The sequence below is a fragment of the Carcharodon carcharias genome, chromosome 21, assembly GCF_017639515.1.
Source record: "Carcharodon carcharias isolate sCarCar2 chromosome 21, sCarCar2.pri, whole genome shotgun sequence".
Taxonomy (NCBI): Eukaryota; Metazoa; Chordata; class Chondrichthyes; order Lamniformes; family Lamnidae; genus Carcharodon; species Carcharodon carcharias.
The window spans coordinates 82,493,657-82,599,070 of NC_054487.1; the positions used below are offsets into that span (position 1 = coordinate 82,493,657).

General features: G+C 43.3%; 3 protein-coding genes across 8 annotated transcripts; 2 read left to right on the top strand and 1 right to left on the bottom strand.

Moving 5' to 3' along the window:
- Positions 1-11,751: 11,751 nt before the first annotated feature.
- Positions 11,752-40,922, top strand: cry1b (cryptochrome circadian regulator 1b). Of its 2 annotated transcripts, XM_041216027.1 has the most exons (13): positions 11,752-12,056; positions 15,031-15,139; positions 16,308-16,450; positions 18,093-18,277; positions 26,598-26,686; positions 27,278-27,418; positions 29,576-29,887; positions 32,584-32,735; positions 33,630-33,832; positions 36,227-36,322; positions 38,033-38,092; positions 40,033-40,136; positions 40,565-40,922. In XM_041216027.1, the coding sequence occupies exons 1-12, from the start codon at positions 11,899-11,901 to the stop codon at positions 40,134-40,136; spliced, it is 1,752 nt and encodes a 583-aa protein (XP_041071961.1). In that variant the 5' UTR covers positions 11,752-11,898; the 3' UTR covers positions 40,565-40,922. The 2 variants fall into 2 exon arrangements, with proteins under 2 accessions (XP_041071961.1, XP_041071962.1); XM_041216028.1 differs by lacking the exon at positions 38,033-38,092.
- Positions 40,923-47,430: 6,508 nt separating this feature from the next.
- Positions 47,431-63,677, top strand: zgc:153031. 2 transcript variants are annotated; one of them, XR_005946407.1, is made up of 7 exons: positions 47,431-47,640; positions 48,706-48,755; positions 52,520-52,616; positions 54,258-54,384; positions 57,147-57,262; positions 59,172-59,459; positions 61,985-63,677. XR_005946407.1 is itself a non-coding variant. In XM_041215517.1 (6 exons), the coding sequence occupies exons 1-6, from the start codon at positions 47,555-47,557 to the stop codon at positions 62,064-62,066; spliced, it is 558 nt and encodes a 185-aa protein (XP_041071451.1). In that variant the 5' UTR covers positions 47,431-47,554; the 3' UTR covers positions 62,067-63,677. The 2 variants fall into 2 exon arrangements, 1 of the variants encoding a protein (XP_041071451.1); XM_041215517.1 differs by lacking the exon at positions 59,172-59,459.
- A 5,339-nt stretch (positions 63,678-69,016) lies between these two features.
- On the bottom strand, positions 69,017-73,534 carry mterf2 (mitochondrial transcription termination factor 2). 4 transcript variants are annotated; one of them, XM_041215489.1, is made up of 2 exons: positions 73,461-73,534; positions 69,017-71,852 (listed from the first exon to the last, which is right to left on the bottom strand). In XM_041215489.1, the coding sequence occupies exon 2, from the start codon at positions 71,830-71,832 to the stop codon at positions 70,654-70,656; it is 1,179 nt and encodes a 392-aa protein (XP_041071423.1). In that variant the 5' UTR covers positions 71,833-71,852; positions 73,461-73,534; the 3' UTR covers positions 69,017-70,653. The 4 variants fall into 4 exon arrangements, with proteins under 4 accessions (XP_041071423.1, XP_041071419.1, XP_041071421.1 ...); XM_041215485.1 differs by lacking the exon at positions 73,461-73,534 and adding an exon at positions 73,200-73,282; XM_041215487.1 differs by lacking the exon at positions 73,461-73,534 and adding an exon at positions 72,486-72,622.
- Between the last annotated feature and the right edge of the window lie 31,880 nt (positions 73,535-105,414).

Sequence of the window (105,414 nt, forward strand, 5' to 3'; positions counted from 1 at the left end):
GATTGAATCTGCCTCCACCACACTCTCATGCAGTGCATTCCAGACCCTAACCACTCGCTGTGCAAAGCAATTTTTCCTCATGTCATGTGTGATTTCAGAATACTTGGAAGTGCATGGTAAAATAGGGCAAAGTCAGCATGGTTTCATCAAGGGGAGGTCATGCCTGACAAATCTGTTAGAATTCTTTGAGGAGGTAATGAGCAGGTTAGACAAAGGAGAGCCAATGGATGTTATCTACTTGGACTTCCAGAAGGCCTTTGACAAGATGCCGCACAGGAGGCTGCTCAGTAAGATAAGAGCCCATGGTATTAGGGGCAAGTTACTAGCATGGATAGAAGATTGGCTGTCTGGCAGGAGGCAGAGAGTGGGGATAAGGGGCTCCTTCTCAGGATGGCGGCTGGTGACTAGTGGAGTTCTGCAAGGGTCAGTGTTGGGACCACAACTTTTCACTTTATACATTAATGATCTAGATGAAGGAACTGAAGGCATTCTGGCTAAGTTTGCAGATGATACAAAGATAGGTGGAGGGACAGGTAGTATTGAGGAGGCGGGGAGGCTGCAGAAGGATTTGGACAAGTTAGGAAAATGGGCAAACAAGTGGCAGATGGAATACAACGTGGGGAAGTGTGAGGTCATGCACTTTGGTAGGAGGAATAGAGGCAGAGACTATTTTCAAAATGGGGAGAGAATTCAGAAGTCTGGAGTGCAAAGGGACTTGGGAGTCCTAGTCCAAGATTCTCTTAAGGTTAACTTGCAGGTTGAGTCGGAAGTTAGGAAAGCAAATGCAATGTTGGCATTTATTTCGAGAGGACTAGAATATAAGAGCAGGGATGTGCTGCTGAGGCTTTATAAGGCTGTGGTCAGACCACATTTAGAATATTGTGAGCAATTTTGGACCCCGTATCTCAGGAAGGATGTGCTGGCCCTGGAGAGGGTCTAGAGGAGGTTCACGAGAATGATCCCAGGAATGAAAGGCTTAACACATGAGGAACATTTGAGGGCTCTGGGTCTATACACGACGGAGTTTAGAAAGATGAGGGGGGATCTAATTGAAACTTACAGATTACTGAAAGGCCTGGACGTGGGGAAGAATTTTCCATTAGTAGGAGAGACTAGGACCCGAGGGCACAGCCTCAGAGTAAAGGGAAGACCTTTTAGAACAGAGATGAGGAGAAACTTCTTCAGCCAGAGAGTGGTGAATCTATGGAATTCATTGCCACAGAAGGCTGTGGAGGCCAGGTCATTGAGTGTAATTAAGACGGAGATAGATAGGTTCTTGATTGGTAAGGGGATCAAAGGTTACGGGGAGAAGGTGGGAGAATGGGTTGAGAAACTTATCAGCCATGATTGAATGGCGGAGCAGACTCGATGGGCCGAATGGCCTAATTTCTGCTCCTATGTCTTATGGTCTTATGGTCGCTGTTGGTTCTTTGGTATTCACCTTATATTGGTGTCCATGATTCTCAGTGCTTCCGCCAACAGGAACATTTTTTTCCTATCAACTCTTTATTTTAAACACTTCTATCAAATCTCCTGTCTCAACCTACTCTTCTCTAAGGAGAACAACCCAAACTTCTTCAATCTATCCACGAAACTGATGTCCCTCATACTGATGTACCATTCTAGTAAATCTAGTAAATCTGCACTGCCTCTATTTCCTTCACATCCTTCCTAAAGGTGCCCACAATGGGACAAAATGGTCCAGATCCTCCATTAGCTGGTTTAGGGGGAGATAGTGGCATGGTGATAATGTGACTGGCTTAGTATTCCAGAGGTCTGGGCTATACTCTAGGGTGTTGGGTTCAAATCTCACAGCAGCTGGTGGAATTTAAATTCAATCAATAAAATCTGGCATGTAAAGCTGCTCTCTGTAACTGTGATTATGAAACCATCACTCATCGTCATTAAAAGTCCGTCTAATGTCCTTTGGGGAAGGAAATCTGTCAACATTACTTGGGCTGGCCTACATGTTACATCAAATCCAAGGTAATGTAGTTGACTCTTAATTGTCCTCTGAAATGAGCTAATAAGCCAATCAGTTCAAGGGCTATTAGGGATAGCGAACAAATGCTGGCTTTGCCAGCGACACCTACATCCCATTTAAAAAAGCAGTGAACACTGAGACATTTGTTACTATTGGGGCCTGTAATTTACATAAGAACATATGAAATAGGAGCAAGAGTAGGCCATTCAGCCCCTCAAGCCTGCTCCGCCATTCAATGAGATCATAGCTGATCTGCCCCAGTCTCCAGCTCCTCTTTTATGCCAGCTCCTCATAGCCCTCAGCTCCCCGATATTTCAAAAATCTATCTACCTCCTCTTTAATTACTTTCAATGATCCAGCCTCCACAATTCTCTGAGGTAGAGAATTCTAGATATTCATTACCCTCTGAGAGAAGAAATTCCTTGGCATCTCAGTTTTAAATGAGTGTCCCCTTATTCTGTAATTATGTCCCCTAATTCAAGCTTTCTCCACTAGTGGAAACATCTTCTCAACATCTACCCTGTCAAGCCCCCTCAGAATCTTGTATGTTTCAACAGGATCACCCCTCATTCTTCTAAACGCTAATAAATAAAGGCCTAACTTGTTTAGCCATTCTTCATAAGTCAACCCCTTCATCCCAGGAATCAACCTGGTACATCTCTTTTGAGTTGCCACCAAGGTTAGTATATCCTTTCTTAAATACGGGCACCAAAACTGTACACAGTACTCCAGGTGCTGCCTCACCAACACCCTATACAGTAGTAACAAGACTTCCTTATTTTTAAATTCCAACCCCCTAGCAATATAGGCCAAAATTCTATTTGCTTTCTTAATTACTTGCTGCACCTGCATGCTAACTTTTTGTGTTTCACGCATAAGAACACACAGATCCCTCTGTACTGCACTTTTTCGGTGTCTCTCTCTATTTACATAATAGTCTGCCTTTTGATTTTTCCTACCAAAGTGCATGACCTCACACTTTCCTACATTAAACTCCATCTGCCAAGTTTTTGCCCACTCACTCAACATATCTATATCCCCTTGCAGATCCCTTATGTCCTCAACACAACATGCTCTCCAGCCTATTTTTGTATCATCAGCAAATTTGGACACATTACATTCTGCCCCCTCCTTCAAGTCATTAATATAGGTTGTAAGTAATTGAGACCCTACAACTGATCCTTGTGACACTCCAATAGTTATGTATTTCCAACCTGAAAAAGACCTATTAATGCTGACTCTCTGTCTACTGTGTGTCAACCAATCCTCAATCCACACCAATACGTTACCCCCAATACCATGAGCTTTCATCTTGTGTAATAATCTTTTATGTGGCACCTTATCAAATGCCTTCTGGAAGTCCAAATACACTGCACCTACCAGTTCTCCTTTATCAACTCTGCTTGTAATATGCTCAAAGAACTCTAGCAAATTTGTCAAGCATGATTTTCCTTTCATAAAACCATGTTGACTCTGTTTGATTGTGTTAAGCTTTTCTAAATGTCCTGCTATTTCTTCCTTAATAATGGACTCTAGCACTTTTCCAATGACAGATGTTAGACTGACAGGCCTATAGTTTCCTGCTTTTATCTCCCTCCCTTCCTGAACAGGGACATCACATTAGCGGTCTTCCAATCTGCTGGGAACATCCTGGAATCCAATGTGTTCTGGAATATTTCGACCAATGCCTCCACTATCTCTACAGCCACTTCTTTTGAAACCCTTGGATGCAGGCCATCAGGCCCTGGCGACTTGTCTGTCTTTAGCCCATTAGTTTGTCAAATACTTTGTCCCTCATGATAGAGACTGTTACAAGATCTTTCCTCCCATTAGCTCTTTGCCTATCTAATATCTTTGAAATGTTTATAGTGTCCTCCACCGTGCAGAATATTGGTTTAAATTATGTGCCATTTCCCTGTTCCCCGTTATCAATTCTCCAGTCGCATCCTTCAAGGATGCTCACTTTAGCTGCTCTCTTTTTATATACCTGTAGAAGCTCTTGCTGTTTGTTTTTATATTTCTTGCCAATTTACTTTCATAATCAATTTTTTCCCTCTTTATTAGTTTTTTAGTCATCCACAGCTGGTTCCTAAAAAATTCTCCATCTCTGGCCTACCACTAGTTTTCACCGCTTTGCATGCCTTAGTTTTTGACTAGATACTCTCCTTGACCACCTTTGTTAACCACGGGTGGTTCATCTGTCTCACCAAGTCCTTCTTTTTAACTGGGTTAAATTTTTGCTGAGTATTATGAAATATCTGCTTAAATGTCTGCAACTGCTCATCCACTGACCTTCCCTTTAGTCTATTTTCCCAGCCCGCTTTAGACAACTCTTTCTTCATACCTCTGTAATTTCCCTTATATAATTTGAGGACACTGGTTTGAGATCCGAGTTGCTTACCCTCAAACTGAATTTCAAATTCTACCATGTTGTGGTCGCTACCCCTAGAAGATCCTTAACCAAGAGATCTTGTATTAATCCTACCTCTTTACATATTACTAGATCTAAAATAGCCTGTTCCCAGGTAGGTTCTGCAGCATATTGCTCTAAGAAACAATCCCTGATGCACTCTACAAATTCATCTTCCATGTTACCCCAGCCAATTTGACTTGTCCAGGCAATATGCAGATTAAAATCACCAATGACAATTGTAGTGCCATTCTTATACTCCTCCATTATTTCCCGATTTCTACTTTGTCCTTCAGTGAGGCAACTTTTCAGGGGCCTATGCTCATATCCGGACGTTGTGGTCCGCCAGAATGCACCCCATGGAGCACACACTGATGGTCCCACTTGGATCTGTCAGTGTGTAAACTTGGGCTGATTGCCTTGTACTTACCCCAATATTTACACTGATTTATTTAATCTAACAGGCATAGAACCTGCTCAAGAATACAGCCGTAAAAGGGAAACACTCCCACAACCCTGGCGACACCCACCTCCCCATCCTATCTTGTCATCCCAGTCACACCCAGCACCCCCAATATCCCTAACAAGCTCTGTTCTGCATCCCTTCTCTGCATTAAATTTTATCTGACACCTGTCCACCCATTCCACCAACCTGTCTATGTTTCCTTGAAGTCTATCACTATACCCCCTTCACAATTCATATTACTTCTAAGTCATTTGCAAAATTTGAAATTGTGCCCTGCAAACCTAAGCCTAAGTCATTAATAGATAGCAAGAAAATCAGTGGTCTTAGTACCAACCCTGAGAGAACTCCGCCATAGTCCTTTCTTCAGTCCAAAAAACAACCATTCACTACTATTCTCTGTTTCCTGTCATTCAGCCAACTTTGTATACATGTCACTGTCCCTGTTATTCCATGGTCTTCGACTTTACCGCAGGCCTATTGTTTGACACTTTGTCAAAGACCTTTTGGAAGTTCATATAGACCATGTCAACCACATTGTCCTCATCAATCCTCATCAGAAAACACAATCAAGTTGATTAAGTTTTGTATTTTGCTTTTGAAACTACTGTCTGTTTTGCTTAACAGAAATGTCAAACAGGGTAAAACTGCATAGTTGTCACATTTTACAACAAATGACACATCATGATGCCTTGCAGTATGCATATAGTTAGGAAATATAGTTTAAGTAAGCTATGTTTGTATTTGTGGGTGTTAGGAATGATTTTTAGCTTTTATATTAAAGAATGATTTGTATTTCTGTATTAGTGTGTTAAGAAAAGGTCAGATGGAGTGTTAGTTTCACTTTAAAAGATGCCTGCATTTCTAATGAGAGTTTTACGACTCTTACAGCTAAGTTAAACAAATAAGAATAGAAAAACTGGGCAGTTGCCTAGCAACAGGGGTCCAGAGAGGCAGTTTCCTCCCACAGGCACACACAGAAAAAACTAGAAACAGCAGTTTGATTTGGAAGCTGTCTGAGTTCAGTTGGTTTTGAAGACAGCTGCCAGGAGAGACTGGAGAAAAGGGGACAGAGAGCCAGTCTCAAGCTAAAGAAAAGACCCCAAAACCCAGGACAGTGGAACAGGAGGAAGTCCCAAGCAGACCAGTCAAAGGAAGGGCAGGAACCTGGAAAACGTCCTTTTAAGTGAAGTTAGGAGTGAGGGGCAGAGAATTAAAGGTTTGTAACTCTTTGCTATGGGCATGTGAAGCAGTGGTGTACTGTTGATGGTTGAGTCAGTGAGAGAGAGTGCATGGAAGAAGGCTTGAAGTCATGTAGTGACCCAGGGGAGGGGAACATCAGAAGGACAGTTTGAAACCTGGAGGCAAACCCTTGCGGTAGCACCTGAGAGAAATTGTCAGTTTAGGAGAAGATTCCAAAGCGAGTTGTTGGAGAGGAGATTGGAAACCCTCATGTGAAATACAGAGTGCATTGAGACCAATTGGCTCAAGCATCTGGGGAGAGTTGAAGAGAGATCCTTAGCATCTGGCTGAGGTGACATCTGTCATTTGGTTTCAGAGGTTGATGTGCCTGACCACAGGGTGCTTATTGGTTTGCGTGGACTGTGTAGTTATTGTGAACATTAGTGTATAAGACAGCTTTTGTAACTTGTGTTTTCCTGACAAATCTGTATATATCTGTAAAGGTATAGTTGTGGGTGAAGGAGTATTGTAGTATAGTTCACATTTTCTTGTTTAATAAACGTTTTATGCTTTTGTTAAAAGTTCATTAGCTGACGCCGGTGACTCTGTTCAGTAGGCACCACACACACATACACACACACACACACACCCCCCCCCCCCCCCCACCCCTCCCTCCATGTATCTAAACAAAAAATAAAAGTTAGGATCTGTCAAGCTGGGTTCCACTCTGGGATCAGGCTTGTCCAGGGGTAACCTCAGCTGGGCATCATAACAATATAAATGTTGAGCCCTGCTCTTTGATGAGCAGAATTGATCTTATCAGATACAGGAACACACAATTCCTGGAAGACTCCTTTTTTTTTACAGTTTTATGAAAGTATCACCAATGTTGTTTAGAGACTATCTTGGCTCCAATTCAGATGATGTATCAAGCCCACCCTCACAGAAAAATGAAGCCTCGACATCTGACTTGCACCTGACTTGAGCTGAGCTAAATGACTGCTTCCTTCCATCTTGGCAATACTGCTGCCTCCCCGCAGGGCTGCCGACCCTGTTCCAAGCCTTTATCACCTTAAGTTTCTCTCGAATGTGAACTTCCCTGCCTCCGCAGTTTGGTGTCATATCCATATTTGCTGATTGCACAAAGATAACATTGTTAGCTGTGTAGATGGAAACACAACATTAGAAATGGACATTGATAGATTAAGTGAATGTGCAAAACTGTGGTAAATGGATTTCAGTATAGGCAAATGTGAGATCATCCACATTGGACCTGAAAAGGATAGAACAGGGGGCTTTCTAAATGATGAAAAACTAGAAACATTGGTGGTCCAAAGGGACTTGGGAGTCAAGTGAGACAAATAACTAAAATATCATGAATAGGTGCAGAAAATAATCAACAAAGGGTCATGAGTATGCCAATAGCCACACTAGAAACCAAGTTAAGATAATCAGTGGAGTTTGTAACCTTGCTTGAAGTGACTACATTCATGCTTAGGGGCCTGTTCTCTGCAAACCAAAAGGAGTATGTTTGAACCTTGCGCCTTTTTTTGAATTATCCAGTAGCTTGGGGAGCCTATAGTTCCTCTTGTTTTCTCCATGGCAACACCTCAACGGATCACAGCTGACTTGCCAACGAATCAGCACCCTTTTCTCCTGTAGTATAAATTGTTGTGATGGTTTGAAATCTGGCATTCTTGTGTCTGTCCTGATGAGTGCAGGACAATCTCTCTTTTCAGCAAAAAAGGCTAATGTAATGCCTTTATATCTAGAGCACTAGAATCCAAGGTATAGGATTCATGTACAAAGCCCTAGTTAGACCACACCTGGAATACTGTGAGCAATTCTGGGCACCACAGCTTAGGAAGAATATATTGGCCTTGGAAGAAGTATAGCAAAGATTTACCAGAATGATACTGAGACACCAAAGGTTAAATTGCAAGAAATGATTACACAAACTAAGGTCATATTCCTTGGAATTTAGAAGGTTAAAGGGTGACATGATTAATGTTTTCAAGATATTAAAGAGAACAGATACGGTAGATAGAGAAAAACTATTACCGCTGGTTGGCAAGTCTAGGACCATGGGGTGCTATCTAAAAATCAGAGCTGGACCTTTCAGGAGTGAAAAAAGCAAAATACTGCGGAGGCAGTAAGTCATCAGAAAGTCTTACGGACTCGAAACATTAACTGTGTTCCTCTTCACAGATGCTGTCAGACCTGCTGAGTTTTTCCAGCTATTTTTGTTTTTGTTTGAGGAGTGAAGTTAGGAAACACTTCTACAAGGGTGGTGGAAGTTTGGAATTTTCTTCCCCAAATGGTGATTGATGTTAGCGCAATTATTAAATTTAATTTTGAGACTGACAGATTTTTAACCAAAGATATTAAGGGATATGAGGCAAAGACAGGTATGTAAAGTTATGTCACAGATCAGCCATAATCACATTGAATGGCAGAACAGGCTTGAGGGGTCAAGTGGCTTCCTTCCCTTCCCATGTTTCAGATGCTATAAAGTTCTCAGGGACTTGGTGAGATTATGAAAGTTGTTATTTAAACGCAAGTTAATTCTTTACTATGGACATGCATGTGCCTTTGTTGAATGGCTGGTGACATATTATGCATGCGCGCTACAGTGCTGATACTTACACCCTCTCAACCCCACACAATGTGTTAGCTGGGTTGCTAAATTGTTAAAAGTACAAAATCTTCACCCTTTAGTTTTGATGCAGGAGTTTCATTGTGAGCGATGATTCATGATAGTAAACACACGATCCATGACATTTCCAACGGTGAATTGTCATGAAATTTGAGACTGGCTCCTGCTCTGCCACCTGTTGTAATTCTCACAGAAACTGGAGTGATTATTTCAAAGGCTTATTCAACACTTGTTCTGCTTCTGAGATAAATTGAGTTTCTGTTGGTTTTTGTAATGCAATAGCACAAATGCTAATAAGAGTTTTATTCACTTCTCCTAGGAACAGTAACATGGTGTGGTAAAAATGAGTATAGATTTCATGGCTATTTTCCTGTTGCTACCCAAGAAATTACTTATTGGATTCAGTTTCACATTTGGCCATTCTTGGACTTTGAATGTACAACCTCTGGGCTGTTGGGCCACAGAACTATAACTCTAGTCAGTGCTGGTGGTCTTAACTAAGAGTGTTTTGCATATTGTGCCATAGGACCTTTTGAATCAAACTGAAGTACAGCAAGGACTCCTAGCAAAGCAAAGCACTTCATACCGCAAACCCCTTTCTCTGAGTCACACTGGTAGGTTGAGTTCTTGCAGACCAAGCCACTGTTACATATAGTCTCACAACATGACTGCTGCCCTCTGAGAAGGATGCACATATAATTGCATTGATAGTGTGGAGCAGGATAAACCCGATTCCCAATGTACATGGGTGGGTATAGTCCTGCTGAATCTTATGATGTATGCTGAGGTTACAGGCACTGCCCTGACTTTCAGAGGTGGTTGGCAGCAGCCTGTGTGTGTAAAAGAATAACCAGGGCTATAGCCTCATCTGCCCTCTCGTGTAGACATAAAAGATCCAAGAGTACTATTTCAAAGAAGAGCAGGTGTCCCGGCCAATATTTATCCTTTAACCAACATCACTAAAACAGATGATCTGATCATTATCACGTTGTTGTTTGTGTGGCTCTGTTGTGTGCCAAGTGGCTGATGCTTTTTTTTACTTGTTCATGGATTGTGAGTGTTAGTGGCAAGTGCAGCATTTATTGTCCTGTCAAGATTTGGAATGGATTCCCAGCAAGTCTAATAGAGATATGATTTTTGGATTTTGGGACACATGAGCTAAGATGAGCTGTATGACCTTTCTCTTGTGATACGAAATAACACACAGCCTCCTGCTCCCCCTAGTGCTTTCTTGCTGTGAGGTTAACTGAATGTAATCAGGATTTAAGTATAGTGTTTGACAAGGCTTTTACAGGCAGGGAAGGTGGTAGCAGAGCAGTGGGCTCCAGGTAACAGGCTCGAAATGGCTTCAGTTTTAACTAGTCTCTGTGTATAGTGGGACAGCATAAACAGTATTCATATATCAGGTGCATTCCTTGGTCAGTAATGAGCTGTAGGAACTAAACAGAAAGTGAACAACCACATGGTGAGCTTCTTCTAATTCTTACCATCTTCCTCAGGTCATGAAAGGCACTATATGTAAGTCCTGGGTTTTTTAAATTTCTAATTCATTGGCTGTAAATTACTTTGGGATATCCTGAACAGGCATGTTCACTTTTCCCCTATAAAAACAACTCAGGACCTTGGGGCTGTTTGCCTCAGGCAGAGTCCTATTCAGCAACACGTCTGAGGAGAATCCTTGGTTCCTGGCAGTACCCCCAGCTTCAGCCCAGATCTCAATACTAAACTGCCATGGTCTCAGTGCTGGATGACAGCACTCAGTGATGGAATTCAAGGGCATTTTTCAAGGGCAGCATCAGTCGAATCCCTATCCTTTGTCTCGGATGTAGCCACATGATCAGCCTGAACTCTAGCATAAACTGTAAATTTTGTTGGTTTATATTGGCACTGCAAGGTTCAACCACAATTCTTAAGCTGGTGTTCAGTTGCAGTCTCAACATTGTGACAACATCAAGCCCTTTTAAAAGTCCAAGCCCTTGAAGAAGGATAGGAGGGTGGGACAATTCAATTCTGAATCTTTGGTGCTTTGGGCATCTATAAAGCTAGACTACTCCCTACAACATCCTCTCAAGACACAGTCATTTCTCGACTGCAACATACCAACAGCTACAGCTTAAAACAATATCACATTTATATGGGGATTTTCACAATCGCAGGAGATCCCAAAGAACTTCACAGACAGTGAATTGCTTTTGCAGTCTGGTGACTGTAAGCAGAAATGACAGCTATTTTTCACACAAAAAAGACTTCACCAGCAAACATGAGACTGCTGAGTTTTTCCAGCCATTTTTTTTTTTCGTTTTGAGACAAATGACTGATGGCTATCGTTGATGATGTTGGCTGGGCGGGGTGTAAATGTTGGTCAAAGTACCAGGAAAACTCCCTTGCTCAACAACTTGTACGTATATAATATTTAATGTAATACAACAAGGGAAGGGGAAATCAGGGTGGCGGGTGATGAGGAGGGAAGGAGGGGTGCTGGAATGGAGGGTGGGGGAATGAAGTTGGGCGGGGGATGAGAGGGTGGGAGATGAAGAGGAGGGGGAATGAGGGGTGCGGAATGGAGGGTGGGGGAGTGGGGAGGAACAAAGGATAGAGGGGGGTAGGGATGAGAGGAAATGAAGGGAGTTGAAAGAATAACACCCCGCACCTCTCTCAGCCTGAACTACAATGCACCAGACATAAAAACAAAAAAGTTGACGTTTCGAGTCCTCATGACCCTTCGACAGAACATGAGGACTCGAAACGTCAACTCTTTTCTTCTCCGCCGATGCTGCCAGACCTGCTGAGTTTTTCCAGCTAATTCTGTTTTTGTTACGGACCAGACACTGTTGCCAAAAGGCTCCGCGCCTGCGCAATTCCGCAAGGCGCCGCCGGCCCATCCGGGTACTTCGTCAGCATCGGCCAATCAGTGACGGAGCCCGTGGAAAGGGGCGGGTCAAGGCGGGCAGCGACACCAGCACTGAGCCACGTGAGCAGCCGGTCACGTATCTCTGGCTCAGCCAATGGCTGCTGGCGAGGGAAGGGGGCGGGGCCGGCACACGGCTCTCCGCGCGCGAGCTCTCCCTGACAGCTCGAGCGCTGGGCGGCGGCGGCGGTGGGACCAAGTGGGGGCAAGCTTGAAATTTTAACCGTTTAACGGTTTCCAGTCGCGGGTGGGAGAACCTGAATCTGAGACCGGTTGGATTTCTGGTCGGGGGTCCATGGGCCGCCACTCGATCCACTGGTTTCGGAAGGGGCTCCGGCTCCACGACAACCCGGCGCTGCTGGAGGCGCTGCTGGGCTCGGACACCATCCGCTGCGTCTACATCGTCGACCCGTGGTTCGCTGGTTCCTCCGGTGTCGGCATTAACCGATGGAGGTGAGTGAGGGGGGAAGGGTGAGCGACACGGCAATCACAGGGGCGAGTCCGATCACCGCGGCAACGGGGCGTCACCGGTCACCGTGGCAACACGGGGGTTTACCGATCGCCATGACAACAGCGGGGGTGCGTCCATTCACCATGGCAGCCAGAGCGTCACCGACGTGCTGACGTCCCCTGGTGGCCACCATGGAGACAGCCTCACTCCTGACCCCTGACCTTCAGCATTAAAGCCATTCTCATGAGTGTCTCTAAACCATTCACATCCCAGAATTGGTTGCAAAACCCCAGCTGGGGCCAAACCAGTGATTTATGAAGGTTCATCATAACTTCTGTGCTTTTGTTCCCTACCCCCCCCCCCCCAATTCATAAAGCTCATTTCCCCTACCAGCCTTTTAGGTTTGCCAACTTGTGATTAAATGTATTCCTGGAGGTTTCATCACATGACTTGCCCCCACGCTGCAGCCATTAATCGGCCAACACATCCATCCTTGTGACACATGGACTGCAGCGGTTCAAGAAGGCAGCTCACCACCACCTTCTCAAGGGCAACTGGGGATGGGCAATAAATGCTGGCCCGGCCAGCGAAGCCCACATCCCGTGGATGAATTTTTGTTTCCCCGTTTTCAATATTTTTATATCTGGTAAAGAGAAATGTTCAAAGAAAATGTTTTAAAAACTTTTTTAATGTCCCAATGATTTTTCTCCAGGGCTGCACACAGCAGTACCCTCAAGATTGATCTTCAATTCCTGGAGACTCCAGGCCAATCCTGCCTTTTCAATCTGTTCTGCCACCTTCAAACATTTGTACACAAAGCCTCCAATGGAATATTAAACCAGTTTTGAAATGTGCTTCAGTAAATGGGACATGGTGTGCAATGCAGCAGCTGTTAAATTACAAACAATTAATACATGATTGAAACCATTAGACAACTGACCAATTCAATAATAAATGGCATAAATGTCACATCCAAATTCTTAACATTTGCTCTGTACTCCATGATTTTGGGCCAATGAACTATAACAAACCAGGTAGTATATTGTTCCATACTTCATTAGGGCTTAATCCCAGCCACATCAGGTATTCAGCAAAATGATAGCGATAGAAACTAGCAACTGGGAACATTCATTAAATTCCCAGAAGCTCAGATCAACCATAAAGTCAAACGGCAGACCAAGATCAGTGCAGCATTTAAAACTAAAAGCTAACCACTTCAGAAGCTGCCCATCTGAAATAAAAACAGAAACGACTTTGCAAGCCCTGCAGGCATCAACTGTGGAAAGAGAAAAAAGGTTGGGCTAATATTTTATATCAATGATCTTGCATCAGGACTGAAATATTATTGAACTGAAACATCAACACAATCCTGTCCAAAAAGAACAGAATGATAAACCAGGTAACAAATAAACCAGACAGTTTAATGTCTGTGGTGGGGAGACATCTAGAGACCATAATCAAGAACAAAATTAGTTATCACGTGACAGGTGTCTCTCTGTTCCTGCACTCCCTTTCAAATCGCACCATTTGATTTAGATTCTCCCTTTTTCTGCCTACCAGAATGCAGCATATCACACTTCTTGTAGTGTTAAACTGCATCTACCATGTGTCTGCCCATTTCACTAGTCTGTCTATATCCTCTTGAATTTTGTCACTATCTGCCCCATTGTTAATTACATTTCCAAGTTTCTTAGCATCTGAAAACTTTGAAATTATGCCCTGGAAACCCAAATCTAGGTTATTAGTGTATCAGTGTCTCCAACACTGACCCCTGGGGAACATTACTGCATACTTTCCACTGGTCTGTATAGCAAGCATTCAGCACTACTCTCTGCTTTCTGTCCCTTAGCCACTTTCCTATCTATGCTGTCAATGCCCCTTTAACCCCATGCAGTTTTTGCAGACAGGCCTATTATATGGCGTTTTATTAAACACCTTTGACAGTCCACATACACAGCATCAACTGTAGTACCTTCATCAGGCCTGTCCATTATTTTATTGAGAACTCAATGAAGTTTGTAAGACAGGCTTCTCCTTTAACAAATCTGTCCTGGCTATCATATATTAATCAATGTTCTGTCACGTGATAACTAATTTTGTTCTTGATTATGGTCTCTAGATGTCTCCCCACCACAGACATTAAACTGTCTGGTTTATTTGTTACCTGGTTTATCATTCTGTTCTTTTTGGACAGGATTGTGTTGATGTTTCAGATCAATGATATTTCAGTCCCGATGCAAGATCATTGATATAAAATATTAGCCCAACCTTTTTTCTCTTTCCACAGTTGATGCCTGCAGGGCCTGCAAAGTCGTTTCTGTTTTTATTTCAGAAGGGCAGCTTCTGAAGTGGTTAGCTTTTAGTTTTAAATGCTGCACTGATCTTGGTCTGCCGTTTGACTTTATGGTTGATCTGAGCTTCTGGGAATTTAATGAATGTTCCCAGTTGCTAGTTTCTATCGCTATCATTTTGCTGAATACCTGATGTGGCTGGGATTAAGCCCTAATGAAGTATGGGACAATATACTACCTGGTTTGTTATAGTTCATTGGCCCAAAATCATGGAATACAGAGCAAATGTTAAGAATTTGGATGTGACATTTATGCCATTTATTATTGAATTGGTCAATTGTCTAATGGTTTCAATCATGTATTAATCGTTTGTAATTTAGCAGCTGCTGCATTGCACACCATGTCCATTTACTGAAGCACATTTCAAAACTGGTTTAATATTCCATTGGAGGCTTTGTGTCCTGTAGAAACAGCAATTAACACCAGAGCAAGATCTCACTTGAGTTGAAAATAAATGTGAATGAATGCATGATTTCTAATCCACATGGAGGAGGTGGGAGGATTAGTTTCAAATATTGTTCAAAGATATAGTGTTAATTTCAAATCTTAGTGGCGTGTCCTCTCAGTTACTAAGCCATAAATGGGGTATATTGAATTAACATTGCTGTTTCGTTCTGATCCCCAGATTTCTGCTACAGTGTCTTGAAGACCTTGATGCCAGTTTGTGGAAATTAAACTCCCGCTTATTCGTTGTACGTGGACAGCCAGCTGATGTCTTTCCCAGATTGTTTAAGGTGTGTAGAAGGATTTAAATGCTGCAATATCTTGTAAGGAGGTATCTCTGTATAAAGGTATCTCTGGCTCAGATATAATGGTTGCACAATAGTCTACATTGTCTAATGATCTTTGTGGAACCATCTACAAAAAAATAGCACTAATGCTTCAGGCAACTCAAAATTCCAAATGGTGCAAAATAACTTCTAGAATGACCACCTGTATGTCAACACAGAAAACTGGTCAACCTCAATCACTGAAGGTGATTTTGTATGTACTGTCAAAGAAACAAATACTAAACAATTGCCAGGAGAAATCTGAAGCTTCATTTCTATAGGCAATTGTTAATATTGAAAAACAGCTTCCTAAAATTTCATTGGGTTGTAGTACATCAATACCACCTACGATACTTAGAAGGAGGCTTTGTGATAGACTTAATCTTATGCCAACTGTGAATTAAGAGATTTACATTTCTTATAAACATATTAGTGCATTCACGGATCATACAAATGTATTCTGTATAATTGCTGCAATGTTTTGTTTTGCACTGTATTTCTCAAAAGTCTTGGAAAATTTATTGCATTGTTAGACTAGAATGTTCTTGGAAGTTGGATATTGTTTGCAGTAAACACCAGCAGATCACCCAAATGTATGGTGTCCAGCTTTCAGAGAGCATAACCTGCTGTAAGGTGATGTTTTGAGAGGCTATTTTGCCTCTCATGTTGATTTTTATTAATAACATCTGGTTTTGTTAAACAAATGTTGAGAAATTGGCACATGATTATTTATTGTTACACAAATTTAAATAAAATATTTTAAAATATTCTCCAGGCACAGTTTAGCTTTTATATTTGTTGTTTGTATTAATGTGTTTACTTTAGTTTGAGTATCATTTATTCCCTTCTTTCCAGTTTCCAAATGCCTGTGCAAATAATGAGTGCTTGGGAGGCAGGATAAACAGAATCACTTGTTCAGAAGCCTCTGAAATGTTTCACCATGGTCAGATACTAGGTGGTGTGCAATAGCAGTGTGGGGGGTTTGTTATTCCCTTTTTTCCCAACTCCTATGAATTTCTACTCTGCCTCCCTCTTCATGTGGGATCTCATATGGGAATGGTGGATACAACCCATGCCCTGTACATTGGCATCTGTCAAACTAACAGTTTTTGTTTATTTAAATCTGCTCTAGGAATGGAATATTTCCCGTCTTACCTTTGAATATGACTCTGAGCCCTTTAGCAAGGAGCGAGATGCAGCTATCAAGAAATTGGCCATCGAGGCAGGGGTAGAGGTGATCGTACAGATTTCACACACTTTGTATGATTTGGACATGTAAGTTTTTGAAGTGTCAACTAGTTTGTAAGTAAGGTTCTGTTCATGTCAACCAACTTTGTAACAAACCTTTTGGGAAAAAAAGTCAGTTTTGAAAGACCTCTCGTGTACGAGAATATACTCACTTATTGCACTTGTCAGCAGTGTTCAGAAGCTGTCAGTAAGAAATTTTGTATCTTGTTAATAGAGTGAACAATTAAAGATGACAATAGAATGTTTGATTGTAAATGCTCAGTACTTAAAGTTGAATTTTCCACTTATTTTGAAGTTGTGGTGAAGAATGTCATGGCATTCTTGCTCCAATTTGTTATTGCAATTCCTTTGTGGGCATTCCAATACTTTGATATATAACCAGTTCAATGCATCAGATGTTATCCCTGTGTCCTTATAATCTTTATCCTCGCATGAAATAGTAATTCATTTTATGTGGGCTTGTCTATTTGTATATGAATCATTTTGTCAAGTTTATTTTTAAAGAGTAATGTATTGAGCTTGCAGTATGTGTTTGCTGACACTGGATGCTGCTGGAGGATTTATATTGCTCACTTGCAGTTTCTCATAACAGAGACAGTGCAAAGCAGTAGTACAATATACATAGAGTTGTCTTTGACTTTGTTACCTTTAAAAACTAGAAACTAGTTTGAGTGGCTCTGTTTCACTTAAAAAAGTAGCAGGCATGTTCCCAAACGGTTACTAATAACACCCATCATCAGTGTTTAGCAGATGTTACAAAGAGCACAGGTTGATTTCTTTAGTCCTGAAAGCATGGTACATGAATCATAAATAGTTGGTATGCAGGTACATCAAATGATTAGGAAGATAAATGTAACATTGTTTGTTGCAAGGGGAATGAAGTACAAAAGTAGGGATGTTTTGTTACATTTGTACAGTGTGTTGGTGAGATCACATCTGGAGTATTGTGGACAGTATTGATTTCTTTATTTAAGAAAGGATATAATTGCATTAGAAACAATTCAGAGAAAGTTCATTTGACTGATTTCTGGGATGGGGCGGTTATCTTATGAGGAAAGATTGGACAGATTGCACCTGTATCCATTGGAGTTTAGAAGAATGAGAGGTTATCTTATTGAAACATATAAGATCCTGAGGGGACTTGACAGGGTTGATGTTGAAAAGATGTTTTCCCTTGTGGGAGAGCTGGAACTAGCAGATACAGTTTAAAAATAAGGGGTCTCCCATTTAAGATCGAGATAAGGAGAATTTTTTTCCTCTCAGAGGATCATTAGTCTGTGGAATTTCTACCCCAGTGGGGGCTGGGTCATTAAATATTTTTAAGGCTGAGTTAGATAGATTCTTGATTGACAGAAGAGTCAAAGAATTTAGGGGGTAGACAGGAAAGTGGAGTTGACACCACAATCAGATCAGCCATGATCTTATCAAATTGTGGAGCAGGCTCGAGGGGCCGAATTCGTATGTTCGTATTTTGCTTTTAAACTTCCTAGTTAAGTGTTTAATAGCAGAAGTTGGTCTGAATTGCCCTTTCGTTAAAAACTGGTATGGTTTAATTAGTTTCTATGCTTGATATCAATTAATGATACAGAACAGAGTTCCAAGCAATTTAGTCAAACTAGATCTATCATAGCCGTGACTCATCAGCTGTTGAACTGGTTTCTTTTATCAGAATCATAGAACGCAATGGTGGTCAGCCACCTCTAACTTACAAGCATTTCCAGACACTTATAAGCCGAATGGAATCTATAGAAATGCCGGTGGGAACAATCACTGCTGAAGCAATGGGAAAATGTACAACACCTGTCTTTGATGACCATGATGAAAAGTATGGAGTCCCATCGTTGGAAGAACTAGGTATGAACCAGAAAATATTTCATAACTGATTTCTGACCACTTGCATTCCTGAAGAGATTGAACTGAACTATAATCATGTTTAGTGCACAACTTCTTTTTTATTTAAAGTTTGTTTGAGAAATCCAGCATTGCAGCTTGAAAGGGAAAATGGGATAAATAGTTTTAAGCAAAGGAGGATACAGGGTTATGAGGAACAAGAGGCGTTGGTTTTGCAATGTGTAGGTATGGTGGGGTGAATTGTCTCTTGTGTAGTGTCTTATATTGTTGGTTCCCTTCTCTTTGTTTTTCCCATTTGGCCTTGCTCTTACTCGTCATCACCAGCAATTCTGTTCATGCTGTGGGTTTGCCAAGATATTGATCTCCTGTGGCCAAGCACGTAACCTGCTTAGAGATCTCCTTGTAGCTGACTGTTAGGAAGCATGTTCTAGTGACATTGCAACATCTATTCTGCATCACTTCCCACAGTCAGGCCCTGAGTTGGTGTTGAAGGTGGGGAACCATGGTGCAGTACAGAATGGAGTGTAGACCACATTGCTTTATTCATTCATATAGCTGTGATTTCTAACCCCACCTCCTGATACAGTGCACCATTCTTTGATGAGATAAGCAAATAGATGTTCCAGCTTCCTTGCCAACACAACAAGCCCTGCTTGAGTAACTGTATATATTATAGTTTCTTATTTTCTCAATCATATTGAGAAGTTTACTTCCAAAAGACGTTCAATACAGTGCTGCACAACAGACTTGTGAGGAAAGTTTTAGGTCATGGACTAAAAAGGGCAGTAGCAACATGGATACAAAATTGGCTGAAGGCTAGGAAACAGAGAGTAATGGTTAATGGGTATTTTTCAGGCTGGAAGAAGGTTTGTAGTGGAGCTCCCTGGGTGTCGTTATTGGGATCCTTGCTCTTCCTGATACATATAAATGATCTAGATCTTGATGTGCAGAGGACAATTTCAAAGTTTGGGGATGACACAAAACTTGGGGAAATTGTAAACTGTGAGGAGGACAGTGTAGAACTTTAGAAGGACATTGACACATTGGTGGAGTGGGCAGATAGGTGGCAGATGAAGTTCAATGCGGAGAAGTGTGAGGTGATACACTTTGGTACAAAGCACATGGAGAGACAGTATAAAATAAAGGAAACTATTCTAAAGGGTATGCAGGAGCAGAGAGACCTGGGTGTATATGTACATAAGTCATTAAAGACAGGACAGGTAGAGAGCTGTTTCTAAAGCAAAAAGTATTCTAGGATTCATTAATAGGGGCATAGAGTACAAGAGCAGGGAGGCTATGATGAACTTATATAAGACACTGGTTAGGCCTCAGCTGGAGTATTATGTACAGTTCTGGGCGCCACGCTATAGGAAGGATGTGAACATGTTGGAGAGAGTGCAGAGGAGGTTTAGGAGAATGGTTCCAGGGATGAGACACTTCAGTTATAAGGAAAGATTGGAGAAATTGGGACTGTTTTCTTTGGAGAGGAGAAGGCTGAAAGGAGACTTGATAGAATTTTTCAAAATCATGAGGGGTCTGGACAGGGTAGATAGGGAGAAATTGTTATTGTTCATAAATGGATCGAGAACAAGAGGGCACAGTTTTAAAGTGTTTTGCATAAGAAGCAAACGCGAGGTGAGAAGAAACTTTTTCACACAGCAAGTAGATAAGGTTGGAATGCACTGCCCAGAAGTGTGGTGGAGATTCAATTGTGGCATTCAAAGGGGGATTGTTTCTATTTAGATAATCAACCAATGCGTGGGGTAAAGGCAGGAGATTGGCACTAAATTAAAATGTTGAGAGCCTGTGCAGCCACGATGGGCTGAATGGCCTCCTTCTTCACTATAACAATTCTGTGGTTCTGTGAAGTTTACATTTTCTGCTGTAACAAAATAACACCTCTACTGTAATAAATTGTCCCGAAGTCCTTTACAGAAGAGTTATCAAACATAATTTGACACCCGATTTAGATTAATTTGTACTTGGTTTTGCAAAAATTTTATTTTCATGCCTGGGGTTCCAGAAACCTAGAACGGTTTGATCATTGGACCAAACTGAAGTTGTAAAAACCCATCTTGTTCATTAATGTTCTTTAGGGAAGGAATTTGAGGATTTTCAAAATTTGCAGATGATCAGAAACTTGGAAGTATTGTGAACCATGAGGAGGATAATGTAGAACTCCAAAAAGAACATCATCCATGTTGGTGGAATGGGCAGAAAAGTGACAAATAAAATTTAATGCAGAGAATTGTGAAGTGATACATTTTGGCAGAGAGGCAAAATTAAATAAAGGGTACAATTCTAAAAGCGGTGCAGGAGCTGAAGGAGTTTATAGGTGCATAAATCATTGAAGATGGCAGCACAGGCTGAGAGGGTGGTTAATAAAGCATACGGTGTCCTGGACTTTACCAATAAGGGCATAGAGTACAAAAGCAAGCAAGTCATGTTAAACATGTATAATACACTGGTATGGCATCAATTTGAGTATTGGGTGCAGTTCTGGGCACTACATATCAGGAAGGATGTGAAAGCATTAGAAAGGGTGCAGAAAAGATTCATGAGAATGGTTCTAGGGATGGTGAGCTTCAGTTATGTACATAGATTAGAGAAATTGGGAGGAAAAGGGAAGGTTGAAGGCCTTGGACAGAGTCGAGAGAGAAAAATTGTTCCCCATTGGTGGAAGGATCGAGAACCAGAGGGTGCAGATTTAAGGTAATTAGCAAAAGAAGCAGCGGCGGCATGAGGAAAAGCTTTTTCACGCAGTAAGTGGCTAGGATCTGGATTGCACTGTCTGAGATTGTGGTAAAGGCAGGGTCAACTGAGGCTTTCAAAAGGAATTGGAGGACTATGGGCAAAAGACAGGGGAGTGGCACTAGGTGAATTGCTCCTTCACAGGCCAGCACCGACATGACTGGCCGAATGGCCTCCTTCTGTACTGTAACCATTCTATGATTCTGTAACTCTAGTGTCCTTACCGGTCTAGCCTATATGTGCCTTCAGATCCACAGCAACATGGTTGACTCTGAATTGCCCTCTGAAATAGCCATGCAAGTCATTCAATTGTCTTAAACCATGATTTAAAAGACGAATAAGAATAAAGCTGACACCAAGAGACACCCTGTAATATTCTCCTCACTAACAGCTTGTAGGTTGTGTCAAAATTGGGAGGACTGTCCCAAAGATTAGTAGTCAAGTAACAGCCTGACATGGCCAGACTCTCAGAATCATACCTCACAGGCTTGTCCCAGACCCCTCCATCACCATCCCTAGATATGTCCTGTCCCACTGGCAGGACAGACCTATCAGAGGTGGTGGCATGGGCAGGTTGTATACAGGTAGGCGGGCCCCACCTGGGAGTCCTCAACATTGACTCCAGACCCCATGAAGTTTCATGGCATCAGGTCAAACATGGGCAGGGAAACCTCCTGCTGATTACCACCCACTGCCTTTCCTCAGCTGATGTATCAGTACTCCTTCTTCCATGTTGAACACCACTTGGAAGAAGCACTGAGAGTAGCAAAGGCACAGAATATACTCTGGTTAGGGGATCGATTTCCATCACCAAGAGGGACTTTGTAGCATCACTGCTAACTCAGTCCTGAAGGACAAATCTTCCAGACTGGGCCTGTAGCAGGTGCTGAGAGAATCAGAGGGAAAAACCTACTTAACCTTGTCCTCAATCTACCTGTGGCAGATGCATCTGTCCATGTCTGTATTGCTAGAAGCTACCACCCCATAATCCCTGTGGAGACCAAGCCCTGTGTTCTCACTGAGAACACCCTCTATTGTGTTGTGTGGCTTTACCACTGTGCTACATGATGTAGACTCATAACATATCTAGCAGTTCAAAACTAGGCATTGATGAGGTGATGTGGGCTGTCGGGAGCAGAATTGGTGTATTTGCTCAGCAAAAACTAAATGCTAACTCTCTGACAGTTCCTCCTACCTCCCCTAGACCATATCCCCACCACCAAACAACATGCCATCGTCTCCAGGTCTGCTACTGACCTCATTTCCTCTGGAGATCTTTGTGCCATGGCTTCCAACCTTATAGTAAGGTAATCCTGAACACCCTGCATCTACCTCCTTCCAAGATCCACAACAGGACAGTCCTGGTAGACCCAACATTTCAGCCTGTTCCTGCACCACTGAACTGATTTCTTCTTACCTCAATTCTACTTTTTTCTTCCCACCTACATTTGTGACTCTTCCATTGCTTTCTGCCACTTTAACAGTTTCTATTTTCCTCGGCCTAACTGTCTACTTTTCACTAATGGGAGGAAGAGGTTCCATGAACATCCCCATCCTCGATGATGGGGGAGCCCTTGCAAAAGGCAAGACTAAAGTGTTTGCAGGCAGCTTCAGCCAGAAATGCCAAGTGGATGATCCATCTTGACCTCCTCCTGAACTCTGTCTTCAGCCAATTCAATTCATTTCATGTGATATCACGAAATGGCTGAAGGCACTGGATACAGCAAAGTCTGTGGGCCCTGGCAGCATCCTGTCTATAGAGCTGAAAACTTGTGCTCCACAATTAGCCACGCATCAAGCCAAGCTGCTTCAATACAACTACAACACTGGCATTTACCTGACAATGTGCAAAATTGCCCTGGATGTCCTGACCACAAGAAGGACAAGACCAACCCGGCCAATTATCATCCCATCAGTCCATTCTCAATCATCAGCAAAGTGTTGGAAGGTGTCATTGACAGTGCTGTCAAGCACTACTCATTCAACAATAGTCTGCTCACCAATGCTCAGTTTGGGTTCTGCTAGGGTGACTCAGCTCCAGACCTCATTACAGCCTTGGTCCAAAAAGGACAAAAGAGTTGAATTCCAGTGGTGAGGTGAGAGTTACTGCCTTTGACATCAAGGCAACATTTGACCAATTTTGATAAGGCTCCTTGATATCACACTCGAAGTCAAGGGGAATCTGAGGGAAAACTCTCCACTGGTTGGAGTCATACCTAGCACAAAGGAAGGTGGTTGTGGTTGTTTCTCGCCAGTCATCTCAGTCCCAGGACATCACTGCAGGAGTTCCTCTGGCCCAACCATCTTCAGCTGCTTCATCAATGACCTACCCTCCCATGATGAAGCGGTGATGTGCAATCATCAGTGAAAATATAATGTACCCTTGGTAACTCATCAAATGATGAAGGCATGCAAGGCCTAGAGACAACATTCAAGCTTAGGCTGATTATTGGCAAGAATATTCGTGCCACATAAGTGACAGGCAATGATCATCTCCAACAAGGGAGAATCTGATCATCTAGTCTTGACATTTAAAGGCATTACCATCGCTGAATCCCCCATCATCAACATCCTAGGGGTTACCATTGACCAGAAACCGTAGACCAGTCATATAAATACTGTAGCTAGACGAAAAGGTCAGAGGCTGAAAATTCAGTAGTGGAACTTCTGACTCCCCAGCACCTGACCATAAGGCACCAGTCAGGAGTGTGATCGAATACTCCCCACTTTTTGCCCTGGTGAATGTAGCTCCAACACTCAAGAAGGTCTACACCATCCAGGACAAAGCAGCCTCGCTTGATCCACACCCCGTCCACAATCTTAAACGTTCACTCCCTCCACCAGCAGTGCACAGTGGCAGCAGTGTGCTTCAGCAACACCCTCCAAACCTGAAACCTGTACCGCCTTGAAGAACAAGGACATAAGATACATGAGAACACCACCACCTGCAAATTTTCCTCCAGGTTGCACACCGTCCTGACTTAGAAATATAAGGCTGTTCCTTCACTGTTGCTGGTCAAAATCTTGAAACTCTCTCTCTAACAGCACTGTGGATGTATCAACACCACATGGACTGCAACATTTCAAGAAGATGGCACACCACCACTTTCTCAAGGGCAATTAGTGATGGGAGATAAATGCTGCTTTTGTCTATGATATCCACATACCATGAATAAATTTTTTTTAAGAAGTGGCTCTGTACCCACTTGTCACAATTGATAGTTAAGCCCCCTAGTAGCAGATATTTGGTACTGGAACATTGAACTGTTCTTCATTCTGCTTTAGTTTTTGTTTACATTTCTCAGGGATTTAACAAAAGAATTTTGAATCCAGTTGTCAATCAAGGAACATTCTGTTCCTAGTGAAAATGGGATGGACAATTCGGTCATGCAAAAGAAATTTGCTAAAAACGTATGCACGCCATTTTTAGTTCGTTCCTCTTGATATTTTACCTTGCTTTGTTTATAACTCAATGGTATTCTAGACAGAATACCAGGAAACAAACCAAGCTGACTATTGTATGATCTCCACATGCAGTAAAATGCTTTCTTTGTACTATAGTATTTTCACCCCAACTGTTTATACTTGTTCATGACATAAGCTAATAACCTCCCTTTTAAGCAGATTTAAATTTAGCAGAATTAAATCATTACTCAGTCTAACTAATCCGTTTTGATCAAGATGAGAATTACAGTGGATCATGGATACATTTCCAGCTGCCCAATTTTTTTCTGAGGAAGTCAGTAACTTTGGTTGTTGAGAATAGGCAAGGAGTGCTCATTGAGAATCTCCAGCAATGTACTTCTGCAGTCACCAGATCAATGATTAGTTCCATTTACAATACCCATACACTTTTGTAACCTAACCTCTGCAAACTATCAACACTCTGTATAATCAGTTCATAAAGCAAAATACTGCAAATGCTGAAAATCTGAAATAAAAACAGAAAGTGCTGGAAATACGCAGTGAGTCTAGCAGCATTTGTGGAGAGAGAAACAGAGTTACGTGTTGAGTTGAATATGACTCTTCCAAGAAGAGTCATTTTGACTCAATGTTAACCATGTTTCTCTTTCCTCAGACGCTGCCAGACCTGTTGAGTATTTCCAGCACTTCCTGTTTTTATTTCATGTTCAGAAATTTGTCTGTGGATTTTGTCAGTTCTGTTTTATATTGTTGCTGAATAAGCATTGACCTAGAAAAGTTCTTTATCTCTATAATTCTTCACTCTTTGCTGAATCTGTTACTGTCACACTCAATTTGATTACCGACTAGACTTATATTACCAAATCATATTAGGAAGTTAACCTTAATTTACTTGAGTATTTCTTGGGTTCCATCTAACCAACTTCATTCATCCAACTAGTTCCCTCCAACCTCGCCTAAGTGGTCATTGTATTAGCCTTTACGGTGAATATTAGCAGAAATACCAAAACTGAGTTTGATCGAGTCCAGTAACAGTCACTAGTTAGTGAGCCACACCCACGACCGTGTTTTTAAAAAATTTTTCATTAATCCGGAGATGATAAGATGAATTGTGACTCTAATCCCATCAAGTCTAAGATCAGCAAAGACTGGAGATCAAAGCGAAGTCTGTGTGACATTGGGGACCCCTAGGGATCCTTCTTTACCTATTTATATTTAAAGCAGGAGTTTATTTTTAACCATTGTCACAACTCACTGGGGTGCACTGCAATATCAAGTCCCACTACTCCCTTAGCTGCACCAAATGTGAAAATTTTGATCAACCTACCTAATAGTTTAATTTAGGTTAACAGAATATGAGCACCAGGGTTTGTAAACTTAATAAATAAATAAGTTTATTGAACAAATTGTCTTTAATTAGTAGCAAAAGAAAGAAATATGAACTGCTAATTTCTAACACTATAACTTAAACTCTACCTCCTTCTTAAATCCCTATACACACACACACATACACACGACACATAAGACACATAAAACATGGATTTTAAGGGTGGGATAAAAACATTCAATAGCACCAACCCAGAGTACAGGATTCGATGGGTTGATTTTGATCAATGTCTTCTAAATTCCTTACAGTTCTTTGTTGATGACACAAAGTGGTCTTCCAGCACTTTCAGTATTTAGTTCACAGTTTGAGCACTTGCCTTTCAATGTCTCTAACAGTGATTTTCCCCTTTGCCTCTTGACTGGGGTTTTCAGAGAGAGAGCAGGTTATAGAGATATGAGGAGAAAAAGCCAGCTAGCTGTTACTGTGGAATTACTGGAATCTTCCACACACAGGAAAAAGAGGTTTTAGGTCTTGTTCCTTTCAGACTAGGAGTTATTCTGCTGCACTGCCCTCACACAAAAACCTATTCACCTGATCAGGAGCCAATTAAAATGTTGTTGCCAGGCAGCCCCCTTGATCCACGACTCCTCTCCGGCACCATCCTATCTTTCATGGCACATTCTGTTCCAGCACTGCAACATTGTATATATCTCTCATCCTCTTGCAGTGGACATGTCTTTCAAACTGCAGCCATTGTAATTTTAATCCACAGTCCAACAAAAATAAAGAGATGTTCCTTACACCATGCTTTTCTATTCTTAGGCTTTGATACAGAAGGCCTCCCTTCAGCTGTGTGGCCTGGTGGTGAAACAGAGGCTCTTAAAAGATTAGAAAGACATTTGGAAAGAAAAGTAAGAAACAACCCTGCTGCAAAAGGAAAACAAAAACAATGAAAGCTATGGGTGAAAAATGAAAAATACTAAGATTAGTTTGCAATGATACATTTAGAATTCCTTTAGCTGTACGTATGACTGAATGACGTATGAGTGATGAAGGATCATTTTGGGTGTTTGAATCAATAACATCACATATTTTCTTTTGTGTGCTTTCTTTATGCTCTGGGTGTAAGATGGCTGCTACATAAGTGGATAATTAGATTTGTCAGCCTGTTTTCCCCTTACTGTTTGTTGACTTATTGGCACATTGTTGCTGTTGCTGCAGGTCAATAAAAGACATTTCCAGCAGTGAAGTACTGGCTCACTTTTCGGAATTGGGTGTCACTGGAAACATTACTAACATTTGTAGGTAGTCTTGTGGACAGAGATTGAAAATGTTGTTATAGTACAATAAAATCATTAACTTTTTTGAATGTGACTGGAACTTGAACATATTTTGCCTGTATTCCTAGAGCTGATTCCTAGAGATTTGCATTTCTCCAGGAAAAAAACCTGAGCAGTAGAATTGTTTAGTACACCTTTCCAAAGTTTCTCTTCCTTTTTCAGGCCTGGGTGGCAAACTTTGAAAGACCACGAATGAACTCTACTTCACTTCTTGCAAGCCCTGCTGGTCTAAGTCCATACCTGCGATTTGGTTGTTTGTCATGTCGTCTGTTTTACTTTAAGCTGACCGACTTGTATAAAAAGGTATGGCTTGTCAGGATGCACCTGGATTGTCTGTGAAATGCACAAAGCAATCCTTACAGTTTTTTTCAACCTAAAGTCAAATGGGAGGCGCATGATGTCAGTTATGTTAGTTGCATGCCCTGCAGCAGTGAATTTCCATATTTAATCAGCTTCCTCCAACCAACCAGGCTAAATCGATATTCTGGAGAAGCTACTTGGTGGCTGATACCTCCAGTGATGTTTCTGATGTCAGTACATGCCGATGTCAGGCAGAGCTGGCCACACTGCACCATGAAGCATAAAGGCCTTGTATATGTTAATTTGATCTTTAGTACAGAGGAAACAATACTGCATGCCCCCTGTGCAGGGAAGTAGGCAATGTGTGGAGGATACACAATAATTAAAGAATGAGGAAGACCAATTTGTTTATACCAGTGACGTGTAGAGCAGCAACATTGAGTAAGTTTAGTTTACAGAACACCAAAGGCTGCACTGGATTTGGGTGATAATGCCTTTGCTGATCTGTCCTTCCAGCTGGTTTCTGTGCTCATCTCTATTCTCTTACATTGGTTGAGTGAGTATTCTACAACTGTGTATAGAGTTTTGAATGAAGAAAGCAAAATTACCCATCTTATATGGTCACCTTGATGAACTAAGATGCGTTCTTCGTATACTTAACTCACCTAATGTCTTGCAGCAAGTGCACATAGAAGTTCTGTCGAAGGGTCATGAGGACTCGAAACGTCAACTCTTTTCTTCTCCGCCGATGCTGCCAGACCTGCTGAGTTTTTCCAGGTAATTCTGTTTTTGTTTTGCACATAGTACTATTCTGTTTTCTTACTCTTCCTGCCACTCGGTCAAAAGAAATTGCCACTTCAGTGCACGTGCCAGGGAGAAGGGATACCACTTGACTTGGTGTTACCTGAGATTGGCAGGTACCTATATCAAAAATGCCATTGGAACGAAGCCAACTAGAACACTGTAGCTGGTTCACCTACAGCAGAGATGCAGAATCAAAAAATATTATTCCCAGGTTTTCTGTACATTAAAGGACAGTGGCAAGATTTTCTCTTTGGCTGTTGGTGATTTTCTTATAAGAACATGCGAATTAGGAGCTGGAATAGGCCACTTGGCCCCTCAAGCTTGCTTCACCATTCCATAAAATTATGGCTGATCTGATTGTGGCCTCAATTCCACTTTCCTTCCTACCCATTATACCGTTTGACTCCCTTGTCAATCGACAATCTATCTAATTCAGCCTTAAAAAGTATCCAGTGACCCTGCCCCCACCACTCTCTGGAAAAGAGAGTTCCTCAGACTCATGACCCTTTGAGAGAAAAATATTTTCCTCATCTCCACCTTATCACTGTGTGCCCTAATTCTAGTCTTTCCCACAAGGAGAAACATCCACCCTGTTAACTCCCCTCAGGATCTTGCGCGTTTCGATAAGATGGCCTCTTCTTCTAAACTTCAATGGATACAGGCCCAACCTGTCCAACCTTTCCTCATAGGATAAACCCCTCATTCCAGGAATCGGTCGAGTGAACCTTCGCTGAACTGCTTCTTAGGCAATTATGTCCTTCCTTAAATAAGGAGACCAAAATTGTACATGGTACTCTGCATGTGGTCTTACCAATATCCTATACAACTGTAGCAAAACATCCCTACTTTTATGTTCCATCAATTCCATCATTGATGCTATCAATTAGCATCAAGAGTAATGTTTGCCTCTCCATTTACTCTGCACTGGGGCCACGAGGTATATGTTTGAGTCTGATTTTTTTTTGGGAGGGGGAGTCGTGGGGTGATAGGGTGATAGAGATCCATTATTTGCAAACACATATCTGAAAATAAATTAGGATAAAGGATCCTTAAAAAATCAAGAGACTCACAGAGAATTGGAGTAGATAGTGGAAATAAGATCAGTTTCTATTGATCTCAGCCCTATTACAGGGATGCTGGCAGACAAGAGGAAATTGAGCAGAAATCTGGTAGGGGCACTGGTTGACATTGTTCCCACAGTACTGGAAATGGAAAATTGAATGTCATTTTCCTCATTGATGGAAAGAATTGGCTATAATTGACTTTACGCAGGTGCACTGTGTCTATAGTGAAATTTCATCCCCTGTTTATGAGCAATGTTTGTATGTTGAGAACTTATCCCTCTTTTTTCAACAGGTGAAGAAAAACAGCTCCCCTCCTTTGTCTCTCTATGGGCAGCTGTTGTGGCGTGAATTCTTCTATGCAGCAGCTACTAACAACCCCAGGTTTGATAAAATGGAGGGAAATCCTATTTGTGTTCAAGTTCCATGGGACAGAAACCCTGAGGCTTTGGCTAAGTGGGCAGAAGGGAAGACGGGATTTCCTTGGATCGATGCTATAATGACACAGCTGCGTCAAGAAGGGTGGATCCATCACTTAGCTCGCCATGCAGTGGTATGCTTTTTGACGAGAGGTGACCTATGGATTAGCTGGGAAGAAGGAATGAAGGTGACTGAGTTATAGTGGAATGTAAAGTTGGGCTTTATTTTCTGTGATGTTATTTTACTACAGCTGATGACACTACTTATAGTTTTGGGCATACACTGCTTCCTGTAAGTTACCTGTCAAGGTGCTTTGCAATTTGTTTAATCCAATTTTCTCTGCTGAAAGCTGTGTATTTCCTGTTGAGATTTGGTTTCCAGTATACTGATGACCTAGTGCTTTGCCCATGTGTAATCATTCTTGTCACAACTGTTAGGACATGTGTTAGAACCCGGCCTTTCTTTCCAACTCCTCGAGTGATCGTAACAGTTTTTTTTTGCAATTATAAGGATGAAGGTATTAATTCAGCGTCTGTGCTTAAACATGTGCTGAATGCAAAGAACTCAGTCGGACTGGCTTTCTTGTGTTTAAACACAGAGGTTAGTTTTTATTGAGCTAAAATCCGACCCACGTAAAGGTATTTAAAAAGGTAATCCCACGTCCGACCTTCACAACACACACACACTCACATGGCGCATATTGCCCAACCCGCTGATTGTGCCGACGTCAATGCACAGTCGCGCGATAGCTCGGTCAGCGGGTGCACGCCGGAGCTGGCAGCGCGCTCGGTGACAATTAAAAGGCCTGTTAAGGCCATTACGTAATCAATTAACTTCAGTTGGATGGGTAGCGAAAAAGGAAGGCGAAAAGGCCAAGCGGCCTTTGCATTTTAATGGAAACCTCATCCATGGGCAGGATGATGTTTCCAAAAGCAAATAAAAAATAAAATAAAAACTTTAATTTTTCAATAATAACATGTCCCTGCTCATGTGACAGAGTCATAAGAGGGGACATGTTTCATTACATTTTTACTATTTTCATTTCTCTTCACCTCCCTCAGGCAGCTCTGTGCCTCAGGAAAATCATGAAGCGTACTCTCGCGTGTATGCACGAAGATCACCCTCGCCCGGCTCGCACTCCTCCCCCTGCCCACACAGGCAGCACTAAACGCCCTAATTGGCGTGAAATCGCGGTGCAGTGTCGATTGTGGGCCTTCGCCAAGCCCGCCCGCCAAGGACAAAATTCTGCCCATAATTTGTGTATTACAAATTATACAGCAGGAAGTTACTTTTTGGCCAAATTTAAGATTCAATGATAAAAGGTAAAAAAATATAAAATTCACTGTTTGAGTCCTTCGCTAGTGTTCATGGCTGAGGCAGATTTTTTTCCATGGTGGTCTTGAAATTCCAGTGGAGTTGAGGCGAATGTAAACTGCAATTTCTGGAGACAGTCTCTTTTTTTAAAAATGTAATCCATCTTTTCCAAAAGTTAATGCAATTGTACCTGAGGTTCCTTTCGATTGAATTCTCTATTTCTCTGGCTGCTTCCAAAATATATCTGTGATAGGGTCTTGAACTTGAGAGAGAGAGAGAGAGAGATGGTGTTATTTCTCCATTGGCAGATTTCTTCTAAACTGTTTTTTAAGCAGCTTGGATGTTGTAATAAAAGACAGTTCAAATGGTTATTCTGGTCACATGACCTCTCTCCCCATAGTGAGTTGAGTATTCCACAGAAGGTAATTGATTAGCTCATTTCTGGACTGATCCTGGCTATTGTGTTATCGCCAGGTTATTAGTTCCTTTTAATGTCCCAGCCATCAATTCTGAATGGACCATTCTTCCCTGTGATGAGCTGGGAAGAACACCTATAAGTCATTGTCCTGGTAGAGTTTCTGTCTCTGCCTGAAAGGTAGCTTTAAACAAATGCAAATAGTGAGAGCCTGTACAATTTCAGTTCATCTTTGAAGTAATTCTTGACATCAGTGAGTGTGAAATTCCATAGGAGGTTGTCTTGGCATATCCTAATTGTAATCGAGATTGGAAACCTCCTGTAATAGCAGGCCTGTCAAATGACCTGTGGCAGCCACCTTAAGTCAGTGTCTTTGTTTTTAGAAAGTCCTTTTAAAGCAGTTCAATATATATTTGACCAGCCGATGAAATACGTGCATACATCACATCATCTTGACATTCTTCAAATGTAAACTTAGCTGGTGTATGTTGGCGGGCTGTTTGACCATGTGGGGCATTGCAGCCTAACTAGTGCTGTTTAAGAGAACAACCCCATCTGCAGAATTTTCAGCAGGTCTCTGGGCATGGAACCTAGTTCACATCTTGGCTGATTTCAACACTCTTCCAATACTCCCTCACTACTCGCAGATTGGCTCAAGGGGCAGATCAACAAGTTGTGCAAAAATATTGGACTGAAAAACCAATTAAAGTAGTGCCTCACTGAAACTGTGAAGAAACATTCACTTTGATGAAGGGTTTATAATTTTGAAAACTGGGTTTGCTAAGTGCTGGTGTTTTGAAAGTTTCACAAAAGTAGAATTAATAAATTCTATTCTGATGCAGAACTCAAAATCATAATGAGCAGGATGATTCTGTGGCCAAATGAACCAGACAAAACTCTGTACTAGGAGTGCAAACTTGCAAACTTTACCCTTGGATTTCACACTTTTTTCTTTAATTGAGAAGAAATCCTTGGGGAAAACTTTGCGCTGCTGCTCCAGATTTATCCATTCATGAAGGAACACCTGTTCTGTCGAAGGGTCATGAGGACTCGAAATGTCAACTCTTTTCTTCTCTGCCGATGCTGCCAGACCTGCTGAGTTTTTTCAGGTAATTCTGTTTTTGTTTACCATGTCACACTTGTTGTTTCCGTAGGTATTTGAAGAGTTATTACTGGACGCTGACTGGAGTGTAAATGCTGGAATTTGGATGTGGCTATCCTGCAGTTCCTTCTTCCAACAATTTTTTCATTGCTACTGTCCTGTGGGCTTTGGACGTAGAACTGACCCTAATGGAGATTATATCAGGTACTTAATGATATCTACGGTGAGGTAGAAAAATATTTGAAGGTTGTCACCTGTGGCTGATTGCATTATATACCAGTTTACAGTGAAACTTGGCTCACAAATGTCCCATAGCAACCCTTCCCTGCCTGGCTATACCTTCCACAATCTCCCCACCCAGATCCCCTGCGGTGGTGGTGTGGCCCTTATCAACATCTCAGTCACACTTTGATCTCTTTCACCATCTCGTCTCGCAGCTTCACCTCCTTTGAATTCTCTCCTATAAAATCCCAGTTATTACCCTTTTCTCTCCAAGATTAGACTTCTTACCTGAGTGACTCCTTATCTGCAGTCAAATTAATTTCCATCTTAGCTTCTCTTCTCTGTCCTTGGAATTCACTGCCTTCCTCTCCTTCCTATATCTCTTTGTTTTATAATCTCTCCTACTCATATTCATGACCAGCCCCTTGATCTTGCTAGCTCCCATGGTACCTCCACTCTTGTAATCTTGATCATTGACGAAGCCTTGCACCCTTACCAGCCATCTGTGATTTTCTCCTCTGCTACAGTCGTAATGGTGTCTACTGTTGCAGCTGATTTGCCAATGAACCAAGGTTCAATATCTCTTTCCTCTACCATATGTCAGCAAATGTCCTATTATCTATGATTATTCTTTTTGTACCCTGAATATAACCCAGTTGAGATAGAGCTATTCAGCTTGCACCTAATTAACCCATCTACAGGGAAGGTCAGCCTAGAATGCATGTATATGTTCTCATATTTTGCTATATTTTTTATTATATTTGAATCATTCATGTAGCTTTTTTAAAAGTATTCTTTATTGTAAATTGTACATTTTTAACATGATATCTAAGTTGTATGGCTGTTGGCATTCTACTGAATTGGTTGTATTTTTAGGCGATATCTTCCAGCCCTCCGAGGTTTTCCTGCCAAACATATCTATGATCCCTGGAATGCTCCAGAGAGTGTACAGAAAGCTGCAAAATGCATCATTGGTGTTCATTATCCAAAACCCATGGTGAACCATGCTGAAGCTAGTCGCCTGAATATTGAACGAATGAAGCAGATCTACCAGCAGTTTTCCTGTTACAGAGGACTGGGTGAGGGGAGAAATAACTTAGTGTAATCTATTTTTCTTTTCTTTAAATATACTAAGCAGTATTATAACTACCTACACTTCTTTTTCACTTCTCATGCACTGAAATCTGTCTGTTGGCTATACAGAGCAAAGACTGGAGAGAAGTGTTGAAAGAAAGCTTTGTAAAGGAGGCAATATAACAATACAGTCAAAGACATGGGTTCACAGCTGCACGAGCAGTGCACTTGGCCTAGTGGTCAAGCTGTTTAAATTACCAGACAACCATCAGCTCCCTTGTTTCTGCTTAGGTACCTTGAATCCATTAACTTGGAGGCTCTTGTATCTTCTGACATTGAAATGTGTCTGCCTCATCTTATGCCAAACCCTCTCTGGTGTCAGGTGAGATAATTCACTGAAAGTAGGCAGCTTCTACCTAACAGCCTGAGGATAATTATCAGGCAAAGACCATCAGTAATGGAAACCATATTGGCTTTGTATCATCCACAGATAACATTAAGTAGAAGAAACAGCCAAATCTCATGTCCTAGAACAAAGAACAAAGAAAAGTACAGCACAGGAACAGGCCCTTCGGCCCTCCAAGCCTGCGCCGATCATATTGCCTGTCAAACGAAAACATTTTGCACTTCCGGGGTCCGTATCCCTCTATTCCCATCCTATTCATGTATTTGTCAAGCTGCCTCTTAAACACCACTATCGTACCTGCTTCCACTGCCTCCTCTGGCAGCGAATTCCAGACACTCACTACCCTCTGCGTAAAAAACTTGCCCTGCACATCTCTAAAGTTTTCTCCTCTCACCTTAAATCTATGTCCTCTAGTAATTGACTTTTCCACCCTGGGAAAAAGCTTCTGACTATCTACTCTGTCCATGCCGCTCATAATTTTGTAAACTTCTATCAAGTTGCCCCTCAATCTCCGTCGCTCTAGTGAGAACAATCCGAGTTTCTCCAACCTCTCCTCATAGCTAATAACCTCCAGACCAGGCAGCATCCTGGTAAACCTCCAATTCTTGGGGCATATATTGCAAGCTAGGATACTTGACATCATCCTGATCAGTGAAACCAAACAACAGACATGTTCATTGTTCAGCAATCTCATCCTCCCTACCCCTTTATCAACTGAGTTTCTCAATGCTTGCAAATTGAATCTTGATTAATTGCCACTATTCCTAATGGGAACTTGTTCTGGTCCAACGTAAATTAGTGTACTCACCTCTCACACCCCTTAACACATATTCTTAAGTACATGTTATAATCACTCAGTCAGCTCGCTGGGTTAGATCCAGCCATTAGTTGTTCAACATTCCTACTTGATTTGGAATAAGATATTGTTGTCTCTTTGTTCTGTCCATTTCAAGATGATGGCCTTTTATATTGACTACATACATGCAGGCAGGTCTTTTTGACAGCTTTGATTCCAAAGTGCCAGGAAAGGTATTTTCTAAGCAATAGCCAGGAAACTGGGTAATATTACATTCCTTGCTACAGCTACCTCTTGACTGGAAAACCTGTTGGTTCTCACAGGTCTCTCTTCTCATTCTACACCTCTCTTTGGGCCTCTTTTAAAATGGGTGTGTTCATTGGCAATGTCTGTAAAACTGATGTATTGAGCAATCTATATTTCTTAGCTTTGATTTGTGGCCGGATTCGATCTCCCCACGCAAGTGTATTCACCCTATTACTGTGTCAGTGTCGAGTGCATGTGTAGAAACAAATAAAGAAATAGATTAATTACCTTTTATGGTCTTTGTCTTTCATTAGGAAGCTTGATCTGCACATTGTGCTCCACTGGCCATGTCGGGACTTCAGGGGCCCATTTCTCTTCTGTAACAAACAATAGGATTTTTATACCATACAAGAAAAGGAATGCCCCATGTTGAGGGATACTTACCAATATTGACACGTTCTCAAGTCCAAATATCTTAAAGGGAGATTGTCCATTTATATAATTTGTACAGAATGCAATCCTTCCTAGTCACAGTTTGATGTGGAGCACGTTTTCTAATGAAGAATGAAGATAGGCCCACAAGATGAATCATTTTTAAATATATTAGGATTGAGAATAAAGCACAAGGACTGGGATTATCTTTATCAAAAGGACAAATTTTCAGTCTTGCATGTTTGTTTTAACAATGTCTAGCACTAATCTTCAATAGAAATAAACCATTTTTGTATTCTGTTGATTAACAGGACAGGTTACATAGAATATACAGAACAGAAACAGGCTAGTGTTTATGCTGCACACAGGTAATATGTTACAGTGAATGAAATGCCAGCCTATATTTCGAGTGGAATGCAAGTCACAGATAACATTGCCTTCCCTCTTGCTTAATGTTTCAAATTAAACAGAAGTTAGGTAAATGGACAACTTTATTTATGAAGTTTACTTTCTTTTTAGGTCTTCTTGCGTCAGTGCCTTCTAACCCTAATGCACTTGGCGGAGCTATGGACTATTCACCGGGAGAGAGCACACACAGATGCAGTAGCATAACAGGTAGATAACCCAGCTCAAAGATGGTTGGACTTGTTTCCTGTGTGGGGAGCTCCAGTTTTACAAATGGAGACATGTTCTCTTTGTTTTCTCCATTGTATAAACATATATAATGAGTATTTGTTGTACTGAAAAGCAATTAGAATACCTACTCCGATTTTCAGTTGCTTTCCAATGAAATGTCACCATTTTCTTTTTTTTGGGAATAAACTCAAATTAGTTTAAAATCATTTACAAAGTACTTAAAAATAAATTTATCAGACTTTTAGAACATGATTCATATTGAGTGTTATGCCTTCAACATGTTTTCCTTAAACTAACAATACACTTGAAATGTAGTTGTTGAATTTATGGTAATTGGACTGAGTTCCCAATTCAGAATAAAATATTGTTGGGAAACAACAGGACCTTATATTTATATAGCACCTTGAACACAATTAAACACCCTAATGTGCTTCAAAGATGCATTATATTAAAAAAATGACACTGAGCCACATAAGGAGATATAAGGGTAGGTAACCAACTGCTTGGTCAAAGAGGTATGTTTTAAGATGTCATAAAGGAGGAAAGTGAGGTGGAGAGGTGTAGGGAGGGAATACTAGAGCTTAGGGCGTTGGCAGCCAAAGACCCAGCCACCAATGATGGAGTGATTAAATAGTCAAATCTGGCAGTAACAAAGGATTTCAGCAACAGAAGAGCTGAGACAGGGGTGGAGATGGGCGATGTCACAGAGATGGAAATAGGTGAAATAATGAGAAGAGTAAAGTGGAAAGGTTCTTGAATTGTTTTGCTAACGGTGCCAGGATACTGCAAATAATGGAGAGTCCAATTAAGTTAGTGAATAGTTATGCAACTTCATAGCTATTTGAAATATTTGTTCCACATTGTTAGCTCTCCTTTAAAATCTTGTTATCTACCACTTCGCCCGTCCTGTCCCAAATTTCTTCCTAAAATACCTTCCCTCCTTTTCTTAGACTTTGCAGAATAACAATTTGTGGTGGTTTTGATCCTCATTTCAGTTCCCCTTGCTCTCTCCTTTAAATTCATCACCAACTTGTCTTCCCTAAACTCTCCTTTGCTTAATAACTGTACCCTCAACATTGCCAACCCCTGTGGCCTCTCTACTCCTCTGGCCCCAGTCACTGATAATGCCACTTCCGAACATTTCCTTGTATCCTTCTCTACCTACAGCCCCTAGAAAATATCTCTTCTCTCCAATTTGCTTGGAACTGCACTTTGAAACTCCCAACTGCCCTCCTGGAGGGAGTGAAAAATATTTATTTGTTTTAAGTGTTATTTCTTAGAATGCATGTTTAATATGCAGACACAGCTCTGTCCAAGTGCTTCTGTTTTTTTTTGCACACTTATACCCTACAGCAGTAAGCATTAGCTATTCCTTCAGACGGGTTCCTTTCTCTAGCAAAAATGCTACCTTTGAAGTGAAAGTTTAGTTTGAGTTAACTTTGAATCTGAAACTGTGAAGCCCCATAGCAGTCCAGTTTTGCTAACCCTAGTATTGTGCATCTGGTAAACTGCCTCAGGACTTTGCTGTTTCAAATCAACAAAGACCTCTTTGCTCCAGGCTTGCATGTACTCCTGTAAGTTTTGCTCCTTTCTAGGTGGGTTTCTATCCATCATTATATTGCTGTTGAGATCATTCATATCTGCATTGAGAAACAACTTTTACTTAAAAATTGTCTTCCTCATTCTCAGGATATCCCAAAGTGCTTCACAAACATTCAGTTATCTTGAAGTGCAGTTATTCTGATACAGGTAAATGTGGCAGCCATTTTGTACCCAGCCCAGCCTCTTTGTAATTCATTGTATGGGGTGGAGTGGAAGGAAGGGCGGGATGGTGCATCTGTAGAGGCTGATGCCAGGGAAGGACAGCCAGAGTTCCTGCTCCTCATTGCTGTCTACTGACATCCAGTGGCCAGGAACATCAGTTGTGATGTTTGGGCTCGGGCTCAGCTCTGAGAGCTCACACTGTCAAATAACCTGTTGAGTGAGGCTCACTTGGGAAAAGGTGAATGGTGCTGGTGGAAATGAGCCCATTGTTTACTGCCTCCAGGAGAGGAGGGCAGGGAAGCTACATTTAGTGAAGAATGAGTTTGTTTAAGGTCATCCAATGTGGAACATAAGTTTATTTGTAATCTAATTGAAACATTTTTCTAAATGATTTACTAAAATAGGTTCTTTAATTTTTTGTAATCTATCTAAAAATATACCCAGTAAACTTTGTGGCTGGATCATTAATTTTCTGAATTTGAGAGATGTGGAGGCTGATTGAATTATGTTAACCCTTGTCAGTTTACCCAGTGCCAAGAAACAAATGTAAGAATACATTTTCAGATCAAATGAAAGTGTTCCTTTGGTAAAGCTGGCTTTTTCAGCAATGTCTAATGTAGCCAGCTATATATAATATTATTATCTTATAATAACTCAAATCTTCCAGTCTCTGGATGGTCATACCCCGGAAGATGGGCTATAGGACCCCTCAGAAGCTCCATTGCAGGGATTCCATGAGAATTGCCTGGGACTGCCAGGGGTATGGACAGGATAAATAGTGAGAAACTGTTCCCATTCAAGGGAGCATCAAGAACTAGAGGTCATAGATTCAAAATAATTGGCAAAAGGTGTAAAAGTGATGTTAGGAAAATTTTTTTCACCCACAGCATGATTGGAGTCTGGAGGGTGGTGGAGGCAGGTTCAATCAAGGTATTCAAAAGGGGATTGGATGGCTATCTGAAAAAAAAAAGAATGTGCAAAGCTCTGGGGATAAGGCAGGGGAAAATGGTCTTTCAGAGAGCCAGTGCAGACTCGATGGGCCAAATGGCCACCTTGTGCATGGTAGAGATTCTGTGGAAGTTTGAACTTCTAATGGACAAATCCCCTGCGCCCAGAACCCTTCAAAAAAAGCCTCCAGCTCCAAGATAGAGTCAGAGACTTTTGGGGGGGGTTCCAACTCACTTACCTGGATAGTTAGCCAGGAATGTTAGACAGGAAGAACTATGTCTAAGTACTGGGTAACAATGCAACTGACACCCTGACTCCCCGCTGACCCCCTGATGCTCCAACCCCCAAGCCCTCCGACTCTCCCCCACACCACCCCCCCCCCCAACACCCCCACCACCCGACCTGACCCTGCCACCCCATTCCGCTGGCAACCTACCTACCCATGTCACTCGCACTCATTCACCAATACAGTGAAAAGTTATTTAAACGTCCTAAAGTTTTTCACTGTAGTGAATGAAGGCTTATCAAAATATGGCAGCTGGTGCTGTAAAAAGGGGGCATAGCTTAGCTTCCTCCAACGATCTTGCCTACAAAGAAGGACTTCCAGAACAGTTATGCTCCGCATTTCTGAAGAGCCCTGGTTTAGAAGTCCAGGCCAGAAATGTGGAGCTATGGCGCTGTGCTTAAATAAAGAGGAGCAAGTGGCAATCCGATGGTGATTGGCACTCCTCAGAAGATTCGGCCTAATATAACATAAAATAAAATAATGTAAATACCCTGTGTGTGCATCTGATCACTCTGCAGGCTGCTTTACAAATGAGAATGGACAAGGGCACAGTAACTTGATTTAGGCAAGGAGACTTGCAACCTTTTTAGTGTTTTATTTGATATAAGTACAAGCAAAGTACTGAAGAGAATTTTGTACATTTAAGATAAGCTTGATTTTAGCTGAAGTTACCGTGAATTTTGTATTTCAGGGAGGAGTTGCTTGAGCAGCAGCCTAAGCTCTGGAAAACAGCCCAGTCCTGGGGAACAAATGCCAGCAGAAGGGCCTAAAGTTCACAGGCAAAGTAGTAACTAGGTAAGGACATACAGACAGGCACAATACAAGTCCTTTCAGATACAAATGTGGATTTTATGGCAGGAAAAAGACTATTACCCTCCATGCCAGCACATGACCTTAATCACATTTACCCAGCCTGTTCCCATATCCGTTCATCCACTTACCTGATGCAATGTGAGTGTTAACATGGATGGATGGGATCAAGACTCAGCTTCCTGTCCATTTGGTGCAAAGCCAAGGAGAACAGTCAGAAGAGACTGCATTTTTGGATCTGCATTTATTGAAATTGAGTGCAACTGATAACGTATTTAGATGTTTTAAACTTATGTTGAAAATAATTAAAGTGTTGGATTTAATATTTACAAATTATTTTCAGGTGTCTTACAGAGCAAAGCCAATAGTTGACCCGGGTGCACTGCTAAATTCCGTGTTTATTTTTCTTTCAGGGCACTTGGAAACAAGGTGGGGAAATAGAAAGATACATTCGGAAGAATTACAACCAAGGAAGATTATAGCGCAGATTGAGTGATCTGGATGTTTATTTTTAAGGAAAATGTTGACCTGAAATATGGAGAAGGAAAGATTGAGAAATGCATTCTGTAAGTGTTTGCACAAGTTTAGCAAAGATGATACGGCAAGGTTGGAGTGAAAGGTCATTAAATACACCTGTAAATAATTAATTTGAATTTCCTAAGTTAAATCCTGTAAATTATTGATAGCATGTTTAGTTTTAGACATCTATTTTTATAATATTCCATCCACATGCAATATTTAATTTTGTAAATAAAAAGGCAGAGTTGTGTATCTGATTGTGCCATCATTATTTCAGCATCCGCCTTTGTCCCTCTGACATCTCACAGTTGAGCTGCTCCTCCCTGTCCCCTTCTCAATCAGACCCATGTACAAACTTAGACCAAAATGTACAAAAGAATGATGAGTGGACCCTTGAACTGTTGTAAATGCTCACACTAAAAATACTATACAGGGGCTGGAACAGAGGCAGACGGGTGTGGAATTTCCCTCTAGGCCTCTGGCAACATGTCTTAATTCGATGAATTGACCAGCTTGCAAGCGACGGATAGTCCATTCACCTCATTTAGGGTCTATTAAGGCGTGTTGTCAGAGGCTGACTGGAATTTTCCAGTTGGCCTCCAGGTGGTGGGAGACAGGCCAGTCGCTTAAAGGCCATCTGCCCAGTGGCAAACCTGGGGCAGGTTGCCGGGGGGTGGTGCAGCACACCTGACAGGCTTAGATGCCCCCCCCCGTCGGTCTGCCTGGAGCAGTGGAGTGGTTGACTCCCCAACATGGTGACCTATTTTTTATTTCAGATTTTAAAAAGTTGTAGAAATGGCAACTCCATTTTGAAGGCTCTCTCTCTCTCATTTACCTGCCATGGCATCTGCTGCTGTTTCCTATATCAGGAAAATCATAGGTGAATGAATGGGCTTCTGATCCCCATTTCAGCCTGATGGTGGGGTCATGAAACCCACAGGAAAATCCTGGCCTTGGTATCAAAAACTCAAATGGAACACTGGTATAGTCAAGACTACTTGTATAAAACTTGTAGAGCAGACTGAGTAACAAACCAGCAATGACAATTTTCATTTATATAACTTCTTTAACATAATAAAACATCCCAGGATGCTTCACAAGGATATTATAAACACTCTTTCCCTCAGTTGGAGGAAATTTATGCTCATCTACTACTAATTGTCAGACAAGAAATCTGTCAATTTAGTGAGTGGACAGGTTGAGAGAGGTAGTGGTGAGGAAGAGCTGGGTATCATCAGCGGATATTTGAAAACTAATGCTGTGTTTCAGGCTGTAATTAGAGGAATTCAGGGTGGCACATGGGTGCACAAACAAGAGACAATGCTCAGGCCAGAGTTGTATACATCCATTTTCTAAATTTTGTAGATCAATTAACATCATATGGAGAAAAATAAGTTAATGTTTCAGTTACGATCCTCATCAGAACACACAGACCTGCACCATCTATCTTTTAAATATCTGTGTTGCATCTGGTGAAACAGCCAGAATCAGGAGCATAAACTGGAAAAACATTTTTTAAAAATCGAATAAATTATTGCACAGATGTGTTTGTTTCTGTTCCTCTGTCTCATATGCATTTATGATAGTGGCTTTCTAATGCTCAATAGTAACCCAATAGGGATTCAGACAATATGATAAACTGGGTGAGGAGAGAACAGGCTGGGAAATGGGAAATTAAAAAGAACCAGGATTCCTCATTTGGGAATATCAAAACGATATCCTTCTGTTCTGCCTATGTTTTAGAATCTTTCCATGTTTATATATTTGAATAATAAACATAAAAAGAATAAAGGAGATCTTGTACAAAAGCAAAATACTGCAGATGCCGAAAATCCGAAACAAAACAGAAAATGCTGGAAGTATTCAGCAGGTCAGCAGATCTGTGGAGAGAAACTGTTAGGCCTTCAGGTTCACAATGAAGCTGCTTTTGTATTGTTAAGGGTATGAAATGTGCAAATCTTTTTCCCCTCATGTTTGTTGCTATTTAGTTTAAATGCTAGGTAAGTTGATCTAGGATAGTCACACAATAATAGTAGCTGAAGACATAAAGTTGGTGAATTGCTACATCAGATTTACTCCTGCAGCCCATGATTGGGTGTAGCAAAGAGATTTGTAGGAATGTAATCAACAAGGTTCAAATTGGTAGTCAGCTGGAATATTTCCCACTCTCCTAGATGAGTCAAGTTGTACATACAAAGAATTAAGTTCAAAAATTTAGGACAGAGTAATTAAGCTCGACTGACACTCCTACCACTGAAATGCATATCCACACTTCCCATGACTGGTGCACAAACTACGTGTCTGGTGCAATGTACAGGATGTACTGCAGCAAATCCCCAAATTACTATCACATCTACGTCCAGTGACCCCCACCAGTCCAAAGAACAAGCGCATCAAAAGACTATGGGAACATCAACACTTGCAAGGCCCACACTATCCTGGTTTGGGAATATATTGCTATTCTTTCACCATCAGCATGTCAAATCTCTGTCTAGCAGTGTAGTGGATGTAATTACATTACAAAGAGATCAAAGCTGGGAACTAAAACTCCAGGAGTATGTGACTTTTCGAAAGGACAGGCAGGAAGGAAAGGGTGGTGGGGTAGCTTTGTTAGTACAAGGTGAAATAAATATGAGAGCAAGAAATGATCTTGGATTGGAAGATGTAGAATCCATATGGGTGGAGGTAAGAAATAACAAGGGAAAACAGACACTGGCCTGGGAGCAGTCTATAGGCCCCCTAACAGTAACTATACTGTAGGATAGAGAATAAATCAGGAAATAATGAGGGCATGTAAAAAAGGCAGTACATTAATCATGGATGACTTTAGTCTTCATGTAGATTGGGAAAGTCAAATTGGCAGAGGTAGCCATGAGCAAGAACTCATAAATTGTATTCGGGACAGTTTCCTAGAACAATATTTTCTGGATCCAACCAGGGATCAGGCTATTTTGGATCTGGTAATGTGTAATGAGGCAGGTTTAATATTTTCACCTCATTTCTCTATTTCCTTAGTTCTGACGAAGGGTCATACGGACTCGAAACGTCAACTGTATTCCTCTCGCAGATGCTGTCAGACCTGCTGAGGTTTTCCAGGTATTTTTGTTTTTGTTCTGGATTTCCAGCATCTGCAGTATTTTGCTTTTATCTCAGGTTTAATAAATGATCTCCAAGCAAAAGATCCCCTAGGAAACAGTGACCATAACATGGTAGAATTTATCATTCAGTTTGAGAGTGAGAAACTTGGATCGGAAACAACTGTCCTAAACTTAAATAAGGATCATTACAAAAGAATGAGGGCTGAGTTGGCTGCAGTGGACTGGGAAAGGAGTTTAGCAGAAAAGACGGTTGATGAACAATGGCAGATGTTTAAGAAAATAGTTCATGACTCACAGCAAAGATGTATCCCAGTGAGGAAGAAGGATTCTAGGAATGGGATAAACCAACCCTAGTTAACCAAAGAAGTTAAGGATAGTATCAGATTGAAAGAAAAAACATACAATGTGGCAAAGATTAGTGGTAAGCCAGAGGATTGGGAAAGTTTTAAAAACCAACAAAAGATGACCAAAAAATAATAAAGAGGGGAGAAAATAAATATTGAGGGTAAACTAGCAAGTAATATTGAAACGGACAGCATGAGCTTCTTTAAATATATAAAAAGGAAGAGAGAGGCCAAAGTGAACATAGGCTGCTTAGAGAATGAGGCTGGGGAAATAATAATGGGAAACCAGGAAATGTCAGAGGAGTTGAATAAATACTTTGCATCAGCCTTCAGGTTGAAGATACTAATAGCATTCCAAAAATACTAAATAATCAAAGGGAAAAAGGGGTGGAGGAAATCAATAGAATAACTATCACTAGAGAAAAAGTGCTAGAGAAACTAATGGGGTAGAAGGCCAATAAGTCCCCTGGACTTGATGGGTTGCATCCTAGGATATTAAAGGAATTAGCTACAGAGATAGTGGATGCACTGGTAGTAATCTTCTCCAAGAATCCTTAGATTCTGGAAAAGTCCCAGAGGATTGGAAAACTGCTAATGTGACATCCTTATTCAAAAAGGGAGGGGGACAAAAAGCAGGTAACAATAGGCCAGTTAGCTTAACATCCGTCATTGGGAAAATGTTAGCATCTATTGTAAAGGATGTAATAGCAGAGCATTTAGAAATGCATAGTATAATCAAACAGAGTCAGCATAGCTTCATGAAGGGGAAATCATGCCTGACAAATTTATTAGAGTTCTTTGAGGAGGTAACAAGCAGGATAGATAAAAGAGACCCAGTAGATGTAATATATTTGGATTTCCAAAAGACATTCGATAAGGTACCACACATAAGTCTACTTAACAGGATAAGAGCCCATGGTGCTGGGGGTAGTATATTTGCATGGATAGAGAATTGGCTAACCACTAGAAGACAGACAATTGGGATAAGTGGGGCATTTTTAGGATGGGAACCTGTAACTAGTGGAGTGCCACAGGGATCAGTGCTGGGGCCACAATTATGTATAATATACTTTACTGACTTGGATGAGGGAAGTGAATGTACTATCGTCAAATTTGCTGATGACATAAAAATAGCTGGGAAGGCAAGTGGTGAAGATTACACTGTCTATAGAAGGATATAGACAGGTTAAAGTTGGTGGGCAAAAGCTTGGCAGATGGAATATAATGTGGAGGATATGCACTTTGGCAGGAGGAATAGAGGAACTGAATATTATATAAATTGAGAAAGACTGGAGAAAGCTGCAGCACAGAGGGATTTGGGGGTCCTTGTGCATGAATCCCAAAAAGCTAACTTACAAGTTCAGCAGATAATAGAGAAGGCAAATGGAATGTTGGCCTTTATTTTAAAGGGAATGGAGTATAAAAATTGGGAAGTCTTGCTAAAACTATACAAGGCACTAGTTAGACCACACCTAGAATACTGTGAACAGTTTTGGTCCCCTTATCTAAGGAAAGATATACTGGCATTGAAGGCAGTCCAGAGAAGATTCACTAGGTTGATCCCAGGTATGGAGAGATTTTCTCATGAGGAGCAGTTGTGTCAGTTGGGCCTGTACTCATTGGAGTTTAGAAGAATGAGAGGCGACCTTATTGAAACATATAAAATTCTTAGGGGGCTTGACAGGGTAGATGCTGAGAGGTTGTTTCCCCTTGTGGGAGAGTCTAGGACAAGGGGGCATAATCTCAGAGTAAGGAGTCATTCATATAATTCAGAGACGAGGAGGAATTTCTTCTCTGAGAGGGCAGTGAATCTGTGAAAGATTTTACTGCAGAGGGCTGTGGAGGCTGGGTTGTTAATTATATTCGAGACTGAGATAGACAGATTTTTGATCAGTAAGGGAATCAAGGGATATGGGGGAAAGGCAGAAAGTGGAGTTGAGGATTATCAGATCAGCCATGATCTCACTGATTGGTGGAGCAGATTCGATGGGCCGAATGGTGTACCTCACCCGAATCATAATAAAAAGAAACTCATCGAATCGTAAATGGCCCAAATTTTGCAGTCAGAGGTAAAACGATGGCGTTCGTTGTTGATGTTAAAAAAAAACCGCCCACAAAGGTCTTCTGTTCTCCCCATTTCCCAATTGAAGTATGGCTGGTGCAAGCGGCGGTGATATTGACAAGCAGGCAGGCAACCAATCCAATTGAAGGATTCACACACGACGCAGCATGGAGTTAAAAACACGATTTAAACATTCAGATAGTGAAATAAGCGATGATGTTATGATAATGAGGATGAGCAAATGTTTAAAATAAAGTACGTTTTTACCATCATGAAGAAATCTGACAAATATAAAATTAGCTTTCCCCCAGGGACAAGTGAGATTGTTTAGCAGCCTTTATGAAGCTGTCCAAATCCCAGTTGCACCTCAGCTATCAAGGTGTAACTTTTTCAAGGACTATTGCAGCAAAACCAACAGGGTAAAAGTGGAAAACAAAAACAGAATTACCCGGAAAAACTCAGCAGGTCTGGCAGCATCGGCGGAGAAGAAAAGAGTTGACGTTTCGAGTCCTCATAACCCTTGCACAGAACTGAGCCAATATAAGGAGAGGGGTGAAATCTAAGCTGGTTTAAGGGGGGGGGGAGGGGGGAGAAGTTGAGGGGGGGCTGGGTTGGTGTGGTTGTAGGGACAAGCAAGCAGTGATAGGAGCAGATAATCAGAAGATGTCACAGACAAAAGAACACAGAGGTGTTGAAGGTGGTGGTATTATCTAAACAAATGTGCTAATTAAGAATGGATGGTAGGGCACTCAAGGTACAGCTCTAAAGTGGTTATGGTACTGGGCTTGTAACCCCAAGATCAAGAGTTCAAATCTCACCATGGCAAATTATGAAAAAAAATGTAATTTCATCTGAAAAGGAACAGATGGAAATGTGTTTGTGCTCGAAAGAGTTACAGCTCTAGTTGGGGTGGGGTGGAAAGACTAGCGGGGCATACAAGATTTAAAAATAATGGAAGTAGGTGGGAAAACTCTTTATAAATTCTTGGAAAAAAAAAACAAAAGGAAGGGGGAAGAAACAGAAAGGGGGTGGGGACGGAGGAGGGAGCTCAAGACCTAAAGTTGTTGAATTCAATATTCAATCCGGAAGGCTGTAAAGTGCCTAGTCGAAAGATGAGGTGCTGTTCCTCCAGTTTGCGTTGGGCTTCAGTAAAAGTGGAAGTTCGTGTCAATTTCACTCTTGTGGGCGGGGCTCAGCACCACACACCCTCTGTAGGGGTGACTAGAGGCAACTTTCCATTTAACTGGCTGCTTCAGCCAGTCAGCTCTGCAGACTCGACTCTGGTAAGCCTGTAAGCTCAGTCTCCGGCGGTGGGAAGAGTCGGTTCTCCCCTGACCCACCCTCAGAGCTTCCTGGTCCTGCCTCAGCTCTGGGATCGGAATGGATGGGAAACCCGTGCGCCTGATCGCGGCAGCCGATAGTAACATGGGCATCGGTGTTGGTGGAAACGTGCCCTGGGTCCTACCGTGAGTATTAAAGCTTTTATCTTCAACTGTGCGGGACCTGTTTGTGGGCCTTTAGAGTTTTTTTTGGGGGGGCGGGGGGGGGGGGCTGCTGGGAATACAGAGGGAATTGTCGGTGGGGAGAATGTTTTACTGCAGTGGGCTCCTCCCTCTGGTAATATGGGAACTTTGAGTCGTCTGCCTGCAATAACCCAACCCAGCCAGCCCTCCAAGCAAGGAAATGGCTAAAACTTGAACTCGATTCTGCGTTAGAGTTTTTGATCTTTTCAATCATGTGATGCTGCTGCATTTTTAAAAAAAAATGTCTGGCTTCACCACGATGCTGGATTCCATTCCTGGTTTAAACCTCCTTGCTAATGAATATCTGTCCCAGATATCTCTTCACTGGTTCACACTTACCAGTCCCGCTGAGTGTCAGGACCAGGAGGAATAGAGGATTTGGTGGGGGGTGGGGGGTGGGGGGACTTCGGGCGACGCAATGCATCCCCCTCTCCGGCTGCTCTTGCCAGGCAGGGGGTGAAAAGGGGCAACGGCTTTCCCCTCCCGACAAGCAGCGAATCATCACTGTCGTCTACGTGCCCGAGCCGAGTGGCACGGGCGACGGGTGGGCTTCCGAGCGTCCCGGTCGTAGCAACAGTGAATGAGCCTGGCTGCTGGAGTTCCAGTTCAGCTGGGTCTTTAATGTTGTCTACGCTGCTTCCCTCGCTGCTTCCAGCGCCTTGTGGTGGTCTGGGTCCACCCGCAGCTCTTGGGGAACCGAGTAGGGTGTTGACACGAGAACTGCCAACCCCGTCCACGCTGTTGACCTGATGATGATTGTTTGTAATGACCATGTTTGGCTGGGGTAGCAAGCCTAAATGTTTAAATGCTTACAGGGGCAGGACCAGGAGGAAGGTAGGATGGGAGGGCATTAGGGTGACACAACACACCCGCCCTGTGTGTAAGATCAGGCTGGGGGCACACTTCTGGATGGACCCAGTAATGGCTCCAACATGTGGTTATCTTTAATGGAGGTAAAATCCTGCCCGATAAATCTTGTATATCTAAGTTGCAAATTCTCTTCTGCAGGAATGAATCTAATTACTTTCTTTCAAGGATAACTACCGTATCCACCCCAGGTATGTTGGCATGTTGATGCAGAGAATCACTTGCTGAGAAATTATCAAACTCCTGTTCTAGCTTGCAATTCCCTTTCCGCTGAACTCAAACATTGCCAATCCTGTTTAACTCTATCCATAATCTCCCAGCTTTATCCTTTGCTTTATTCCTTTGTCCAGGTGATAGTTAGTTTGTTTGGGGTAAAAATAATCCCCCCCCCCACCCCCAGGAAAGCAAAGCTGAGCCAAGGGATGGACTCACGGGGACACTGTGGGAGAAACATTTCCCAACTGGTGTCTGACATCAGAGGTCCAATTGAGAGTAAGGGGGCTAGTGTGAACTGATCACTCCTAGAGCTTTCCCCATTTCCAGTTCAGCACCTTTACAAGTAACATTCAAAATGAAAGCACAAATCATTTATCACCTTTGAACCACTACCTCAGATCGCACCATTCAGAATGTTCTAGATGTATTTTTTTTGGGATCTGTTCGTGGGATCAAAGATTTGCAGGTAAAACTGAAATGGAACAATGGGTTGCCTTTAAGGAAGATATAGTTCAGCTATAGTCATGATACGTTCCCACAAGATGGGAAGGTAGGACAAAGAGATCTAGAGCTCCCTGGATGATGAAAGAGAAAAAAGAGTTCATAGATGTCAGGTTGATAAAACAAATAAGAGCTGAATATTGTAAGTTCAGAGGGAAATGGGGGAAAAAAAGAAATAAGTGAAGCAAAGAACGAGTATGAGAAGAGACGAGCAGCCAATATAAAAGGGAATCCAAATATTAAATAGTAAAAAGGTGGTTTAAAGGAGGACTGAACTGATTAGGGTCCAACAAGTGATCTATGCATGGAGGCGAAGGGAATGGCTGAGATACTAAATGAATACTTTACATCTGTCTTTACCAAGAAAGGTGTTGCCAAAGTCATAGTGAAAGCGATGGTAGTTGATTTATGAAATGGGCTAAAAATTAATAAGGAGGGGCCATTTGAAAGGCTGGCAGTACTTGAGGATAATAAGTCACCAGGGCAGGATGGGATGCATCCAAGGATACTGAGGAAAGTAAGGGTTTAAATTCTGGAGACACTAGCCATAATCTTCCAACCTTCCTTAGATACAGGGGTGGTGCCAGAAGACCAGAAGACCAGAGAAGGCTGAATTGCAAATGTTATACCATTGTTCAAAAAGAGTGTAAGGACAAAGCCAGCAACTACAGGGCAGTCAGTTTAACCATGGTGGCAGGAAAGTTTGTCCAGGATTATTGTTTCTAAAAGCTTAACAGTCACTTGGATAAATGTGGATTAATTTAGGAAAGCCAGCACAGAGTTGTTAAGGGCGAAATGTTTTTAACTAATTTCATTAAGTTTTTCAATGGAGGGTTGATGAAGATACTGTAGTTGATGTGATGATAGATGTGGACTTTCAAAAGGTGTTTGATAAAGTGCTCCATATCAGGCTTGTCAACAAAGTTGATTCTGTGGGCTTCAGAAAAAACAGTGGCAGCATGGGTACGAAGTTGAAAGCAAAAAACTGCGAATGCTGGAAATCCAAAACAAAAACAAAAATAAAAATACCTGGAAAAACTCAGCAGGTCTGACAGCATCTGCGGAGAGGAATACAGTTAACGTTTCGAGTCCGTATGACTCTTCAACAGAACTAAGGAAAAATAGAAGCGAGGTGAAATATAAGCTGGTTTAGTTGGGGGGGGTGGGTGGTGGTGGGACAGGTAGAGCTGGATAGAGGGCCAGTGATAAGTGAAGATTGCCAAAAGATGTCATAGACAAGAGGACAAAGAGGTGTTGACGGTGGTGATATTAGCTAAGAAATGTGCTAATGGTGACATTAAGGGTAAAAAGCAGGTTGAGCAAGGTACAGATAGCCCTAGTGGGGGTGGGGTGGGGGGAAGGGATCGAAATACGCTAAAAGGTAGGGATAAAACAATGGATGGAAATACATTTAAAAATAGTGGAAATAGGTGGGAAAAGAAAAATCTATATAAATTATTGGAAAAAAAGGGGGATCGGAAAGGGGTGGAGAGAGTTCATGATCTAAAGTTGTTGAATTCAATATTCAGTCCGGAAGGCTGTAAAGTGCCTTGTTGGAAGATGAGGTGCTGTTCCTCCAGTTTGCGTTGAGCTTCGCTGGAACATTGCAGCAAGCCAAGGATGGACATGTGGGCATGAGAGCAGGGTGGAGTGCTGAAATGGCAAGCAACAGGGAGGTCTGGGTCATGCTTGCGGACAGACTGAAGGTGTTCCGCAAAGCGGTCACCGAGTCTGCAACGAATGCAGTAGCCTAAATTGAGGGAAGTGCAATTGAAATGCTGCCTCACTTGAAAGGAGTGTTTGGGCCCTTAGACAGTGAGGAGAGGGGAAGTAAAGGGGCAGGTGTTGCACTTTCTGCGGTTGCATGGGAAGGTGCCGTTGGAGGGGGTTGAGGTGTAGGGGTTGATGGAGGAGTGGACCAGGGTGTCATGGAGGGAACAATCCCTGGGAATGCCACCGGGGGGTGAAGGGAAGATGTGTTTGGTGGTGGCATCATGCTGGAGTTGGCGGAAATGGCGGAGGATGATTCTTTGAATGCGGAGACTGGTGGGGTGATAATTGAGGACAAGGGGGACCCTATCATGGTTCTGGGAGGGAGGAGAAGGTGTGAGGGCAGATGCACGGGAGATGGGCCGGACACGGTTGAGGGCCCTGTCAACCACCATGGGTGGAAAACCTCGGTTAAGGAAGAAGGAAGACATGTCAGAGGAACTGTTTTTGAAAGTGGCATCATCAGAACAGATGCAACGGAGGTGGAGGAACTGAGAGAATGGGATGGAGTCCTTACAGGAAGCGGGGTGTGAGGAGCTGTAGTCGAGGTAGCTGTGGGAGTCGGTAGGCTTGTAATGAATATTGGTGGACAGTCTATCACCAGAAATTGAGACAGAGAGGTCAAGGAAGGGAAGGGAAGTGTCAATGATGGACCACGTGAAAATGATGGAGGGGTGGAAATTGGTAGCAACATTAATACATTTTTCCAGGTCCAGACAAGATCATGAAGCAGCACCAAAGCAGCCATCGATGTACCGGAGAAAGAGTTGTGGGAGGGGGCCGGAGTAGGACAGGAAGAAGGAATGTTCCATATACCCCATAAAGAGACAGGCATAGCTGGGGTCCATGCGGGTAATGGTGAACCTTTAAAAAAACACTTGTTCAGCCCAAATTGGGATATTGTGTCCAATTCTGGACACTGCATTTAAGGAAGGATGTGAAGATCTTAGAGAGGGTGCACTAAAGATTTCCGGGGTGAAGGAGTTATGCAGATAGAGTGGAGAAGCTAGGGCTGTTCTCCTTAGGGAATAGAAGTTGAGAGGAGATTTGGCAGAGATGCTCCAGAGGTGAGGGGTTTCTGAAAGTCGGTAGGAAGAAACTGTTCCCATTGGCAGAAGGATTGAGAACCAGAGGATACATATACAGTGAATAAAAAAAAAAAACAATGGTGACATGAGGATAGACCTTTTTACACAGCAAGTAGTTAGGGTCTGGAATGCATTGATGAGTGGGATGGAGGCAGAGTCAATCATGGCTTTCCAAAGGGGATTGGATAAGCACATGAAGAGAGAACAATTGCAGTTTGGGGAAATGGCGGGATGGTGGGACTAATTGTCTTTCTTGCAGAGTGCCAGCACAGACTTGATGGGCTGAATGGCCTCCTGCTGTGCCGAGGTCATTCTTTGATTCTAAATACAACTGTCAAATTGAATGAAACGGAGATCATTTACACTCTTTGCAATTTCAGGCAAGAAAAACCTTGTGATCTGGGGTAAAGGAAGTGCCATTAGAGACTGTTTATCTTTGCCAAACTGCTATTGTGTAGTTTTAAGCAGAACATTGAGGTAAGTCGTACGTGACTTGAAGTTGTCACAAAGTAGAGAAATTGGACTTACAAAACACATAAAGGGCGCAATCTTCAATCTCTTCACTGGGAAACTGACAACTTCAAGTTCACAGGTGGAGATGTGAGCCTTGAAATCTTTGGAATGTAAATTCTTAATGGATTGAATTGTTAATTGGTTTGTCACCTGTCATCTCAGCTCATCAGCCCTGTTCTACAACTAACCTTCCTTTCATTACCTATGTACTTGAAAATATTGAGACCTCCTGGATCCCTAGCTGCTGTCGTGAACACCAAATGTATCATAGCAGTCATTTTTGAGATGAATTTTGGATGAAAGTTGGGAAAAGTAGGTCAGATGATCAAGAGCCCTTTGATACATTAATACTCCATTTTACCTTCCCAAAATGGACACAATTCTGAGGGGAATTGAAGAAGTCCATGGCTGAACATGGACTCAACCATTGAGTGAACTGCTGTGTGTGAGGGATCACCATTAAAGACAGGGCCACCCCCACCATGTTCAACCAGCGCTCTTGACCCATGAGGCAGTGTAAAGTTATTATGGGCCCAATTTTAACTCTGCAAGTGGGTAGGTTTTGAGTGAGGTAAAATCGGGTGGAATCTTCCTGGTTCCACTGTGGGGGCGCTTGAAGGCAAGACTGGGAGGAGAGTTGGGGAGGATGGCATTGGGTCAACATGTTTCCACCTCTGACTGATCTTGCTGGAGGTGGGGTGGAACCAGGAATGGTTATTTCCGCCCCCCCCCCCACTGCAGAGGAGGGTAGGCAATTTGAATAAATGCCAATTTGTGGGCAGATTGGGGGTGCTGTTGAGATCTTGGTGGCTGGCCTGGAACCTAGGAGGCCTCTTACCAACTCCTCGCAGCGAGTGGTGAACTACCCAGCGGAGGGGTTCCCTCTGGAGTGGTGGCCAAGCAGTTCTTTATTTTCCAAAAGTTTAAACCTCTTCAGAGGGTGCCTCAAGGTGGAAGCGCCATAGACGGCGGAGGCACTCGATTCGATTGCACTAATGGACTTGTTGCCAGCAAGTGCATGATCAGGACCCAAAAATGGATCCGACCCATGGTTATTTTTAAAGAGGGCAAGATCGCACTCATAGTGTCTCAGAGAGCCTGAGAATTGAACTGAATTTGGGTGATATCAACGAAGGAGAGCTCCAATTGAAACTATAAAGGGTGACATGTTCAGAATGAGCTTTTCTTTTGAGAAGTATTGCCAACCAATCAGCACCCTTTTCTCATGCAGTATAAATTGTTGCTCCCTTTGAAATTTGGTATTCTTGTGTCTGTCCTGATGAGTGCAAGACGAAAAGCTCCAACTCTTTTTTTCAGCAAAATATATTTCTTTGATTACAAATATCGCTGTCAAAGTAAAACTAGCTTAGATCCATTTGTTGAGAAAATTCCTTTTATATCATTCTCCAATACACAGACCCCTTGGGACTAAAGTAGCTCCCATTTATTTCCTGTACGTTGATCAGAGAACGAAGCACTGACAGTTAAATCTTATGAAGAATAATTTAAAAGTAGGTAAATATTTCAAGAATGATTTAAATCTATAAGTTACAACATCTCCTAAGAAAGTGAATGACTTTAATTTTACTTTTGTTTTAAAATCAGTTCTGTGCCTGAGAATGCGAACTATCTCTGCCGTGACCTGCCTAGCGCTATTCAACTGTGTTCGCTCCCTCCCTTGAGTAAAGAGATTGAAACAATATGGGTTATAGGTGGCGTCAAACCTTTTGAGGTAACAATGTGAAAACAGTATTAAAGTTGTGCAGCGTTTATCAGATCAGGTTGTGTCGGTGTTCCACCATTTAGCTGCTCTCCTGTTCACTGGGGAGATGACACAGCCTCAACATGTGGGCTTTGCATTGACACCAGCTCCTGGTGCTTTCGCCAGACAGCCTGTTATCTACAGGAGAAAGCTGCAGCCTCTGCTGATGAGCTCGTCTGTCTTAGCTCAACTAGTCTCTCCCTATTCTGCAACGCTGTGAATTTCCTTGGGTTTGCGGTCAATTTAGATTTATATTAAAGACGTAGACTTGGGTGTGCTGGACACAATTTCAAAATTTGCAGATGACACAAAACTTGGAAGTATTGTGAACTGTGAGGAGGATAGTGATAGACTTTAAGAGGGCATTGACAGCCCGGTTGAATAGGCGGAAATGTGGCTGATGAAATTTAACGCAGATAAATGTGGAGTGATTCATTTTGGTGGGAAGGAATGAAAAGAGACAATATAAAATAAAGGATACAATTCTAAAGGGATGCTGGAGCAGAGGCACCTATGGGTACATGTACATAAATAATTGAAGGTCACAGGACAGGTTGAGGAAACGTTTAATAAGGCAGATTGAATCCTGGCCTTTCCAAATAGAGGAATAGAGTACAAAAGAAAGGAACTTATAGTGAACCTTTATAAAACACTGGTTCGAAGTATTGTGTCTAATTCTGGACACACTTTAGGAAAGATATGTAGGTATTAGAGAGGGCGCAGAATAGATTCTTGAGAATGAGGGACTTCAGTTATGAAGATAGATTGGAGAAGCTGGGGCTGTTCCTCTTGAGAGAAGGTTAAGAGGAGATTTGGTAGAAGTGTTCGAAACCATGAGGTGTCTTCTGGACAGAGTAGACAGAAACTGTTCCCTTTGGCAGAAGAGTCGAGAACCAATAGGCACCGATTTAAGGTGATTGGCAAAAGTAGCAACAGTGACATGAGGAAAAGCTTTTTCACATAGCGAGTGGTTAGGATCTGGATTGCATTGTCTGGGAGTATGTTGGAGGCAAGAACATGTATACACATTGCGCCTGATTCAGCTAAACAAAATAAGTGACAGTCATTTGCTGACTCATTCCTCAGGGCAATGCCTTGACAAACAGGGTCAGGCTGCCTGGTTTAAATTTCAAACAATGCTTGGCAGTTAACTGCACCACTGATAGTGACTGACATTCCCCACTGCATCACCACTTGCCAACCAATCAGCACTCTCTTCACATACAGTATAAATTGTTGTTTTCCCCCTTTATATTGGTATTCTTGTGTGTGTGCTGATGGGTGCAAGGCAAAAAGCTTAGACATGTCTCTTTTTTCAGCAATACAAAGGATCTATAGCAGCTATTACAAATGTTCTTATGTTTCTTGTCAGTTCACATTCATATTGTACTTTCCCTTCGTTTATCAAATTTTTTGTCATCATTTGCTGAATTTTAATCCACCCAATTCCTCGGGCTTACTACTGTTTTGGCAACATTATGATTCTCTTCCTTTAATCTAATACTATCTTTAACTTCCCTGTTAGCCATGGTTAGACTTATGTTGCCAAGGAAAACCTTATATTCCTTATAATCACTGAAAATTATGAATTAATTCTTTAAATGTTTGCCATTATCTTTAATGCAGTTTCCCAATCTACCTTAGCCAACTTGCCCCCTCATATCGCAATATAAGGCACTCCACACCACCCAAGATCATGATCTCCCTGGGAGTGGCAAAAAACAGGTTAAAAACCCAGTTTGAGAAGAAAAATATATGAGAAACTCTCTCCTCTGACACCATCACTCCCTTGCCCACCTTACCCCACCCCAAACTTGGAAACCAAAGCAGATCAAGGTAATCATTTTCTCTCCCTGTTGCCAGTGTGTATCTTGTTCTCATTTCGCTTTCAGACAGCACTGACCTTTATTCTGTTATTAACATGTTCTGCTATTTTGCTTTCAGACAGGGCTGACCTTTTATTCTGCTATTAACACCTACTATGGACCAGTGCTTTTTGTTCCTTTATTACTACCATTCCCACTGTCTCTTTGCCTTTTGTTCCATGACGTCTTTGTAATTTAATCTCCCCTGTCCTTTAACCTGTCCCTGAGCTTCCCCTCTTTGCTCCACCTGACTCCCCCACCCCGCTTTTTCAACAGCATAAAACCCATCACGTTTCAACCTCTCTTCAGCCCTGAAGAAGAGTTATATTGGATTCAAAACATTAACTCTATTTCTCTCCAAAGATCCTGCCAGATCTGTTGAGTTTTTCCAGCACTTTCTGTTTTTATTTCAAATCTTCAGCATCTGTAGTATATTGCTTTTAATTGGGATCATCACTCTGGCCCTGATGATTTGCTGCTGTACAAACTTCCACCCCAGCCCCCCCAGCTAGAAACAGATTGAGTTGGATTTGGACATTTTATATTGTGCCGTGGGCTGTTCTAAGTTCATTATAATGTCACATGATGAGGATTATTTGCTTTCTGCTGTGTAATCACTAGCTAATGATGGGCTAGTTTTGCTGTAGGCAATTTTACTGGAATTGAGTTGATAAATAGCAGAACCACAGCACGGTTTATATGAACAGGGAATGTTCCAGCCAGTTCACATTTCCAGTGACTTGCTCCAGGAGAAGAAAATTGTGTCAAACTATGTTTAAGTATATGAAAAACCCCATTGTAAAGCCCCCAGTAGTTACTGCCTGTGAGTTGCAATGCCAATAATTGATTTCTTGTTTCTGTACACAGGAGGCCATGAAACATCCGGACTGCGACCAGATTTATCTAACAAGTATCATGGCTAAATTCAATGCTGATACTTTCTTCCCGCAATTTGACCGGGAGACGTTCAAGCTGCTCGATGAGTAAGATTCAAAACCTTTTCCTTTTGCTTCACCACATGGGGGAAAACGGTTCAACTGGGGTGGGTGAAAAAAGTTCCCAGGGAAGCCCAACCCAAACTGGAGGAACAGCACCTCACCTTCTGATTTTAGGCACTTTACAAGCTTCCAGATTCAAGTTTGAGTTCAACAACTTCAGACCAGACCAGGAACTCTAGCCTCCATCTTTACCCATTTTTTTTAAAATAGAATTTTTTTATTTTTATTTATTTTTACATATTTTGTTTTTTTATTCATTTTTAAATTTTTTTATTTTTAATTTATCTTTTTTTTTTATCCTTTTTTCCCCCAGTCACCTCACTGCACACCCCCCACCACAGGCCATCAGTTACTAGTTCACACCCTTGTTCTGCTATTAACACACTCTGCTTTCTTGCCTTTATGCCACTATCAGCACTTTCTTTAGTCTTTAACACTACTATTAACACTCCCTTTGTCCTGTGTCCATGACATCTTTGTCAAATTTCTCCTTAGGTCCCACCTGCGCCTGACTTATTTTCTTCACCCGCTCCACTCCCTCTTAAACAGTATAAAATCCATCACATTTCTATTTCTCTTTAGCTTGGAAGAAGAGTCATACGGAATCGAAAATTTAATTCTGTTTCTCTCTGCACAGATGCTGCCAGAGCTGCTGAGTTTTTTCAGCATTTTCTGTTTCAATTTGAAATGGTTGCCAATCGGGACCAGGCGAACACAGTTGATCCCCAGTTGATTGGGCAGTTGACTTTTTCTCAGTGGTAAACTGTTGCTGCTGATTGCTGCTTACCATTCAGAAAATGTCATTACTGGTCAGCTTTTGCAGTTTGGGGAAAAAAACAGTTGTCACCTTTTTTTTTGGTTATCTTGGTTAAACCCAATTTATGAAAAGAAATTATAATTACAGCAAACCCACTCCTATAAAGGAAATCCTTGTGCATCCCCCAATATCAGGATATGTGTGCAATTGTGGAAAACTAGTGAAGAAAGGCATTGACTGTAGCTCTTAAGTTTCAAACTTTTATTGGAGAAAATATTCAGTCAAACCTTACAGAAATCCCATATGATTTTATGATATAAATTAATTCCTAATCCCATAAAAGGGAAATATATATAGTGACCAACCCTGAATGACCCACCCTTAGCATCAGGCATGATGTGTGCAATTGTAGAAAATATTTGAGCAAGAAACTACTTATGATACAAGATACTATTTAAGTTTAAACTTTTATTGAAAAAAAATACAAACTAAATGATACATAACTTAAAAAAAACACTTCCTTTACAAAACTTAAATGCACAAATTTACCTCCAGGAAACATTGCCTCTTGTTCAGGTCCTGAATCCTGTCTGAGATGTAGATGTACTGAGTGCAGTGTCCCAGGCAGGATTATCAACTCTTATGAAATAAACTAAGGAACACTTCAACCAGGGGGTGGGGGGTGCTGGGCACTGGTGACTGAGAGCAGAGGCCATCCGACCAGGTGGGAGAAGGAGGGGTGCAGTTTCAACATGGGAGTGGGTGGGGAGTGGGTGGTCTTGGGACCATAACAGGGAGAGGGGTGTTTTAAAATCAACTAAAACTTACAACTTATCTTGTTGACTCGCAACATTATCATCTCTCTGCTGGCCCGCTCACTCGCTCACTCACTCACTCACTTAGTCACTCGCAGTTCCACTTGAATCAATCAAACTCACCCTGAGGACTCCCAGGATCAGCCTCCACAGGCTGTCCTAGAAATACCAGACAAAAGGCATCCCTTAAGGGATAAGGGACAATCCCTTAAGACACAGGACAGTTCCTCTGGGATCAGGGAGTGGGAACCTGGGGGCGATGTATTTATAAATGTGCAGATGAAATTTAACATTATAATGAATGATTCTGAACTAACTTTAGGAGAGTCTGAAGGAGATTGCGGAGTGATGCCAACATTGCAGGAGAGCATTGTATAAAAGAGAAGACGGAGCCATGTTATCTAGCTGAGGACATCTAGCACAGTTCTCCTAAAGTTTTTCATCCTGTACATAACAGGACAGAATTGCAAGAATACCAAACTTGAAACACGGTAGAGTGTTGAACGAATACTTCACATCCATCTTCATCCAAGAGAATGAGGATAAAGATATCGATCTCGGGGAGAGAGACTGCGATGTTCTTGAGCAAGTTGATACAGGGAGTGACAAGGTATTGGAGGTGTTGGCAGGTTTAAAAGTGTACAAATCTCCAGGTCTGGATGATTTGTGTCCCAGACTGCTGAGGGAGGCAAGAGAGGAGATCGCAGGGGCTCTGACCCAAATTTTTAATTCCTCTCTGGCCACGGGGGAGGTGCCAAAGGACTGGAGAACAGCTAACATGGTTCCGCTATTTAAGAAGAGTTGTAGAGATAAGCCAGGGAACTACAGGCCAGTGAGTCTCACGTCAGTGGTAGGGAAACTATTGGAGAAAATTCTGAAGGAGAGAATCTATCTCCAATTGGAGAGGCAAGGTTTGATCAAGGATAGTCAGCATGGCTTTGTCAGAGGGAGATCATGTCTAACAAATTTGATTGAATGTTTTGAGGGGGTGACCAGGTGTGTAGATGAGGGTAGTGCAGTTGATGTAGTTTATATGGATTTCAGCAAAGCCTTTGACAAGGTCCCACATGGGAGGCTTATAAAGAAGGCAAATGCACATGGGATACAGGGTAATTTGATAAGGTGGATTCAAAATTGGCTTAGTTGTAGCGGACAGAGGGTGATGACAGAAGGATGCTTTAGTGACTGGAAGCCAGTGTCCAATGGCATACCATAGGGATCTGTGCTGGGTCCCCTATTATTCATCATTTATATAAACGACATAGATGACTATGTGGGGGGTAGTTTGCGGATGACACAAAGATTGGCCGGGTGGTTAACAGTGAGGTTGAGTGTCTTGGGCTACAGGAAGATATAGACGGGATGGTCAATGGGCAGATAAGTGGCAGATGGAATTTAACCCTGAAAAGTGTGAGGTGATACACTTTGGAAGGAGTAATTTGACAAGGAAGGATTCAATGAATGGCATGGCACTAGGAAGTTCTGAGGAACAAAGGGACCTTGGCGTATGTGTCCATAGATCTCTGAAGGCAGAGGGGCATGTTAGTGGGGTGGTGAAAAAGGCATATGGGACACTTGCCTTTATCAATCAAGGCATAGATTACAAAAGTAGGGAGGTCATGTTGGAGTTGTTTAGAACCTTGGTGAGGCCACAGCTGGAGTACTGTGTGCAGTTCTGGTCACCACATTATAGGAAGGATGTGATTGCACTGGAGAGGGTGCAGAGGAGATTCACCAGGATGTTGCCTGGGATGAAACATTTAGGTTATGAAGAGGTTGGATAGACTTGAGTTGTTTTCGTTGGAGCAGAGAAGACTGAGGGGGTGACCTGATCGAGGTGTACAAGATTATGAGGGGCATGGACAGGGTGGATAGGGAGCAGCTGTTCCCCTTAGTTGAAGGGTCAATCACAAGGGGACATAAGTTCATGATGAGGGGCAGGAGGTTTAGGGGGGATGTGAGGAAAAACCTTTTTACCCAGAGGGTGGTGACGGTCTGGAATGCGCTGCCTGGGAGGGTGGAGGAGGCGGGTTGCCTCACATCATTTAAAAAGTATCTGGATGAGCACTTGGCACTTCATAACATTCAAGGCTATGGGCCAAGTGCTGGTAAATGGCATTAGGTAGATAGGTAGGTCAGGTGTTTCTCACGTGTTGGTGCAGACTCGATGGGCCGAAGGGCCTCTTCTGCACTCTGTGATTCTGTGAAATAGTGCACGAGAAAAGGGTGCTGATTGGCTGGCCAGTGCTCTCATCAGTTCCTTGAATACTGTGTCTAGATTGGGTTCTCAGGAACGTATCGGAAACATCCGATTCCTGGGGGACAGGATGAGGGTGGGGAGAATGAGGTTGATTACTCTGTTGAAGTCTAAGGGAGGAGGAAAGAGTAGAAAATTTATTTCACGTTTGAAAGGGTTTAATTTAGGTGGGACCCTTATGATGAGAAACAAAATACTAACTGGAATAGAAATGGTTAAGCTCCAGGCTAGCGCAGGTTTAGGGGGATGCACAGGACACGGGTACACATTTGGAAAAAGGCAAGTCCAGGACTGATGTTAGGTTCTAAGGATTTCCCACATCGGGGGCGCTAATATTGAGAATTTCCTGGGGAGTCCTCCTGATTGGCTGTGATAACTTTGGTGGAAACCCCAGATGCACCGTGTATAAAGAGTTTCCACCAATCATCTGCCAAAGTTACAGCTGATCAAGGAGGACCTCCGAAGAAACTCCTGGCATATGTTTCTGTGGATGATTGGCCTAGATGGGTTGAACGGCCTCCCTCTTCTGCATCTGCCCTTGAGATCCCACAGTCATATCTAAGGTATTCTCTATATCAGGGGAATCTCTGTTCAAAGTGGATCTAATTTAAGATACTGCTCCTTCCTCCGCATCACTTTCAGTGAAGGGGGCTTTCAACCATCTTGGTGTTCCTTCCCTCAAATCCTTCACCTCTTCGATGTTCAAAAGCCTCCTTAAAATCTACCTTTTTGACACTGGGAGCCTGTATGATGCAAATAATTGTGAAAAAAAACAACTTGGGATGCTGTTCTTTTGACAAGGAGTAAGCTTCAGTATTTTTGATTATGTTCATAGAGTTACATGGATTTTGCACGTGATATCTTTTTGTTTCTATCAGGTTTCCAGGAGTTCCAAGTGAAATCCAAGAGGAAAATGGCATCAAATACAAATTTCAAGTCTTTCAAAAAGTTAGCAAATAACAAATCTAAATATTAAACCTTGTGCGGCTAGTATTGAGTTACAAGTGTGTGAATCTTATGGTGTGTTGGAGTTTAAGGTTAAAGTGAATTTTAAGGAATATCTGAGGAAATTCCAATATTTAGAACATTTTTTGGATTATGGGATGAGAAGGATCAGAAGAGATTCCAAGTGGGTGAGTGGATTTGAACTCTCATTGACCCAAAGGATTGATGTCGTGAAGATCAATTGTCTTGAATGTTTCAGGGGTGAATTTATATATTACAGCTCAGAAGAAGGCCATTCAGCCTGTTGTGTTTGTGCTGGCTCTCTGCAAGAGTGATTTCCCTTATCCCATTCCTCTGCCTTTTCTCTGACGCTCTGCATTTCTTTCTCTTCTCATAATTATCCAAATCTCTCCTGAAGGCCTCGGTTGTCGTAGCTTAGTATTTACAGTACAGAAACAGGCCATTTGACCCTACTGGTCCATTCTGGTGTTTATGCTCCACGCAAACCTCCTCCCACCCCTCTTCACAAACACCATCAACATGTCCTCTGTTCCTAATTTTGTCCAGCTTCCCTTTAAATGTGTCTATGCTACTTGCCTCAATTACTGCTTGTGGTAGTGAGTTCCACATTCTCACCTGGATAAGGACATTTCTCCTGAATTCCCTATTGAATTTATCAGTGCTGATCTTATGTCTAGTTTTAGTACACACCCCCCCACCACATCTTCTGTACATCTATCCTATCAAACCTCTTCATAATTTTGAAGACCTCAGCAGATCACCCCTTGATCTCTCCAAAGGACACACAACTGGTCAATCATTGCTAATAGGTATAACCTCTCAGTTCTGCTATAATTCTAGTCATTCTTTGTGATCCTGGGTTCTTGAAAAAAAAATAAAATAAAAACATCCTTCATAAGAATGTTTTCAGCTGTTAAAATGTTTCTGGGTCTCTATTTCCATTCTCATATCAGGACTGGTAGGGGCAATTTTTAAAATCATGATCTAACATTAGTGGACATATGGAATGCTTTGTCTTACCTATCATGGTTCAAACTCCCCGACTTAACCCTTCAATTGCTCTGAGGTGGAGTTTTTTCAGGTTGATTTTAGTATTCATGTATATAATTGGTGTTACCTACGACCTTCACAGAAGCTACCTTGTCTAACGGAGCGATGCACACTATTACAACAGGAGAATCATTCTCAGCAAGGTTTCACTCTATCAGAGAGAGAACCCTGATCGAACGGGTTAACGATATCCGCCCATTTGCTGCAGAGCCTGGACCACCAACAAAATGTGAATGAGAGCTGTTGGTACAGCACCCAGCTGGTGGGCTACCACTCTGTCCCTTGGGGACAGTAAAAAAGTCAGCCACAAAGCTTGTTGCTTGAGAGAGCTGATTTTATTCCTTTGGTGCGTGATACTTTATGAAACTTCAATGTGTCATAAATAATATAACTTAATATTATTGGATGAAAAAAATTGTTCAATGATTGAAACACAGTACAAGTTTGTAAGAAAATCCTCTTTCCTTCATTTAATGTGTTGTGAATGAGTCAGCCCTTCCATATCAGGTCTTGGCATCTAAATCAAATGTGGACATTAAACTGTGTGTAACACAATTCTGATCGAGTGTCTGTTTCCAGGTTCCCATTCACCCTCAACTCAAATGAAGTTGAAAGAACAAAATCAAATAGTTATTTGTTGGTGAAATGGCAAGCAGATTAGAATTGATTCTGAAAATCCAGTTCACATTGAGAATTCCTGACATGTTTGCAGGGACAGCTTGATTTTGATTCATTAACTTCAACACAAATAACATTTTATAAGGTGGGGGGTGGGCACCATGTAATTTTCTTTTTTATTCAGTTCTTTACTAATGTAAACATTTAACAATACCTCCAATACCCATCCCTGACTACCCTTCAGAAGGTGGTGGTGATGAGTTGTTGCCTTGAACCGCTGCAGTCCGTGTGGTGTAGGTACATCCACAGTGCTGTTAGCGAGGGAGTTCCAGGATTTTGACGCAGTGATGATGGAGTGGCGATATAGTTCCAAATCAGGATGATGTGTGTGACTTGGTGGGGGCGGAGAGAGATGGTGTTTTTGCAGCACTGCTGCCCTTGTCCTTCTATATGGTAGATGGTTCAGAGTAGGAGATGTTTTTGAAGAAGTCTTAGCGAGTTGATGCAATGTACCGAGCAGATAGTATTCACTATAACCACAGTGCAATGGGGGTGGCAGGAGTCAATATTGGCAAGGAGACCCAATCAAAACCACTGGATGGTGTTGAGATTCTTGAGCGTGCAGGTATTGTGCACTTTAGCCCACTAGATGGTGCAGTGGCTTTGAGGGTTCGTGATGTGAGGTGAACCACTCTTAATGGAATCCTTTGCCCTACCCTTGTGGACACACAGTGTTGGTACAGCTAGTCCAGTTCAATTTCTGGCCAATGGCGATCCCCAGGATATTGATGATGGTTCATCGGTGGTATGTGGCTGGGTATTCTCTGTGAAGCTGCCGTTACCTGGCACTTAGAATGTTAACTGCAACCTTTCAGTCCAAACCTGGACGTTATCCAGGTGCTGCTGCAAGGTAACATGGGCTGAGAAGAGGTGAATTAATCTGAACACTGTGAAATTATCAGAGAACAGCTCCAATCCTGATGTTGTGACAGAGCAAAGGTTGTTGATGGAGCAGTTTAAGATAATTGATCGAAGGACCAGTCCCTCTCCTCCACCATCCTCCTCCGCTTGGCTGAACAACTACGCACATTGAACAAGAACAACTTTAACTCCACTCACTTCCTCCAAATAAAAGATGTTGCTCTGGGTCCCTGCATGGGCCCTAGCTATGCCTGTCAGATATGTGGAACATCCCTTGTTCCAGTCCTACTCAGGCCCCCACCTCACCTCTTTATCCAGCACATTAGTGATTGTATTTGTGCCATTTCCGGTTCTCTCTGAACTGGAAGTTTAATAAACTTTCTTTCCAATTTCACAACCTCCACGCCCCTGACCCCTCAACTTCATGTGGTTCATCTTTGACTTTTCCCTTCCTCTGATTCTCTCCCTCCATTTCAGGCAAAAGGCTATATATGAGTATTTATTATAAGCCCACTGACTCCCACAGGCACCTCAACTACACTTCCTCACACCCAGCTTCCTGTGAGGACTTCATTCCATTCTCCCAATTTCTCACCTCTGCTGTATCTCTCTTAATGATCAACCTTCCATATCAGTGCCCCCAGTGTGCTTTCCTTTTGCCTCAACCAAGAAATCTCTGCCCTGCACCATGGTTGATAGGGCCCTCGAATGTGTCCATTGTATTTCTCACGATTCTGCCCATCCTGAAATGTAAACTCTTTCAAAATCGTCACTGGAAAAGAGGAAGAGTTGCTAACAGGAACTTGCCTATCTCCTGAAGAACAGTCCAATATCCTCTGTTCCCTCAGTCCACTAACTGCAGATATATTCACTGAAGAATGAACAACCTGTTCATTCCTGGAGGGGTAGTGGGGAGTGACATCACTGAGAGCAATTTTGGGGCAACACACATTAAGGAGACCTTGCAGAAGAGAGCTGCCTAGATTTACCAGAATGATACCTGGACTCCAAGGGTTAAACTATTAGATTTTACAAACTAGGGTGAATTCCATGGAATTTAGATGGTTAAAAGGCGATTTGACCAAAGTTTTCAATATATTAAGGAGAATAGATAGGATAGATAGAGACAAACTATTTCCACTAGTTGGGGAGTCTAAGACGAAGAGGTATAATCTAAAAATTAGAGTCAACCATTCAGGAGTGAAATTAGGAAACACTTCTACACACAAAGAACTCTCTTCCACAAACAGCAATTGATGATAGGTAAATTGTTAACTTAAAATCTGCAATTGATAGAGTTTTGTTAACTAAATGTGTTAAGGGATATGGGGCAATGGTGGGCATATGGAGTTAGATCCCAGATGAACCATTATCTCATTGAATGAACAGGCTTCAAGGGGCTGTATGGCCTCTTCCTGTGTGCCTGGCTCCTTCGTACTTTTGTCGAGTGAAGAACAAGGAAAAACATACTAAAACGTTGGCTGCCATTTCCTTCTTGCAAGCAATAAACTAATTATCTTCCTGAAGGCGAGGTGGGGAATTAACCAAAGCAATCAGAATTGGAGCAGGAAGTGCGAGTGAAGTCAGTTCAGTGAGTCACCGATACATCGCCAAGCCATGTGAAATCTAACTGTGTGATATTTCCAAGTCTGTACGGTTAATGTGGAGGTCTTGTGCAGTGGGTGGGTTCATGACCTTTGAGCTATAAGCTTTAGGCTCAAGTCCCACTCCGGGTCCTGATGGCCAAGGACAGTGTGTTCATAATGCAGATAAACAGATTTTTGAGTATCAACCTGTAAATCCTTCCAAGACACACCAATGGCAGGTGGAAAGAGCGGGAGAGATTCCTGGTCAGCCATGTGATGGAAAGAATGTCAGAGCCTCTACCATCACCATCCATAGCTCCAGACAACAACGAGTTGCCACTGCAACTCGGACTCCCTGAGTGAACTGTAGCACCACCGCAAGCAGTTAGGAAATGGTTTGTTAGGCATTTATTCCAAGGATGTTGGGGTACAAGAGTAAAGTTTTTTTTCCCCTTTATTCTTTCATGGGATGTGGGTGTCACTGGCATTTGTTGCCCATCCTTAATTGCCCTTGAACTGAGTGGTTTGCTAGACCATTTCAGAGGGCAGTTAAGAGTCAACCACATATATAGGCCAGACCAGGTAAGGATGGCAGATTTCCTTCCCTAAAGAGGCATTAGTGAACCAGATGGGTTTTTACAACAATCAATTATAATTTCATGGTCACCATCACTAGTTTTCAATTTCAGATTTTATTAACTGAATTTAAATTCCACCAGCTGCCATGGTGGAATTTGAACCTGTGTCCCCAGACCATTAGCCTAGGTTACTAGTCCAGGGACAGTTCTGCTACTCCATCATCTCCCCCATGTGAGTGCAATTATTAAGGGCATTGTTGATACCACCCCTGGTGTACTGTGTACAGTTTTGGTCTCCTTACTTAAGAAAGGATGTACTTATTCCAGAGCGAGTGCAGCAGATATTCACTAGACTGGTTCCTGGGATAAGGTGATTGTCCTATGGGGAAAAATTGAGTAGACCTATATTCCCTGGCGTGCAGAAGAATGAGGTGAGCTCATTGAAACATATCAAATTCTTAAGGGGTTTGATAGAGTCGATGCTGAGAGGTTGTTTCCCCTGGCTGGAGAATCTGCTCTTGGGAGGCACAGTCTTTGGATAAAGGGTCATCCATTTAGGAGTGAAATGAGGACAAATTTCTTCACTCAGAGGGTTGTAAACCTTTGAAATTCCCTACCCCAAAGGAGCTGTGGATGCTCAGTTTTTGAGGATATTCCAGACAAAGGTCAATAGATTTTGGGCCACTGAGAGAATGAAGGAATATGGAGATCGGACAAGAAATTGAACATCGTTCAGGCTGTGATCTTACTGAATGGTGGAACAGGCTTGAGGACACAGATGACCTACTTCTGGTTCCTATTTATGTTCTTATCATAGAAAGTCTTGCTTTTCTACCTTTCACCATCTCAGGATGTCCAAAAGTGCTTTACAGCCAATTAAGTAAATGAAGTGTGGTCACTGTTATAATGTAGCAAACACAGCAGCCAACTTATGCACAGCAAGCTCCCATAACCAGCAATGATGTAAGTGACCAGATAATCTGTTTTGTGTGCTGCAGAAGTATTATGGCAACAGGTAATGAACCTTGGATGAAGAGTAGATAATTGGTATTGTATCCAGGTCAGAATAAGGGTTAAACATCAACAACAGAATGGCATACAAAAAATGGCATGATGCACTGCACTCATGTTTTCAATAATTTCGAGATATTCTTGGCATCGATCAAGACATTTAAACCAATCAATAGCTGACAATGAGGGCACTCTCAGGAACATGACTGAGAGCTACCGCACACAAACACTGCTCTCTTCATTTTACCCTGTCAAGTTTCACAGGCCGGGGGGGTCAGTCTGCTGTCAGTCAGTCAGACTAAAGATGGACTCTGGTTCCCCAGAGAATACTTGTGGGATTTACAAGAGTACGTTCTCTATCCGACAGAGCTGGGGCTTTCAGGAAGACAGTGCAGAAATTAACAAGAATCTCTTCAAACACCAACAAGTGTATTCAATCAGAGCAAGTTGCATCGCATAAATCTCCAGGTGTAAGTTCATTCAACCCTAAAGGACCAGAGTTCTGGGTTGTAGTATTATAGTATGGAACAGCAAAGCAAGAGACAAGCATTTAAGGAGGAGACATTTTACTACATGGGTCAGAACCTGCCGCAACATCCTCCATGATTAAAGTAACTTATATGAAACCAACATTACATCATTTTTATTCTGCAGATATGTCAGGTTGTTTAAACAGAAATAATCAGTAACGGAAGAGAGAGAGATGGAAGCAGTTTGAGCTTACAGGTGGTCTGGTGTGGGAAGTGCTGGACATGGTCACAATTGACTGCTTCTTAGCTCCATATTAACTCCTTCCAATAAACATTTATAGACATATAAATGCAATAAAGTTGTCACAGATTTATGGGATATCTGTGGCATTCTCCAAGTTCATCTAATTACCATCTTTATTGGCTTGCAACCAGGTAGATTTGTGAGATCAGAAAGCAGATTAATGAGATGTGACAGGAATATACACCAATTAAACACATCTTTCAACCGGTTTAGATCAAACTGTTCCCACCATTTTAGGCAGTGGTGGGGGCGGAAATCCTTCTTTGAAGGTTTTCCCCTTTAAAAATATAATTTAGTTTAGGATTTTGAAAATGCTATTTCCAGCAGCAGAATCTGATGTAGAAGCCAATGTCAAGTTTGGTCATTGTGCAATGTCTCACAGTTCAAGGAGGAGTGATAGCAAGTATCCAGTGTATAGCCCATTTATTGAAAATCAAACAATAGAATATTGTACAGTCAAAGACAGTTTTCAAAGAATACTTTATTGACTTCAACAAAACAATCACCGAAAACTGTGAATCTTTGGAATTCCCTACCCCAGAGGCTGTGGAAAGTCAGTCATTAAGTATGTTTAAGGTAGAGATTGATAGATTTCTGTTTAACAATAACGTAAAGGGTTATGGGGATAGTGTGGGTAAAAGGCATTGAAGTGTTTGATCAGCCATGATCGTATTGAATGGCGGAGCAGGCTCGATGGGCTGAACGGCCTTCTCCTGTTCCTGTGTTGCGAACTGACTCACGGTGACCAGTCACTGGAAGTGTTTCAAAGTTGTTTAAATGGCACGCAATGGATCTTCACACAGCCACCTGAGTGAGAGAATCCCCATGTTGTGCAGAGGCTGTGTGGATTGGCGATTGCAATGAGCCTTGTGCACTTTAATTAATCACAGGTTTCTGGAGCTTCCCCCTTTCCCCAGTCACACGCGTAGCTCAAACCTTAGAGACTACCCCCTCATTTCCATCACTGCTCCTTTCTCTGACCAACCTGCTCACTGAAAATTACTACAAGCTTGGGGACTGTGTTTATGATACAAATTAATTATCTACAGTTGGAATATTGTATTCTTACCTAAGGAAAGACATACTTGCCAGAGAGGGAACACAGCGAAGGTTCACCAGACTGATTCCTGGGATGGCAGGATTGTATTCACTGCAGTTTAGATGAATGTGGAGGCCAAGAAGGCTGTGGAAGCCAAGGCGCTGAATATGTCTAGGAAGGAAATAGCTAGATTTCTACAGCCTAAAGGGGTAAGGGCGGGAGATTTTTAATTCTTTCCTGGGGTACGGGCATTGCTTTGCAAGGCCAGCATTTGTTGCCCGTCCCTAACTGCCCTTGAACTGACCTTGCTTGGGCATTTCGGAGGGGCAGTTAAGAGTCAACCGCATTGCTGTGGGTCTGGAGTCACATGTAGGCCAGACCAGGTAAGGATGGCAGATTTCCTTCCCTATAGGACACCAGTGAACCAGATGGGTTTTTACGATAATCGATGAAAGTTGTCATGGCCACCATTACTGAGACTAGCTTTATATTCCGGGTTTATGAACCGAATTCAAATTGCACCAGCTATTGTGGTGGGATTTGAACCCACGTCCTGAGAGCTTTAGCCTGAGCCCCTGAATTACTGAATTACTAGTCCAGCGACATTAACGATCAGCCTTGATTACACTGAATGGCGGAGCAGACTCGAAGGGTTGAATCACTTACTCCCGCTCCTACTTCCTATGTTTTTCTAGATAGGAACAGAAAGAGGCCGTTCAGCCCCTCGAACCTGATCCACCATTCAATTAGACCGTGGCCGATCTGTATCTCGTCGTAAGCTCCGTATCCCTTGATATCTTTATCCAACAAAAATCCATCCGAGAGCTCCGATTCACAGCCACCGTCCCCTGCCCCACCCCCTGCACCGATACCCACAGTGTTTGGGGTGAGAGGGGTGGGTGGGCAGGACCGAATGGCCTACTCCTGCTCCTAAGTCCTATGTTCTACCTCAAGCTCATGAGTTGACACAACCCCAATACTCACTACGTGGAATCTCTCCATCTTTACTCCTCAATGTTTAAGGGAGCAACTGGGTTAAATAAGGGTCTCTTTTTCCTCCAGTCCATCTTTCCACAACTGACCTCGAAATCCTTTTTGGTTCCATTCAGCAGTTCCAGACTGTCCCTTTTAACATCATACCCTAAAGCAACTAGCCTCCTGATGCAAAAGTGCACAATCTGCGTAGGCAGCTCGAGCACTGCAGGGCTCGCTCTGACCTGCTCCACCGAAAAGCCCTCCCGCAAAATGGCACCGAGGCGCCCCTCTAAAATGGGAACAGAGAAGTACAGCAAGGCCGGGCAGCTCAGTAGGATCATCTTCAGTCCCTCGTCGGTGCACTGCAATGCTTGCTGGCAGAATGCAGCACTCTCCTCCATTGTCCTGGGGGAGAGCTCGCTGACCAACCCTTTAAGCTTAGAGAGCAGCTTCAGGCGTTCAGCACTGCTGAAGCCCAAGGATTGGAGGACGGTCAGGTTTTCACACACCGCCTCTGGAGGTTTGAACAAGATAAAGGGATTTTGGCTCAGCAGTTTCATTAGCCAGACCCTCATATCGGCTTGGGTGCCACCCAGTTGAAGGTAGCTTCGCTGTAAAGTCTCAATCACAGCCCTGTTCTTGTCCACGCTATTGCAGAAAGTCTGGGGAGAACAGGCCAGCAAGCGGCTGACAATCCTTTTGTTCAGGTTCAGTGTTTGGAAATATTTGATGTTGTCCTGCCGATTCATGTGGTTTCTGACCGTGAAGAAAGATTCTGGGAACCGCTCTACAATTCTCACCAGCTCTTTCTCATTGGCACACAGTTTTCGCCACAACTCCCGCTGGGCGCTGGTTTCTGCTGGCGTGCACAGGACGGCTTCAGGATATCGTTCTAAGATGAGGGCCACCTTCTTCTCCTCAGCTCCCATTTCTTTTAAAATGTTGGCAGTTTCATTGACGTAAGCTACGTCTGCGAGCAATACCCAACTTCGCAGTTGACGAATTTTCGCTACGTCCACCGACAGCCGGTTCAGACTGTCCACAGTCTGTCGGTTTTCCTTTCGCTCTGCGCTATAGGTTGTGAACAGAAGCGTGCCTTTGTAAGCTCCTCTGCTCCACAGGACTGACGAGAATTGATGTTCTCTGCACCGTCCACCGTACAACAATCCCAATCCAAACATCTTCCAGAGAGAACTGGATCCATACATTTCCGGTCTTGGGTATCACCCTGGGCAGAAAGGAAACTAACAATGAATGTGATAACTGCACAACAGCAGAGAAGTTAGAGATGTTTAAAATCACGGAATGGTAAATAGGAAAGAAACTATTTCTAATGACAGAAGATAAAAGCAAAATACTGCGGATGCTGGAAATCTGGAACAAAAATAAAAATTGCTGGAAAAATTCAGCATCTGTGGAAAGGAAGACAGAGTTAATGTTTCGAGTCCGTATGGCTCTTCATCAGAACTGGAACAGCTGTACTGAAGAACAGCCACATGGACTCGAAACATTAACTCTGTCTTCCTTTCCACAGATGCTGTCAGACCTGCTGAGTTTTTCCAGCAATTTTTGTTTTTGTGTCTAATGACAGAAGGGTTGGTAACGAGACAGCACAGATTCAAGGTGAACACAGAACAGCTAAAGTACAGAAGGAAGCCATTTGGCTCATCAAACCTGTGCTAGCTCTTTGCAAGAGCAGCTCAGCTAGTCCCACTCCTCTGCCCTTTCCCTGTAACCCTGCAAATGATTTTCCTTTAGGTGCTTATCCAATTCTGTTTTAAAGGCACCAAAATCTCAGGCAGTGCATTGCAGACCCAAACCACACGTTGTGTATAAAGGGTTCTGCTGTTGTTTCCTTTACCAAACACGTCGGTGTGGTTCCGGGTGCTTGATCCTTCCCCCAGTGGGAACAGTTTCTCCCTACCGACTCTGTCCAGACCCCTCGTGATTTTGGTCACCTCCATCAAATCTCCTCTCAACCTTCTCTTCACCAAGGAAAACAGTCCCAACTTCTCCAATCTTTCCGTGTAACTGAAGTTCCTCATCCCCGGAACCGTTCTCATGAATCTTTTCTGCGCTCTCTCTAATGCTTTCCCGCCTTCCAGGTCTGGACACCATGTTCCAGCTGTGGCCAAAGTGGTTTTTATTTAAGTTTACAGGTTTATCAGAAGTTCATTGGTCTTGTACTCCATCCCCCTATTAATAATAACCAGGGTTCTGCATGTTTTATTAATCACTCTCTCAACCTGACTGACAATAAGAGCCAGAGGGAGAGAGGAAGGGAATTATTTTAAGCACAACAGAGTTGTTTGTGCTGCCTGAAAGGGTGGGAGGAAACCCAATAATAACTTTCACAAGGTGGCGGGGATTGATCTCCCTTTCACTGGGCTAGCACAGGGCCGACGGGCCGAGTGGACTGCCCGGTTTGGGCTGAATCCCGGACACAGCCTGAATCCGGGTCACCCGCCCCAGGCAGACAAGACTGCACCCCCCCCCCCCCCCACCCCCTGACTGGCCGGCTCGGCGGGGCCCAGCAGCCGCCCGCACCGAACCCTGACCCCGGATTCCCACTCACCAGAGCCCGAGGACCCAGCAGCTCCGACTGCCGCCTCCGGGCCGCAGGCTGTCAATCACCGAAACCACGCCCCGTCACTGGCCCCGCCCTTTAGCAGAGACCCCGCCCCGCCACTGACTCCGCCCTTTATCAGAGACCCCGCCCCGCCACTGACTCCACCCTTTAGCCGAGACCCCGCCCCTTTACCGAGATCCCGCCCCCTCACTGAGCCCCCTCCGTAGATCCCGTCCCTGTGACTCCGCCCGCCGACCCATCGTTCACCGGGACTCCGTCACGTCGCTGACCCCGCCCCTTCACCGAGATCCTGCCTCGTCACTGATGCCCCCGCCGTAAGACGCGGCCTCTGAGAATCCAACACTTCCGAGACCTCGTCCCCTATTGCCTCACTTAGCCCCGTCTCTCTCCCCATAACCCCGCCCCAAGTAGCCCGCCCCCGCTGTGGCCCCGCCCCCTTCTGTAGAACCGCCCATGCTTTAGCCCCGCCCCACTTTAGCCCCGCCCCGCTCGTGCCCCACCCCCTCCGTAGCCCAGCCCACGCTGTAGCCCCGGCCCATGTCACCACACCTGCTTCTGTAGCCCCGCCCTACTTTAGCCCCGCCCCGCTCGTGTCCCACCCCCTCCCGTAGCCCTGCCCCCGCGGTGGCCCCGCCCCATGTACCCACGCCCCCTTCTGTGGCCCCGCCCCTCCCGGGATTGGTCGGGGGTTCGGGACCCCGAGGTGCCGGATAAACGGGGTCCGAATGAAAGGTTCGGATTCCAGGCGGAGAGTGCATCAGAGTTTGGTGTAAATGATGAATTGCTGGTGGGAAGGACAATGTCCCTCAGTGACCTTTTAAATAAAGTATTAACCTGAAGTTAGTGGCATCACATCTGAAGAAGTGGAACAAATGAATTAATTTCTAGTCTCAGGAAGACTTTGTCCTCGCGAATATTTATTTCCAAACCCTGGTTTCCCTCAGACCTGCTGCGCAAACACCATCGAGATCATTCGAAGCAAAGCTTACAGTGTATTTGTGCCGGAGGTGGCACTTTGTCCATGGTTTTGTTGAGTTTTTGCCCTCTGGAGGTTACAGCTTTGTTAAAGGTTAGATTTACCCCCACCGCACACCCCCCCCCCCCCCCCCCCCACCACCCCCTGCGGTGGCCCAGCTGATGGGGTGGGGTCCTCCTGCTCCTGGCCCCTTTCCCATGCCCCCTGGGCCATGTCCCCAGGTTCCTGGAGAGCCCCTGACTCTCAGGGTGAGGCTGATGGGCATCGACAGAGCGAGAAACAATTTTGCCCTCAAATGATGCTCCAAAATCTCCCTCTCCGCATTCTCTGCCTGCAATAAAGGCACAACTTGCGTTTGCGTAGCAACTTTCACCACCTCAGGAAATCCCAAAGCTCTTTATAGCCAATGAAGTGCTTTTTGAAATGTATTCACTCTGCAAGCTCCTGCAAGCAGCAACGTGATAATGGTCAGAAAATGTGTTTTAGCCATGTTCGTTGAGGAATCGATTTTGCTAAGAACTCCCTGCTCTTCTTCCCTGTAGTAGCAGTTTTTTTTTAATCTCATCCAAACAACAGCATCTCTGACAGTGTAACAGGGCCTCAACACTGACCCTCTGACAGTGCAGCTCTCCCTCAGTTCTGACTCTCTGACAATGCAGCTCTCCCTCAGCACTGACCCTCTAACAGTGCATCACTCCTGCAACACTGACCCTCTGACAGTGCAGCTCTCCCTCAGTTCTGACTCTCTGACAATGCAGCTCTCCCTCAGCACTGACCCTCTAACAGTGCATCACTCCTGCAACACTGACCCTCTGACAGTGCAGCTCTCCCTCAGTTCTGACTCTCTGACACTGCAGCTCTCCCTCAGCACTGACCCTCTAACAGTGCAGCACTTCTGCAACACTGACCCTCTGACAGTGCAACTCTCCCTCAGTTCTGACTCTCTGACACTGCAGCTCTCCCTCAGCACTGACCCTCTAACAGTGCAGCACTCCTCCAACACTGACCCTCCTTTAGTACAGCTCTCCCTCTACACTAAGGTAACACTAAGGCTCTCCCTCACCAATAAGGTTTATTCTACTCCTAAGGCTCAACATAGTATACTTTGAGTGAGAGGCGAGCAGGAGAGGATAAAAGGTGTGGATCGAGGGGCCCACCTGCAGTGAGCCCAGTGGCGGATTGATGTCACGGACCACAACGTGACACAAGTGCAGGGAAAGCTGCTGATTGGTGAGTAGGATTGGTGAGAATTTCTAGTTTTTAAATTAAAAGTGAAGTATTTAGTTTGTGTCTAGGTCTCTAGTCTTTTTTCTCTCTTTTCCTTAAAAATAGCTTGTTGAGTATAAGATTGGTACTGGCGTAAAAATAATTACAGTAAAGTGTAAAGAGTGAGGGACTCTTCGAGTGTAAAGAGCAGGGATACTAGAGTAATTAATTAATAAATTAAATTAAATACGATAGTGATGGCAGGACGGGTGATGTGTTGCTGCTGCAGCATGTGGGGACTGCTGGACACTGAGGTGATCCAGAGTGAACACATCTGTGGTAAGTGTTTGCAGCTCGAGGAACTTCGGATCCGAGTTGAGGAGCTGGAGTCCGAGCTGCAGACATTGCGCCACATCAGGGAGGGGGTAAGTTACCTGGAAACTTTGCTCCTGGAGGCGGTCACAACCTCAGATTTGGTAATTCCAATTTGGTCTGTGATCAGGGACAGGGGAGTGTGACTGCAGGTGAAGCAGGTATGGGGACTTCAAGGATCCTCAGCCCCTGCAAATGTCCAACAGCTACGAGGCTCTTGCAAGCTGTGTGGACGAGAGCGGGGACTGCAGGGAGGATGAGCGAACTGACCACGGCCCCGTGGTACAGGGAGCCATTCAAGCCGGGGGTGGTGGGGGGGGTGGGTGGGGCGCGGGGGGTGGAGAAATAGGAATGTGGTAGTGGGAGGGGACAGTATAATTAGGAGGCTAGATATTGTTCTCTGCAGCCGTGAACGTGAGTCCCGAAGGCTGTGTTGCCTGCCCGGTGCCAGGGTTAAGGGCATCTCCTCAGGGCTGGAGAGGAACTTGGAGTGGGAGGGGAGGGATCCAGTTGTTGTCATCCATGTTGGTAATAGGACTAGAAAGGATATTCTGCTGAAACAATTTGAACAATTAGGAGCTAAATTGAAAAGCAGAACCTCCAAGCTATTAATCTCAGGATTACTACCTGAGCCATGGGCAAACTGGCGTAGGGTAAATAAAGTCAAGGTGTTAAGTGTATAGCTCAGAGATTGGTGTGCGAGGAATGGGTTTCAGTTCATGGGACACTGGCACCTTCTGGGGCAGAAGAGAGCTGTTCCGATCAGACAGGCTTCACTTGAACCGTGCTGAGACCAGTGTCCTGGCAAATCGAATAACTAGAACTGTAGAGTGGGTCTTAAACTAAATAAGTTGGTGGGGGGGAGGGTTCTGGAGAGGGGATACATAGGCTTACAAAGCAAAAGGACTGGCAGTTTTGCAGAGCAGCTATTTAGTTAATGATACCAAAAGTGTAATAGGAAGGGACAGAGTGTACAAACATAAAAAAAAAAGCAGCCAAAAGGGTCAAAGGGGGGAAAATTGTAAAAAATTAATGGCACTTTTCTTAAATGCTCGTAATATTCAGAACAAAATAAATGAATTAATGACACAAATAGAAGTTAATGGGTTTGAACTTAAAGCCATTACGGAGACATGGTTACAAGGAGATAAAAGCTGGGAACTAAATATTCAGGGGTATGTTTTTGATAGGACAAGCAGGAAGGAAAGGGTGGTGTTTGTTAGTATGAGATGGAATAAGCACCATAGCAAGAAATGATCTTGGATCGGAAAATATAGAATCCATATGGGTGGAGGTAAGAAATAACAAGGGGAAGAAGACACCGGTGGGAGTAGTTGAAAGCCCCCTAACAGTAACTAAACTGTAGGACAGAGAATAAATCAGGCAATGATGAGGGCATATACAAAAGGCAGTACATTAATCTTCATGTAGATTGGGAAAATCAATTGGGCAGAGGTAGCCATGAGCAAGAATTCATAGACTGTATTCGGGAGTTTCTGAGAACAATATATTATGAATCCAGCCAGGGATCAGGTTATTCTGGATCTGGCAATGTGTAATGAGGCTGGTTTAATAAATAATCTGAGTAAAAGATCCCCTAGGAAACAGTGATCATAACATGGTAGAATTTAGCATTCAGTTTGAGAGTGAGAAACTTGGGTCAGAAACAACTGTGCTAAACTTAAATAAGGGTCATTACAAAAGAATGAGGGCAGAGTTGGCTGGAGTGGACTGGGAAAGGAGTTCAGCAGAAAAGATAGTTGATGAACAAAGGAAGACATTTAAGAAAATAGTTCATGACTCATAACAAAGATGTATCCCAGTGAGGAAGAAGGATTCTAGGAAGGGGGTAAATCAACCATGGTTAACCAAAGAAGTTAAGGATGGTATCAGATTGAAAGAAAAAACATACAATGTGGCAAAGATTAGTGGTAAGCCAGAGGATTGGGAAAGTTTTAAAAACCAAGAAAAGATGACCAAGAAAATAATAAAGAGGGAGAAACAAACTTTGAGAGTAAACTAGCAAGTAATATAAAACTGGACAGTAAGAGCTTCTTTAAATATATTAAAGGAAGAGAGAGGCCAAAGTGAACATAGGCCCCTTAGAGAATGAGACTGAGGAAATAATGGGGAAACAAGAAATGTCAGTGAAGTTGAATAAATACTTTGCATCAGTCTTCATAGTAGAAAACACTAATAGCATACCAAAAATACTAAGTAATCAAAGAGCAAAAGTGGGGTATGGCGGGGGGGGGGGGGGGGGGGGGGGGGGGGGGGGGGGGGGGGGTGGTGGGGTGGGGGGGGGGGGAGGTGGTGGGAGTGGGGGGGGGGGGGAGGGGGGGGGGAGGGAGGATGGAAATAAATATAATAACCATCATTAGAGAAAAAGTGCTAAGGAAACTAATGGAGCTAAAGGCCGATAAGTTCCCTGGACCTGATGGGTTGCATCCTAGGATATTAAAGGAAGTAGCTACAGTGATAGTGGATGCACTGGTAGTAATCTTCCAAGAATCCTTAGATTCTGGAAAAGTCCCAGAGGATTGGAAATTGCCAATCTAATACCCCTGTATTCAAAAAGGGAAGGAGACTAAAAACAGGTAGCTATAGACCAGTTAGCTTAACATCTATCATTGGGAAAACGATAGAGACTATTATAAAGAATGTAAAGGCAGAGCATTTAGAAATACATAATATAATCAAACAGAGTCAGCATGGCTTCATGAAGGGGATATCATGCCTGACAAATTTATTAGAATTCTCTGAGGGGGTAACAAGCAGGATAGGTAAAGGGGAACCCGTAGATGTAATATGTTTGGATTTCCAAAAGACATTCAATTGGTACCGCACATAAGGCTGCTTAATAGGATAAGAGCCCATGCTGTTGGGGGTAGTATATTAGCATGGATAGAGGATTGGCTAACTAGTAGAATACAGAGAGGTCGGATAAGGGGGGCATTTTCCGGATGACAACGTTATAACTAGTGGAATGGCACAGGGATCAGTGCTGGGGCCACAATTATTTACAATATATATTAATGACTTGGATGAGGGAAGTGAATGTACTATCACCAGGTTTGCAGATTACACAAAAATAGGTGGGAAGGCAAATGGTGAGGATGACACAAAGAGTCTACAGAGGGATATAGACAGGTTAAGTGAGTGGGCAAAAAATTGGCAGATAGAATATAATGTGGGAAAATGTGAGGATATGCACTTTGGCAGGAAGAATAGAGGAGCTGAATATTATTTAAATGGAGAAAGACTGCAGAAAGCTGCAGCACAGAGGGATTTGGGGGTCCTCGTGCATGAATCCCAAAAGTCTAACATACAAGTTCAGCGGGTAATAGAGAAGGCAATTGGCTTTATTTCAAAGGGACTGGAGCATAAAAATAGGGAAGTCTTGCTAAAACTATACAAGGCACTAGTTGGACCACACCTAGAATATTGTGAACAGTTTTGGTCCTGAAGAGGGTATTCCCTCCAATCCTGCAACTACCACATAGGCCAGTTGAAGAGGAGAAATTACAATCCCTGACCACATAGCAACCAGAGAGACTCAGGTTTCCTTTTACCAGTTTTATTCAAGCATACGCAAGGGAGCCGCAATCATTCCTAAGAAGGAAGACCCAGCTCCCAGAATGATTATATTTAGTTACTTTTGTAGTTTTTCTTATCACAATACATTTGAGTACATTTGAATATATCCAATTGGTAACCTACACATAGGTACCATGTTAAAACTATCCTATTGAGAACATAAACACGTGATTTTGCTAACCAATTATTCTAAAGGGTGTATACATAATTATATTATCCAATCAAAATTAAAACACGTACACAAGACCTTGATTCTCACAACTCAAGACTGCTTGTGTTTCATCAAAGATCTCTCTTGTCTTTGTATGTCCTCTCATATCTAAGCTAAACCATCTGCCCTGTCCCTATCTGAGAGAGGAGTATACCTAAACTAACTTTATGTTATGTTTTATCTCCAGTCCAGCTCTCGAGACTTCAATGGACCATTGTACCACTTGAATGGTTCTGTCTATGCCTGGATTTTAGCTCATCTCTTGAAACTTTGTAAATCACACAAAACTCAAAGCCCTTTGTGTGCAATGTCCATCTGCTTACCCTCAGCTGTCAATAGGTTTAGCATCCATGGCTGCTTGGAGATTTTAAGTATGTTTAGCAAATTCTTACTTTGTGCTTCTTTATTATATGTATATATTTAATTTCCCCTTAACAGGTCCCTTTATCTAAGGAAAGAAATATTGGCATTGGAGGCAGTCCAGAGAAGTTTAACTAGGTTGATCCTGGGTATGGAGGGACTTTCTTATGAGGAGAGGTTGAGTAGGTTGGGCCTGTACTCATTGGAGTTTAGAAGAATGAGAGGTGACCTTATTGAAACATATAAGATTCTTAGGGGGCTTGACAGGGTAGATGCTGAGAGGTTGTTTCCCCTTGTGGGAGAGCCTAGGACCAGAGGGCATAATCTCAGAGTAAGGGGTCACCCATTTAAGACAGAGATGAGGAGGAATTTCTTCTCTCAGAGGGTAGTCAATCTGTGGAATTCTTTACCACAGAGGGCTGTAGAGGCTGGTCATTAAATATATTCAAGGCTGAGATAGACAGATTTTTAATCAGTAAGGGAATCAAGGGTTATGGGGAAAAGTGGAATTGAGGATTATCAAATCAGCCTTGATCTCATTGAACGGTAGAGCAGACTTGATGGGCCGAACGGCCTACTTCTGCTCCTATGTCTTATGGTTTTTACACTGGCCCTCCGACAGTGCAGTTCTCCCTCAGTTCTGACCTTCTGACAGTGCAGCTCTCCCTCAACATTGGCCCTCTGACAGTGCAGTTCTCCCTCGGTTCTGACCCTCTGACATGCAACCCTCCTTCAACACTGACCTTTTGACAGTGTAGCCCTCTGTCAGTACTAACCCTCCAACAGTGCAGCTCTCTCTCAGTACCAACCACCCAACAGTGCGGCTCTCCCTCAGTTCTGAACCTCTGACAGTGCAGTTCTCCCTCAGTTCCGACCATCTGACAGTGCAGCTCTCCATCAACACTGACCCTCCGGCAGTGCAGCTTTCCCTCAGTACTGACTGTCCGACAGTGCAGCTCTACTTTAGTACTCAGCCTCTGACGGTGCAGCACTCCCTCAGTACTGATCCTCCAACAGTGTAGCACTCCCTCAATGCTGACCCTCTGACAATGTATTCATTATGATCATGGCAGATCTTGGGTTTCGACTCCATTTTCCCACCCGCTCCCCAAATCCCATGCTTCCCTGAGAGATCAAAAATTTCTCTCCCAGCCTTAAATATATTCAATAATGGAACATCCACAACTGGGGTAGAGAATTCCAAAAGATTCACAAACGTTTGTGTGAAGAAATTTCTCCTCATTTCAGTCACAAATGATCGGCCCCTTATCCTGAGGCTGTGTCCCCTATGTTGTTGTGTTGTTGGGTTGGAGTAGTTTCAATCGTGTCCTGAATACTGCTAGCTATAAACACTTTAACATTTATTTTAACATATTTACAGATTTGGAGAACACTCTTACAAGCTTCTGACCATGCTTGCTTCCATTTCACTTTCATGTTAGACTCTCCCAGAGCCTCACGTCACATTAGTATATGTCATTTCCTTCTATCACTTCACAGACTGTTACTGTTAACCCTTTATGGGACTTAGTTTAACATACTCCATTACACTACATCTCCCCCCACCCCTCAAATCTGTTCAGACCTCAAAGTTTTCCAACCTGCCTGGAAACCCAATGCTTCAGTCTCCTTGTCATTCTGAACATTTCAGTGTTTTGAAGTCTCGTAGGATATGCAGCCTCTTCTTGCTCTCTTTGGTGAATGTCATTTCTCTCTCCTGTTCTCTTCTTGTTCTCTCTTCTCTCCCTTTCCTCCATTTTTTTGAGATTCTTGCCCTCTCTCACATCAATAAGCATTGTTGTGTCTTCACTAGTCTACTGTACCTGTAAGGAGTAAGGCTTTCTCATTCTGCTTTTGGCCCTCTGGGCACTGTTAATCAAAATTCAACAAGTAGGTAGCTTGGGATCACCTACTTCAATGTCTTTTTTCATTTCTGAGGATTGCGACCTCTCTCTGGTTTCTGATTTTACTCTTTTTCTCAATTGCAAACAATGCCCTCTGTTTCTTCTGGCTGTGTCCCATTCTCCTGGACAAGATCTCGGGTATTCCTCCACTATTTCTCAGAATCCTGACTGACCTCTGATCCAAACCTGTTCTTCCTGTTGAAGATCTGATTATGCTCTTGCTCTGTGGTTGCTATCATAATGTTTCATTTGCTTGCTTTGCTAAGTTTTCTCTCTTGTACTTTCTCTAAGTCTGCATCTTTGACTTGTGGCATCAATGTATGTGGAAGGGTAGAAACCTGGGTCTGCAACCTTCTTCCCATGAGTAACTCACATGGAGCCAATCCATTCTGTAGGGGCAAGGATCTAGAACTCAAGAGTCCGAATTGAAAATCCTCATCCTTTCTCAATAATGTCTTTAGTTTTGACACCTCTCCCAGCTTCTCCATTAGCCTGAGGAAACCTCAATTATCTACACTAATAGCATTGGACTTTTGTGTGAACAAATCCAAATAACTCTATCTTGAAACTCTGTTTGTGAATTGTGGACCATGATCTGATATTGAAATATTAGGAATCCCATGGATTTTAAAAATTTGTTTTTGCGATGTTACCGCTGATGTGTGACCATGTAACTGTTTCACTTCAATCATCCTCGACTAGTAATCTACTACTATTGTGAACACTTTCCCTCTGTGTTCAAATAAATCCATTCCAAGGTGTTCCTATAGATTTGTAGAGAAAGAAAATGACATTATTGGTTCTTTTGATTCCTGTCCATGAATTGAACATACATCGGGATATCATTCTTCCAATGACTTCAAGAGACTAGGCCAACAAACCAAATATCATGCTCTGGCTCTCTACTTGGTCATACATAAATGACCTTGATGTAGGCATTGTAAGATCTCAAGACTCAATGCTCTTGGGATTACTATTTTATCATCGTATACCAGTAAATCATCGATCACTGTCAGATATGCTCTCTGCTTGAAATATGGGCCCAAGATAGGGCTATGTGAGATATATGTTAGCCATCCTCTAATGCAAAATTCTCTAATCTGCTTACATTCCTCACCTGATTTTTGAGCCTCTTTGATTTTACCTAATCTTTGTGTAGTTGATGGTAATGTATGGACTGTCGTTGTAGCAAACTCCTCTACTTCTTCCACAAATTCAGTATATCTTTCTGGATTTCCTGTTTCAATCTGTGATAATGCATCAGCTGTGCTCTGATGTTTCCCTTAAACTTATATCGTACAAGTATCAAACCTCATCTATCTTAATTTAAACCTTCACGATATCACGGCAAGCTTTTCCGAATTCAATAGTGTGACTGAAGATTTAAGATTTGTTTCTATCGTATTATGAACTCCCCAAAGGTAGTCAGCAAATTTCTCACATGACCCACGTGGCCACTAATGCTTCCTTTTCTGTATGTATTTTCTCTGTATCTAATGATTGTAATGTGTAATAGACTGCTCTGTGTTTTCCATCTCTTTGTACCTGAGAAAGCACAATCCTGCAGGGGGGTGTGTCCACTGCTAGTATTGTAGGTAACACCAGGTTGTAATGTGCTAATACCTCTGGTGAGATCCGTTCTTACCCCATTGAAGTTGGCTTTCCAGCAATTAATTACTTTTACTCTGAATTGGTTCTTTAACCTTTTCCACAGTCAGCCTGAACCTATGGTGCAATGATCGCTGTCCCCTAAATGTTCTCATACTGACACTTGGTTCCACTTGGTCCACCTCATTCGCAAGAACCAGGTAGCTCCCCTGTTTTCTCTGTAGTTCCTGCAGCTCGGCAGAACTATAGTTCCCTATCCCTCCTTTCTTGAATAGGAATGTTACATTTCTTAACTTCCAATCTGCTGGGACCATTCCAGAATCCAGGAATTCTGGAAAACCATAGCCAGCAGACGCACCATCTCTGCAGCTGTCTCTTTTAGAACACTGTGTTGTGAGCCATCAAGTCCTGAAGATTTGTCGGATCTTAGGCCTTTGATTTTCTTTGGTACTTTTTGTCTGCTGATGTTAGTTAGCTTAATTTGCTCACTCTTATTAAACCCTAGGTTACCGTCTATTTCTTGTATGCAGTTTGTTTCTTCGGCTGTGAATATTTCTCAGTGACTCTGTCATTTCCTCATTCCCCATGATAATTTCACCTGCCTCTGCTCCTAAGGGTCTGGCATTTACTTTAGCTGCTCTTTTCCTTTTTATATACCTGAAAAGCTCTTGCAATCTGTTTTAATATCCCTGGCCTGTTTACTCTCATATTCTATTTTTCCCCTACCTTTCAACTTTTTAGTGGCCCTTTGTTGGTTTCTAAACCACTCCCAACCCTCAGCCTTACTACTATTTTTCACAATATTAATAAACTTTTCTTTCATTCTAACCCCATCCTTAATCTCCTTGATAAGCCACAGATGGATCATACTCACTGAGCTTTTGTCTTTCAATGAAATGTATTTTGTCAAACATTTTGAACTGTTTCTTTAACTACTTTCCCACTGTTTATTTACCGCCATATCTTTTAGTCTATTTACCCAATCAACCTTAGCCAACTCTCCCCTAATATCTGTGTAATTGACTTTGTTTAAGTTTAAGCTTCTTGCTTGTGATTGGAGTGTGTCATTTTCAAACTTAATATGAAATTCAATTGTATTATCATCACTATTTCCCAGTGAATCTTTTACTATGACATCTCTAATTAAACCTCCCTCATTACACAATACTAGATCTAAAATAGCTTTATGCTTAGTTGCTTCCACAAAGTATTGCTCCAGGAAGCTGTCACAAAAGCACTCTACAAACTCATCTTCCAGACCACCTTTGTCAATTTGTTTGGAATTTTGGGAAGAATCCCTGTATGGTGGGAGGGAGTGAATGTTTAAGTTAATGGATGGGGTTCTGATCAAGTGCGCTGCTTTATCTTGGTGGTGTTGGGATGTCCTGAGGTTGGTTTGTGAAAGGCATTATATAAATGCAAGTTATTTCCTGTTACATCAAATTTGCTGCATTGGCTAAAAAACAGGAGTGAAATTGGGAAACACTTCTACACACAAAAGGTGCTATAAGTTTAGAATTCTCTTCCTTGAATGACAGTTGAGACTAGGTCAATTTTTGATTTGAAATTTGAGGTTGACAGAGTTTTGCTAGCCAAGGGTATGAAGGGAGATGGGGTAAAGCTGGGTATATGGAGTTAGGATGCAGGTCAACTATGATCTCGCTGCATAGTGGAACAAACCCAAGGGGCTAAATGGCCTCCTCTTGTTTCTATGTTCCTAACGGGAGGATTATCAAATATGTGGCTCTCTCACACTGACTCTTCACTCTTCCCTCTTACTCAATGGCTCAGTCCCAATTGGCCAACAGTCTGAGATAACTGTGCAGTGCAATTTAAGCCCCTGGATAAGACGTGCTTCAGAAGTTGGCAGTGTTTGGTTGGCATGTTATGGTAACCAGTATTAAATTGAACCCATTTGAAGTGCCCCCTTTTTAAGTTTGTGTAAATTATTTACCTTTAGGACCTGCTGTCACGTTAAGAATTGCTGAAAGATTCGCAGAGGGCAGAAATTTTCGCTCGGCGGGTGAAATGACGCGTGGTGACGTTAGCCGAGCGTGCTAACATCCACGCGCTGTCGCGTGACAGTTCGGTCGGCGGGTGCACGCCGGAGTCAGCAGCGCCCCCGCTGACGTTTAAAAGGCCTGTTAAGACCATTAAATAATCAAGTGAGGCAAATATTTTGCTGCCCATCCAACCTAACGGTTGGCAGGGGGCAGGTGAATAGGTCAAGCGGCCTTTGCATTTTGTTTGGAAACCTCATCCATGGGCGGGATGAGGTTTCCAAAAGCAAGTAAAAGTAAAATAAAAGTTTTAAAAATGAATTAATAACATGTCCCTGCTCATGTGACAGAATCACATGAGGGGACATGTTTTGTTACATTTTTATTTTCTTTGTTATTTTTTGTTACATCTCTTAATCGCCCCTAGGCAGCTCCGTGCCTCGGGGAGATTATGTAGCTCTCACTCGCACGCATTGCGTGAAATTCACGCTCGGCCCGCTCGCCCTCCTCACCCACCTCCAGACAGACAGCGCTCAGCACTGCCACTCCCGTTTTACGCTGATTGTGCCTTAATTGGCCTGACAGGGTGAAATCGCGGTGTGGAGCCGATCACGGGCGGCAATCGGCTTCCCGACTTCCCCTGCCCACCCCCCTGCTGAGCCCACCCGCCAAGGGCAAAATTCTGCTCAGGGTGATCACCCCAGTCTGTGGTAGATATGGAAGGGACAGAGTGACTGTCAGTGCGTAGAGAGGAAGCTCAAACGCTGGGCTAACTTGCTCACTAGATGGTGCTCAAAGCATCTCCTGAAATTAAAGGAAGACAAACGGGCTCAAATGGAGCTTCATGATTCGACTATAACAAATTTTTCAAAAATGAATGTTTAGCAATATCTAAAAAATATACAGAACTTTGGGTGAATAAAATTTCCTAACTTCAATAAGTGGTCATGGAATTGCCTGTGAGTGAGAGCTGGAGACAAGGATTTTGTCATTGAAAGAAATTGCAGAGTTTTGTTTTGCAATTTTATATTTTAATATGCTCCTGTTGATAACGTGGCAAAACAGAATAGTAGGAAATATTAAAAACACACAGATCCTGGCAAACTGGTGTGAGTTTAGAGGGCTTTTTAATGTATAAAACTTTATATAGTTCTGCTAAACATTTTGTAATGTATTAGCCTTACAATTAGCTTCTTTAGAAATGTCTTGGATCAATGATTACAGCACTCACCAGAGACACTGCTGTAAAGCATCATAATTCCTGTTGTACTCTATTGGATTAAAGTGTCGCCACAATTTTGAAAATTTTATCTTTCCCCAATAAATTGAAGTTTTTCCTTTATTGGAAGTATATACAAACAAAGTGATAAATATTAAACAAAGAACTGCAAGAGGTAATGTAGATTTTCATACAGTTACAGGCAGAATTCCATAAATATATCTTACACATCACTACATCTCCAGATATTTGTTTTTTGACAATCACTGGTCTGGAGGTCTTGTGGTCCAATGGGTAGCGTCCCTACCTCTGAGCCAGAAGCTCTAGGTTCAAGTCCCACTCCAGGACATGTTAATTAAAGAAGGCATGTCCATAAGGTGGGCAGACAGGTTGAGTATCAACCTGTAAATCCTTTCCACACATGCTAATGGCAGGTGGTAAGAGTGGGAGCAATTCCTGTCAGCCATGTGATGAAAAGAAAATTGGACCATCACTACATCTCCAGACTACAACATCCTTGGGCAGGGATAGGGGGGTCAGTTGGTTGGATGGCTGGTATGGATCAGATTGGTGCCAACAGCACAGAGTTCAATCCCCTTTCCGGCTAGGGTGGACTTAGGACCTGTCTCCTTGGCCTACATGTGTGAGTTAGACCAGCCTTTGGCCAGAGAACTGAAGAAGAGCCATTGGTCTTTATTACAACATTCGATGGTACATTTTGTATTTGGGGTTTATAGAACTGGAAATGAAATACTAGAATGCACAGAAGTGAATTAAATCAGCTCGCAGTTTACAGTTTGCTAGTAACACTCTCCTGCTGTGGGTCTTTCCAAACCCTTCTGAATATTTGACTAATTGATTTCAGACTGAGTTCTGCTTAGCCTCAGTCTCTTCATTCATGCTGGGAGTCTCACTGTCTCCCATCTGTGGTCTGAACAAAACACAAGTTACAAGACTGTTGTAAATAATCCAAATCTCGATCCAGAATGTGACTCCATGCACATAGCTTTGCAAACATACTGTGCCCATGCCACAGTTTTCTATACCTTGAAGACAGGTGCATCCATTTTTATTGCAGTTTTTCACAAGAAAACATTTGTAAAATTAGAAAGCAAATGAAGGAACTTTATACTACTATATCCAGGACAAAGCAGCCCACCTGATTGATACCCCATCCATTAACATTTACTCCCTCCACCACCAATGAACAGTGGCAGCCGTGTGTATCATCTGCAAGATACAGTGTAGGAATTCACCAAGGTTCCTTAGACAGCACCTTCCAAACCCACGGCCACTGCCATCTAGAAGGACAAGGGAACAGATGCACGGGAACACCACCGCCTGGAAATTTCCCTCCAAGCCACTCACCATCCTGACTTGGAAATATACCACCGTTCCTTCATAGTCGCTGGGTCAAAATCCAGGAACTCCCTCCCTAACAGCACTGTGGGTGTACCTATACCACATGGACTGCAGCGGTTCAAGAAGGCTGATCACCACCACCTTCTCAAGGGCAATAAATGCTGGTCCAGCAACAACGCCCTCATCCCATGAATGATGATAAAAAAGATACAAACATGAAAATTCATTTCGACAATGACTCGGCACAGCAAGACTTGGTTCAAATAGACCACAATGTTCACAAACTTTGAGTAAACTTAGAAATTTGAGGAATAAGAAAGGATTGCAGAGACCTTGACCAGAGACCCAGTGTAGTTATACTAAACATATGTTGAAACTTGTGAACAGTTCTGGTCTCTGTACTGCAAGAAAGGGCATAGAGGCACAGAAGGAGGTGCAAAGAATATTTAATAGAATAAAACCAGAATTGAGAGGAAAGGAAAGACTGAACAACGTGGGGCTCCTTTCTCTAAAGATCTTTAAGTTATGAAAGGGTTTCATAGGGTAGCTGTAGAGAAGGTGTTTTTAGCTGTGGACGAGACCAGAACGAGGGTCTAGAAATAAATACAAGGTAGCCACTGATAAATCCAATAGGGAATTCAGGAAAAACTTCTTTATCCAGAGAGTGGTGAAAATGTAGAACTCACTATACCACAGGGAGTAGTTGAGGTGAATAGCATAGAGTCATTTAATGGGAAGCTAGATAAACACATGAAGGAGTAAGGAATAGAAGGATACGTTAATAGAATTAAGTGTAAAGGTGTGGGAGGAGGCTCATGTGCAGCATAAACACCAGCACAGACCAATTGGGCCAAATGGCCTGCTTCTGTGCTTTACATACTGAGTATTAGATGACCACAAGGACTGTCCTTCAAAAGTAATTCAAATGTTTTTGAGATCCTCCTGATACTCTACAGTTCTTACTTACAGACGGAGCAATGTTTCCACTTTGTCCAATAAGTTTGACGAGTTCAACCCCAATCTCAGCTCCTCTCAGTTTCTTTCTGGAACATTCCAATACAACTTAAGTCTTCAAATCTCTCAAAAAAAGGTGGGTATTTCCACTGAAAGAGATCATTTGAGTACTGCAGTCTAAATAGAGACCTTGTCTTTCTTTTATTTGTTCTTGACAAGGACAGTCTTCATTGCCCATCCCTAATTGCACTTGAGAAAGTGGTGGTGAGCTGCCTTCTTGAACTGCTGCAGTCCATGTGGTGTAGGTACACCCATAGTGCTGTTAGGAAGAGAGTTCCAAGGCTTTTACCCAATGACGGTGAAGGAACAGTAATATAGTCCCAAGTCAGGATGGTGCTTGACTTGGAGGGGAACTTTCAGGGTGTAGTGTTCTCATGCGTCTGCTGCCCTTGTCCTTCTAGATTATAGGGATTGTGGCTTGGAAAGGTGCTTTCGAAAGACCCCTGGTGAGTTGCTGCAGTACACCTTGTATATGGTACACATTGCTGCCACTGTGTGTCAGTGATTAAGATGGTGATTGGGCTACCAATTTTAGTGTTCAATGGTTCAATTGTTCTGTGTTTGATTAGGTGAGTCTGTTTACTATTGATACTCACTGTGCTTAATTTGTTAAGCCTGTGGACTACAAAAAAGCAAACAATCTGTTGAAAGAGCTGGAAACCTGAGCTAAAGCATGGAGTAGACATTTTAATGCTATGAATAAAGCCTTAAAATTAAGACTGTGAATAAAACATGTTACACACATAGAAAGTAGTGTCATCTCTGCATAGCTCTGAGATGTAAAATATACAACACCAATCAGGTGGGCTGCTTTGTCTTGGATGGCATCGAACTTCTTGATTGCTGTTGGAGTCACACTCATCCAGGCAAATGTAGAGTATTCCATCACATTCCTGATTTGTGCCTTGTAGATGGTAGAGAGTTTTTGGTGAGTCAGGAAATGAGTTACTCATCGTAGAATACCTAGTCTTTGATGTGCTCTTGTAACCACAGCATTTATATAGCTAGTTTGGTTCAGTTTCTCCTCAATGGTAACTCCCAGGATGTTGATAGTGGTGGAGTGCAGCAAAGGTAATGCTATTCAATGTCAAGGGGAGATGGTTAAATTCTCTAAATGAAAGGAAAATACGGTGGGTGCTGGGAGTCCAAAATAAAAACAGAAAGTGCTGGAAAGCTCGGCAGGTCTGACAGCATCTGTGAAGATAAAAACAGAGTTAATGTTTCGAGTCCTTATGACTCTTCTTCAGAACTGGCTGGCATCTCCCCAGTCATTGCAGCCTCATCAGATGCAATGGTCACTGGCTGGAGGGTGGAGGAGCTACTGCCATCATCCAGAGCACCCTAAGAGGAGCCAACAGAGAAGACAGGCAGCTTGTGCGCCAACATGAGGTCACACTGGACCCCCCTGCTCACCGTTGATGGACGGGCACCTAGCTGGGATACTGGGTGCCTCGTCAATCTTCTACACTGGCAGTGACCACCTGAGGTCATTGCCTGTGTGAGGGTGTGCAGATTCGAGTGCAACCCCAGGAATCTGATTCTATCCCTGGAGCTGCCTCTCCATGCGAGTCACCACTCTTTCTATGGAGGGCCAGAGCGCTTGGCCATGAGGGTCAATGCAGTGCTCATGCTCCACATGGACTCCTCCACAACAGAGATCATGGCACATAGACCCTCATGGATCACCACCACATTCCGCTGGACATCCAGCATCTGCCACCTAATGGACGACTCCAGAGCTCATCATCAGCCTTCGACACAGCATCGTCCTGGTCTCCAGCCGTCCTCCGATTGCCAGCACCCTGGGCACTCTCTGTCTCCGCCTGCTCCCCAAGTGAGTGTGAAGTGCCCTCGTCGCTGTGCTCCGACATTCTAGCTGAGGATCTAATGCCCACTGAGGTGCTGGTATCTGTGCTGGTGTCTGGGTTCAGAGAGCGGGTGTGACGCAGGTACATGTGTAGCCTGCCGGTTCTCTGGTGTGAGGTGTGGTTCTTCAGGGTCCTGTGGTTGAGTGCATGATGGCGAATCCATGGGAAAACAACATTGTCATTAGTTTAGTCATCACACTGCCACTGTGCATGCCAGGCACCCTTGTAAGTCAATGGAGATCTGTGTCATGGTGCCCTCATCTTTCAATGATCAATGGGGAATCCAGTTTTGAGGCTCCCATCATTGAAGGGACTACACAAGAATGTTTGCATCATCCAAAACTCTCACCTCTATGCATTGCACTCTTACCTTCGACTGACACCCCAGCCTCTCCGCAGCCGGTTGACTGAGGAGCATGAATGATGCCTCTCCAGCTCCAAGGCATCCTGCTCATATCTTGTAAGAATTAGGAGGTTTGGGGGGGCCTCCTCTGGTCTGAGACCTTTCAATGTTGTTAGGGTTTGCCTTTTCCTGAAAGGACAGAGGAGCATTGATGAGTCCACTCTCTACCTGCAGCCCCATTGCAGCCTGGACAACCCCAGCTGAGGAACACCTCCCAGGGCACATCCGAATTGTGGCCTTCGAGCCGTAAGGCACTCAGTCAAGACAGCCAGGGCTCAGCTGCTTGGCCAGCTCCAGCATCATTGACAGCTGGCACTCAGACTCCAGCACCCCTGAGCTCTACGGGAGGGCAACCAGACTTAACGCCTCACCACACCGGTCCGTGCTAACACAGTACTCAACCTTCTCGAGCGCAGCAGGTCGTTTAACCTTTTGTGGCACTGCTCCGATGTGTGCCAAACAACGTTGTGGCTGCCCACCTGCGCTGCCACCTCCTGCCAAGCTCCTTTTGTCAGGTGCGATGGCCTCCTCCTTCCACCTCTGGGGATGAGGATGTCCCTCCTGGCAGCCGCCTCCTCCAGGAGGACCGCGAGGCACTCGTCCAAAAACCGAGGGACCGTGTGCCAACCCAAACTGCCCTCCCGCCTGGCGCCTCCAGCCGGAGTTGAGGCCATAGCTCCGGCCTTCAGCGTACAGAAGATCTGTCCTTCCCTGGCAGCCTTCAAGCAGCTACCTGTGCCATTTTTAAACTGCCCGCCGTGTCACCATTGGGCCCAGTGCCCAACAGACCCCACCCCTGCCCAGCCCGTCCCAACCAATGGGAAGAAGCGTTTCCCACTGGATGGGCTTTAATTGGCCAGCTAGCATGAAACCGCAGTCAAGGGCCAATCACAGGCGGCCCATTTCCTGACTGGTCGCGGGCCCGCAGATTGCACATGGCTGCTCAGGGTAAAATTCAGGCCCTTGTCATATTTGGGGTGGGGAGTTCTCAAAGGCAATTAAGGGATTTGCAACAAACTCTGGCCTTGAAAGAATAAAACAAAATTCCCAAGTACAGCCCCTCCGATAGTGCAGCGCTCCCTCTGTACTGATCCTCCTACAGTGCAGCACTCCTTCAGTACTGACCCTCCTACAGTGCAGCACTCCCTCTGTACTGATCCTCCTACAGTGCAGCACTCCCTCTGTACTGATCCTCCTACAGTGCAGCACTCCTTCAGTACTGACCCTCCTACAGTGCAGCACTCCCTCAGTACTGACCCTCCGCCAGTGCAGCTCTCCCTCAATAGTGACTCTCCGACAGTGCAACACTCTCTCAACACTGACTCTCCAACAGTGCAGCACTCCCTCAGTACCAACCTTCTGACAGTGCAGTGCTCTCTCAGTACTGCTCCTCTAACAGTGCAGCACTCCCTCAGCACTCCCTCTTGGTACTAACCCACTGACAGTGCACCACTCCCTCAGTACTGACTCTCTGACATTACAGCACTCCCTGAGTACTGACCCTCCGACATTAGAGCACTCCCTGAGTACTGACCCTCTGACAGTGCAGCACACCGTCAGTACTGACTTTCCAAGACAATATTCCCTCAGTAATGCACAAAGATGTCAACTGAGATTATGCCTAGTTTAAATCCTGGAATAGGCCTTGATTACTCCTCTGAACTCTACTGAGTCACAGGGAGGAGTGACACCAACTGAGCCAAGCTGACAGGTGATGCAAACAGAAGCCAGAGACTGATTTGTATAAGGTTTTCCAGACTCACTGCAAGAAGAAGGACAATCTACACACACACTCACCATGCATTAATAGATTGATTGCAATGGAACCATCTGGTTCTCAGACTGATTAGACCTTTCCTTTGGGTCTTTAACAAATTAGCAATCAATTAAAATTTAACCAAAAAATGCCTTAGAATGAAACAAGTTCAAGAGGAGATGGTGCAGAAAGTCTTTGTGGGATTTAAAATCTGAAGGTGGTTTATTATAAATCACCTTTCTCTCAATGCCATTTAACAGGTAATAACCTGAAGGTACTGATTATCAACAGTTCCTAACTCTTATTCTTAATCTTTTGTTCCTCTTTATTCATTGTCTTAAATGTAAAATGATGTTAAGATAGAGTAACAGGTCTTACACAGTAGAAATAAATCTGTAAAGCTCAGCTTTTAAAATCACAAATCTCCCTTTGACTTGACTGCCTGCTGATAACTCACTACTATTTTCCCCCATTTGAATATATTTACCCAGCAATTGAATATTTCCCACTCACTAATACTGGCATCTTGGAGATTTTGAACAAAGATAAATTTAAAGATTTGAGGAGGTTACTGTGAAACGCCAGTTGCCTTGTGCTCTGTAATAAATCACACACGGACCAAACAGACTCCCGATGCTCAACCTGCTCACAGTGCTCATCACTGGAGGTTTTTCCTTACTTGCTTACACTGTTATGTGAAAGGGAGATTGTCTTTATTGTACTATGATTTATCAGGCTGTTAATCTCTTCTACTCACAACCAGCGTGCAGCACATTACTCTCACAAAGTAATCACGTTAACCCTGTTTGTGCAGACAGTGAGAGGTCAGCGTTCAGTGTTAATGGGGCCAATTATAGAACATTGGTCTGGCAGCAGATTGGATCAATGTCCAGGGAATTCTAACAGCCTGGTATTAATAATCTGATTATTGAAAGGCAATCAGCAAGAAAGCTGCATTGAGTCTCTGAGCAATCCCAATTGAAAGATGTTTCATTTGTAAAGAATTTTTCTTTCCTTATTTTGTATATCAAATCAGGAGATATAATTTCATTACCTGTCTGTGCATCAGCTTGGAGAGGAGTGAATGCTCTTTGCTGGGGTGATGTTATTGAGTGAGAGAATAATGATGACACTGGACAGACTGTACCTACACCACAAGGGACTGCAGTGGTTCAAGAAGTTAGCTCACCACCACCTTCTCAAGGGCAATTAGGATTGGGCAATAAATACTGGCCTAGACAGCGAAGCCCACATCCCTTGAATGAATAAAGTAGACCGGGTCCTCGAGTATTAAAGAGACTCTCACATTCCTCGTGTGTGCTCAGGCTCAATGTTTTAAACCCGTTTCTTTAAATCAAGCCCAACACTCAGCGCAAAAGCCAGATACGGTGATTCTGGAAATTGGGGAAAATGCTGGAAATGTTCAGCAAGATCCTGGAGAGAGAGAAACAGAGTTAACCAGCGGGATTTTGTGGAGCCCTCCCCCACAACCGCCGGTGGCATTTTCTGGCCCTGCCCCCTGCCGTGACAGGGCTGTAAAGGTCCGCCCAAAGTTTCAGACCAATGACCTTACTTCATTCTGAATAGAATTTTTAAAATGTATTCTTTCATGGGATGTGGGTGTCACTGCATTTGTTGCCCATCCCCAATGGCCCCTCAGTGGAGTGGATTGCGAGGACACTTCAGAACCACAGCAATGTGCTTGCCCCTTTAACAAGCCGCTCAGTTGTACCAAGCTGCTGCAAACAAGTTCGAACAACCCCTTTGGGAGTACTCGCACCACAGAGAGAGAGAGAGACGGCAGAGGTTCAAGAAGGTGGCTGACCATCACCTTCACAAGGGAAAATAGTGCTGAGCAATAAATGCTGGTCAAGCTACATCTCATGAAAGAATTAAAAAAAACCTGCTCCCCCACCAGTGAGCTGGCCAAGTAGCGGGTGTGTGTAAATTGTTCGGGGGGGGGGGGGGGGGTGCGGGGTTGCATGTGGAGGGGGAGGTTATTTGATGTGTGTCATTATGAGCCTTAAGGGCTCATGAGGCGGAGCTGGACGCAGTCCTAGCGGGGGACCCCCAGTGTGGGCTCCTCCTGTAGCACCACTCTCTGGGCACCCTAACCATGCGTCCTCACTGCTACCTGAGCCAGTATTGGAGGGGCATGAAGGGCAGGAGTGACATGATGGGCATTGACTATTAATGAATGATTAGTTAAAATCCCTCAAATTGGATGAGATTCCGTGTATAATTGCTGCTGTTAACAAAACTGTCACAGCCTGTGACTGTCGAGAAGCATCCCAAGCCATGAAATAGCTCCTCCAACGTCCTCTACTACCAAGCCCCATACAACCCTGAAGATCTGAAGGTCTTCACCTCTCAAGCCAGAGCCCACGTGAGACTGTGGCAAGGGACGTGACTCAGTTTATCTAAGATAAGCTGGTATCATTCAATCCCCAAACTGTCTTTCCTGGATTAACTGGCTTTGAATCTTGCAGCAAAACCCAATTCCCAAATGAGGTAGTGTCAGCTTTAATTTTAATTGTAAGAATTAGGTAAATTACAATTACAGACTAAGTTGAGCGAGGTGATCTAAAAGGGACTTTCAGTTTGGACTAGCTACAGATCACGCTAGGTACAAATGTGATTTCACAAGCTTCACAGGAATTTTTGCTGAAAAAGACATGTCGAAGCTTTTCATCTTGCACTCATCAGGACACTTGGAAGAATACCAATATAAGAGAAAAATTTATACTGTATGTGAAGAGAGTGTGGATTGGTTTGCCAGTGGCGTTGCCATGTAGAATGCACCAGTGATGGTGACTGACAGTTAACTGCCATGCATTCTTTGAAACTTAAAGCAAGCAGCTTGACCCTGATTGGTCAAGGCATTGCCCTGAGGATTGTGCAGTGAATGGATGTCACTTATTTTGTTTAGCTGAAACAGGCACAATGTATGTACATGTTTTTTTTCTCTCTGCCTACCGCACAAATGAGTAATGTGGTATATGAATTTCGGTGCCAGTGTGATGCTAGGTATGCAAGCTGTACGTCCCAAAGACTGGTGGATCATATCAGACAGCATGTCCCAGCCCCTGTTTGCAGCAGGCAGGGTACAGACCATACCCAATCAGCTTGTGCCTGCAAAACTCAAAACGCCGTCCAACATTAGATGTGATTCTGCGATTGGACAACATTTTCTAAATAATGCTCAATTTGCTTACTCATTTTCAGGGCAATGCCTTGACCAATCAGGGTCAAGATGTCTGGTTTAAATTTCAAACAATGTTTGGCAGTTAACTGTCAGTCACCATCACTGGTGCATTCTCCATGGCAACGCTGCTTGCCAACCAACCAGCATTCTCTTCACATACAGTATAAATTGTTGTTTTCCCCTTATATTACTTTCTTGCAAGTGTCCTGATGAGTGCAAGGCGAAAAGCTTAGACATACTTCTTTTTTCAGCAATACTCAAGTTTTGTACAACCCAACAACTATTCACTGAATTTGTTAAGATTATCACAATAAGTACAGGCAGCAGTAAGTATTCACATTCAGTGTGGAACACCGGCCCTCGACCTCCATTTGACTGTGGTGCTTGCCTCTTGATTGAAGTCTATCTTCTGTCTTCTCATCTTCTTGATGAAGACACGCACTTAGTTTCTTGCAAATCCTTATTTTGTGCACTTTTTTCCAGCTTGGCTCTGTGTATTAGGTAAATCTCCTTTTTTGATCATGTGATTAGTCAGTAATTACCTAATCATTCTGCCAAGGTTATACCTTGAGCTTACATATATTTCAAGGCCCTCATGACCATATGGTTCATGTCTCTGTTGTTTGCAGGGGTTTCAGTCTCACACCTCCTTAGTGCTGGTAACATTATGCAACCCATGCCTTTGGTCTTTCACAGCTCTTAGACTGAATGGTCACACCTCCTGCTGCAGTGGCTCGGTGCTCACTTACGTAACAATGGCAGCTTCAAAGAGTGAACATGTGCAGAGTCTGTTTCTACAGCTCTTTACAAGATAGGATATATTTGCAATCTTTCACTGGACAAAGGGTCGGAAATTTCCCGGGGGCTGTCCACAGTTTAAAGCAGTCCCAGCAAAGTTTAGCATTAATACAATTAACCATCTTACATCGTTTCTCAACATTTCGTATCACTTGTACAAAACGTTAGCTCACATTCAACTGAGCTTATCCAACATGCTCCGTGGTAATGTTACAGAGTACAATTTGAACAGATGTACTTAATGCTACAACAACTAAGTTCTAACAGTACTATAATTGCAAAAATAAAGCCTAATCTTACAGTAGGGCAGGTCCACTTCAGTTCAACTTGTGGGAATTGCTCTTTTTCATTATTGGGCTCCACCTGCTTTGCCTGTAATCTCTGCTTTATAGGAAAAGAGGTGCCATTGCAGGAATGACCAGGAGCTGAGGTGAAAGCAAAAGCTGGAAAAACTCAGCAGGTCTGACAGCATCTGTGGAGAGAAAGACAGGGTTAATGTTTTGAATCCGTATGACTCTTCATCAGAACTAAAGAGAAGTAAAAATATGGTGAAATATACACTGTTTAAGGGGGGTGGGACAGGTGAGGTGATTTCATCACACTCAATGCTCAAGTGCTCTGTTAATGCATCCTGTTTCTTACCAAAACCAGTGCCATATACAATACTGAGTTGGTAGAATCTGACACTAAAACAATGGCCAGAACTTTCATTAAGTGACACCGCACATGTGAAAATTATCGTGTCAGCCATGGTTCGGTGGGTAGCACTCTCGTCTCTGACTTGTGCAGTTTCAGGTGCAAGTCCCACTGCAGTACTTGAACTCAAAAATCAAGGCTGACACTCCAGTGCCATACTGAGGGATGCTGCACGGTTGGAGGTACTGTCTTTCAGATGAGATGTTAAACCAAGGCCCGGCCTGCCCTCTCAGGTGGACACAAAAGATCTCATGGCACTATTCTGAAGAAGCACAGGGGTGTCCTGATCAATATTTATCCCTCAATTAACATCACAAAAACAAATTATCTGGCCATTATCACATTGCTGTTTGTGGGAGCTTTCTGTGCACAAATTGGCTGAGGGGAGTGCTGCATTGTTGGAGGGTCAGTACTGAGGGAATGCTGCACTATTGGAGGGTCAGTATTGAGTGTTACAAAAATATAATAATTTTCATAACACTTTTTCTGGTTTATTGTTAAGTAGGTTTATGGGTATGAGTATAGTTGGGCCTGCCTGTGTGATTTAATTACATTTGGAGTCAGGTAGATTGCAAGTTTGGAATTATTAAAAGAAGCTAGGTGTAGAAATATGTTTAAAATGCTAACGAGTAAACATGGATGCTGGCTTAGCATGTAAGGTGTGAAGGAAATTTGCATTTTTAGATAAGTGAAGGGATTGTTTGGATTTCGAAAGGATGTTAGTCTGTTTACAACTAGCCAGATAAGCAAGGTTAAGGAGTGTGTTTTTGTTCCCAAAGGTTACTGAAAATATTGGCAACATGAAAGTTTGTATATTATGGGAAAGGTACTGTTCCAGACATAAGGAACAATAGAATTTACATATTAAAGAGGAAGAAACATATAGAAAGGAGAATGAAAGGCTATGTGAGGAGAGGGCCATGTAAGATCTACCAGGAGTGTGTGAAACAGCCTTCAAGAAGCCTCCAGCCATTTGTGCATAAGTCAGTTGTGTCCAGTTACTGAAGTTGGAGAAAGCCATTTGGAATTCCACTGTCAAGTGGGTACCCTGTTAACTTGCTTGTTTTGTTTTTAAATCTAAAATCTATTTTGGACTGTTGCTTAAAGGTGGTGTGTAACTGAGAGTGAATTTTAGGAGTTGTTATAGTATTAAATAATTGTAGTTTTATGTATGTGCTTGAAATCTTTTATTTTGTTAATAAATATTTTAATTTAATTTTAAAAACTCTAAAGATCTTGGTGGATTCATTACTTCTGAATTCAGTGCACATATCTTCTCGTAATAAATACAAATAGCAAAACCGTTGTGATAGCACGGCCAAGTTTCCCTTGTAGATTTGATCCACCTGGCACACATCATCTGCCATGTTATAACATTGAGGGAGTGCAGCACTATCGGAGGGCCAGTACTGAGGGAGTGCTGCACTGTTGGATTGGCCAGTACTGAGGGAGTGCTGCACTGTCAGAGGGCCAGTACTGAGGGAGTGCAGCACTATCGGAGGGCCAGTACTGAGGGAGTGCTGCACTGTTAGAGGGCCAGTACAGAGGGAGTGCTGCACTATCGGAGGGCCAGTACTGAGAGATTGCTGCACTATCGGAGGGCCAGTACTGAGGGAGTGCGGCACTATCGGAGGGCCATCACTGAGGGAGTGCAGCACTATCAGAGGGCCAGTACTGAGGGAGTGCTGCACTGTCGGAGGGTCAGTACTGAGAGATTGTTGCATTGTCAGAGAGTCAGTACTGAGAGATTGCTGCACTGTTAGTGTGTCAGTACTGAGGGAGTGCAGCACTATCAGACAGTCAGTACTGAGGGAGTGCTGCACTGTCGGAGGCCCAGTACTGAGAGATTGCTGCACTGTTAGAGGGTCAGTACTGAGGAAGTGCTGCACTGTCAGACAGTCAGTACTGAAGGAGTGCAGCACTATCGGAGGGCCAGTACTGAGGGAGTGCAGCACTATCGGAGGGCCAGTACTGAGAGATTGCTGCACTGTCAGAGAGTCAGTACTGAGGGAGTGCTGCACTGTCGGAGGGTAAGTACTGAGAGATTGCTGCACTGTCAGAGAGTCAGTACTGAGGGAGTGCTGCACTGTCAGAGGGTCAGTACTGAGGGAATGCTGCACTGTAGAGGGACAGTACTGAGGGAGTGCTGCACTGTTGGAGGGTCAGTACTGAGGGAGTGCTGCACTGTCAGAGGGTCAGTACTGAGGGAGTGCTGCACTGTCAGGGAGTCAGTACTGAGGGAGTGCTGCACTGTTAGAGGGTCAGTACTGAGGGAGTGCTGCAGAGGGACAGAACTGAGGGAACACTGCACAGTCAGAGGGTCCAACAGGGCAACACTCCTGCAGTACTGTGCCTCCAACAGTGCAGCGTTCCTTCAGTACTGTCCCTCTGCAGCATTCCTTCAGCGCTGACCCTCTAACAGTGCAACACTTTCTCAGTACTGACTCTCTGACAGTGCAGCACTCCCTCAGTATTGACTCTCTGACAGTGCAGCACTCCCTCAGTACTGACTCTCTGACAGTGCAGCACTTCCGCAGTATTGACCCTCTGACAGTGCAGCACTCCGTCAGTACTGAGGGGGTGCTGCACTGTAGAGGACAGTACTGCATTACAACAATGACTACACCTGAAAAGTGCTTATTGGCTGTAGAGCACTTTGAGCTGTCCATGGTCCTGGAAAGTGCTGTAGAAATGCTGGTCTATCTTTTATAGAATTTGATAAGGGAAGTGTGCCCTGCTGGGTAGCCCTGAGTGGTGTTTCCTTGTGGATAGCACACATGGTTGTCCTTGGAGATGAAAAAGATGTTCAGTAACAAGGGGAACGGGCTGCATCGAGGCAGTAAGTCACTCGGCTCAAATTAGTCTCATCAAACTGTCTCCTGCTCTAAAGGAACATTGACATTTCCCTGAGTAAACAGAGAAAATCAAATGAGATCTCGCTGTAGCTTTGGAGAGCAGATTATACATTGACAGTTACAAACCCACCATAATGCCTTGCATTTGGAAGCAGCTTGAAGCCTTTTGCTGTTTTGATGCAGCATCTCATCTTTAGCTGGTAGTACTGTGCATTCTTCAACCTTCAGAACAAGAGCAATTTACACCCGCAGTTTTTTTGTTTTTAACAATTTACATTTATCTAGCACCTTCAATATAGTAAAATGTCCCAAGCTGTTTCATTGGAACTTTATCAGGGCAAAAACCGATACCAAACCACATAAGGGGATGTTAGGTGGAGGTCGTTTTTAAGTCCCGCCTGAAAGGAGGGGAAAGGTAGAGAGCCAGATATATTTAGGAATGGAATTCCAGAGCTTAGGGGAGCTGAAGGTATGAAGGCATAAGAGTGTGGAATTAGAGGAGCAGAGATATCTCGGAGAGTTGTGGTGCTGCAGGAGATTACACAAACAAGGAGGGGAGAGGCTGTGAAGGGATTTGAAAACAAGGACAGCAGTTTTAAACTCAAGAAATTGCTGGGCTGGAAGCCAAAAGAGGTCAGCCAGCACAGGAGTGATAAGGGAGCAGAATTTGGTGTGAATTAGGACACGGGCTGCAGAGTTTTGGATGAGCTCAAGTTTACGGAGGATGTGAGGTAGGAGGTGTTGCACTGGTTAAGCCCAGAGGCTACAACAAGATGGATGATTATTTCAGCAGTGGGTGAACTGTGACAGGTCTGGAAGCAAGTGTGTTACAAAGGTGGAAGGAAATAGGTGGCCCTGGTGATGGGGCGGATGTATGAACAGGAGGTCAGCTCACTGTCACAGTTTTCAAGCAAAACCCACAGCTACTGGGAGATTCACCTCCAAAGCTGTGGTGCAATCAGTAATCAGATTGCAGTGCAAACACTCTTTACACATCAATTTCAGCATTTCAGTGAAGTGGAAAGGGATTTCAGATGTAAATGTGTCAGCCTTGGCTCTGTGAGGAACACTATCGCCTCTAAGCCAGAAGGTGATGAGTTCAAATTCCACACCAGAGAGTTTAGCGCATGATCCAGCCTGCCACTCACAGTGCAGTACTGAGGGAGTGCAGCACTGTCAGAGGGTCAGTACTGAGAGAGTGCTGCACTGTCGGAGGGTAAGTACTGAGGGAGTGCTGCACTGTCGAAAGGTCAGTACTGAGGTAGCGCAGCACTGTTGGAGGGACAGTACTGAGGGATTGCTGCACTGTCAGAGGATGCGTACTGAGGGTGTGCTGCGCTGTTGGGGGGTCAATATTGGGGGAGCGCTGCACGGTCAGAGGGTCAGTACTGAGGGAGTGCTGGTCTGTTGGAGGGTCAGTATTGGGGGTGCACTGCACTGTTGGAGGGTTAGTACTGAGGAAGCGCTGCTTCGTCGAGGTGCAGTACTGTGGGAAATATGCATTGTTGAAAGGGCAATACTGAGGGAGTGCTGCACTATTGGAGGGTCAGTACTGAAAGACCACTGCACTGTCAAAGGGGCAGTACCAAGAGAGAGTTGTCCTATCGGAGAGGCAATGCTGAGGGAGCACTGCACTGCTGAGGGGCAGCACTGAGGGAGTGCTGCACTGTTGGAGAGTCAGTACTGAAAGAATGCTGCGCTGTTGGAGGGTCAGTACTGAGGGAATGCAACACTGCCTGAGGGACACTACTGAGGGAGCGCTGCGCTGTTGGAGGGTCAGTACCGAGGGAGTTCTCCACTGTCGGAGGGGTACTGAGGGAGCACAGCACTATCAGAGGATGGGTACTGAGGGAGCGCTGCACTGTCAAAGATGCCGTCTTTTGGATAAAGGTATTAAACCGAGGCCTTGTTTATCTTCTCAGGTGGGTATAAAACGTCCCACAGCACTATTCCAAAGAAGAGCAGGGGAGTTCTCCCTGCTGTCCTGGCTAATGTTTCTCCCCAATTCAACATTGCAAAAACAGATTAATGGTCATATTACATTGTTGTTTTTGAGAGCTTACTGTGCATAAATTGTCTGCCATGTTTCCTACATTACAACAGTGACTACACTTCAAAAGAACTTCATAGGCAATCAGGCACTTTGGAATGTCTTCAGCTTATGAAAGGTGTTATATAAATGCAAGTCTTTCCTTCAATCCCAAACCTCTGGAAGTTTCTTGTATCTCCGTTTCTCCTGACTGCAACCTTGAGGCTTTTAACGCCAAAGATTTGTGCCACTAATCATTCCTTGCTGATTTTCTTCATATATTTCCAGCCATTTTGCTCTGTACAGTGAGCCCTGGACCCAATTCCAGGGGTATGACACAGAGGAAAACCTGAGAAATGTGACCAAAAACACTTCAACTCAGAACTAGTCCTGGTGATGGCACAGGGCCAGGTTCATTACCAGTGTAACTATTTCAGAAGTTTATTTATCTGTAAAAGAATTGTCTTGGTGACTGCTGCAAAATGTTAGCGTGTGGAAAGCAGGATTTCTCACACACTGAAGTTTAAATGGGAAAATTGCGCCTTTGCCCCTCCCTCAGGGAGCATTTGTGGAGAGAGAAACAGGGTTTTACTGGTTCATTTCCCAGGGCAATGCCTTGGCCAATCAGAGTCAATCTGCCTGGTTTGAATTTGAACAAAAGCTTGGCAGTTAACTGTCCTCTGTTGCATTCTCCATGGCAATACCAATCAGAGTCCACTTGCCAACCAATCAGCATTCTCTTCTCATGCAGCATAAATTGTTGTTCCTTTACAATTGATATTCTTGCGAATCTGTCCTGATGAGTGCAAGATGAAAAGCTTTGACAGCATGTCTCTTTTTTCATCAATACTCAAGAAGCGGAGTTATCAATGTGTCTGATGAAAGGTCATTGAACTGAAACATCAACACTGCTGTGTCTTCCTCGGTCAGTTAGAGGCCAATTGATCTTTGCAAAGGTAATTGTCAAGCAGAGGTCAAGTGAGCTTCCTGTTTACATTTTGCAAAATTTACATGTGTGCTAATTGCATTTGAAAACTTTTAGGTACATATCTTTAGGAAGGATATAGAGGCTTTAGAGAGGGTGCTTAAAAGGTTTACGAGAATGGTTCCAGGGATGAGGGTCTCCAGTTATGAGGAAAGATTGAAGAAGCCAGCTGATCCCCTCAGAGAAAAGAAGCTTCAGGGGAGATTTGATAGGGGTGTTAAAAATCATCAGGGGTCAAGACAGGATAGATAGGGAGAAACTGTTCCCATTGGTGGAAAGGTCGAGAACAGGAGGGCACAGATTCAAAGTACTTGGAAAAATAAGCAATGGCGACTCTGAGGAAAAACTTTTTCGCACAGTGAGTGGCGAGGGCCTGGAATGCACTGCCTGAGAGTGTGCTGGAGGCAGGTTCAATTGTGGCTTTCAAAAGGGAATTGGAAAAGGTCCTGAAAAGGGAACATTTGCAGAGCTCCGGGGAAAGGGCAGGGGGGTGGGACTGGCTGAGTCGCTCTTACAGAGAGCTGGCATGGACATTACAGGTGAATGGCCTCCTTCTGTGCAGTAACCATTGTATGGTTCTATTGTCCTATAATGATAGTTAATTTATTTCCATTTTACTCCTCTCACCCTCTTTCTCTGAATTCACGTCGACTGTCTCTCCTCCATTGAGACTCTTCTTAAAATACATCCAATTTGACAGAGCTTTCAGTCACCCTCTGAATATCCTTTGTCTGAATATTCTTTGTCTGAATATGTCTTTGCTGAAAATAGAGACATGCTGTCAAAGCTTTTCGACTTGCACTCATCATGGCAGTTTCGCAAGAATACCAAATCTCAAATGGAACACCAATTCACACTGCAAGTTAAGAGGGTGCTGATTGGTTGGCAAGTAGACTCGGATTGATCAAGGCGCTGCCATGGAGAATGCACCAGGGAACAGTTAACTGCCAAGCTTTTGTTTAAATTCAAACCAGGCAGGTTAACTCTGATCAATGCATTGTCACGGCGAATGAACCAGAGCATTAGCCTTGGCCTTTGGGTTACTACTCCAGTGACATTACCGTTAGGCCACTGGCTTCTCCTTTGTGTCTGATGTATGGCATTAGATTGAACATAGCCAGAGAATGGTGGGACTGATAACACCCAGGAGCCTGGGCAAAACAGAAATGTTACTGCTTCCCCAAATGACGTTATGGAACTGCTGCCTCTTCATCACTGTACGTCTCGAATGTAGGTTGATGGTTCTCTTTGCTGATGACTCTCCCCAGGGATTGGATTCACCCAGTAGTCACAAAATAGCTCTGACCACAGTGAACTCTCTCCGATGATCTGCTACCATCGGCGGTTCAGTAATTGCCTCCCCAGAGCACTTAGATATCCTTCTTCCTATGGCCCTGTCACTGGCCTCCACATACATTCTCCTTGTGCTAAGGAAGCTGTGCAAATAAGGTCTGACTTATTACACAGAGGGAGGAAGCGTTGTCATTGATACAGTATTTGCAAAGTCAATTGATGGCATCTTAGCCAGCTAATGTACGATAAATCTGAGCAAACTATTGATTCATTTTTACTTGTATGAATCAGAGAGAAAGGAGCACGGAGCCTTTGACAGTTAGGATTCCTAACAGGGTCAGTGGGTGGAGATGGATTTTTTACACCAGGGCTACATACAAATCTGGGGAAGGGGCTTCTGAAGTCTACTTTGGGCAGCAGCTTTGTCTGATTGACACGAAGAGCTCCAGGCTGAAGGATTCAGGCGTTTTGTGTTTGAGAGGG

Coding starts and splice junctions, on each gene's coding strand:
- cry1b (XM_041216027.1), top strand. CDS start 11,899: ATGGGCCGCCACTCGATCCACTGGTTTCGGAAGGGGCTCCGGCTCCAC. Junction 16,451..18,092: donor ACTTTGTATGATTTGGACAT/GTAAGTTTTTGA, acceptor TTCTTTTATCAG/AATCATAGAACGCAATGGTG. Junction 27,419..29,575: donor TGACCGACTTGTATAAAAAG/GTATGGCTTGTC, acceptor TTTTTTCAACAG/GTGAAGAAAAACAGCTCCCC.
- zgc:153031 (XM_041215517.1), top strand. CDS start 47,555: ATGGATGGGAAACCCGTGCGCCTGATCGCGGCAGCCGATAGTAACATG. Junction 47,641..48,705: donor AACGTGCCCTGGGTCCTACC/GTGAGTATTAAA, acceptor TCTCTTCTGCAG/GAATGAATCTAATTACTTTC. Junction 48,756..52,519: donor AACTACCGTATCCACCCCAG/GTATGTTGGCAT, acceptor TTGCAATTTCAG/GCAAGAAAAACCTTGTGATC.
- mterf2 (XM_041215489.1), bottom strand. CDS start 71,832: ATGTATGGATCCAGTTCTCTCTGGAAGATGTTTGGATTGGGATTGTTG.